This window comes from Clinocottus analis, unplaced genomic scaffold (assembly GCF_023055335.1).
Source record: "Clinocottus analis isolate CAN_PGR_092001 unplaced genomic scaffold, fCliAna1.0.p SCAF_4, whole genome shotgun sequence".
Lineage (NCBI taxonomy): Eukaryota > Metazoa > Chordata > Actinopteri > Perciformes > Cottidae > Clinocottus > Clinocottus analis.
This window is the reverse complement of record NW_027176153.1, coordinates 11,551,565-11,695,743: the sequence shown is the minus strand read 5'-3', so window position 1 is coordinate 11,695,743 and position 144,179 is coordinate 11,551,565. Positions and strand designations below refer to the sequence as shown.

Below are 144,179 nucleotides of genomic sequence, written 5' to 3'. Positions count from 1 at the left end.
TGAAATAGGAGAGGAAGACAAAATGAAGAGTTGCATTCAGCGAAGCTTGACTAGGAGCATGTTCACTTTTGAAAATGTGAAAGGCAAACCTGCAAAAAATTAAAATGACATGCACTTTCTAGCAGAGAGTCACATGAGAAGATTGATTCAACTGTCATGCCCAGCCATTTTCATCCGCTAAACCCGGGGTCGGGTCGCAGGTCCAGCAGGTCCAGCAGGTCCAGCAGGTCCAGCAGGCTGACCCAGGCTCCCCTCTCACTCACAACATTTACTAGCTCATTTTGGGGGACCCTGAGGCGTTCCCCGGCCAGCCGAGAGATCTAATCCCTACAGCGTGTCCTGGGTCTTTCACCAGAAGAACGTGCCTAGAAAACCTCTATTGGGAAGCGTCCAGGAGGCGTCCTAATTAGATGCTGCTGAACTGTCACGTCTGTGCGATGTCCGTACACAAACTGGAATGTAAAAATGACAATCTGTGTTTTTACCGGGAATAATAAGAGTATGCTAAGTTAAAGTAAGCAACATCGGGGAGAGTAGAGTCAAGTTCATAATCTTCTCAATGGAAAATTTGGTTCATACACATTCATGGGTATAGGGAAGCATATTTAATCAAATAACATACACATATCACCCACTGCAAATATCAGTTTTAGTAACAGATGGCCAGAGTGTTTGTGCCGGTTAAGAAGAAGATTTTTCAGCAGATAAACAATAAGATAAACATGTTGGTCAAAGACACAAACTTCCCACACCAGCAGTATCTATCACACAGACAAGTGTCTGTTTGTCTTGCAGCTTCGTTTCTCTTATCACACTGGACACTCGAACCGAACAAAATAAACTGTAACGTATCTTGTCCGAATGGCAAACACACACAAACACACACACACACAGTACCAGAACTACATCTTCAGACAGATTGCACGATAATGAGTGATTCTGAAAGCGTAGATAACGAGCACCCAGCTTAAATGTTTTTTAAATGATTACGCTGTTGCACCATGTAAACTATGACAACTATGAGAAGATCGCACGTCCGTCTGTCTTGTGTTAACTTTCATATCTTAACTGCCAAGTGTTCTTTAGTGGATTGCACTTGGCATCGGCTCACGAAGCTAAAAGCATAAACATATAGGCTTTAAAGCAGCACCAGGCATGGCTTCACACGTTGGCAGCTCGAAATAGCAGTGAGAGGCAGAGACGGAGCTTATAAAATACAGTTTGAACTTTAAAACACAGAAAAAAATAATACTGGTAAAAAGCACACAGCACACTCCTGTTAAGCAACCTGGCCGTCCTGTGAGGCTTTAGCCTAAATGATACCAAAGGGACGAGAGGCCAATCTGAGTGTATAAACCAGGCACTGAGGAGAAATTGAATTTATGGGGTAATAATACAGCTTGCAATTAACATAAAATATGGCCAAGTGAAGCTTTAGCCCACACTATTGGTTCATTCAGGGGAAGATTTAAAAGAAGAGTTATAAATGATTTAGCATGTTTCACTGCGGCAGAAGACTCAGCTCACTTTTGTGAAAAGAGAGATAACTTATAGTTTTGTATTGTTGGGTATTCATGTGCTTCTTCCTTTACAGTGATGGATAAACCACTCAAACATATGGCACGTGCTTCCTTGAGCAGCTGAATCCGAACTGGCACAAAGATCATACAGAATAAAATCTGGTCAGCATGAGTATCTTTATTAAAATAAAAATCAATCATTTAAATCTGTAGCAGCTCGATCTCATTGAATTACACAGGATGCACCGGATTGTACAGCGTGTATGACAAATTCACTGCTTTTCGTAAGGATCAACAGCAAATGTGAACATGTGATGCAAAACTATTTAATGTCATTTCGTGTTTGTACAGACACGGCTGTTGACGCATCCGTCTCCATTAGTCAAAACCTGTTAACCAACACTATCCTGTGATCAAAGAGTTTGAAAATACCAACGTAAAAGTTCTTGTCACGATTCTCTCCTTTGTCGACCACATTTACAACCCAACAAACAAAGATCTATTCGTCAAAATACAAATCTCTTTGCTGACACATCGCTGTGGCTGCTCCTTATTCTATAAATACGCCACACAGCCTTTCCTCTCCAAACACATGGCAATTATCCTAGCGATTGGCTGACTCAAGCAGATGTGGGAACTAAGAAAAAAAGTAATGAATGACTCTCAATACCTTCTACACTGCTCTATCTGGTCTTTGTATGCTACCCATCATGCTAGATGGCAGGTGGGTTTAATATAAAACAGAAGAAAAAAAGTCAAGAAAAGATGAAGAGACTTATAGATGTATGAATGTGTTGAGGAGGGAAGAAAAACGTAAAAGGAAATACGTAATAAAAAAATAAGAAATTGGTGGACGTGGTGAGAAGTGTTCAAGTGCTGGAAATCCGTCAAAAAGAATGAGAAACAAATGAGACAAGACTGCTGAGAAGGACCGTAAAATGATGACGGACTGGATATGAAATACAAAAAAAAGATGAAGCGACGGCAAGAGAAAGATGGTACATTTGCGGTGAACATACTTGTGTTTGTTCAAATTATTACTCAAGAACAAGAACATTCAAACTCTGGTGGTACCAGATAGCGTCTGGCAGAAGGCAGGCATCCATCTTCTCCTGAGATGAGTTGTGCTTAATGCAGAGAAACCACAACAACCTAAAAATGAGTTAGTGAAACTTCTAAAGCATCCTGTTGGCCAAACGGTGTTGGTTGATTCAGGCCATGCAGGCGCGCTTGTACACCTCATTTCAGTGGCTTTTCTCTCTCTGGTCAGTAAAGATGCCACCAAGGGGTCCAGACATATGGTCCAATCATGTGTTTTTCAGCTTGTTTCCTCGTGCGCTTGATACGGTATGAGCGCCAGGCTAAGAGAATGTGGAAAAGTCCATCCTGCTTAGCTAAATTTACAGGAAATTGAATCTGATTTGTTTGAACCCAATCCAAATTTATCAAAATACCTAACATTGTGGGATGACAGGTTTCCAAAACTCTGCCCAATTAACAAGCTGCATGCTGTGAGCCCACGTGACTTTTGTTTACAATTCCTGTCTGGAGTTTAATCATGTGATCTGGACACAGCAGAATATTACAAGTCGGCTTTTCTTTTGGACAAAAGGAAACTTTTCAAATCGGATAATTGCATTAAATTATTTATTTATTTTTAACACTTTCTATCTGTATTTTATGACTGCGCACATAAAGCACACAGTAATTGTGAGAGGGTAAAAAAGGAAGGAGGAGAGATGATGGAGGAGAAAATGACATGGCAATGTGACAACAGGATGAAAATGGTCTGATGGGTGAAGACAGCTGCAAGATGAGAATAGGCAAAATGTCCAAACATGACACGATGACAGACAGATGAGGTGAAAAGAGAAGGAAGGAACAAGAGCAAAAGGAGAGAACAGAGTGAAAGAAATCTTGATGGAAGGAAAATTTAATAAATATTGATGGATGATGATGAGGATGAGCAGGAAGAGGAGGAATGGGAAAAGGCAGATGGGGATTTGGCAGGAAAGGTCGATGAGGGTAGAAGACAGAGCTGCTGTAAAAGCCATGTTGAGATGACAGGGTGGGGGGGTGATGGGCATGTGGGTGGATTGATAAGGGGAAATGGAACCAAGGGAGAAAGGAGGATGAAGGGGAAGAGTAGCAGAGGGCGTGAGGGAAAATTGTAGTGTAATAACAGAGTGAAAAATGATGGGTAGACAGGTGAATTGAGGAGGAGGAGGAAGAGGAAGAGGAGGAGGAGAGGACAGGCGAAAAATGAGGCAAAAGTGAGATGGAAAATGATATGATGACAGGGTGAGAAATGATGATTGGATGCATGACGGGTGAGGGGAAGAGCGGGGAAGACAGAGCGACTGAGGAGTAGAAGAAATGTCAGAGAAGAAGAGAAAAATGAAAGGCAGAGACTCAGGGAAGCAGAGAAAAAAGGGGCGAGAATTGAGGAGGAAGAGGAAGAAAGACAGGGCGGGGCTGGAGACGGCAATGAGAGGAACCACAACATGCTGACAGAAAACGCAAGAGATGGATAAACAGAGAGGAAATGAGGGGAGAAAAAGAGACAGAGGAAGACATGACTCAATGGAAGTGAAGAGATAATGTGGGACAGAGAAACGGTCACAGGAGGAGAAAGTTTTATAGAAACCTATTCTGTAGTCAGCAGGTACTTCAGTACTGCCTCACACTGATTCTGGCTCCATTCATCCCAGCGGTGCAGCAGCAGCACAATGAAGTCTACCGAATTGTGACATTTCTGTTTGTTTTGTCCAATGTTCTCCAACTGTTCACATTTACAATTGGAATGATGAAAACAAAACTATTGAAATGAAAAAACAAGGTTGGAAACAGTGTGCAAGAATTGGAAATTCATGAGTCGATCAATGAAGATAAATGTAATATTTTGCAACATGGCAACAAGTACCTGCACCCTTGTTTTCACTGCAGTCTGTTGCTGTAGTGTGTGTGCCCCGTGCTATACTGTCAGTGTCAGACCAGGATCAGATCGAGGTTAGTATCTCTGAACAGAAAGCGTCTGTCATTCCCAACTGACCTTTTCCATCACATTTGGACTTATTAGAGCCGAAAAAAAGCAGATCTGCTATTAACATTAACGATGGCTCTGTTCGTTTAGGTGTCCAATAAAGCCAAACCAGTGAACCACCAGGCCCTGAAACAGCAAACTTAATTGCAATAGTTTGATTATAATTGTTATAACAACACTAGTGCGTTTTTTGCTTTAAAATGTCTGTTGTGTAGAGAGTCTAGACGGCTTTCAAATGGGGTTGTGGTTCCTGTTTGAACGTTTGTGTGACCAGCTGACCAGGAACTTACAATTTTGTGGCATGCAATTATGTATTTTTTTTTTTTTCAGATGTCAGCATCCTTTTTTTCTTTGCCTTGTTTTTAAAAAATAATGTTGAAATCTTGAAAACAGAACGCGGTTGTTGTCAGTCGCTTTACAATGTTTTTTGTGCATCGAAGCTATTTGAAGTCTGTGAAGACGAGACGTTTCCGTCACCCTCTCCACAGGGAATCTAACCCTCGGTGGAATTCATGCCTTGCTCTGCCCACTAAAGCATCAGGCACTTCATCTAAGTTACAGTCTGCGGGCCCCAGGAGCGGCATGACCTCACCTAATTCAATGAAAAATGGAAAAAGCACAGCCTAACTGAATGTGAAACCACCTCTGCAGTGGAAAGAGCAGCGACATTTAGCATCTGCTACCGTCACGAGATCTTATTGGGTCAGACGGGCTGGAGTCTAGTTTACATCCTCACTTTAGACCTCCTTAAATCAGCAGTATGGCAAAGAGGCTGACACTCAGAAGGAGAGAAGAGGGAACTGAGAGTGGCTTTGTAGACGCACACACACACACACACACACACACACACACACACACACACACACACACACACACACACACACACACACACACACACACACAACCCAATCTCTCTGTTTGGATACAACTCATTCAGCCTGCACACACCATCACACATAAACAGACTTTTTGGATTTTTTTGTCTTTTATCTTGAACTCACAACGATGAATGACTCTTATTCAGTATGAAAACACACATTCCTTTCTCCATCATGCGCACGCACACACACGCACACACACGCACACACACACCCCTGACTGAGTCTCGAAGCACCAGCTGCACCCACCCCACCCTTACTCTTGGGACAGTTGCCTTGGAAACAGCAACCATGCCGACATAATTTGCGAGGGGGGCGTGTGTGGTGTGTCGAGGGGTGCCTCTTGGACTTACCCCCCCCCCACACCCTCCTCCCCCCGCACACACACACACACACACACACACACACACACACACACACACCTTCCATGTCACACACACACACCTCCCATGTCACACACACACACACACACACACACACACACTTTCCATGTCTCTCTCTCACACTCTCACACTCTCTCACACACACACACACACACACACACACACACACACACACACAGATGAATGATTTGGCCCATGCCGCTCATCAACACTTTGGCTAAAACACAGACTTTAGAATAATGGAGTGTTTTTCTAAGACATCAAGGCTATTTAGTTAATGGGACGACACACACACACACACACACACACACACACACACACACACACACACACACACACACACACACACACACACACACACACACATTCACCATCAACCGCACACATTTACAGATATTTCAAGATACAAAGAGCACAATCTGTACCCCGCTGGCTGGCTTTCTATCAATGCCAACGTTCAACAGGATATTACCACACACACCTGCCAAGACTAAATTAACTCTTCATACATTCATTACAGGTCAACACATTCATGTCACAGTCCACACTAACTTCATTAATGAATGCTTTCAAGTGAAAATGAAAGTATGAGTCGAATTTTCAGCAACCATCGATTTTTTTCTGAGGATTGTATCGATCCAGCAGTAATCTGTTCTCCAACTCTGTAGCCTTTTTAGAGACTCTGAATTAAAATAGATTTTTTTTTGACTGACTCAGCTCCCAAATGCCTTCAAATTGCATTTAAAGCTGGAAGAACAATCTGATACCAAAATAGCCGGTTGTCATTTGGCGCAGCGAGGAGAAAAAGGAATATCAGAAAAATATCAGAAGCCACCTTATATTGAGGGTGAAGCTGGTTATAATTGAGAGTGAAAAAGAGTGACGATAAATTCGTTCTCTGAAGAGGCTGCGTATTACGTGGCTACTTCTCTGTGCAATATTTCTTCAGAACCGATCGTTGTATCCTCAATATCCTGTAGCTTCTTATTTTACTGAGTTTGTTCATTCATTTTAATGTTCCTCGCTGTGTACAGACGTCACTCTTATCAAAATGCTAAGCTTCAACTTTCACTATTGTTGTTAACTTAACTTGAGAGTTCATAATCACTTTGTGTGGGCGTAGTTGTTTGTGGATACTGGTTAGTATGGGCTAAGAAAGTGATGCTCTGCACGCAGCAAAGAGCAAACACTTGTGTTGTGCCTAATGTTATGCAAAGTTCAACAAACTACAGCCACAAGTTATTTCCTGGAATCATGAATGCCAGCACCACATAATTGATCTTTTTCAGTCATAAAAGAACCCCACAGAAGGAAAAGATAAGATAGTGAAGTATAAATAGGTTACTATAATAGTAAAAAGAAACCCCTTGTCCCATGAAAGCAGTGCAAACTGCTCATTCTGTGCACACATTCACAAACTTGCAGCACACGCGCAAGCCTGCTGAGTGCAGCCATTCTTATCGGCACCAGGTTGACAGCGGGGTCAACGAGGGTCGTGACCTCTGATCCGGGCCGATTGGCCTCTGACTCCTGTCACCAGGAATCAAAGACGGAAAAGGTTAAGACGTGAAAGAACAGAAACGGTTCGACATAATCCTACTGGTGCACGCACGCACGCGCACACACACTATGAAGGAACCTTTCAGGCACACAAATGTAACATGTGTGTGCCTGAAATGTTCCTTTATAGCGGTGCGAGCGCCTTCCTCAGTGTCTGTTTTTTGTTTATTTGCTGTTTGTGCATTTATATGTGTGTGTGAATGTGTCCGTGCTGGGTATTTTTATCCGTGGTGAACATTAGATTAAAGGCTGCTGGTCATGGGAGCTCTGATGGACGTCAATGTGATTAGAGAAAATGTGTGGCGTGTGATACAGCTAAGAACATTCCTGCATTGCACTAGACACACACAGACACACACGACAATCCATCTGTGTGCTGGCCTCTCATTAAATACCACACCTGCGGACTATGCAAAGAGGCTGCAAAAGACTTCCTAGCAGGTAAATACTCCTGACTGGCAATCAGAACGAAGAATAAAGAGTCTGTGTTGTGCTGAACTAGCTGAGATTTGTTGCTGTTTTTAACTTGTTAATAAGAAATATAAAAGGAAAAAGTCACAGCGAGCGTATCATTATCTCAGATAAAATCAATACATTCACAACAGGACATGAAGTGGATGCCAGTAAAGATCTCCGCGCGTCAGAGCTCCACCTCAAAGTATTTTTTCAGTGATGTCTGAGATGTATGCCAGCATGCGCACGACCAACTTTGAGCTTGAGTGTGACTGTCAAGGTGAGGCTGGCGGCCGAGGTGCAAGGACGTCACGGCATCAGAACCAATAGAGGAAAGCAGCAAGACACAACTCTGTGTCCATTAAACGCAGAACGGAGCACTGCTTTCCGTGCTGGCATGCCAACGCATCGAGCCTGCACACTGCCGGACAGGATGTTTGCTAATTTGCTCAGCACACAGGCCGTGCTGGACTATTCCACACTTTATGAGCAATAACAAGTTTGAGGAAAGAAACTTTCCCAGTTGAGGGACTTGCAACGCACATGAAGTTTAATGAATAGTTCTGTAAGCCCTGTGGGAGTTTGCACTGGCACGGTGAAATATGACATAAAAGATACAAATGAAAGAAAAGAGGATGAAAGAATCAAGTCTGTCTTTCAGTCGTTATCTCCCTTATGGGAGTCCAACTTTTTTATTTTCCCGGTGTTTGACAGCAAGTTCTCTGTGTTTTAAGATTCAGACACACCACTTTTCGCTGCACATACACACACACACACACACACACACACACGAGCTGAATGTATCATTAATCTGTCCAATTATTCACACACAGCCTAACACAGAATTGTACATGTGGCCGTGTTAGTACGCTACACGTGTGCCGTTTTGCCTCTGTGTCTGTCTCTGTCCGTCTGTTCATCAGCTTACCAAACCCCAGGGAACTTCAACTGTCTGGTGCAACGTTCCCAGGGGGAGGACTTTGTTGGCTGCGCCACCAGAGGGGGATGATGGGGGGGGGGGGGGGGGGGGGCGAGGAAACCGGGGCACATTTCCTGTGGAAATGGGGTTATCACTTCACCAATTACTGGTGCAATTACAGCGGGGGGTCTGCAGAAGCTTGGGAACAAAGCCTATAGGCACACAGATGGGCACTCATGTGGCAACATGCAAAAGTATGTGTGCACATGCGCAAAATCATTTCTAACACCAGTCTGCATGCATCACAGCAGTTATAGACTCTCACTTTCTCTTTTACGCCAAAATCAGACTACTGTCCGACCAGTTGGTCACTGTCAGATCTCATAGTTTGCAATCTCTCACAACTTTCATAAATAACACACTACACTGGATAACTTCACAATACGTCAAGCCCTATGCTTATTTCCATTCCAAGTCTTTAGATCCAACCAGCATCCAGCCAAAATAGGGTAATAAGATTTATTTTGCAGCCAGAACCAATCAGAATCCTCCTATAATCCATTTGGGCGTCATGCCCAATAGGTTGGGAACCATTTTTTTTACCGTAAAGTGTCTGTTTTTACATACATGTGAATCAATTATGAATCATTCACATGCACACAAACTAATTATCTACTTGCTGCATCTTCCTGTTCCACATGGACTCAAATATTCAAACATATGTGGCCACACACACACACACACAGTCGCGGTGCGTCTGGACTGTGTCACCGACGGACCAGACCCACGTGGACAGCTAGACCTTCGACCTCAGTGCGTATGATTATTCATCATCATCAGACTGCTCGGCCCGGGTCGCCATGCTGCCGCATACACAAGTCAATTCACTGTTTGCTTTAAAGAATATATATATTTTCATCTGTATTTATCTAAAAAAAAAGGTTCACTGAGAACACTCATTGTTTTCTCTGCTTCACTTTCACTCAGTTGCATACGGCCTTGTGTGGGAGCGCAGAACAATGTTGGGAGTTAAATGCTTTGCTCGTGGCGACACAGACAGACATTTTAATGAGCAGCTTTTTCTCATGTGGATATTCCGATTACAATTTAGGGATTTGAACACATTATTTATTCCCCAACCTAATGAAAAAGAACACAGTCAGTGTTTTCTGTCTTACCAGCATTTATGAAATCTTCCCCGTGCCATAACCAAGTGAATGAAGTGTTTTCACCTCTACAGTCATAATACTTCTGAGGTAAGAGGACTTGTTGCATTGAAAGGAAACAAACAATAACCCTGCAAGCATATGTTTAGGATTTGAAATGATGTCCCTGTTCCTGAAGAAACAAGAGATTACCTTTGCTTTAGCAATGGATTTGATTAAGGACCACATTTTGCTGCTAAAGCTGAGATTTGAGACTCTGAAGTTGATTTTATCCCAAGAGGATAAGATCCACCTCAGTGGCCTGGACTGGTGATACTTAAGAAAAACACTGTTCACTCACTGACTTGCACAGAGCACTCACTGGTTACTCTAGTCGTCAGCATTATTTTAATTATGTGAGAGTTAAGTTGATACTTTAAAAAAAAATTATGCATACGTCCGCACCCATCAGAGTAAAAACATTGAGCAGTCTGTCTTTGGCTGCTACTTCGTGGATCGACATTAAGGCATTTTAGACATTTCGTATGCTTTGTCGAGCAATAATACTATTTCTACATCTTTAAAATAAGCGCCCATTAAAAAAAAGAATCTGTCCTGTGAAGGTTATGGATAGTTATGATGTCTACAGTGATTTCAGATCAGCTCTGAGGGTCAAATTTACGAGCTTTAAAGCTCGGCCAGATGATAAAAAAAACACTATCTGTTGCTGGACATCCTCTCTATTTTCTGATAAGTCCTGCTTCTAGTTAAACAGGAAAAGGAAGTCTGACTTCAAACCTTTTTATGGCACTTGTCTGATGTTTCCATCACTGACAAAACAGACAGAAACCACAAGAATCTGACTCTCAATTCTTGTGGTTTCTTTTTGTGTACGCAGCCATGGGAATGTAAGATCGCCCACACCGAGGGGTAAAGATCAGATGTTTTGTGACTGCGTACACGGAGCACTAAACTGAGGCCTGACTGGAGTCGACCAAAGTCATTGTAGAAAAAGTGACGGCTTGATATTTCCTCTGTGAAGGAACCTCTGAGTCTACACGTCCCCCATATCCTGCATCTCCAGCCGGCTCTAATCTACAGCTAATGAGGTAAACTGCTGGTTAGAGTTGGTCTTAGCGCTGTTGATCCTATCTACTTCTGGTTTCTAGCTGGCCAACAAGTCAACTGTGTTTTTTTGGATTATATTTCCTTATGCAGCTGAAGTGAAAGGAATGCAGTGAGAAATATACGTTCGCACAAAGCTGAAAAGAGAAACAGCCCAAGACGTCCAGATCAGGGTTTTTTCCACTCTAAATGACTTATATATTTTGCCTGAGCTCATAAAATAGTGCACAGCAACTGCGTTATAGGAGTACAAACGTTTCTTGTGTGTCTTGGTTATAGAGGAAAGAAATGCTGACACACGGTAAGAGCCACAGAGGAGAGGTGTGAACCTCAGCTCTAGATTATTGACAACAGGGCAGATTGGAGCAAATTAATACTTAAGGGAAATCGAAGAAATGTGAAGCTTGTGGTTTTATTGCTTAATTACAGGGTTCAGACTAAAGATAGCCTCTGATATTACCACCAGAAACCTCTCAAGGGGGAATTTACCGTCCACTGTTGTCAGGGTCTGTTGTTGCCAAAGCAAGTGTGTAATTAGACTCCTTTCACTGTCTCTGTCCAGAGGATAAAAAGCCCTCAAGCTCCAAGCCCCTCCAATCAGGGGTTTCATGTCTAAAGTTTGGTTGCAAGAAGATTTTTCAGGCCTCCAGATATTCTGTAGAATTAATTTTAAACAGCAAACGGGGCTAAACTATTTTCAAGAATCTGGATTGCAGCTATTTTGCATATTTTTTAACATTTTGTATATTTTTGCCAGATTAATATTCAAACAACCTGCTAAATGAAGACTCCTTGAAACGTCTGTCTCATTTGGGTGTGTTCTGAAGTGTGAGATAAGAAAAGAGCAACCGTTTGACTTCAATAGTGACAAGCAATGCTCGCCTCACCGTTGGGGACTGCCTCCATTAAAATTAATAATAGAGAATAGCCTGATTCTGTGCCAGATAACCGTCCCAATGAAATCCATATCTCAGCAACATCCCCAGCCCAGAGCCTGGAAAGCACTGGCCTAGATAGAAACAGATCTGAAAGAATAAATGAATAATGAAATATCCCTTGATTTTGAATAGCACTATAAAGGCATTTATTAGTGCACAGTGCGAAAGAGAAAGGTAAGCTGCGGGAAGACGTGGATGAAGATGTACAACATGCACCAAGAACCAGGACTCAACTCTTAACTTGCAACCTCAACACCACAAAGGGAGATTTGTATGTTCTTGGGAAAAGAAAACCAGACCAGAGGCATTTGTCTTGGATCTTCAAAAATGCACTACGATATGTTCCACGGTTTAGGAGTTTTTGTTGTAAAGTTGTATTGAGCAAACCAGGGAATGAATAACGTCTTTAAGGTCAGAGGAATTCCACACCGAGCTGGAGAGTGAGGGGGAAAAGAAGGAAAGACTATTCAGACAATTTACACGCAATTAAACATTACGATCAGGTTGATATTTTTGACTTTAGGCTTTTACAATTTCATTGAAACAACTGAAGTGTTGTGTCTCAATAAAACAAGCGATTCACAGTCACAGTCTTAACTACATTTATTTGAATCTGGTTCAGACGGGGTGGCCGAGTCAGCTGCTGTTCTGTGTGTCTGTCGGCGTGTTTCTTTCACAGACAACACAGATACACGACGTCCTTCAACAACAGACAACTCATCTGGGTTTTCTATGAAAGCAGCTATTTATGGCTCGTCGGACTATTTTGTCGTTGGGGATAACTGGGCAACACCTGGCTTTATCCTTCATAAAGTCACAACATGCAGAGAAAAAGTAAGTATTTATATTCAAACTTTATTTGCGTCACACTTTTTTTCTCTGAGGAAATCTAAATTGAACAATTACAAACATGCACATGAGCAAACATGCATCTGGACACTGATGAACTAATCCAGCGTTTGGTATAACCAAGCAATTTGCATGCAAATAGCACAAAATCGAAAAGGACTCATTTGCATTTACATTAATAGTTGGGCATTTCTCCAGAAAGACACTGGGGGGAAACAGCAGGATAAGTTGCAGCCTGAATCACAATCATCACTAGTAATCAGCAGCAGAGAGGTCAAAGGTCAAAGCCAATGTCTCCGCTCATAGCAAAGAAACTCAAATGATTCAATTCAAATATTCTCTAGTGACTGATTAATGTTAAATGTCTTTGGCAAGCCAATCCACTAAGTGAATGCTGTATGAATAAAACATTACTTTCTACGTGTGGGAAAATAGGTTCACATTGACTTAATAAACTCTTCCAAAGCTCCTCTGAGGCGTTTAAAGGAGCTTTATTCTATGATTGTGACGATGAATCTTTATATTCCCATGCGACAGTTAAGAGTTTGAAAGTAGCTAAAGGCGTTAGTCTGACAGCAGTTTAAGTGGCTGCGTGCATGCGTCTCTGTATGCAAGGACGTATGAGACCTTCCTACCTTTTGCACGTTTACGTACTTTTGCATTTCTGTGTACAAAACTTTAAAAATTACATTTTGCTGCGCATGTGTTTGCATCTTTAATGGTCTTGCTTTTATGTGATAGTGTTCAGGTATCCGGTGCAACTGTGTGTGTGTGTGTGTGTGTGTGTGTGTGTGTGTGTGTGTGTGTGTGTATATGTGTGTGTGTGTGTGTGTGTGTTTGTGTGTGTGTGAGCCTACTCCTGCATATGGACAGCATGAACTTTGAGTGAATAACTTGGATAATTTAGTCATTAAGAGGGAGATGGAGGTTTCAGAGGTAATCAAGCATGTATTAAAGTGTTTAAAGCTGGGTTTTTTTCTTCCAAAAAGCAAGACATTGCGTGGTCAGTCAGAGTGATTACACTTCACACCAATCAGAAAGAACCTCTCAGACAGTGAAAGGACCTCTCTCTCTCTCTCTCTCTCTCTCTCTCTCTCTCTCTCTCTCTCTCTCTCTCTCTCTCTCTCTCTCAGACTCTGAATGTCTGGTTCTGAGGTCAGTAGCATCTCCTTTACAAAACCTGTCCAGCCCTAAACTCACAATAGCTAAAGTGAACTTCCCTTTGATGTGACAGAACTATGAATGAAGTACTTAATATGAAATGTAATTTTAACAATTGACAGATTAACCGTGAATTGACAATAAGAATCCCTCTGGGAAACTGACAGAGTAAGCCAGGCAGACACACTGACAACCTTGCAGCTAAACTAATTGATGGCAGAGACTTACTGGGAAAGTGGCTGCATGTGTCCCAAAAACAACAATGCACGCAACATTGTGGCTGCTAACTCTGCCGGACGGGTGAACTGGTGAATGTGGTTTGTGGGTTTGCGCCTCGTCTGGAGTGATTGACAGCAGCGTGCTGGGCCCTTGACCCAGAGGTCAATGGATCAAAACCATCCTCTGCTGTGTATGCTTTAGGGAGGTTCAAAAGACTTTAGCCTCTATTTTACTGACGGCGATAACACCGCTGGAAACAAAGGGGTCCTTGTCGGACAAAGGAGGACAGAGAGAGAAATCCTCCTGAAATGAGACTAGAAGCAGTACCTTCATTTTGTCAGCGAGAGAAAATAAATCAAGAAATAAATACTGCATCCAGGAAAGAATCTTTAACGCCTGCTCTTCTGATCAAAATGTCCATGGATGTTGGGGTTGACCACAAAGGAATAGAGATCATCTAGACAGACACTACGCAACACCCTGAGGCAATCAGCTGTGGTGTCATCTTGATGAAAATTGTAAAGGTCACGACTTTATGTTTGTGGACCTCGATTCATCTTGGGGGTCGTCGCTCTCACATTTAAAGGTAAACCCCAGTGGACATGGCACTGGCCTCCTCAGCCAGGGATCGTGAATTTGAAGCCCATTCAGGTTGTTAAAAGAGAGGTGCGGCAGGTGAAATGTATGGTCTTATCACTTAAAACTGAAGAACCTAGAAATACTTTATATGAAAGCAGTATACGCTGCAGGCAAAGCCTTCTGAACAAAGTTGCTTCACTTTATTGATCCAAACATTATTGCTTTTGTCTATGTTCCCTATGTTTTCCGTGCTTTGCCGTGTTTGCTCCCTGCTTTCTATGTCTCTTTTCATGTCTTCATTTTCTCTCCACTGTTGCAACTGAAGCCCCTCTGGCTCAATGGATAAGGCATAATCTTCCTAAGCCAGGTATTGTGTGTTCAAGACCCATCCGGGTAGAGAGTGGTGCTCCAGAAAAGTTTAATTGAATTATTGTTTCATGTCTTTTTATCATCTTCTGTCTTCTTTCCTTGTCATACGGTTTCTTCCTTTACTTTATCATTAACTTACTTGTTTTTACACTAGTTGTCTGCTATGACGTTAACAAATTAGGAAAATCCAAATGTACATTATCTCTTAACTGCCAAACAAAATTAGTCGTCAAAGTGTTGAAGTGGGGCCGGAATCCATTTCTAATTACAGCGATTCCCTGACAAAAAAGCATTCCCCCCTCTGTCTGAGAAAAAACACTGTTGTGATGGGAAGGGAAATGACCACAGCATGGAGCTCCCACAGAGAGAGAGAGAAAGAGAGCACACACACTTTGTTCAAAGTCATGAGCAGAAACACAAAAGACCAACCAAGACTGAGTCGGGCAGAGATCATGCAACTAAAACAGCTCTACTTAAGCACACACACACACACACACACACACACACACACACACACACACACACACACACTCACACTCATATCCTCAAAGTAACTATGACGGAAACACACACATGCATCAACACACACACACACACTTTCAAGGACATACAGACACATGGTTCATGCATGCTTACAAAGAAACACACACACACACACACACACACAAACACACTCACACTCTCACACTCACACTCTCACACACTCACACTCACACTCTCACACACTCACACTCACAACACAGCTACTTCAGCAGCTCTTCACATTTCCACAGCCAGCTTTCATTAGAGCTAAATTCCCAGCTGGGAGAATCCAACAAGGTTTCCCTTTTCCCCTCTTTGTACTTTCTAGATCACGATTGGTGGACTTCAGCCTTATCACATCGACTTCACAGACCCTTTGTGTTGCGGCTTATGTAAGAACGTGTAATCAGTTGGTTTCTTATGTTCTGGTGTCTCTAGTAAACATAAGTTTATCTCGTAACTAAAGGCTTAAATACCTCAGAGGGGTTTTTCATTGAGAAGGCGATTCCCTGTGAATATGGCTAAAAGAGAAAAGATCAAACCACAGATCTCATTTCAATTAGAACATGCAGATTTTTGCTTTCTCATTACTTTTGACCGTCATATTTGTTATAACTAAACAAGAAAACACCCAACATGGGTCAAAGCGTTAAGTCCTGAATCTTGCTTTGATTCTCCAGTGACGCAAACCTCCACGAGGTTAACGAACACCAACAACTATTAGAAGATTAGGCGGCACCCAACCGCGCATAAACCTGTTCACAGGAAAGACCACACTCCTGTTCGACACTGGCATGTTGATTCAACATGACAACATTGTTAATGCAACGTGGTGCACAGCGGCAACTAACAAGTGCGTGAAGAAAAAAGACGGTGAAAAGGAGAAAAAAGAGGTTGAAATAAATCACCAACACACATTTGAGTTCCCCACAACAGTATTTGCTAAAATTACACATTTAGTGACGATTATTTATGGCGTTCCTTTCCCATTTTTATAGATGTTCTGTCTGTCTGCATGTTTTTCCAGCAACTTCTGCATGGATTTCACCATGAGTAGGTGGATCGGCCTGAGGTCAAGAATTCATTAAATTGGTGGTGAAATGTGGAAGTTTTAGAAGAGAAAACACATGTGGATGGTTGAACTATATAATCCGACTGTCCTTTGCAAACAATCACCAACATCCTTGTTCATCTTTGACCCACTCTACTCTCTGTAAGTGTTTACACAGAGTTTTCAATCGTATGAAGAGAATATGAGCAACTATTCAATTCTAAAGTGGTAAAGATAGATAGTCTCGCCACAGTATTAACTGGTTTACAGTCTGTGTTTCCTACAACGTCTGACTTTGTTGTAGCAATGTCAAAACAATAAAAAAGCATGCTGAATATGTAATTTAAGAAAACTTTCTAACATTACAAGTGTGTTGGTGAGGCAAAATGAGCATTTAAATGAGGCCACACCAACAGAACTCATGGTGAGAAGAGAGGGTAAGGTTGGCGAGGGCTAAAAACAAGGCGGTCACAGACAAATTTGACGACTAGAGGAAGATGAATTCAATACAGGTGAACACAGAGATGGAGAAAGTGAGACAAGGGGGTGAAAGGAATAAAACGGGTAGAGGGACGAGGTGTAATTTGAGCCGAAGCATCACAGTACAAGGGCAGTGATGAAGCAGGAATGAAAGGTAAGTGAAAGAGGTGCCTGATTCCCGTCACCTGCATGAGTGTGTGTGTGTGTGTGTGTGTGTGTGTGTGTGTGTGTGTGTGTGTGTGTGTATTGGGGGTGCGGGGTGAGCGTGCAGCAGATGTATTAGACAGTGAGAGCAAAGAGAGACCACTAAAAATAAGAGGCCTCTTACCGGAGTGTGTGAACTGCAGTCTTGGTTGAGATGCTCTCCATGCCCCCGTTAAGGTCGCCCCGACGTGGGCGAGCAGGACCGCAGTCACCGGCCAATACATGCTCCTCCTCAGACACACACACAAACAAACGCAGTCCAAACTTACAAATGCAGGCAACAACAGTAACAAGTGCCCAATGTCAGTGTTGCATTCAGGTGAAGTGCTGAATCCCGACACACACTTGCGCACAGGTACACACACACTCTTAGTCCAAAGTGTTGCGTCGTTAAAAAAAAAACAAAAGTCTAAGTTGCAAAGATACTGAATCCACCCCGTCTCGTGTCTTGAGTCAGGCTTTGAATAAGTCCAGATCCGGAAAAAGAATTAACCGCTCCTGACATCAGCACTCACACTTTACCATATACGTGTGTGTGTGTGCGTGTGTGTGTGTACGCTCGCGTGTGGGCTTCAGAGATGAAGGGAAAAATGTATTGCAAGAAAAAAATAAGTCGTCTATTCGCTGCCTCCTTGCAGCTTGACAGCTCTCTTCCGTTCTGTCTCTCGTCCCAGCTCCTCTCTACATGTGACTGCACTCACACTCTCTCTCTCTCTCTGCTTCTCTCTCTCTCTCTCTCGCTCTCTCTCTCTCTCTCTCTCACTTACTCTCGCTGTCTGTCTGGGAGGCGGAGGGAGCAAGATCCCAGATCATTGTGGCCACCCCTGCGCACACACACAACTGCGGGCACACACGCCTATTCATTCCTCCGGGACAAATCTAGTTAAAGTGGAAATGAGAGAGAGACAAATCAGCTTTCATCTTTATTCCCATTTTTCTTCCTCTCACTTTCTCAGTCTCTCAGTCCCCCCCTCTTTCACTCCTTTTCCTTTCTCCCTTACTCTCTCCTTCACTCTTTTTCTCTCCCCCTACATCATTATAATACACAACACGCATCAACACCCGTGATCTCCGGGCTTCACAGAAGGCACACAAACACAGAAACGATAAACAAAGTGACTTTTAGCAGAGTTTGATTTGGTTGGAAGAATAACAATTAGAGAAAAGGAAACAAACAAATGCTGCTTCAGGACCTCAGGCTGTGTACAGGTTGATACGGGGAGAGGGATAATCTGGGCTCAAGCCATGAAGTGCATCCAAGTAATGTGAACAATCATAAAATCAATTCCAAAACAAACCTTCTCCTTCACTTTTTTTGCAGTGCCTGAGTCTCTTCCCTCTTTCTCATTATTTTCTCGGTTTCCAACCCAAATGCAATCATTAAAGCTTGTGCCTTCCTTCTTGCTCTGCTATTTTCGTTACATAGCTGCACGCTGGGGTACGGCAGCGCCGGCTGAATCCCTTACCAGCTTCGAGTTCAATAACAGGCTAACAGAGACAATTTATTCATTCTCTGGGATAAATAATGAATTTAGGTTGCAGCAAACTAACAAGTATATACTCTCCAAGGATTTCGGATATCCTAAATGATTTATTCTCCAGACTTGTTTGCTATTGTGTATCATATAATTAGGAGAGAGGGGCGTTTTTTTCACATTTTACGCAGCAGTTTAATTATAAGATTTGACGGCCTGTAACCTGGTGTTTACACAACCTCACACATATTTTAATTGGATGAGGGCAAATTTGGTCAAACAGCTTGTTATTTAAGTTACCTAATTACTTAACAGAAGAAGAAGAAGTAGAAGAAGAAGAAGAAGAAGAAGAAGAAGAAGAAGAAGAAGAAGAAGAAGAAGATGGAGGGACCTTGAGCAAGACGTGTTTCTGCTCAGTTTAATGAATGACACATCCATTTCTATTATCATCATCATTAGTAGGAGTAATATTGTTTTTTAATCCTTACATCTCACGGCTGTGTTTTTTTCTATTGCGCCCATCACATTGTTCTCAGGATCACCTGTCAATCAAACAGCGTCTATAGCCCTGTGACTTTGTTCACGTTTCATTTTCTGTAGATGACGTTCCTGCATGTGACAGAGAAGACCAACAGGTAACATATGATTCACCACAGCAGATACTCGTTAAAACCTGCACATGTAAAAGTTTGCATTGTCTGAATTACCTGTGTGTCTGTTTAGTTGGTGGTGAGGCAGTTAAAAAATGGACATTTAAACTATTTTAAAGGAGATTACTCTGAGGTATTGCTCTAACTCTTTCCCGCCAAAAGAAAACAGAAAATACAGTGTGAGACAGTCTAAAGATGTCCAAGTTCTTTGACGTTCATGTTTGCCTTTCTGAGGAAATTCCAAAAAATTAAAGTAAAGTGTAAAAGTTGACATTTTGCCACAATACTGCTGCACGAGCAGGAAACAGAGGACGCACCAGTCATCATTTAAACATGTCCGTCAACGAGTCACCTGTTCACTGACTCCTGTTGCATGTTTGTTATTCACATGGTTATTATAGCAACAAGAGCCTGCAGCAGTGATTCTCATGAAGCTCGCCTGAGGCCTGAGCCAAACAAAAAGAGAGGGCTAGATGCAGATTATTCTCTGGGACGGTTGGACCGACGGGCCACAAAAGAAAAGGGGCCCCTGTTGCGGAAGTCGCCGTGTGCTTCACATCTGAAGGGAAACGGTTGAAAAGACTCGCAAGTGTCACTTTCACCTTTCTCACTTTAAGCTCCCGCTGAATAAAACTGACTTACAATGACCTCCTATACGCTCTGGGGTCACGGAGACAAGACAATTACGAGCTCTTCGCCGATAGCACCTGATCAGTCAGCTCGTTAATTACAACTAATGGCCTCCCAGCTCGAGTGAACAAAAAGCTTCTGATATCTCTCGGACATGTGACGTCAATTAGACAATTAGCAAATGAGCTATGGCTGCCAGGATCATTACTGGTCTCAGATCTCACCGCCTGTGTTCTCTACGAAGCATGCACGCACACACACACAAACACACACACACAAACACACACACACACACACACACACACACACACACACATCCATTAACTCATGTACATTCCCTGTGTTTCGTGGGCTGAGTGAGAATGCATCATTTAACAAGATCTCATTGTCATCTTGTTGTCCTGGGTGCCTACTTTCATGAGGTTTGCGCCCCCTTTTCAGGCTGATATGAACCCTAATGTCACTAATTCACTGTGTGTATGATAGTCATGGTGTGAGTGGTAAGAAGACAACAAACCAAAAAAAAAAAGTTTTTCTATACTGTAAGTCGGGATGTTTTAAGATACTGGTGGCTATTAACTAGTTATAAATTGACAGTGGTACTCAAAATGTTATGTGTTCAACTCATGCAACAAATGTATCCACAATATATATTCATGTGCGGGTTAAATATTTTTGAAACATGCTCACTTAAAGTGTCATATAAAAACACTAAACTCATGTTATTAGTGGTGAGAGTTATGGTATTATTTGCTCGAAACAAGTTTTGTCCAGAGCTAGCTAACTGGCACAATAGTTAACAACACACATATAACATTTTTGTTTAAATAAAATATGAAACAGTAGTAATGTATGGGGTAATTAGGTGATGTAAGCCTCTGCGACGCAAATACTGTAACTGTAAACTATACGTCACAGGGGGTTTAACGAAGCGTCCCTTTTTATTTAAGTTTTTTTCTAATGTTACAGTGAAACTAACAAAATCACAATGAGAGAGTTTAAGATTACCGAGCCTAAATCTCACATTCAAAGTTGGAACAACCGAAACCTTACCCAGACTGTGCACATGGACTTGCGCTGGACCTCACAGGTGGGACGGTGCTGCCACCTTACGTTTCTTCCCGCCGCTCACCTCTTTGAGATCTCGCGTGTCGGTGACGTAGGGTGACTCTGAAATCCCGCGACACTTTAGTCATTTTTAGCTTCGATATTTCTGCGCGCGCAAAGTGAATGAAACGTTATAGCAACAGCCAGTCTGTCTCAACTGAAGCTGCTGCAGCGTCACAGGAGAGGAGAAACTATTATATCTGCATATAAGATGTAACGACAGCCATATGCCACTAGGGGGAAGTGTATGATAGTGTAAATTCAGTATACTTTAACTTGGAGAGAGGACAGATATGCATCAAATATGGTCTTTAGACTATGTTCAATACATTCAGAAAAACATTGTATACATTGAAGGCTTTTTTTTTGTTTTGTTGTACAATTTAAATGGAAGAGAGATGTTGAACCAAATCTAGATGCTGACATTCAGCCTGTATTGCTCTTGCTATCTTCACAGAGCCCGTTGAAATGACACTTTGAATTATTCTTTACACTATACTCTCTATTGGCTTCCTACCTGCTGTGAATCACGCAGGCCCAAACTAAAGTTGTCAGAGAGTAGATTTTCATACAATAGTATCATCATCATCATCATCATCTGATATTCCAACATTATATATAATGTACGATGTTCTTGCCTACATTTGTAGCATTACATATTTGAAAGCTCCTGGACAAATAAGATTTTCCATTTCTTTAAATTACAATTATACCAGTGGATGGATTATGTAAATAATATTCCCATTTAGTCGCAGTTAAGTATAAAGTATGCCTTTGCTATGATATTTGATAACAATTGGTTTTTCACAATTGGTTTTCTAATATTGGCCATGTAGGTTTTATCCCAGAGAGTCGTTTGGATTTAAATTCTGTAGCAGACGTAAGAGAGAGGGGTGGAGTGAGTGTTTTCGTAGGGAGTGGTGGGACTGACCGTCCTGCTCGCTCCCGTCATGATGTGTTGGAACCTTTCGGGGGCGCGGCTCTCAGGGGCGCGCTTGAAGAAAACCCCAGTAATGAAGGTTGAGTCAAATATAAACAGCACTGTGGCTGAGAACCTAAATGAAAGGTGATTTTTTTTCGTGGGCGACTCATGGTTTGTTTTTCTTTACTATTTTTTTGTTTTAATGAATATGAGTCATGGAGAGTATAAACTATTGTCCCACCAAAGGAACCGGGACAGATGGGTCATTGGGCGTTGTGTTTCGGTGCAGACCGCCTAAAAATACACTTTGGGAAACGAGATAATATGTGGGTGTACGCATGACTCACTATCACGGGGCAATCCTTTTCATAGCATTACTCCAGAGTCATAACAAAAAAATACACCTCAGACAGCGGAGCCAGTCCCATCAGTCCAAAGTCATCTCCAAAGATCGTCTATTGAACGATGAATAGCAAAGTAGAAGAAAGAAGCCTCACTCTCAATGCATCAGCGGTGTGCTTAAAGCAACACATCTGTGGACTCCAATACGTCCTTATTAAGTGATTACCTGAAGTTGTGTGGACACTAGTGGGTCTCATAATGTCACAGGTCAATGTTCAGGGGAATTATATATAAAATAAGATCTCTTCTTTTTGCAACGTTGAACATGGTTGGCAGCCACACATTCAGGATGTTCAACCTGCCTCAGCAGCTGCTGATTCAGTCTATGCACTGCAGTGATCCAGTCTGTTCGCTGCACGTCTCACCTTGTGTGATTTGGATGAGCCACCAAACGGGACGAAAACAGACAACAACAACACACAATCAGAACTGTAGAGAAAACCATTGCTGCCAATCTGTCCTTCCGTTCAGGACTTGTGCTCCTCCTAAATCAGGAAGCATCACTGCGGACCCTTCATGCCCATTCCCACCCTGGACTCAACATGTTTTAGCTTTTCCCCTCCGGTTGGAGCAACAGAACACTGCGAGCTAAGAGAAAACTGACACAGGAACAGTTCCTTCCTGCAGACCGTCTGTATTTAAATGTGATTTAACATGGACATATTATCTATTGTCAATAAATTATACCTGTGTGTTTCTGTGTACATCAAGAGCAACAAATAAACAGAGCAAAATGTGTTAATATGGTCATTATTTTGACTGAGATTTAGTTGCATTTGTAGTCTGGAGACGCCAATCATGTCTTACACAGCCTTGAATTGCAGACTTCAAAGGAGGAACCCTGAAAATAGGACCAGGCCATCTTTAAGGCCCAGACACCTAGAGGGAAGGACTACAGCTTGACATTGGCAGAATATAGTATTTTGCTGTAATGTAATCAATTAAGTGTTTATTTTCATTACTGTTTTTTAGAATGCACCCCTCTGAGAACAAAATGTAGTATCTCGTTACAACAAGAGGAACAATTAGCTTGTAAATGGCCAGGGCCTCATATTTAAATACACTTTATCATTTCACTTGTCACCTTGACTTTACACTTACATTCTACCTTAAATCTATTGACTGTGCACTTTATTTTAACTTTAAACTCTTATTTTAAATTATACTGTAGATTGAATTGTAGACATTCATGCTCCCATTTATTGCATTTTGTTTATTGCTGAATGTTTATTGTTATTGTCAAATATTATGCACCTCCCGCCAGGACAAATTTCTTGTACGTGAAAACATGCATAGCAATGGTTCTGATTCTGGTTCTGATGTGGTGCCTTGCAACGCGGGTCGAGTGAGAGGTCTGTCCCCTTCTCTTCTCTCTGCTGATGATAGGCTCATGTGTAGCCCCGCCCCCTCGGTCATCTCGCTCCCTCCCATTGGACGCCCCCCGTTCGTCTGCCTCTTATCCCATTGGATGAGTTGGGCGGGTGATGAGCTCATATTGGTTAAAAATAGGTGGGCTCGCGAGGGGCTAAAAATAGACTAGTATATAAAGCCGGCGGTTGAGCTCCAATGCGCGCTATTGCTCTCCGGCCGGTAGACGGAGGAGCCGGGAGAGAGAGGGTGAGACACGATGAGGGAGGGTGAGACACGCAGAGGAAGAAACAGGGAACAGGCACGTGCCCCTCAACGGCTTCTCTCTTGCTCATTCCTCTACAAAGTGTTGCACCACAGCCCGCATTGTGTCTTACATGGTGCCCGGCACCAGCTTTGAGGTGGAGCAGGCAGTGACGAACTTCCTTCCTTCCTCTTTGACTCGAGTTTCACGCTCAGTGTCTCTCTAGAAAGCCGCAGTCAGAGCTGAGAGTACACGTTGTTCAATGTGCATAGCTCCGACACAATAGCTGGGCTCGAGGTGTAAACGCCCTTGTGGTTCTAACAAGCCGGCCTCTTTTGTTTAGGACTCACAATCAATGTCCAACATGGCTGCGCATTGTGTTAACTAGACAGAACTGTGACAGAATGACTGTAGCGAGCATGTAACATCTGTCTATGACGTGCTGTGACACCATTTTGGTTTGTGCTTCAAGTGGCTGATGAAATCCCTAAAAATACATCACCAGCATTGGAATGTAAGTTGTGTAATTGAGTACACACATGTGGTATTTGAACGTTAGCTTTTTGCTATTTTATGCAACTTTGTACTTCTGTTCGACTACTTCTCTGCAGGTGTATATGGCTGTTGTGTTTCAACCACTACATTTGTGTCTGGTTATTGTTCAGATTACAAGTTTTAAACCATTCCTGTCCAGTGAAAATATCAAAATTGGGTGATTATGAATTAAAATAATAATTCCAGACAAACTCAAGGACTTAATGTCCCTTTGTGGGTTGACACGATACTTAAGCTAATTTAACTGCATAAAAAAAATGCTTCGTCACAATGCTGAAAAAAGTTCAATTTTTAGAGCTATTAGGAAAATAATTGTTATGGATGACCAACCACATGTTTATGCTGTGAAGCAATCCAGCAGATTTCCCTTTTGAATTAAGTTAACAATGTACAGTATAATGCAGCTTAGTGGCCAGGAGGCTGATGGTGAAGTGTCTTACAGTAATGTTCATAATGTCAGTCCTTTTCACTAAGAGAGGCACAAGCTGAAATCTTGTTTCCTCTCACATCCGCCCACATCCACCTCTTACGATCCATCATTGGAGGCCTCCTCCTACTATCAATACTCCACTTTTCTATACCCGTTTATTCCTCCTCTGGCTGTACCACACACGCTCCTGCATAACGTAGGTCCCTTTGGAATGGAAACCGCAGGAAAGCCAGGAATGTAGGAAACATATAGTTTATAAGTTGTCCAAACCCATACATATTTTTTTAAAACCTCATCCTTGGCTCTTATATTTTGGATATTGCTACAACTAAAGTTTTCACCTTCAGTCCTAAATCCCTTGCTTTTGTTTATACTTGCACAGTGATGGAGACTTGATTACTCGTCAAAGTCTTTGTCTTGAGGTTTGGTTATGTCCATGAATACCAATAAAATAAAGCTGTTTTACTTCATCCGCATTGTTGTGTCCCCCATACTCCAGATCCATGATCATGTATTGTTCTGTCAGCCTAAAACGAAAGGATGATTTTATAAGCTCATAACAGAATCAGTCTGGGCCACTATGTGGTCCAAATCATTTGTGAAAATGTGATGTGATGCACAGCAGTGAGGCCAATTATATGTGTTTCTATATGAAAAAGGTGAGCACCATACTGCTCATACTGTACATCCATTTTTATTCCTGGATTTCCAGTCCTCCTCCGCTCTTACACAACTGCTGCGTTTCATTGTTGGTCACAGAGCGGCTACACGCTCGAAGCTTCTCCATATCGCTCCACAACATCCAGCATCGGCCCACGCAGGCTGACAGCGCCTCACCTCGGCCTCCCACACACTCGGTTCCCTCAGAGTGAAGCTGCTGGCAGATCTACGCCTGCTTTCTGCTCCTCAACCAGCATTCATCCTAATGACTGTATTTTTTTTTTAAAAACAAAGCTTCATGTATGGAGATTGAAAAGAAGAAAAAAAGCAAATTCCTTTGAAGCCAGACAACAGAAGCTGCAATTACAGAACGACACATTGGCTTTCCCTTCATTTATGACGAGGTACAATACGTTTCCCTCATTTTCATTAATTTAGTGATGAGACCATTGGGTAACCAAGATTATTTGTCCTAAAATAAAACAAAGTAACATTAGCATAAGACGAGAATAGCTCCACACTATGGAGAAGTGGACTTAACAGCTCGTTGCTGTGATGCGATATATAGTGGAAATCCTTAAAGCTTTTATACCTTAACCTAAGTGATATTGAGTCATCCATTCAAAAAGGCCTGCTGAGGGATTTTAAACGCTGCAACGATCTGCAACAGAAGGCGTTAAAGCCCGCGACGACATGCAACAGACACATTAACCTCACCATCTCACACCAAAAAGTAGATCATTATTATTTGGTGGTCATTTATACATTTAAAGTGTCAAGTGTAGATCAGTTAAGGTGACCAGCATGATGCGGACATCAACCAACATCTCTTTGATCACCATCAAAATACAAACCATTAAATTTTCCTTTTTCTGAACTCTTAGTATAAATCTTCAGATTTTGCATGTTTATGTGGGACCAATGCACAACGTTCAGTCTGGCGTTCAATAAACCCAGCACTGCCTAACTACTTCATCCCCATACGTTCATATTTCATGCGTATTGATTGACCCTAACAGCTTTTCACGAACCCCACCGAGACCACAATGAATAGAAGCTGTGTGTTATAGAAAGTAATTTATTACACAAACCAAAGCTAGTTTACAAATAGTTTCCAGTCCTGTGCGTGTGTATAGTCTAGTATGAACAAACCCACATTTTATATTTACAGACTTTGCATACAGCTTGGTTTTCCTGTTCCTTGGTTTACATCACGGCTTCAGCATCCAAAATTAGGATTTAAAAATACAATAAAAGTAGAAATAAAAATGATTTGTACATAATAAAAAAAGGAGACTTATTGTTTTTTCCTTTTGTCTTTTTTTTTTATAGCCATTTTTGTGTTCATAGCGAGAAGAGCTGGTGATGCTCTAGACAGGCAGCCGAGAGGCCAGCCTTTCTCCTAACTGCCTAACAACAGCATTTGGCTGGGATGATTGACAGGTCCTCACAACCAACCATAAATCACAAAGATTCAGATAAAGCACAAAAGAATTAACTAAAGCGACGACACATTCGCAGTCTCATAGTCTTCCACCTCCTATTTTAAATACTGTTAGACAACATACTTATGACTTTTCTTTTAAAAAGGAGGAAATAAAACGTATAAAAACAACACAAGACCAAGTTTCTAGAACAGGCCCCTCCCTGTAGGCCAGGAAGAAGAACAGGAGGGTTCAACATTGTAAAGAGAGCCAATAAAACACAGAAGAGTCAGGGAAGGCTGGTTGCTGAGCAATCCCAAATGTGACTGGCCACCATTATCCTTTAAGGAATGGAGAAGCCCTTTCAAAAACACTCCTAAAATTAAAATTGTATACAAAACAGCAAGTGGATATTTCTTACTCTGCCGGTTAGAAGATCACCAGCACAGGTTTGTTTTTTTTTGAAACTCCAAAATCTATCCGGCAACCCAACCTGACAATTCTGGCATTTCTATGCAGCTTTCTGGATGAAAACAAAAAAAGGGTCACGTGTGTTATGTTTGTCTTTTTATAAGTTGAACTGTTCAAGCAGATGGTAAAACATGTATATACGGTGCATGACATGGTATATCCCTGGCACCTTCTTTTTCATCAAACATGAACCAGTTCTGGTTAATTGTACACTTGACCTTTATACATGCCTACACACACACAAAAAAGAATAATCGTTCCCAAAGAAGATCAGTGTGGGTGTGCTTGTAAACACAATACTCTCTTCTTATTCTTTGTCCTGGTCTCAAACCAGGGGAAGATGAGCACCAGCAGTCAGGGTGGATCAGGAAGGGATGGGCGCTGAGCAGCGGAGGCGATTTGGTCAGTTTGTACCAGTTTGTGGCCACTTCCACGGTCTGCAGAACGTTTAACGATTAGCTGATCACCTAAAAGCAGATTAAGATTCAAGTGGGTCCTTTTTCTTTTAAATATCCGGCCCCGATGCAGAGCGCGTCACACTGCTGCTCCTCTGGAAGCGACTAAACTTCACCCTGTCCTCTAAAACACTTCAAGGTGAGGTGTTAAACATTCAAAAGCAGCAAGTGGAAATCGGGCAGTGGCAAGAGCCACTTGAATTATAGATCGCGCGATGATGCACAGGAAGCAGCTTTACTTTACAGCCGGCTCCGAAGGTCTTTTCACTCTTAAATCAAACTGTGCAGGAGCTGCAGTTTAGTCCAGAGTGCGGCTCAATGTGTCGTCCTTGTGAGCACTGGATTAAACACAGCGAGAGACCAAATGGCACCGAGCTGGACATGTGAACATGTAGCTCCCCTGCCGCTCTGATAATACGACACACCTGAGAGCACGTGACCACTTGTTTAACACTGGATAAAAACGACAAACTTACTTTTATATATATATATTTTTTTACATACCTTATTTTACATGTATCAACCTCAAACCGGTTTGAACAACATTTTTAAAAAGGAGCAGTAGATTAATAGTTTCCTTGTGATTTGTCTACTTTTTGGGGGCTGTTCAAATAACACGTCCATAATATGAAAACTGAAGGTTTGTCGTTCAGACTCATAAGGGTCCCACCCACGCTTCAGTTTCCCCATCCCTTCACCCGTCCCGCTCCACATCGACCAAACGGTGCACTGTGGTACTCATTACTACGGCGTCCGTTTGCTCCCGTCAATCTGTCAAGTCGTCCAGGCAGAAAACTAAACCTTTTTGTTGTCGTCGTAGTCGTCTATATTGAACAGTTAAGCTCTCCCATCCCATAATTAACCAGCAACCTAATCAATTGTATCGGTCAGCTGGATCAGGATGTCCTACTGATCTTTATTGTTGTAAGTGGCTTGAGGAAAAAACAGAATGAACCAGCATGAAGCTGGTGGCTGGTGTAAATGTCCCAATGAGATGGTAAATCTGTAAAGAGCCCGACAGCGGTAGTCATCCACACTCCCACCCCGCCTCCCCTAAAACCCACCCACCCGTTCCTCTCCACCAAAACCAAGTTCCTGGGTATATTCAGTCCAACAAAACAGCCATTTTACAGCGGTAGTCATTTACTGCACTCATATCTTCCCCTCCCTCCTCCCTCCCTCCCCCATCTAGTAATCCCTCCTTCCCTCCCGAGCCCTAGCTGCTGGGTACAGAAGCCCAGGGTGAAAACAGTCCAAATATGTCAGCCATTTTACAGCACGACACATTTATTGCTCTTCTTTCCGCGGCGGGCCTGCAGTGCTGCCCTGGTGGCCATCTCGAACACCTCCCGCACGCCGTCCTTGGTCTTAGCGGAGCACTCCATGTAACCGAAAGCCGCAATTCTGCCGGCCATGTCCCGGCCCTCCTCTGACTTCACCGGCTCCTATTGGACGAAGAGAAAACCAGGAAGTTGGTTGAGGAAACCATTCATTGGTCCGTTTAATCTTCTCAAGTCTAGAAAGTACTAACTGTTGAAAATGTTAACATATCTGTAAATAAATAAATAAATAAATAAAGTAAACGCAAACATTAAAGTACCTGCTTCATCTTGGCCAGCTCTCGACGTGTGTGCTCATCATTGCGCAGATCTTTTTTGTTTCCAACCAGGATAATGGGAACGTTAGGACAGAAGTGTTTGACCTCTGGGGTCCACTTCTCAGGAATGTTTTCTGTGAAGGAAAAACAACAACAAAAAATAAGGAAGCAATAATCATTGACCATTTTATTTTGTATGGGCATGTCTGAGAGAATTTTGGTTGTCACTCTTAAAGTCCCAATCGAAGTGATGGATCTTCATTGTATATATTTTTCCCAGGTGTGCGATAAACTTTCTAGTGACAGAGCCCACCAAAACTCAATTAAAAAGGAAAAGAACAATAAAACAAGTTTCCAGTGCTGTGTGTACTACACTAAGCCCATTATTTTTTTTTATCTAGTTGTGCCTCTCTGGAAATGCTAAAAACTACTTAAAGAATTTCACAAACATATGTAAAAGCTGTTACTATGTCTAGTTACAAACCACATTGGAAAACTGGCAATGAAACCACCACACATAATATATTTGATGGCACAGCAAATGGCCTTATCTTTAAATATGTTAAAGTGAAATTACGAGAAGCCGGCATTGATTAGACATTTACAAAGTAATAGAATTCAAAATGTAAGTCACTGTAAAAATAATTCTGCTTCTGAAGACAAAAAATAAAAATCACAAATAGCCTCCATATCTCAACTGAGCATCAAGTACGAGGGGAAAGAAATCTGCAGCAGTTTGGTCAGCAAAACCAGCTTTACACAGAGACGTAATGTCTGAAGAATGGTCATGTGACACAATGTGAAAATACACGCTATGGCACAATAAGCCTTTGTTTTGTTACATCTGTAACTTCTCTGTATAATTCATGCCTGGTTCTTTAATTGTCTGCAGCTTTTAGCACCTTATTTGATGCAAATGCATTTCCATGTGATCACAGAAGTGCTGTTCATAATCAGGACAGGAAGGCATGACGTGTTGTTTTGCAGCCGGCTGTATGCCAGAGCATCACAGATCGCCTGTCTCATTTGTTTGTGTAGGTGTGTCAGCCTAAATGTAAGCAGTTCCGTGGTTTTAAGAGACACAACTCGATGAACACACCATTTACAGGCCCCAGAAATAACTTATGAAATCGGAAAGATAGGGGGGTGGGTGGGTGGGGGATCTGGTGTCACGCATGCCTGTATGTGGTTTGTACTCACCCAAGCTGTCGGGGCTGTCTATGGAGAAGCACATCAGGATGACGTCAGTGTCTGGATAGGAGAGAGGTCTCAGTCTGTCATAGTCCTCTTGACCCGCAGTATCCCAGAGCGCCAACTCCACCTGACATGCGCATTGAGGGTGAGGTGAAGGACAGTGGAAGGAGAGAGGAAGAACAAAAAGGGAGGGGGAGAAGTTAATACACCATGTCCCTCCTGATCAGCATAGCTTTTACACTAAAGTCAGTAAGTAAAAGGAGATAATAAATGAGGACTGAAGCTAACCGCATCCTGACCAAAACCATAAAAAAGGACAGATTCATTTGTAATACTCCCTGTAAATAACTGAATACATCATAAGAGCAAAACTATTAGTAAAAGCAATTATAAGTTCCTGGCTTTGCTGGTAAAATGTTCCAAAAAAAGGGTTTATTTATACAGGATTTTTTAATTAACCGTTGCAAGCCTTTTAAAAGAAATTAAACCTGTCCAAGTGTCTAATTTAAATACAACCACCCGCACCCCAATTCTGGATTTGTTCATTTCCAATGAACACTCTGGCACAAGGGATGAACAGTACAAAATGTGACAGTGCCGTATAAAAAAACTCTCCGAGCCAGCAGAAACTAAATCGAGAAAGGAAGCCAGATTTGGAAAAATGTGACACTTGACAAGAAGTAGCCCGAGTTCTCCTCAGCAGCACAGAGGGTGAGAAATCAAACAGCCAATAAAGACTTAGCGTCTCCACAACCTCATTAACCTGGAATGAAGTCAGGACATGTGGGTGTGTGTGACCGATGTGTTGGGCTGGGCGGTGCAGTTATCCAGAGAGGAACCTGGCTGGAAGTCACTCTCCAGAGGCGATATCCTTATAGTTTCTGAGTCACAGTGGATGTTTAGTATGGAAAACAGTCCTAAGCCTACAATGTGCCGGTTCTGGGGGCTGTGAAAGGTTTGTGCGAATCAGGAATGAACTCTATCGTCAATTTGTCCATCTGTATCCACATAAGATGTGTATGCATTTCTCTCCAAGAAAATCAGTTGACAGCATTTTAGATTAAACGCAGTCTCAAACAGCCTTAGACCTGACCAGACTGAGCAGATGACTGCTGCAATGTGAGGGAAGATGTGAAAACGGAAAAGTGCATATCTATCAACACTTGCTCACTTGGCCCTGAGGGTGGAATTAAAGCATCGAGTGGGATTAAGCATCCAGAGAATAAAATAAGTCTGATACAGGCACAAAGAAACACACAGAGACTAAGTGGCCGGATGCGTTGTGACAGTAAGGGACACCAAATAGACTCAATAGTGTCTATAAAAAATCTATTCATCAAAAAAACAGTAACTTCACAAGAATGTGTCTCAGGTTTGGATCAATCTTAAATGGTTACGACCGTAACATAAAATGTTCATGAAAGTATTTTCATATAAAAATTATTACCAGAAACAAAACTAATACATCAGGAAAAAAAGGAACTAATCACGGCGAGCAATATGATAAAGCCAGAGCAACAAATAAAAAGAAATAAACCATCGACCCCGAATCACTGTGATTGCCTCACCTGTTTGCCATCCACCTCGATGTCGGCCACGTAGTTCTCGAACACGGTGGGGACGTAGACCTCGGGGAACTGGTCCTTGCTGAAGACGATCAGAAGGCAGGTCTTGCCACAAGCTCCATCCCCGACTATCACCAGCTTCTTACGGATGGCTGCCATCCCTGGAGGAAGACACATAGAAGGAGGTGGTTATGATCAACAAAACGCAAGAAAAAGCATGACAATACAAAGAGTGTTACAGCAACAGCAAATCTTATGTAAAAAAATATGCAGGGAGATTCATGGTCCAGCCTTCTAGACGCAGATACCTGACCGTGCTACATTGTTAACAAAGTATGTGGAAATCAGCAGGACGAGAGCTAGTTACGTTAGCAGCACCGGAGCTAACAACTAACATACGCATAACGCAATGTTTTTATCAATCCACAAAAGGTGCACACACACGGGTGTAGACTAACTTAGTCTCTCACACACACACAGTTTCTCAGGGGCTACGAGATGATTAATGAAATCTGAAGCAAAGAAAAAAAAATGACCGATATGTAATGGTCTTTGTTTCTGATTCATCTGCCTGTGCAGGTATCAACGTCTAAATCTAATGAACACAACGATTCTTAGTTTTAGATGATTATACACAAATTAAAACATTTATGAATCTAATATATTTCAAATATGTTAATAAATCCCTGAATCCTACACGCCATTCATTTAAATAAGGCAATCAAATCAGAAGGTCCTCCTAATCGCCAAATATAAATATTATAAATCATTCTACAATGGGGAAATGTGTTAAGATTGCACCAACTTTCTGAGCACAACCCCTGCACGCAGCGGATACACAACATACCGGTGTCAACACAAACACATTACGGCACACACAAGGGCTACATGGAAGTCAAATGTCGCAGAGGTTCCAGTAATTCAGGACAACGAAAGACCCAATAGATGTGTCAGTGTTGGTGTGAGAAAAAGCGCTTGGCCAACAGAGTTAAGGGAAGTCGGGGCAAATGAGCCACGTAGCCTCGTGTCATTGGCTGAGAGCATCTTGGATCACTCTATATTAGGAAATGCCATTTTACAGAAAGTGACAAACACATTACATTCACTCTGTTGTACAACCACAAGAAGTATGACAACATTTCACCATTGAATCGGAACTAAGTAGACATTAAATGCACCTCCTGTGCCATGGTAGCACTGCCGCAGACAACTTTTGTACTAATGCGGTACTTGTACTGTGTACCGCACAAGGGCAACCAAACCCCATATAGACAGGATAATAATAAATCATATCCCAGACGGGTTATTTCCTCGCGTCAATCACGGTTCTCTACCTGTCTGCTATCACCATCACAGTGAGTCAGCTGTAGGCGTGATAGAGGGCAAACTCCCGACACCTCTCCTGCGCTTACAGGATTCATCAAGCTGGGCTGCAGTTTTAAACTGCAGTGTTTATAGGGGCGTTTCATCCACAGTGAGGTTCAATTCCCTTCCTGCTCAATGACCAGATACCTGTGATAACAAGGGGTTCAAGTGTTCACATGTTCCTGGAAAAAAAGTTTGCACTGCCAAAATTAAATCTTGAATGCGCTATGCATGAGAAGATGGTATATTGCTCCAGTCCGTCTCACTTCCTCTTCAAATGTTCCCCATATTGTCCATTCAGCAGTTTGTATACAACATTTTCAGTAACCGTGACCTGTCTATATTTTCATCATCGTCTGTCTGCATATTCGTTTACAGTCATTTTCCGATGAAACCTCCCCCCAGTCCTTTTCTGAACCACATCTTGACCGTAACACATTAGGATAAAAGCCGATTATAAAACAGAGTAAAGCACTCTAATGCTGGTCAATTTTTGCCCCCTCTTAGTCGTTTTCCCCCAATTACTTTCTGACCCTAAAACACACCAAAGCACAGTGAGGTGCTGCATGCAGTCTAAAAATGATAGATGAAAACTCAAAGTAGGACAGCAGTGTCAAAAAAGATTAGACCATTCACTACATGACTTAAAAGAAAAAGGAAAAGACAAAAATGGGGGCAGCCATAGCCTCGAGGTGACTGTATGGTCGATGCTTGAAACGTTTGACCAGAGGGTGAACCGGGTAAATAACAATGTGCCCTCCTTTCAACAAATACGGTCTAGGTGCCTATAAGCAATTAATTTAAAAATATTTTTTATTGCAGCTAATCAGACAACAGGGGTCTTAAAATCAGTAATATTACAAAGCAGCATCTAGGTATCACTGACAGACTAAAAGTGATCTATAATTAAGTAGTTAGAATTTAAACCTTGTCCTGGCTTAAAAGAAATGCAGGAAACACTCAACAGGGGCACAATGAAAACAAAACTCAACAACAGGAGGGGCACATTGTGAATAAGAAGGCAACACAACAGGAAAATCTCCATTAGCAGTGGAGACTGTTGTGTCTGAACCCTGAACGGCCTGAACTCTTGTCCCGTGCCACAAATATCTAACATTACAGTGGTGGTTTCTTTTGTCGCACTGCATTAAATAGGTTATGCTGAAGGTCAGTTACAAAAAATTGAGTGCACGTCTGGTACTGTCCTGATCAATTATAATCTTGGGTAACCATAAAGACCAGGCTACATGTGCAAATCTCTGCCCCACCTTTGTACCGCTAACAAGACAGTATGAGAGGAAATTAAGAGATGGACAAACAACAGATCAGAGAAAAGATGAAGGATAAGAACAGGATAAAATTAACAGAGTAAAATAGACCCAGAGAGGAGACAGGGAACACTCCTGTAATAAATAGTCAATGGAAATAGAATGAAGCTCTTCCTGCCTTTTTTGTGATTCACTTAAATCAACGGACTTTCCCAACAGGAATGTTTGATTCACGCTACACACACAGACAAAACACAGTACTGATTGGACTCCTTTTCACAAACTGCTCGACAAAGCAGCTCATCCCACTCTCCTTAGCTACTTAATGGAGTAAGTCACACAATTATTTAATCAAACAAAGACATTTGATAGGTCTTGTCCTTCAATCTCATGGTTTGTTTTTTCAGTATCCTGTCATTCAAAACAGCCATTATTTTTCAGGTCTGCCAGTCAAACCCACTCGCGCACACAACCAGACTTCACCATCAATGCAAAACTATTCAGTGGCGTTTTTGGAAATGTGAAATGTTCATTCTGCATTGCTTTCTGTTTCACAGCTTTAAATGTATTAATAAAATGGTTTGTGTGTGCTTGATGATTCATCAGGATGTCCTTTAGAAAACCCCACACAGGCAACAGTTGCATCAAAAGGCTTGGGTGTGTATGTGTGTGTGTCTTTATGCCAGGAAGTACCCCACGCAGTCTTCAGTGAGGAAAATTAGGCCCTAACTTATGGTTAACGGACTGCAAACTGATGAATATTTTAGTTTCTGATAGAAACATGGCAGGTGTTTGACCTCTGCACCCTGACATGCATGTTTGTGTGGGGGCAAAAAAATAAGCTTAACCCATTACTGTGAAGAGAATGGGCATAATGAAACAATACAGTGGTAAAACAAATACACACATCTCTCTCTCAATTGTGTCTAATTTGATGGCTTCATGCAACAATTTGTGTAACGACAACTACAACATGCATGTGCTCAAGTCAGGGATCCTGAATTTGTAGTTAACCAGATAAATCATACTGCATAAGAAAAATTGTCATTAAGATCCACCTGATAATGTGATAATCAAAACCAGGCCCCAAACAGATTCTTGTTAATATGCACCATTTCATAATACTGACTATAATCCTTATCAAAACAAAAAAAGTCAATAGTTTAAATAAGTGGACTATTAAGATTATAACGAGCTACTGCTTCACAGACCTACTGATAAGAATCCCCAATTGTCATTTTAAATGCCTCCTTTGCGGTGGCACTATTAAACATTTTCAGGATTAGCATTTGAACAATTAAAAAAAACATCATGCCACATTTAGTACAAGAGGAAGTCTTCACCATGAGCAAAAACATGATTAAGATTTATGAATTAGCTAATTAATTACATTGGCTATCATTCCGGCACTGATATATTATTTGTTATAAATTGGGACGAATACAATCTTAGTTAACAGTATGGGTATGTAACATCTGCAGGGGAAAACAAAGATAGTATAGTGTCTGCGATTTTATTTATCGATGCATAGCATACAAAAAATCTTTACTGTTGCCACCCAGTTAAATAAAAAAATAAAAACTGAAAACAAAAAAGTATCTGCTCGACAAGCATGTGCATTACTGCTACCCCCCTAAACTTAAGATGTACCGGTGCATGAAAACAACACCAACCCAGAAGATGGTCACATCAATAATAACCGTGTCAATCATAAGATAGTGACAGATCATTGTGTCAGCATCACCCGGCACCAGCGAGGTGGCGACATATTCTCCTCTCAGATGGCAGGTTGGTAAATTTACTGGCGCGTCTCTTGCCCGCCAGAGCTCCCAGTGTTCAGTCAAACATTGTTTTTAAACCAGTTCGCCACTGGGTGGGTCACCAGAAAAATGGCGTCATCACAGAGGCAACAGATGGCCAGTGTGTCCGCAGTGCAAAAACGGGTGGGTGGCCCCGATCCAAACTAACCACCAACACCCACATACAGACTCCTCAGAGGGGCCGAGCCTGCTGAGCACACAACCTCCACGGTCCAGGAGGAAACCGTAAAGTAATCACAAGAGTGCTCTACGATCACCGTTTTAATAATACACAATATAAGAAAATACAAATAATATGTGGAAATAAATTAGTGTCTTTTTTCTTTATAGTTAGAGGCATGTCACCGGGAAAATACACGTCCAACATTAACACGTAAACTAGCGTTACCTCGAGTTGGTCAGCCGGGCTAATTCAGGAAAACGGCCTCATTGTTTGGCTCCGGCCGGCTCGCCGACCGAGGCCGGTCTTTGCGGCGACATTTCTAAGCGTCACTTAAGTTTTCCGCAGTTCACCAACAGCCTTTAGTGCCGTCTGGGCGAGGCGTTTTGCTCTCTGGAGATCATACACCCAGAATACGGTAGTTTTCTGTGTGTGTGGCAAAGTGCGGAAGCGGCGCTGAGGTGGTTGGAGGGGGGAGCTAACGTTAGCTAACCGCGCTAGCACGGCCTCTCGAAGCTCCGGGTAACTTTTAAAATCCCCCAGTCAGCGTCTAAACATAACAATACGCGATAAGCAGCACGTCATACCGACCCGGTGTTCCGTGAAGTAGTTTACCTGCAGTTTGTATGGCTTGCAGTCGTATTTTTCAGTGTTTCCCGGTGCAGAGTCGCGGACCAGTCGAGCGGCTCGCTGCTTCCTCACGTCTCTATCTAATACAATGAATTACTTCACGGGAGCGCGCCGCGAGGGTTTGTAGTTTGTAGCTGGGGGGAGGGGAGGAGGAAGGGTGACGGGCACGAGCCGAAGAGCCACACCTGCGCGGGCACGTGGTGAACAAGCGCTCGGAGGAGTTACCGGCTCTTCAACCGTTTGGAAACGTGTAACTCACGTCGAGCTGTGTCTTCAACGTGACGTTTTCACAACCGGGTTCAAGGTTAACAGGAGAAGATTCCGTTGAAACGAACCAAGACAATGGATTAATTATTTATGAATTATCTATTTCTAGTTAATTGAGCCCATTACAGCGTTTACAAAACTGAAGCTGGAAGTTTCTCTCGAAGTGATAGTCGTACGTACTGCCCCACCTGGCGGATAGTTTTTGTAACTACATAACCCAGAGACACAGAGGGCTAAGCATGTCACATGTTAAGAGATTATTAATACATTAAAAATGATCAGACTTTGATTAAATCACTGCTTGTATATACTTTATACACACTTAATACTGTATAGTACAGTATAAAGTTAGTCTTAACACTTAGGTGCCCTTTGACTTGAGAAGGGTCAGATGCAGAGAAGAATTTCCCCAAGGGGATTAATAAAAGTGCATGTTTCTTTCTTACTTTCTTACTAGTGTCAACCCTCTCAATTATTTTGTAATACTGTGGCAGTCTCTAGTGCAACAGTGTCAGAAAGTTTAAAATGGGACACTCTATAGAGGCTGACTCATGTGATAGCTGGTAATCCATAAATAAACAGGAAAGTGTGTGTAAAATCAAACCACAAAACAGAGTGTCTCCTTCAAATTACAAGTATATTGGCATTTCCCTTCATAGACTAATTGAGTAGGACTTGTGGTTGTGGTGGGATGTTTGAGGTCAAACCACCGAGCCACCACGCAGCCCAGTGTATGATTAACAATCACATTTACACTCGACAGCAGGATAGCAAGCACCACAAACAGTAACGCAACAAAGGGACTGAAACGCTGGTTTTCATTTTATACAATCGTCTTTTATTTCATATACAGATAAAGGAATATCTGAAAACTAAAACAGAAAAGTCTGTGCAACTGCCACAATGCTGAGAGACTTTTATTAGTATGAATAAGATCTGTTGGTGAAAAAGTCAGGTCAGATAAGGAAAATAAAATCAATGAAGATGTCTTCATTTTATTTTTTAAAACAAACCATTGCCGTCTCATCTGTAACTCTACGAAGCGAACTGCTTTTCATGAAATGTGTTGCCTGCCTGGCTAAAATGTGAAGCCACTGGTTGTGGAAAACCAAACGATGGTTGATGTCGTCACGTCATTTTCGACCTGACGCTGCGATTGATTTGTACTTGCAAATGAAGATGTGGCAAATATTCAACTTTAAATTTCTTCCCCTGATTCCATTAAAATTCAATTAATTTCAGTTGACACAAAGACCACCGTCCACTCTGATAGGAAACCAAATGGGGGAATCCAATCGTTTGGGTGAAGCACCTGCTGAGGGCTAAAAGCAGTACACCTGCCTGTGTGGCGTGACTTTGATAATGACGAGATATGGGTGGACTAGGTGAAACACTTATGAACAGTTTATGGAGCCATAATGCTATTCAGAGCAACCAGTTGCCTAATTATGGACCAAAAAAAGGGCTCGTCCGCTGATGAGCAACACCATTTATTATCCTTGGCATCACCGACTGTAAAATGTCATTATTCACACAGGTGGTGCGTGTGTCATTCTTTTCTTCACTAGCAGGATGTTTGCAGTCAGAAAAATATAAATACAGAGAGAAAAATAACTAAACAAAAGAAAACAGGGATGGAGAGGTTTGGTCAGACTGGATCTTGTGGGGTTATTCCACAACTCGCTCTTGCCAGCCAAAAAGTGCAGCTTCACGTTTACCTTCAACAGACTGCTCGCTGACCGTCTGTAGCTACTTTGTGCACTGGTTTAGATATTTTTGGGACACTCCCATGAATGCTTTTGACAGCAGAAAGGCGGGTTGAGGGTTCAGATATCTGACGACACTCTGAAGTTTGATTTGACATAATTCATAAAAGAATACGACGCAAATATCTTCTCGTCAAAAGAATAAGAGCACGGTGAAATGAGCAGGAGGAGGGAAACACAGGACAGAACACACAGAACTTCATCGCTCTCATATGGCTTATCACTTCCTACACATAAAACATTTCCATCTGGTGAACAGAGACCGTTAATCAAAGAGTCCGAACTGAAAACATGTTTCGTTTGCATGTTGCCGTACATAACATAAGGAGTCGGGTGTTACATACCCGTGGGCTGGAAATCTACAAGGACAAAGTTGAAGGTCATCGCAAGTTTGAATATCAGACTGCTAATGTTTCCCAGGAGCATTTGTCACTAAATTGGTGACATGATCGATTGTTTCGTCATCACATGGCGTCGTTTGACCAAAAGGCCAATCTTGTGACACTCTTCCTCAAAACTCTCAAATTACGACGGCGCCGCAGCGGGCTAAAAAGTTTACACAGGATGTCTCAGAGAAAAGCGCAAGCTGATCAATAATCAAAACTCTTGAAAACTCAACATCTTTTTTCTCCATTTGACTTGTTCCACCAGAACGTACGCACACACAATATTCACATGGCATTTATGGGATATGAAGTACAGTCGTTGATAAAACTGTAAACTTGCCGGGTCTTTGCTCACATTTCCAAAATCCTCCGAAAATCCCTTCTGGGATAGTGGGCGACAGATGGCACGGTTAAGCCGCTCCGTCTTTTGTTACATTTGATTAGTTTTCAAATTTAGAGTCTGTCAATTCAGTCAGTGACAAATATAACTGATCAGCGCCGCGAGATTCTTCTTCACACAACAAATGTCAGATGATTGAACATGGAAAACAGCATTAATTTAAATTGGAATTAAACATCTAATATCTTAATTCAAACATGTGTAGTTTATAGATTTTAATCTCTTTTTTCTATGTGTCTTAGGGACCCAGCCGAGGTAAATGAGTAATCTAAACCAAAACGGCAGTGCTCATCAATCAGCTGTTTTTCGTTTTTCCAATACGGTTTGTGGAATAAAACCAACGAAGATGCAACAGCAGTCGGACCACAAACGACCTGCAGCATAATCTACTGGGATTTTTCATTTGGAAACCCTTTCAAGCTGAATATCACACGTTTAAAAACTTCCTACAGCTGACATTACGTTGGCTGACATTACGACGGCTGACATCACTCATTGGCTACTCTGAATTCACACGCACAGGTGAGAATTTGGGGATTCAATGATTCGACCACAACTGGATGCAAAAAGGAACAAATCAAAAATGTTCGGCACTAGTGCTGCTTGGCATCGTGAGTGAAGAAATGAAAGACGTTACAAGTGCAAAGGATGAGACTGGGAAACATTTTCCTGGCTGATCACTGATCAATACAGGCGTCTGTGGAGTTAATGTTTATCCTCACAAGTCTGAGATATGAATCAGAATCAGAGCAGACTTTGACGTAGCATAAATACAAACTATGAATCTGCAAAAACAAAAAAAAACAACAGCTTTGTATTTGTGATGGTGCCGAATGACTAACAAAAACCATGACAGAGTGACTTCTCTGCATCACATGCACCCAGATAATTGAACAGCTTTTCCTGATTCATGTATCGTTTCAGATCCAAGTAGGTGTAAAAGGATACAGGATGATGCTCCTGGAGCAGTATTAGTATTAACCAGGAGTAGTATTGACCTACAAAACAGAATCAGTTTGTTGTAACTCGTAGAACAAGGATCATCATCCACAAATCAGTGTGCATGAATGCCATGGGGCGGGTGGGGGAGGGGTTTAGTCATCAACAGACCCAGAAAAACCCTAACCCTAACCATAAAAACATAATTGTTCTCCATTTAAAGATAAATGGGGATAAAAATATAAGTGGGTACACGATCCATTTCTCTGCCTAAATGTTGTTCGAGAGACAAATGAAAATAGTGCGTAAAACTCTCTTCACCCGGCACCTCTTCAAAAATCTTTTAGTTTTCTATCACAGTTCATCAGCAGGAGGGACCTGCAGCAGCTTCTGTTCTCTGGTCCAGCACCTCGGCTAAGTTGTCACACTTCCTCCTTCACACACCTGGTTAAATATCAACAACTAAAAGCACCAGTCACTTTCAGTCGTATTTCATCAAGAATTCAGCGTGAGTCTCCGCCCGTCACCGACGGCTTTCTTGTGGCTGCTCTGAAAAAGACTGTAAAAAAATTGTACTATAGGACACCCATTTTGTTATTTATTTAGAAAGCAGGAGAAAGCGACACATGACGGGTGGGACCAACCTCCATGAGTTGGGATCAAGTCTGGGAAAAACAGAATTTTTGGTTGAACTGGCGTCCGGTCGTTATGCAGGAAGGGAGAGAAGAGCCGAGTGTTCAGTGTGTCCAACTACACAGAGTGTCTGAACTGAGAGCGCTGGACAGTTGGCGCCCCCTTTTGGCCTTTGTGATGACATTGACAGTGTGTTTGTAGGGGCACGGACGTGTGTGCGTGTGTGTGTCTGAGTGTGTGTCTGTCTGTGTGTGTGTGTGTGTGTGTGTGTGTGTACTGGTCAAACATGTTGCCTGTGTTTCCGTGTGCGATATCGGGCGTATACCTACTCACTGAGCATATTTGTATACTTGTCGACAGACGCCGAGTACACCAGTACACCTGCCAGTGACACCCAACAGATCGTGCCTTTCCGTGTACGCGCATTCATTTTTGTTACGACCTAGACGGGGCGTCCTCGAAGCTGATGATGCTGGACTCCGGGTGCTGCGCTCCGCCTGTGGACAGCCCTCCGCTGCTTTGGGACATCGAGGACGAGGAGGTGGAGGAGAGCGAGGCGCCGACAGGCCCCCCTGGTGGTCTCGGCGTGGAGGAGGACGCGCTTGGGAGGAGCAGCTGTGTGTCGGTTCGGACCTCGTCTTCATCCTCGTCTTCCTCATCGTCCATGCTGGGCCAGGCGGTCTGGTCCTCCACGCGCTTCAGACGCTCGTTCAGAGCTTTGAGGGCCAGTTGTCTGAAAGAAAGAAAGAAAGAAAGAAAGAAAGAGAGAAATATGGATAATTTATCCCAGAATGATGCATAGCGGCATCCCTTGTATGGCGCATACAAGGGATGCCCGATTGTGGTTGTAGCTGTAGAAAACTAGTAAAGAAAGAGAGAAAGAACTGTCAAGACAACTAAAGTAAATAACCCCTCATCAGTTAAACAAACAAAGTTCTGACACGTGCAGTGCACAGGGTAGGAAAAAGTGCAGCATTGGAGCAGTTTTGGAGGTTCAGTGCCTTCAGTTGGTTCAGGGCAGATATATTGTAATGCAACACATGAAGTAGTGTCCAGATATCTGCAAAGTTCCTGACTTTATTTAAGGCAGTGTTGGTACACATTTAAGATACTTTTGGTAAAATGGTCATTTTTCCTCTAAGAACAAAATCCGGTACCTGTGAATGTTAGTACACTGTAATTAGCCTGTCCAATCACTTTCCTTCAGCCCAAATGTAATGACTGGAAAGGAAACCTGCCTGTCTGCGGTCTCGTTGTTCATGACCGGAGTGTTTCACAAGCTGCTAGCTTGACAACTGCGAGGATTAACAGCAGCTATGTTCATAGTTTATGATTACAATGCTAATTTTGGGCGAGGGGTTTCCCTAGGGAGGTCTGAAGAGTCTGTTACGAACATGGCAACTTTCTTGCTAGATTTAGCAACTTTTGGAGCTAGTGTTGCTCGCTACTTGAGTTAGTAACACTGGGCTGGGATTTTTCAGATTAACCTTTTTATTTACCGTACTCTTGCTGGTTTCTCATTAGAAACCCAAGCTTAAGACTTAAAAAAAAATCATAAAACAAACAAATATTTTTTAAACAGACTTATTTGCAGATACTGTCTTTTAATACATGGATCAGAAAAACAGGCAATTTTTCTAAATTAATTGTGTCATTTTTGGAATGAAATGTATCATTTATTGATTAAATCTCCCCATTTATACTGGAGGTTTATTCCCTTTTCAGCAGATAGCAGACCGCAGCTAATCAAAATAAAGCATTTACAGAAGCCTTAGCTTCATTCAGTTGGCAGCTATATTTAACACATTTCACGAGTCCAACGAGTAGCAATACACAAACAAACATAATCAAGTTCAACCAGTTTCTGGATAAAAATGCAATAATACTTGTTCGCTAACTGTGCCGCTGCTTAACATGGGAAACTGTGTGACTGTTTATGTTAGCGCAGCTGTGTGTGTGTGTGTGTTTGAGTGTGTATGTGTCCACTAGACAATAGAACAGGAGGAAAAACTAACCTCCGACAGCTTGAGAGTGATGTAGAGGCGAGTCGTGAGCTGATATATAACGGGGACGCTGGAGAGTCTAACGCCGTGCCGTCTGACACAGTTTTTGTTTGTTTTTTCTACCGTATTCACATTTTGACATACTTTTTTTTTTTTTTAAGTGTGTAGTTAAGTTTATTCTACGTACATAGCCATTTTTCTCTGTTTTCTATTGCAACGTTTTGTCTTGCCTTTGTTGGCTTACCTGTTGCGCCTGCTCTCCACTGCTGCCGTCTACTTCCTGGACAACAAGTTGGCTAGCTGACACTCTCTCGCTAGCTGGTGGTTTTCGAGAGGCCAGCCGGCTCCCTGCTGATACTCCTGTCCAAACTACTGCTCTCAGGCGCGTTGTCTGGATGGTCTCTCCACTGTCATGTTCTGATCACCTGCCTGCTGTGGATTATCTTGACGTGCCTGTCGCCTCACCTGCTCTCCACGGCTACAGTCTACACCCTGGACAGCTAGCTGGCTGACCAGTCAGCACATTGTTGATTTGATAACTGACAATGATCTGGACGTTCTCTGTTTAACCGAAGCATGGCAAAACCAACAGGACTACTTTTTATTGGACCGGGCCACACCCCCAAGATGTTCATGCATAGGAATAGCAACCTAACCCTGCTAACCCCTACTCCACACCCTTCACCTGCTAACCCCTGCTCCATACCCTCAACTACACGACTCACTTCGTTGAAGCTTCTCCAGTTTGTTTTGTTTGCTCTATTATCTTTTTATTTTTAATTTTCTTCTGTTTGTCTCTGCCCTATGTAAAGCGTCTTTGAGTATTTAGAAAAGCGCTATATAAAATTAAAGTATTATAATAATATTATTATAAGTGAGCTGTATGAAGGAACTGTTTAAGAAGTATTACTGTAAAGAGGGCACAGAGGCTCAGCAAAGCTTTCCTAAGTAAATGAAACTAAAAAAACAACCTAGTTTCTGTTTCTTGTCTCTGCCTGGAGTATGAATTTGACCATCTGGATTTCATATAATTCAACAATATTTTGCTGATGAAACATTTTTAAATTATCACAAAAACTTTAGTAGTAAGTATATTATGGTTTTTGAAGACTGTTTTCTCAGCTGCTGACACTTGAAGTCAAAAATAAACTTTAAAACAACAATATTTTGTGTTAATGCTCAATGGTTGAATTGGAGAATATTATTTACTAAGATTTTAATTATTCAAAGCTTCTAAAATAGCTTTTAGACCATTAGGGTAGAATACACCTGATGACTACGTTTTCAACGGAACCATGAATAAATAAAATACCGTTTAAAAGGCGGTGTGACCAACGATAAATATTTAGCTCTTTCTTTGCTCTGACTCACCTCCTCCTCTCTGCGTCTTGTGGGTCGGTCCCTGGCAGGCTGATAGTGATGGAGGAGGGGGCCCCTACGTCATACCGCTTCACCATCTTCCTGCACACCTTCACCTTCACAAGAGCAGCGTGCACCAGGCCCGCCAGCAGCCCCACAACCGGCTGCAGCGCCTCAGGAAAGAAACTGGCGAAGGCAAAATGGTCCGACATGTCCCCGCGGCCCCGGCTGTGTCTCTGGTAGAAGCGCAGGTAGACCCAGCCGGACAGGGCGCCGAAGCTGAAGGCGGCCAGGTCAGCAGAGCTGTCAAGCAGCCCCGACAGGCGCAACAAGGCCAGGAGGAGGAGAACCAAAGCCGGGGCTGCCTTCAGTCTCACCTGTGATTTGAGAGAGGGTAGGCGGGGGGGGGGGGGGGGGGGGGGGGAGAGGGGGGGGGGGTAGACAGCTTTTAGTTCCAGTGAACCGGCGTAATCAGGCAAAGGGACAGCTACCATTTTGCCTGTGGACCACCTTGGCTGCCAGTTCCCACAATTTAGTCAAGTCAGCTGGATTCAGGAATTGGAACAGCAAACAATAGCTGGTTACGTGTCAGGGTGGGAGTCATTTTTTTTTAACATTTACCAGAGTTTTGATAGAGTACATTTCCTGACCTGCTCAGCGGAGATGAAGAGGATTAAAGTCAAGTAACCCAGTTTTCATAACAAGAACAAAAAGCCATCTGGTAGTTTAAAAAATACACACTAGTCATGTGTAGCTAATATGTGCTTTAGTAGAAAAAAAAACTACAGAAGAGCATCAGATTAATTCAAATTGAAAGTGAATCAGACGCCTAAACCAGAGAGCACAAACACAAACCAATCAAACCAGTGAACAGCGGTTAAACCACTGGCTTTTATGGCTTAAGTCCAACAGGAAGATCACTATAATTGACATGTGTGCGCTCCATAGACTGAATAAAACAAGGGTGTGCTCACAAAACAATTAAAGATACTACCACATCACCAAAAAAACCCCTAAATGAACGAAATGATACTTGTATGTAATGAGTAAAAAACAAAACATTATGCCTTTCTAAGATTACAATTACAATTCAAGAATCTGGGAAGTCATCCCATTGAAAAGGCACACTATACACTTTCAAGTCCTGCATTAGATATAAACGAGTTTGTTATTTTAACGGCTTCAGGTTGCAGTGTCCTGTTTGGTGTTTTTCACCAAAGTGTTAGTAAGGGACTTAAAGACACATAACTGGATGCTTTCATGAAAAAAAAACACACACAAAACTACAACCTCAAGGGAAACTGGAAGAAACACTCCTGAACATCAGGGGGAAAAACATCATGGGCTTCACCACACAAGGACTTCCAGCACAAATAAAGCAGCCTTCATTCAATCCAAAAAGTAGGCTGTCGGTTAAGTGTGCATGTTTACAGATTTAACTCTATCGTCCTTATTATGAAAAGCTGTCTTGTCAACTCCCAGTGCCTATGTTTTTAGCTAAAAACATGCAGGACACAGTAGATCCTGTGCTCCATAGACTGACAAAGACACAAATGGCTGATATTGAGTCACACGTTATGTAAATTGAGGCATGAGATCCGTCACTTCTGAAAATTCTGTGTTACTTTAAACTAAACAAAGCCATATCTCCCTGCCCTGGTATTATTCACAGGCTCAGTTGAGCCATTGAGCACCAATGCAGGGGCAGACATTACTTCATGGCGTACGTGAGCCTCACCTGTGGCACCCTGAGCACCGTAGTGTCTCCCATGGTCTGCTTCAGGGCCACCAGGACGCCTCCCAGGAACCCGGCCACTCCGTGGATGCGCACCGCGAACAGGTAGTCCAGGTCGAAGGTGGCCACGTAGGTGAGCAGGTAGGAGAGGCCCGCCAGGAGGCCCGAGGAGACGTTCACCACCGCGAAGAAGATCAGGAGCTCCAGGGCGCCCCACAGGGGCTCCAGCAGGCGCCCGCAGGCCATAACCGTCCCCACGTTGGCCGCCACACCCCAGACGTGCTGCTCCACCACCCCGTGTGTCGCCAGCGTCCACACCCAGAAGTTGGGAGGAAAGAGGTAGCCCGGGGTCACCCCCAGGGCGTACGGGGCGTCGACCGCCCACGACAGCAGGTAGAGGAGAACCACCACAGCGCTGATGCTCTTCACCACCACGCTGGTGCTGGCGAGGGCGGCCAGGAAGTGCTGCCGCGCCACCGGCAGGTAACGATTCATCGTGGTCCCGGATCGGACAACAGATCGGTCGGGTTGTGGCGCAGCAGATGTTGTACGTGTCAGATCAGCGGTGCCAAGAGGAACAGGTGACACCTGTGAGACCCGACAGCGAGAGATTCCACAACTTTCTGTGAGCCTTCATCCGGGATACCGACTGGTTAAAAGGTATCTTTGGTTATCAACACGTCAAAGTCCGCTCCTTTCTATTCAGATGAGGTCACACAACTTTGGGCAGCAGCAGATACGCCTGATGATGCGATAGCCGAGTGAGACCTTTTGAAGCACAACCAGGTGGTGGTGGCACCCACAAATTGCAAATCCTGAAAGAAAAAAAATTGTCCTCCAAGTGCCAACTTCTTGTGAGGGGTCTGGGCGGAGTTAGCTTGTAAACACACGGTAGCTAATGTTAGCTAGTGTCAAAGCTCGAGTTACTGAATAAACTATAACCGCCACAGTGGAGCCGGAGAGATGACGTCTTCGTTTCAATTTAAACGGGGCAGCCAGCGTCCAGTTCCTAGCCGCCCACGGAGCTCCCGTCCGGGTCCCCTGCGCTCTCTCTCGTTATCGGCCCGGTGTCTCCCGGACTAGCCCGCGGATCCCCAGCAGCTAGCAACAGGCCTTCACAACAACGTGAGAGACGTCCGTGAAGCGGCGCCTCTTCGCGGGCAGCTTGCCGGGGTTTCACGCTGCCGCAGCCTCATTCGGTTACGAGCTCGTTCTTCCGTGTTTCAAGAGCAAGTCGCAGGAGAAACTGTTTTTTTTGTTTGTTATCTAAACTGGCACTCCTCCTCCCAGGAACACCTCTGAGCGACTGACCTGCGCTGCCTGTCGTCATCAACAAGCGGTGAACAAACGTCAAGTAACGTAACGTTTCAACCCCAGAGCATTCTGGGAAACCGAGTTTTTTTTTTTTTTTTTTTTATCAAAGAGTGGCACGTAGCTGAGGGTTACGGTCCGCATACTTTATAATACAATAATAGTTTTTTGCTGCCCCATCTTTTAATGTGTTTTTTAATATGTTCAGCACTTTGTGACCTCTTTGTCTGTGTAAATGTGCTCTATAAATACAAATATTATTATGATTATTTTTTCTTTTCCCGTTTTCTCCTTCACAATAAAAGCCGCAGACACATACGCTGGAATACTGTTTCCAATAGAGCTGTTAAAGTAACTCAAAACAATAGTTTACAGGCCTTTTAACCACGCTGACAACTAAAAGTTAAGCTGGGTTAGAACATAATTTATTTGATAGATGATGTTGTGAGTATTATTGAGGTTTAGTATAGGTATAGCGCTGAAGTATATAACGCACCAGGAAAATGAAACACTCAGGGGAAGTACACATTGTTATTCTCTGTGGTAGTTGTACTTCTCTCTCCTGTAGAAATACTGCGTTATTACATTATGTCAGATATTTATTTTTACTTTAGTCTGATAATATTGTCCACAAAAATGGGTAATTTACACATTTAAATCTCCAAACAAGGTTTATTTTTTTCTTTTCTAAGGCAACTTATACTCTGATAAAGACACAAAACAACGCAGACACATTCATTTGAACAATTCGAACTCAATTCACATGTACTAAAAAGACAAACCACAGACAAATGTTGGAACAAAAACACATGGGACAAGGACACCCGACCGCAACCTTCACTCAGTTTACAGAAACAGAAAGATAACCACCTCAAGCGTCACAAAATATTAACACCAAACAACCCGAGATAATATAGTTGCTTTGCTTCGTGGTACATTCTATATGCACTTCCCACAATTAAGCACTCATACAACACTTTTGATGACTCATGCACTCAAGAGATGCCGCCGCAGACACGTCGGACACGCCGCCGCCTGGCTGACCACTGCCGCACGGCTTACCACCGGGTGCCACAAGGGGGAGCTCGGCCTTACTGCTGATTTGTCTCCGTCATTGGTTATTGATAACGCAAAGTACTATATGCTGGTTTAGGAAACATGATCCCTTTTTAAATTCCTAGTCCTGGGTGATCGTCGCGTGAGTATGGCTATTTATAGTCATTGTTGATGGTATAGCCGAGGGTTTCTTGCGCCTGTACTGTAAAATACGAACTCAATGATCGGTCGTTTAGCCAGGTCGGCCACTTCTTTATTCTCGTCTTTTTTTCCTCTTTCACCACAAACATTTCTCAACATCTCTGCTTCCGTTTCCCCCCTTCAAAATAAAACCCCCGGAAACGTACTTGAACATTGCTTTCATACAAAAGCTTACAATGGTATATTGGAAGTTCCAATGTTCCAATGGTTAGAATGAACGAGACCGTTTGTGGGCGGATCCACCTTCGTGGAACAGACATATCCTGTAGTCAATCATCTCGTTAGGTTAAGCTGGATAATGGGACTTTTGATCGAATTTGTTGAACCACGTGGAATAGGGCCCAGAACTCACTTCTGCCTGCAGAGGATCCTAACCAGTAATGGACACGCAAATCCCAACAGGAAGTGACCTGCCCTAACCCAGATTTGTATCTGGGTCAGCAGTCCTGGTATGGCTCATATAATTTGCTGCTTAGTCTAAGATAATCAAAATCAAAAAGACAATACATCAGAGCGTTACACGATACACACCCATTATAAACTTTGAAACGTCCCCAAAATGTTCCTGAAACTTGAACAATGATGACAAGGAAACTGTGCTGGCTTTCAAAATTCACATTTGACCGAGTAAAGTCCAAAGTTTTGTTAATGTTTGAAACTTTAAATTAGGTTTCTACGTTAAAGTATGGCGAGTCAGTGTGGGCCCAAAGTTGAGCGTACACAGCACCATGTTGTATCCATGGAGATGGAATGCATCACGGATTCCCTGATGACCTCATCACCAGAACTCTGAAGCTCAACTCATCAAAGGCACATCCAGCCATAGAAATGAAAGGTGAATCTGACCTTCCATAACTCTGTGAATAGAGGACATATCCACCAAAGTTTTTTTTAACCTCTCCATTACTGCAGTTTTATTTACCAGTGAATATATAGAATGGATAAAATACAAAACGAGGAAAACCAGGCTGCTAGTAGTCAGGAGCATTCAGAAACTCCCCCAGAACACTGTCTGATAACGGTTCTGAATCCCAACAACGTCCAGATCACAAGTCTGCAGAATAAGATGATGGAATTTCAGCAAGAAGGTGAGACTAAAAAGCCTAATTTATGTCAAATTTCTAAAGCTGACGAAGAATTAAGCTTTCTGCTCAGTATGAAAGCGTTAATTGACAATGAATTAAAGAATATTCAGAGGCAAAATGAGAGGGAGTCAGAACTTGTCGTCTCTCTTCAAATCCAAGTCAGCCTTAGCAATCAGGAGCGGGACGAAATGATCGAAAAATACAAGTCAGAAGCAGTGAAACTCTCTGAGTCAAAGAGTATAATCCGCGAACTCCTCAAGGACAGAGAGGATTTGTCTCGGCAACTCAGAGTGTCACAAAACGAGACGTTGATGGGGAAAGCCGAACACCTCCGGAGCAAAGAGACCTTGGAGGCGAAAATCGAGTCTCTCAACCTGACTAACGAAAATCTCATTTCAGAGCTTAATGATGTTAAAAATCGGCTGAGCCTCCAAGAAAAGCCTTGGCAAGAGAAATATGCTGCTCTGGACAGGAGGTACCAAATGAAGCTGGGCAAGAGCATCATGCGCATGAGAGAAACGACCCAGACAAGTCAGAAAATTCTCGAAAAGAATTTCAAGGCAGTGTTGAATCGGAACCATAGCTTGCGGGCGCAACTCAAAGAGGCGTGCAGCGAACGCACGCTCCTAAAGGACTCACACAATCTTCTGATGGACGCACGCCAGAGTATGGTCGACGAACTCAAGCGCCTGATTGACGAACGCACGGTCCTGTTAGAAGAGCGTACGCTGCTGGAGAACATTTGTCTGATGTTAAAGAAAAAGTGTAGGGGCACCTTTGGCAGGAGCATGCAGGGAAGAGACTTTGAATTAGCAAAAATGAAAAGAAAAATGCTGGAGACACAGACTCTGATGCAGACGCAGAGGTAGACGGTAGTTCGGGGGGGACAATGTGCAACATCGATGGCCCCGGTCCGAGTGCGTCCTACTCCCTTAGGAGGAGACTGAAGCATCTTGACAATTAGGACTCTTATTGCTTCTGTCCATCCGAGGATAGTGATTCTCCTTGGTTTATCTCACAAACGTTTCTTCCCTTTTTTTTGTCCTTGTGTCCTTTCTTCTTCTTCTATTTTTGGGGAGTTTTTCCTGATTTCGAGTTGAGGTCCTTTATGTACAGATTGTACAAACTGAACTGAATTGATTTCAATAAACACACAGAGCTACGCAGTGGCTAGTGATTTGTCGTGAAGCAGCACTGTGTATTGGCAATATTCACTCTAGGCTCTCTAAATGATTATCTCCAATTAGTGCTATCAGTGTTGGGTATTCCCTGGTGATCAGGTTATCGCAAAGAAATGAATAAAACAAACAACAACAATCAAATCAATGTTCTTACCTCTTTCATATATAAGCATTATTTATGGTATTATAATGTAATGAGTTGTAAACTCGTGAAACATGTTTTCTCTGTGCATGTTAAACACTGGTCTCTGGGATGGAGACATGAAGCTGGAGACGAACACCAGACTTCTTCTCGTGTTGTGCGAGTTGACGTCTCTCTGAATAACTGCAGCTAGTCGGAGCTTTAACAAAATAAAAGTCACATAAGTATGAGATGTCTCATATTCACTTTAGGCTTTTGGTATAACTCTCAATGATTATCTATAATTAGTCCAAATAGTGTTGGGTATTCACCTGGTGATCAAGTTGTTATTTCATACTCAAAAGGCAGAGCCTTATTCCATCCACAATAAAACCTGCCGTTAATGAGTACAAATAAGGCTACATCACTTTCTGCCTCCTATTAATCAAACTGATTCTGATAGTAATTTACCACCACATTTAAATTAAAACGCTGTGGTAATTAAGACAATTAACTATCCCTTTAATAATTATGGTGCTCTACTTTTCATTTCGAACATCAAATTACTCAAATAATGTGCACGTCTCACAGAACGCAGGACTGAACACAGATTCTCTGGTATTTATATAATGTGTATTAATTTAATTGGTGCTTTCTGTTGACTTTGTAAAAGTACATTTCTGCAGCAATGGTCACTTAATATGCACATAAATATATTATAATATTATAATAATAATAATTTCTTCTACCACTTGCCCGAGCTGAGGCACACAGCTTTCCTCTCCATCCTGCACCACATCATTTATGTCTCGGATGAGATCCTGGATCTGTGCAGCAGCCGGCAGCCATCATTGGGAGCGACCACCTCAATGTCAGACAAAGAGACATAGTGTTTGAGACACCTGCCAGGCCAAAGAGAGGGTCAAATCTCTGGGCTGCTGTTTAAGCTAGTTGTTACAGCACTAAATGAACAACACTCTGGTAATGGACAACATCGAGTGTATGGCCATCATCAATGCTGGTGTGACACGGCAGTCACTGAGCCGCTCACGCCTGCTGTCTTCCATTTTACCGGTCACTGGAAGCAAAACTGTCATCACTATTGAGCTCCGAGTCCTACGATGCCGAGCAGACTGCGAGGTCGACGTGAACTCTGGGGAGATTTGCCTCTCCAACCACGGTGCCGCTGTCTTCAACAAGTCAATGTGTAACCAATCCAATTCCACACATCAAGTCACCAGAAATCCTTCAGGTTTAGTGACATGTTTACAGACAGCAGCGTGTTTTACCTGCATGAACTCATTATTATGGGACTATATTGATGCTCTACCACCAATTTAACCTGCAGGATTGTCTACAATGTCAGACTGTGCGTATTAAGTCCATTGGTGCAGAAGTCAACAGAAAGCACTACAGTAATATAAATTATATAAACTATATAAATACGAGTAAGTCTGTGTTCAGTCATGTTCTGTGAGAAATGCACATTGAGTTCAAAAGAAGGGTAGAGCACTACTGTCATTATTGAAGGGATAATTCATTGTCTTAATTACCATAGCATATCAAATTTGATTCCACACTGCCACAGGCATAAAATATAGTGTAAAAATTACATTCTATGTACTGACATGTATATGAGTGCAAATGAATAAGACAAGTAAATAAGTAAAAATACTTATGGTTGTTAATAATATCTTTAGTGTGTGTTTTAAAATCAATAGTTGTAATGAAATTCGGGAACAAATTATTTAGAACATGTTTCTTTTTATTTACAAACTTCAAAAAGCAAAAACCAAAAAAAGGATCTAAAAGTAATCCCAGGTCATACACATGATCAACAACAGGCTTCAACAAGAGCCGATCCTCGAAGACAGCAGCTTTAATCTACTCCTCGGCTAAAGTGGAATTCAGACAGTTGGCTTGGCCCGTCCGGCCAAAGTGAATTGTATAAATAAATATGTAAATTCAAGTAGAAAGCTGTGAAATAAAAGAGCAGTCGGTCAGCGCGTCACACGCAGAGCTGACAGCCGGATTCAACTCTGAGGAAACTCGCTCGTTTGCCATCGACACGCATGGACATTTTCTGGTGAGACAGGAACGAACCGTGGGACTTTAAGACAGAAGAACACTTGATATCATTGTTTTCTTTCTCTTCAGATGATCAGTGGACTGCTTCACTTTCTGACCCTTCACTTGTGAATGAGCTTTATTTACATGCACTCAAATGGCTCTTGTCTTTACAGACTTTTGTCTTTACAGAAGTTTTCATCCTAATTGCGAACAGGCAGAATATGCCAATGAAGGAATCTGAGCTCATACGGATGAAAAGGGTTTTCTGCTCAGTATTGCGTTATTGTCAATTCATCCCTGATGTCCATTTTTTCATTTTTTTGTTCCTGCTAATCAAGAGCTGGTCAGACCTATCACAAATGGGATATGATGATGAAGCGATCCCTCTCTCAGATGCTACCCTGGCTCTTAATGTGCACAGTAACACACTTATTGGTTGGTCCACAAGCGAGTTCATGTGCTGGGTCACAAAAGTCATCATCAAAAGTCATTTCCATCGGTAGTAACAACAATGGTAATGTGACAATACAACTAGTACAAACAAGATAAGGAAAAGCAACAAAAAAAAATAATAATTGTACAAAAAATAAAAATGAATAAATATGCACTGTCATAAATAAATACATTTGGTAAATTCAAACATTGAAAAATGAAGAGAACAAAAAAATTTGACATAAGCAAACAATAAAATGACATGGAAGATAAAGAACAGGAAATGATCAGTCTTTACTTGACAATGTTAAGAATTTATTTTTCAACCAAAGAGCTAGTATTTCATTTATTTTTTTAAAGCTCTTTCCGGGTCCATTCTGGACTTCCCCCACGAAACCAGTGCATACCAGAGTGGATTTGCTGGTTTTATAGTTAATCAAAACAGCTTTCCCAGTTGTCAGCCAGTCTACAGGCGACATATACAGTCTGTGTCTCCTTTACAGTGCAGTGCAGCGTCACCTGCAAGGTCACGCTGAGAGACCGTCATGTGCTCGACTGTGAGGACGCTGGAGAGGGAGCGTGTTGCTGCGGTGGAGTTCCCATCTGCTTTACATTATTTGGTCTCTTAAGACACGGCCCTCTTCAAAAAGCTACACCGTCTCTCTCTCCAAAAACAACAAAACGGTTTGGTTTCACAATGACCTCTGTTCCCAAAATGAGATGAGACAGAGAGGAAGGGAGATAAAAACCACTGAGCAGAGGTGGAATCTGTCACCAAACCGAGCAACAAGAGTTTAAATATGCATTTAGTTGTTGAAATGATTCCTATGGACACAGTAACGACACGAGCGTAAACCAAAACTGGGGTTTGCAAGATTCGTTCCTCCGGGGTCGCACGGACACAAACAGGATATAGGCTTGAGTGAGTGTTTTGCATCGCTTTTCGCTAGGCTACAGTAAGACTGTGGGTGAGAGTCAGAGAGCCGCGGTGAGCGCCCGTCTCTCTTCACCTCTCCGCTCTCACAGTTAACATTCAGAAGGATGGAGGCAAAAAAGGCATTTTCTGTTGGTTGGTTCTCCGCTACGAGGAGAACGCCTCACAAGAACACAGTTTGTTTGTTTTGTTCTTCTCATTTTCACCTGGCTGTTTTTAGGCAATGGTTTTTCTTTGAAAAGTAAATATAAAACGCAAAGAAACGAAAAAGAGGAATCAGTTCTTCCCATGTCTGATGCCTAAATATTGAAGGCCTGGTTTGAAAGGCATTTGTTTAAGGATACATTCTTTCATTAGAAATTTAAGGTTTCAGTAATTGTCTTATACTTCCTCGCCTCTTCTGTAATTTAAGATGATCCCGCTTCTTTTGCTCTCTCTTTTCTTTAAGAACAAAAACATACAATACCCCTGTCCTGGCAGTGAATCATTCAGTTCAATACTGAATACAGTTCCGTTTGATCCGTTTGATCTTTTTACCATTTGAAGAAATATTCAGTAGTAATATTCAACAAACTAACAACTAACAAACAAAACCATTTCTGTTACTGATATTCAACAAATGTAACTACCAGCCAATTCAATTATCAACCCAACAACTGCACCCTACGTCATCTTTATAATTAGCTTAAAAAAAGCAACGAGTCCACATTTAGCAAAGCTGCAGAACTAGAGTCTCTAACGTCAACACTACAACTAGTGGCCATTTGTGGGCACTGCAGGCCCAAACTCAGCAGTCCAGTGATTAGTAATTCAAAGTCAGTCTTGGACAGTGGCTTAGAAGCTCAAAGTCTTCAATTTTTTTTTTCTTCTTCCCTCTCTAACTTTTTTTTCTTCCTCAGGTTTCATCTTCTAAAATCCAGCATTAAGATTTGTCGCTCTGCGTTCAGTCTGTCTTCGTCCCCACTCAGACTGTTTCTCCAAAGGCAGTAGAGACGACGAGAGGAAACACTTCAGCAGTGACACTTGTCTTTCATTTCATGTCCATTTCCCTCATTGCCTTGATGCAGGCCGTTCGCAGCCTGCCTCCCGGCCAACAGGATGTCATCCCACTTTGATGATTTTTAAATTGAATCAAGCTTGCTGGAACAACCGCATCGTCCGTCACTGTCCCCTCACCTCGATTACATCATCGTCATCGTCCGAGCTGCTGGCGCTGCTGACATTCCTGCCGTTCATCAGCACCGGGCCCCGTGCTGAAGGGGAGAAGGAGGAAGGAGACGATGAGCACGAACTGGAGGCAGCAGTGGGAGGGTACTGGGAGAGGAAGCTGGCTCCAGCTGGCCCAGGGGTGGCGGCTGGACCTGGCAGCCCCCCGGGAAGCATCGACCCGGTGTAAAGGCTGGCCAGAGACGGACTGTAAGAGAGAGGGAAGCCCGGCAGCAGCATCCCGGCCATGCCCACCATGCTGGGGCTCAGCATGAACGGCGGCAGGGCTCCTGGGACTGAACTGGCAGCTGTGACCGATGCAGAAGATGATGGGGAAGAGGAGACTGCGGCCGCAGTGGTTGTCGTGGAGCAGGGGGAAGAAGAGGAGGTGGGGACGCTGCTGGCTCCGCCAAAGCCGAACAGATCTGGGTACATGTAACTGGGGTCCCTCAGCTGAGTGTGGGGGGGCTGGAAGTAAGGCGAGCCTGCCCCCATGAAGAGCGGGTGCCCCAGTGACCCACCCAACAGGGCAGGGTTGAGGCCCAGAGGAGGGAGGCCGTAGCCGCCAGTGAAGGGGAAGCCTTGTGTGGGCAAAGGGGCTGAGGAGTGAATGCCTGCAGAGGACTGCTTACTGGGCTGCTCATCAGGGGAAAGGGTGGAGGCTTTGCGCTTGGATCCTGTTCTCAGGTCTTGGGCTACAGTGGGCTGGATCACATTCGTCACAGAGGCATCGTGGTGGCTCAGATTTCCCAGAGCAAAACTGCTCCCATTACTGTCGTTGGTCTCAGCCAGTTTGGTGGAAGGCGGGCCGGTCACCTCTGCTGCCCTCTCTGGTGGAGCGCCGGAGCCTAAGGCGGTGCCAGCTCCTGTGCCATCCGCGTAGCGCTGCAACTCGCTGATGATCTCCGGGCTGTCAGGGGAAAGAGGGCGTGGCTGCTGCTCCCTGTCAGGTGACAGGCAACCGTTGCTGCCATTGGTCGACACTTCCTCTGGGAGGGCCTGAGGGTCTGAGAAGAAGAAACCAGGGGTGAGATATTACCTTTTGGAAAAGCATTAAACCCTTTAAACAGGCTTAAATAATATCTTAATGTCAATTATGTTCTGTGCCTCATCTGTTTTACATCGCCGTCTGGTAGTTGTCCTACCTTTGGGTGGCGCTGTAGTGCTCTCCTCTGCAGTCTTGGCCTTATTAGCTGCTCTGATAGCAAAGATTCGACCATCCGACGACCGGATGTAAGTCCCTAAAACAGACAAAAGGTGAGAGAAATTAGACCGTGAAAGCTCACCCTGACCTGCTTCATTAAATGAAGCTTAAACGGCTCTCAGAGAAGATGCTTTTGCAGCATTGTGATTCCATATAGGGCTCGAACTGATGATTATTTTCATTAGTTTTCTCCATTAATTGATTTGTTGCCGTGTCTGAACAATGGTCCTAAACCCAAAGATATTCGGTTAAGCATCACGTAAGGAAAGTTGGAACGAGCAAATATATGGATTGATTTTAGTGGTCAAAAAGCAAATGTTTTGCAAATGAGTATAGTCAAGAGTTATTGTACCTTTGGTGCCCCTGATGATGTGGATGCTCTCTCCAGCAGTGATCCTGGCCTGCACATCTGTTGAGCTGTTGGTGCCTGGAATAACTATGTCTGAAAGAGACCAAAGAAGACACATTTACTGAGAGTCGATAGACACATCGGGTATTCCTCGAGATTAAGAGCGAACAAACAAGTCAAGTAAAACTCTGGTACATGTGCAGTTGGCCTACCAGTAGTGGTGACGATCCTCTGTACGAACACCCCGGCTTTCTGCAGGCAGTTGACAGGAAAGCCTCCGATGCTGGAGTCCGATGAGTCGTCACTTGGAGCGGAGCCTGCAGACGCCTGCCGTGGCATCATGGGTACTGGAGTTGACTGGACTGGGCGGACACTGGCGACTGGCTTCTCTTCAGAACGAGGAGGTGGACGCCTGTGGAGAGAGTTTCTTTCTTAGTTCACGACTTGTGTTGGGGTTTATTGAAAAGTATCTTTTTTTGTTGTTGCAGCTGTGAGTCTCTAACCAGTTTCTCTGACTGAAGGCAGGGATGTTACTGAGGCTCTGGTCACTGGCTGGGTAGTAGTGAGCGTAGGAAGGACGGGTGTATGGCACAGATGCCCTCTTCTCTTCTTCGTAACCTTTCTTTGCTGCTTTCTTCTCCGCTTTAGTCAACTTCAGCTCCCTGCGGTCTATCAGCAAGGACTCGTGGGGGAAAGGTTGCTGGAAGGGAGAATGAAAAAAAAACTGATTCAAGACTCTTCTTTCACACAAGTGAGAGATTCGTTGGTTAACAAAGGAAGTCTTAAAATCAAGTGAGCTCGCTTTTTTTTTGCATTGAGAGTTCACTGAAAATTGAGCAGGTTTAATTATTATTAAGAGGTTTAGATGGATATTTAAAGGACTGTCAATCATCTTGTACGGGCCACTTAAAAATGGCACGTGTCTGTGGTAAATTTGAAGCCTTACAAGAAAACAATGAATAACGCAATAATTGTAGGCAGGCAACCCACTGATGTCCTACTTTTAATAGACGGTATGAGGTTTGTGTCTCCTCTGTCTCATCTACCTTAGTAATCTGGTGAGGATAGAGGTGCAGAGCCTTCCGGAGGACGCCCTCCATGCCATCGTGGGGCTGCAGCTGGACCTGGGAGCGGTCCGGCTCCTCTTCCACAAAGTGAAGAAGAGACTCCACTTCTCTCCGGGTGAAGGTCAGCACAGGGTTCAGGTCATCCACCACCCGGTCTTATGGAGGGAACGGAGGGAGGGAGAGAGGAAGACACAGATAGAGCGAGAGTAACAGAATGTTAAAAAGGGAAGAAAAGAAATGATGAACGCAAAACAGACAAACTGTCAAAAACTGTCGGCCAACCAGGCTGATTTCCTGCAGCTCTCTGAAGCATAAGCGGCCTCAATGTGGGTGGAGCCAGTCAAGGCTTACACCAAACACTTGAGACCATTTACTCTGTCAGACAAGAGCCTCTCGGTGGAAGAACTCTTGTTTCAACACAAAGCTGATTATTTTGTTTGGGGAGGAGGATTGTCTGGTTTGGTGCTCACACAGAAGAGTCTGGCCTGGGATTTCACAGAGTCTGATTACTGAACGATGTTTGACAGAAATGACAGCTGAAGTCAGGAATGTTCACTATACGGTATGAGCATGAGAGAAAAGACGGAGTTCATAGTATTTGTATATGCAAGTTGGAATTTTCATGGATTGAGCTTATTGTGCATTACCGTGTTAAGATTTTTTTTTTTTTCCAATGTTGTGATTCTGCTGCTATTTCGGTCCAAATATCGACCAGGGGATAAAATGCTTGTATATTTGTTACCCATGAGTGAGGAACATCCACCGACTCTACCACTCCCTCTTTGGTATGAAGAGCAGGAAATGAAAACCACTAGCACATTATTTCCTAAAAGGGAAATTCAAACAAACAAGATTCACCAATCTATTTTCCGTCTTACCTGACATGCCCTGTTTAGAGATCTGGCGGTCGTAGATCTTCTTCTCCAGCGTGAAGTCGCACACCAGCCGGTAGATATGACACGGCTTTCTCTGCCCGTAGCGGTAGACGCGGCACACGGCCTGCGCGTCGTGACACGGGTTCCAGGAGGCGTCGAACACCACCACGCGGTTCGCCCCAATCAGGTTTACGCCCAGACAACCAGCCCTGAGGCCCAGAGAGGTCAGAAGTCAGGTTACGCCCTGACAAGTCACATTCTTTTTCACTCTTTAATATAACAGGTATTGTGTGTTTTACCTCGTTGACAGCAGGAAGACCCACGCTGAGGTGTTGGACGGAGCGTTGAACTGGTTTATAAGCCTCTCTCTCTCTGAGGCCGTCGTGCTTCCATCCAGTCCTGCAAGACATCACACAACCAACAGAGAGTCAGAACAGTCCTCACTAACTGGCTTCATGATAGAGAGCAACTGTATTTCTGTGGATTTGATTCTCCTCCTGCTATGTATAATCTAGGTATATTAAGACAACACATGTGCACAGAGGACACACGTTCCAAATAAAGACAACCATGTGGATACAGCTCATATTTTACAAGACCAGCCTTTAAATGTCTCTGAAAAACACAGACACCAACTCCATAGAAGCTGTGAGTTCCTTTCTGTGAAGCATGAACCAAAGGCTGGCTGTTTTCAAAAAACGCCAGCAGATGGCAGCACTCATTGTAAGTCAATGAGAGGAGCAGAACCACAAGTCAAGACCAATACCTTTATGAGTATGTCCCAATATTTAATCACTGTGGACAGAAAACATCACAGGTAAACTTACAGGATAGCGAGACAACCTACACTGTCCTAGAACATCCCTTCAACCCCTCTCCTCCTATTCCTAGTCCCCTTGTCATGTGGCCTTCCTAGCAGGTTTTGAGTTTGGGATATTACTGAACCAAATACTGAACCATGAACAATATTTTGACAATATCATTTTTGATCACTTACTGTAGTAGTTGAGGTTGCGAACCCAGTTCTGGTTGGGTCTGTCCCTGCCGGACGCGTTGGGCGATGGAGGCACTGGTCTCTTAGCCAAGAAATCCTCAATCACTGTGAGTGTTGACAGACTCTGACTGCAGGAGGCAGACAAAAGGGCAACATTGGAGATTGGAGCTCATGCAAGAGATGAGTAGTAATGTAAATGTAATGCAAAGTAGAATTTAACCAAATCTGAAAAATACAAGCTAAGAAAAGGACACGTTTGAGCTAGAAGTCGCTTTCCAATTCATAATTTGTTGAGCTATTATTATATTTTGATTATCATAACACATATGCGGGGAAAAAACTAAATCACTCTGGTGTTGTCTGATCCGATACCTGAAGACGAGGATTTTGTCTCCCTTCCTGACGCTCTCCTCTATCAGATGGAACAGCAGCACCATTTTTGCTGAGTGCTCCAGCATACCGGGCTTGTAGTCATACAGGATGTCCCTCGCCTGACCATGTGAAGAGAGGATATTATATTGTATTATTATTATGTTAGAATGTACTGTTACACAACACCACCTTTACATTCATAGATCAGCTGAAGAGACGTTGGCCTAATTTAAGCAACTCAGACTTACTTTAAAAAAAGAAGAGAGGTGAAACAAATAAAGCTGTGAGCTCTATTGAAATGCTCAACTTCACACTACTCAATTCAACATACTTTGTAGCATGATGTATGCACAGCAGTACCTCATTTGATTTAACGGTATCACTAAACATACTACGGTCCACATAGTTTTTTAAAGCTTCCGAGCGTTTAATCACACATCAAATACAACTCTGTCCAACAAAAGCAAAAAGCCTTCAGAACAAATCATAGCCCCACGCACCCCAAATGTCAGGAGTTAAGTGTTAGGGTTAGTCAGACATTAATAGGTAAACATGATGTACAGTGATGTATGTTGGTTCCTGGAACTGAATCTTTGTGGATGAATGGAAGTTCAATTTGTACTGCGCTCCTTTATACTGTGGGTGGCAGCACTGAACCGACAGCAGTGTCTTAATAAAGGGGAACAAAATGTTCAGCTTGCAACCAAACTGAGATTTAGGTTGAAAGCCTTGATGTTCCTAAACAATGCAAAGTGCAGCTTTACGTAGTTTCTAAACTCTTTTGCATTCCAGTGTTTCAACGTACCCATTCGTAAGTGATGACCTGATTGGCTTTCTCCTGCAGCTGGTTAAGACTTAGTCCCCCGATGGGGTTGGGGTTCTCAAGGGGCTTGGACTTCTGGTTGGGTGCGGTTGGACATCGGGTGAGACCTGTGGAGGTGATGTCATCAAGGTCCAAGTCCTGGTCGCTGGCCAGGTTTTCCTTCTGCAAGGCCTCGTACAGCACGTCTGGATGGTTCCAAATCTGAAGAACAACAGGAGATCCCAGATGTGAAAACACACTCAAGACCTTAGTCTTGGTGCAGATGTTGACCTGAGTAACAATATGCCAAGGACTGCAGCAATTATATTTAAATAAAAGGCTTTATAAAAAAAATGTTGGAACTATTATACATCCAAATTTTGTCTGGCATAGATGTTAAACATACGCATTTTGGTATCTAGGTAGCTTTCCACACACACGCCCTCCTCCTCACCTTGCAACAGACGCAGAAAGCCTTGAGTGGGTTGAGGCTGAGCCAGCCGGAGTTTCCTGCCTCTCTGAAGCGGTTCATGAACTCTGTGTAGAGCGCTCTCTGCAGGGGAGACAGACGCACCAGGATCACATGTTCCTCTTTAGAGGGCAGCTGGTCCTTCAGGACGTCGTGACCTCGCCTGAAACAGAGTGAAGTCACGGTCAATGTTTGTAAAATGTTATTAAAAGTGAAGAATTATTTGGTCTAAGAGAGTCACAATGTCACTAGAACCTTTGTGTAGTCTCACCTCTGTACGAAGCCCTCCAGCAGGCTGTGGAGCACATGGCTCCTGTACCTCATCAGCTGGACGTCCTGAGGCGTGCTGTCCACACACTGCCCGTTCAGAATGGGACGCTCAAACATGTTACTGAACTCCTGCCTTGTACCTGTAACACATATCGGATGTATAAACTGAAGTCAGAAGGAAAATGAAAGGACCAAATAAAGTCTCAGAAGGACAAACATTTTCATGCCAATTTGAGCGAGCGATTGCTAAAAACAAATATCATACCCAGGAAGTCGGGTCGGACAAAGTCGACCATGCACCAGTACTCGATGAGGTTGTTCTGGAGCGGATAGCCGGTCAGCACCACGCGGCGCCGGGTTTGGATGTTCTTCAGAGCCTGCGACGTGCTGGCGTGGCAGTTCTTGATGCGATGGCCTTCGTCACATATCACCACGTCTGGACCGGGCCGGGCCAAAGCTTTCTCGATCCCTGGAGGAAGAGAACAGCCAAAACATATATTCAGTGACATTCTTTCTACACTATTGCTTAAAAAAAGTAGCATCTCTTTGTTCCTCCCTCTCCTCTCCACCTCATCCCACCTTTGAGCAGTTCCTGCTGCTTGTCCTCTTCATCCAGGTCGATGACAACAGGTCCTGTTGTTTTCTTGCTCTTCTTCTTCCTCCCAGACACAAAGCTCTTCTTCATTGACAGGAGGCGGTACATCTCATAGCCCATCAGCAGCACCCCTCCGTCCTGAGCCCAATCCTCCACCACCTTGGCCCTGGTCGCTGTGTTCCTGGGTATCGGAAGAAAAGCTATGTCATTGTTTGCAAAAAAGGGAGAGACGAAGGGAATAAAAAAAATAATAATAATAAAAAAAAAATAATCTTGTATTAAAAAAAGAGAAAACCAGAATTAAATATTATAATCAATTTAGTTGTAATTAATTACCAATCAGTTGCAAATTAATAATGTAATTTAATCTAATGATTTTAGACTATTGCTTTGACAGGAGGATAATGAGGTTTATATGTCACTTTTAGTCATGGCTGTATCACAAAGTTGTACACTCATTTTGGAGCATCCCTTCTCTACACACACATAGACACACACACACACACCCGCACACACAGACATACACACTCTCTCTCTATTTCCAGCAGTGGCAGCTGTCAAATAAAAGATTATGGAGAGTTGGAAGAGAGGACGAGCCAGATGGGGATAAAGTGCAGAGGCAGGTCAGATCAGAAGGTCAGCGGTGTCTTTTTTTTAGAGATCAAGAAGTCGCTTAACGGTTTTGCATGAATGTTATTGCATCCAGCCTTTTTTAAATTAACAAGCGGCCCTGCTGCTTGTGTCGAAAGGGAGATACATGACTTAAAAATCCTATGAAATGTATTTTATTCTGCTTTTTTTTTTAAATCAACTCACTCCTGTTACTCACTTGTGTTCGTCGTTGAGGATGTGAACTTTAAAGGGACGAGGAGTCACCAGTCCCGGGTCGGTATCTGGGGGTAACGCCTCTGGCGGTGGGACCCACATGTTGAACTCTGACAGCCAGTTCTGCAGCGTGTTCACCTGGGAGGAAAGCAATGGATAATAAGTTATGAATAAATAACAGGAGTCAAACTTCAATCCACATGTCTTCTAGCCTCCATATTGATTTTGTTCATGCCTCGTCTAGCCGAAATGATCCTCTGACCAGGTTGATTAAAAAAATCTATGGGCTACAAAGTTAGTCATAAATAAATGGATAAATGAATCAATGAATATAATTTGAACGCTTCTTGCCTTATTTTAGTCACATGTCCGAAATATTTTTTCACATATTTATTACCATATAAATGATGGCAAGAATTTTGTGCCCAAGTTCTTTTATTAATTTATATTGCCTCATGGATAGTCTTATTCGCTGATCATACTGTGTGTCTAAATCTGCACTTATCGATCCGACCGGTTTTATTGCAGTCCAACATTGCGCCCACAGGTGCTTACAGGTACGATGGCGAGAACGGTGTGAGCCTGCGTGTGTCTCAGCAGGACGTCGATGAAGGAGATGACCTGCAGCGTTTTGCCCAGGCCCATGCTGTGAGCGAGGATGCAGCCGAACCCGCTGCTGCTGCCGAACCGCTCCACCGACTCCACCAGGTTGTCATACAGGAAACGAATTCCACCGATCTGAGAACGGATACGGGACGGAGAGGAGATGGAGGATTAATGAGGAAAGAGCGGGAAAAGAAGAAAAGGAAGAGGGTGACAAAGATATAGTTGGAGTCGTGGCAATAGGAAAAGCGAGCGAGGTGGTGAGAAGAGAAGAAAAACAAAAATTAATTAGATTTAGGAGGAAGCGAGAAAAAGCGCGAGAGCTATCTCATTAAAACTGAATGAAGGGATCACAGTCAGCAGGCTGTGACTTAAAAAGGTCGTGATATCTAAATACAAAAGGTCAACAAATTGTTCACAGTATGACTAGAAAAAGTCCCATCCAATGAAAAAAAACATTTTCATTGTTACTTGTTGATTTTACAATATTCTGATCCCTATTTCCTCATACACACATCCCAAAGCGTGGCAGGGCGGCCAGGCAAGAAGCACCAAGTGTTGGCTTTGGGTGCAGCAGTAAAAATACCTGATGAGGTTTGACTGCTCGCGCCAGCTGAGGCAACAGGAAAAGGTCCTTCTCTGCAGCCGGATGGTTCAGGTTGACCAGCACCCTGCCCTGGGGGTCCGGTAGGTTCAGAGCGTCATTGGCGTGCGCGCCGCTTGGCTCGCTCTCTTCTTCTTCGGTGGTGAATTTGCTGCCAACATGGACGACGGTGTCGTTCTCGCTCAAGCTCAGATCTATCACATCTGCATAGAGGGGGGGAGGAGGTTTCCGAAAGTTACGCTCAGTCTTTTGAAAAGTTTTTCTACTTCAATGTTCAGAAAATCCATTTTGATCTCAGACTGACAGCTTGATTTAAAAGTTAACCTGGCGCTCGCAGTTGCATTAAAGTAAATTCTCTCACAGCAACTAAAAGTAAAGAATGGAGACATTTTAGAATAACTTTCATTCAAGGACTTTTCTTTTCCACTGATCCAAAGAGAAAACTTAAGAAATAAGGAAGTTTTACAGCAGAAAGGCTGCAGCTTTCCGCACAAAAACAACTTATTGTTATTGGCCTTGATACATTTATCTCAACCGATGTGGTGAACAGTTGCTCCGCCATGTTGTAAAAGTCAACGGTATCAAGTGGTCAAAGTTACACAAGCTGGCGGCCTGCGAGGCAACGACGGGGAGAGGTGAGTGTGTGTGTGTGTGTGTGTGTGTGTGTGAGTATGAGAGAGAGAGAGATGGAGAGAGAGAGCTTATATAACTACAGTGAATGGCTGGTTATACAAGTAGGATTAGAGTGGAGGGGGAGACATTATGCAACCCCAACTGGAAATGTCACTGTGCCACTGCGAGTGTGTGTGTTTTCTGTGTGTGTGTGTTCTGTCTCATAACCAGGATTAGCCAGCTTTATTGCTCCAAAGAACCGCTCTGCTCTGCCCCGCAGACACTCTCTCACTTTATCTCGCTCCTCCCTCCATTCCTTTTTCCCTCCATTGCTTTGGTCTTTTTCAGCGCCTAAATCGACATATCTGTCCAAACGACGGGTTAGCTAACTTTGACCCTCCGGAGACAGTCAAGCGGTCTCTCCCTCACATCTGTGTGTGTGTGTGTGTGTGTGTGTGTTCGTGTGCCGACAGTTTGGTCTCAGCCTTTTTTTAACGTAGTACGTACGTGTGTTCATTCCGACTGAGTGTGTGTGTGTAAAAAGTATGTGTTCATCCTTGACTCGGCTCTGAATGTGTGTGTGTGTGTGTGTGTGTGTCTGTGTGTGTGTTTGTGTGTGTGTCTGTGTGTGTGTGTGTTGGGCAATAAGGGAACAGTACACGGTGTACCCTGAGGAGGTTTTAAACATTCTGATGCACATGGCTGCTAATCTACGAAAACTCCACACACCACTAACAGATGTACAGGGAGATTAAGTATTTGGGCTTAAATGTCTCCAGAAAGGCTGTGATGTTGATTCACCCCTGAAAAGAATTCAAAGAAAATATAAAATATGAATAAATGACAAGCTTTTGTTTGAAATGAAGTGAAATGAGACCTTCACTTTGATAAATCTAGATCTAAATCTTTTTTTTTTTAACACTGAATTGTCTCTGTGGACATGATGTTGAACAATCATTCCTACAAATCATCCCAAAGATTTCAGATGAATACTGGCCCAGATATCTGCCTTGTTGTGGCCCTTTGAGTAAACAAACTAATTCAGATTTGGCTTGTTTTTCAATCCGCCGTTATTTCTCCTGGAAATTCAAGCTGACGCAGTCTTTTAATGTGCATTCTTTCCGGACCCCTGGGCTCAGAAAGCAATTTGAAACGGAGTGTATAATTTTGTAAACGCGTTGCTGTCACGAGTCTATTGAGGTCGTTTTGCCTTTGAGAGACGGATGCTTTTGAGATGTGAGGTTTCCACCCGACCCTGACAAGCTTTAAGGCCTATCAAATAGTAATTGGCACATTCATTCTAAAAACGTGTTTGTATCTCTCACCTGTTTTGCAGGAGCGCTCTGTGGCGGCGGAGGTGGGCCCATGAGTCTTGCTGATGCCCACGCTGCTGGAGTCCAGGCAGATCACTCCCTGGCGGCCCAACTTCCCTTCTTGCTGCGACGCTGTTGACGCCGCCGATGACGTCACATGCTTTGACACATCGCCTGGAGGGAAGGACGGGGACGATGCAGCAGACCAAGAGGGTTAAGGAAGGAAAAGAAGACAGGGAAGCAATAAGGGACGAGAAGGGAAGAAAAGGAAAGACGAGAGTTAGTTCTTTCGTTATGTGCAAGCTGGCCATCTGGAATCTATGTTGATGTACACGTCAGAGGATTTGACGGACCAGCGGATGCTGTTAATGTTCATGGAAGCATTTTAGGGGGTGAATGCTCTTACCAGTTGTGTATTCAGGCAGCAGTGGTACGGGGAAATCCTGTTTGCTCTGATGTTCCAGACGTTGCCTCCTCTCAAACTCGCCCTGCTGGGCGGCTTTGGTCACCGACTCCAACTGATGCTCCCTCAGTAACTTCCTACAAGGAGACAAAGGGGGAAAAAAACACATTTGTTTGTCAACGGTATTGTGCTTTTACAAACCAACAAACCCTCATTGTGTTTGTTAACTGCATAAAGACACCATGGTTTTCATTGTTTACTCATTGATATCATGTTTTTAGATGTACCCAGTCTGATTTAAAGAAAGTAGCTTATCAGCGCTTTAGTGTCATGGCAACAATCCCTTCCAAGTATCGAGATCAGCTTCTAAATAAAGCTCACTCTTTATCTGAAGCTTTAACAATGAATGGCAGGGGGTTAATTGTTGCAGCTTCTTCAGGATCCTAACAAAGTAAACAAGCGGGCGTTTATTTCAAGTCTTCAACTGAGACGACCGCTAGAGTTCAGTACCTGATGTTGCGTCTCATGTGCGCCGGCTTGGAGCTCCTCTTCTTGGTTCTCGTCAGGGCGGAGGGAGGGGCGGGGCTTTGGCCGGCCGGCCTGGAGCGGGATCTGGATGCTGGCTGGGAGGGAGCAGGATGAGCCGCCGTTTCCTCCGAAGGTGAGGTAGATGGGGGAGGGGTACACTGCCACGCGGCCGAGTCGCCGCCCTGAGCCTCATTCTCGGAGCTGAAGGGGGCGCTGTGGGCCTGGTCTGTGTGTGGACGACAGGGAGAGAATAAGTGATGGTTATTGACGTGTGATTAAAAAAAAGGACATATTGTGACATGATGCATGTTTTATACATTGTATGGCTATTCTTGACTGAATATGCTTTGCAAACCAAGATAAAACTCTGTTATGGGATGTTATGTTAACATGTTATGTGATGTTATGTGCATTTGAGGAAACATTTGACATGTATCCCCTGCAGTCTTCTGCAAAGAGTAATGCTGCCCTGAGACAAATGGAACAATTTCAAGATTTTCATAGAAAAACAAAACCTTGTCGCAAAAATTGATTCTCCGATAGCTTCCCATAGTCAGAAGAGGCCAGATGGGGTCAGATGGGTGTAGATGGGCACTTTAAACAGTGGACTAACTATGAAGATCATTCTTCTATTTTTGATAAACATCTGCTGTGTGGTTTGTGAAAGTCTCAAACAAACCCCAACCCTTGTTTCTAAGGAAACTACATGACCCCTGGCCTCCATTCTTATAAAAAACAAGTTATATTTTGGTTCTAATATTAAGTCTCTCTCTCTGTCTCTCTCTCTCTCTCTCTCTCTCTCTCTCTCTCTCTCTCTCTCTCTCTCTCTCTCTCTCTCTCTCTCTCTCTCTCTCTGGCAGAGACACACTAAACCAGATCTGAGACTTATGTAAGAGCTGGATCATAAATATGGACGGCTTATGAAACACAAGACAGGGCACAAACACTGACACACACACACACACACACACACACACACACACACACACACATTCCAGAGGACAAGTGGTCACACACACACGCGCATATGTAACCAGTGCAGCCAAGTACTGTCAACACATATAATTCACAGTTTGCAGCATACACACAAGACATGTTCACTGCATGACACCTGGCAAACACACACTCACTCCCTCTTAACATAATGAAGCGTTCAGGCTGGTGATGAGCGCTGAAAAACAACTTACATAAAACGTCCCTTCAGTCCAATTACTTGATAACAAACTTCTCGAACTGGCTGCTAATGACACTAGTCTCAATAGTCTGCGTGTGTGTGTGTGTGTGTGTGTGTGTGTGTGTGTGTGTGTGTGTGTGTCACTTGTGATCCTTGTGATATCAAGTAAGTTAAGTTATCGCTCGTGAAAAAAAAGGAAAAAGAGTTATCCGATCACAAATGTACAAGAATACGTTAGAGCCCTCGTTTCTCAGAACAGGCTCATTTTAGTATGTTTAGGGTGAAAAATAAATAAATGGTGACACATCAAAATACACCTGGTGACGGACATGCTGCATTTGAAGTTTTCATGGGTTTCACTCAGCAAGTAACCAAGTTCTTATTCTGGATCGGACTTGGCGAGATGAATACACGCACCAGTCGAATGTGTTTTTCTTGTTTTGGAGTATTATGCCTATCAGGTTCAGGTAGAGTTCCCATAGTTGTTTTTTTCTACAGACCTATTAAGACCTCTGTGCAAGAGCTTTAGCCATACTTCTCTTTTTTTAAATGCCCTGCTGGCGAACGACAAACAGGACTGGAAACACAAAGCCCTTTGGTCGCGTTAAACAGAAGGACGGATGTTTCTTCAGGCTACAGAAAACATTTCCCTTGAGCCCTTTTTAAGCTTTAGCTGTGGCATTATCCACTTATCCAAATAATAAGTAATGACAATTTAAAAACAGACCTTGCTTTCGAGTCAATCGTTGTGTGGCCGACGTCTTTCGAATTTATTGCTTGTGATCACCTCACTATTATATTTTGCTGTGCACTACATGATTTGATTTTTTTTCAGATATAAGCTTCCAGACATTGTGTGTGTATACAGTAAATGTACAAGCTTTTGTGAAACTGGACGCAAATTGGACTCTTGTAATATTAATTGAAGATAAGAGTTGCAAAAACAAGAAGTTATTTTGCATAAAGATGTCCCAGATTTGATATACACGTCCCTGTTGGGCCCCTCCCTCCCTGAAACTCAACCTTACAGAACAGTTATATAATGATTCCTGAAATGCACAGAGCCTCAACATCAACACACACACACGCGCACACACACACACACACACACACACACACACACACACACACACACACACACACACACACACACACACACACACACACACACACACGCAGCACTCTAAAGAGACACTCAGAGGGCAGACAGAAATGGAAAGAGGAGGAAGGAGAGAGATGAAAGCTAGGTCATCATTCAAAGAGACACACTTCAGAGTGAGAGGCGGTGGACACACACACACACACACACGCACACACACACACACACACACACACACACGTATAGATACACACACACACAAAAAAAAACATAGCGGTGACGCACACAAGTCTGTTTTCTCTGCTCGGGTCAAGAGGAGGGAGAGAGACAGTCCTTTTAGTGACTAATACTTATTGTCTATGGGATTGGGTTTTGGATTCATGGAAGTGGGTCGGATGTAGCGGGGCGGCCATTAGAAGAGTGACCGCGGTTACTGACAGTCCAAACAGCTAACAACCACCTTAATGGATTTACCAGAGACGTTTATCTGTTTTTCCGAAAAGATAAGGACCTCCGGTTGGCTTTGAGAGCAGCTGGATGAGGAGACGCACATATTGTGTTTGGCTTGTGTTCATGCATCTGGCTGGTTGAGTTATTGACATTCATAGTTTACTGAAAGTGTTCCCCTTTGTTGGACTTTCACATGGATGCAGACGGACGTCCTGATTGACACACGCAGACTTACAGACACACATCTTAGAGTCTTAGCACTCTATGAGCAAAGCGTGGGGAACACTTATACAACACACACACACACACACACACACGCACACACACACGCACGCACACACACACACACACACGCACGCACACACACGCAGACGCACACACACACACACACACACACACCTTTAATCGCTGATCGTCTGATCAGAAGTGTAGTTCTGACGTTGAGACACTTTCTTCCCACTATGAATGTAACACAGAAGAAGAGCGTGTTCTACTTTAATGATACTGGCACTTTATTTGGTGCATAATCAATGTTTTTTGCGCTTTAGACTGCTGGCTTACAATTTTAGATCGCAAACCTCAAACTTAACAAGCAGACTGTCAGCTCTACATTTGTGGCTTCATCAGACAACAGTAATGTATCAGATCAGAGTAACTTAACAATTTTGACACCTGCCACGAAATGAGCCAAGCGGAGGTGATATCTTAAAAAAGGGGGAAAATGGGAGCGGGAGAGCCAATTGTTGCTATGTAACAGAGTCAAACTCAAATAGTCGGCTGCAAGTGATGGGGAGGAGACCCGTGGAGGAATTTGAAGCAAAAACAATCGCGACAATGTGTCGGTAAAACGAGATAATAAAGTACGAACGCTTGACCTGCAGCTCCACTGAGTAGAGAAAGTGTCTCGATGAAGTGCTGATTTATCGTCAGTCAGCAAGTGTCACAGAGGAAACAAGCACCTGCAGAATATTTTCTGAGCCATTCATTTCTTGAGTTGGACACTCCTCGTGGGTTTGAGGCTTCCTGCTCCTCACAAAAACAACAACTCCACACCATGTACTTGAAAGATATGCGGCTCCAAAGAATGTGACGCCACCGGCAACTAATTCATCATTGTTCTTCTGTGTTTGTGTGTGTATGTGTGTGTGTGTGTGTCTCAGAGGGGAGTTGCAGTGGGGAAATGTCTTTGGCGACCACAAGGTTATATAACAGCACCTACGTATACATTAAGTGATTATATAACTCCTTGGGCGACGCTGTTGAACACAACACTGCAACCATGCAACGGCCCGCTGAGCGTGCACGCACATGTGTGTGTGGCGTTCCCCATGTTTCAGAGAGAAGAGAGAGAGAAAGAAAGAAAAAGAGAAACCAGACATTGTACTACCATGTAGAGAACCAATGTATACAGTATCTTAAAGCAGCAAGAATAAAGCGCCTATCAAAAGCTCCCAATGTGTTGTCCCATCAACTCCTCTGTGATCTGACAAGTTTCTGTTACTCTCAGGTGTGAAAACCCTCTCAATGCTCGCTGGGTGAATTCAAGCCGTTTTCTTGGCTCTGAAAAGATACAAAGTGTTCACTCATCAGCGTTGCAAATGGCTTGAGACGGCACCGAGCACGACTTTCTCTGGACTTCTCGGGAACAGATGAAGCTCGAGCTCCCGAACACCAGGAAAGATTTTTTAAATCTGTAAAGTTGTCACACAACAATTTTCCCGATCTGTTCCATTAATAATTTTCTGCAGACTGAGACAAAGCCTCTCTGTGGGTTCCTCCGCTCCTATTTCTTAAAAAAACTGTACTAACTGAATTAAAGATCCACTGTTTTTAGGCGTGTGTGTGTGTGTGTGTGTGTGTGTGTGTGTTCTGCGGTGACTCCTTGAGGAAACAGGTCCATGTCTTAAGGTCTAATATGTCCAGCCTCTGCTATCTGCTCCTCATCCCTGTGAGTCACTGACCTACATACTGAAACCAATCATACGGCAGAAGTGTTGGGCCGCGTCCTCCAACCGTGTACGGGAACCCGGATCCCGGATGATGGCAGACGAACGTGGCAGAGAATCCTTCGCGTCATACATTACTCACACGCACGCACACAAAGAGAGGACAAACTGTTTGGTTATCCAACAAAGACAGACGGGGTGCAGAGAGATTCCAGGAAGTGTGACAGGAAACGGAGGGATAAATAATTCTTTGTAAGAGGGCAATTTGTGTAGTTTCCATGCAGAAACATGAACCAATTTTGTGTCCGCTCTGCTAGGAACCATAAATACATGTATTTTCTCGTTACTCAACGGGTTTTGAACAACTAAAATGGGAATTGTGTAACAGCAGACTTTTAAAAAGAGGACAGCTCTTGTTGCAAAATAAGAGCCTGAGACAACGCGGCAGGTTTGAGAGGAGAGTTCATGGTGAGCGAATCAAACGACCCGCTCGCACCTGCCCATTACATCACAGTATGCCACTTCACATCCGGCATTCGATTGTGTCTCAAGTGGCACTGGATTTAAAAAGAAATAAAAACAATGTAAGTATTGAGCTGGGTACATCAAGTTACAAAATCATGGTGTGCAACTTAAGCGTTAAACATTATCATTATTGTCAATGTGACAAAAATAAGGACCCTGTTAACTGGGGGTGAGCCTTGTCTCGCAGCAGGAAACACAACAACCTTTAGGCATGAGGTGAAGGACATTGAATTACAGTTACTTTGCACTGCAGCTGGATTCTGTCACGAGATCCCGCGATAATCACATATTGCAGAGAAATCCATCGCGTCGGGCTTAAGTAACGAGATGGTGTCCTGTAAGACTTCCTGTGATGAGCTAAGGGAAGCCACAGGTGTGGTTTCAGACAAACACGCAATTTCCTTAATTTGGAAAAAGGAGATTTCTCTCCATTTTAAAAGACCGATAATTAAGTATGGCTTCAGCCGCATGGGCTCAGAGACCATCTTTGTGCCCATAGTGACTCGCCACAATTTAACATAGAGAAATTTTTTAAAACGTTAACAAAAGTCTGGAGATTATTTGCCCAATTGGACATTTTTTGACAGCGAGCAAGGTTTTTATGTAATTATTGTTCAAATTTAGTAAAAATTTTCATACCATTTCAGAGTTTACAATGGGTGTGTACACATGTATCATGGAATCCAACAAACGTTATACTTTTTTTGTCAGCAAGCCTGAAAGCGACATGAAGTCCGACCAACCGCTCCATTGAAAATCATGTTCAGTCCTCCCTCCCCTCTGCCCCTGAACCCAGCGATGTCATGATCTTACAGCAGTAGTAGCCACATTTTCAAAAACTCTTGCGAAATGTTCTAGTTCCCAATAAAACTCATTTCCAATGAGTTTCACATGATTTCATTTGTAACCTACCACAACAGAGCACTCCCTGCAAAAGATAACTAATTCTCCAACTTGCTCAAACATCCAAACATCATTCCCTTTCATTTAAACATCTTCCAGCACACAAACCCGTAACATCTAGAATCAAGTCGGCACCAGAAAAACACAGACGTCAAAACACAGGAATGATTTTATTTTACGGTCCCGGGCCGTCTGTGTTTGAATGTCAGAAGGAGGTCAAAGTGACTAAAACAGACCACGGATGAATATGAAGTTTGTTAACGAGGTCGGGAGGTCGAGAGTAACCTTCAAATCAAAACTTGTCTCACTCTCCTTTTTATTTTCACCTTGACGCGCCTCAAATGATCACTGCACCCAATAAAATGAGCTTTATTAAGAGTCCCCCCCTCCGCCACACACACACACACACACACACACACACACACACACACACACAGTCTCACTCAGACAGAGAGGCCACCAACGCCGAGGTTGGTCAGACGAAGAAGGACGTTTATGTAACCGCTGCCTCTGGCTGTTACACAACCAGCATGTTCCCAAGAACCTCACATCCTGGACAACACACACACACACACACACACACACACACACACACACACTCAAAGGAGGAGGAGCATACTGACATTTAAAGAATATCTATACTTATATACACAAACATAGTGGGACGTGCAGTAATGACGATGTCCGCCGGAGAGTGTGTGTGTGTGTTTGTGAGTGAGTGTGACTGCCTTTTAAAAAAGAGTTCATAATGTGCTCTTACTTAAACAAAACTTTTCCAAACTGCCAAACAGAGAACGATGGCTATATGAATAAGAAAATTAACACACAAAAAAACAGATCAATATCTCAAATATATACAAGACCCGACACATCGAACCTTCCAAAACGATTTCATGTTTGTCGTCCTAAACACTCGATTGTACGTTGAATTGGAATTCTTGTTTTCTTTGATTCTATTTCAAGTTTATTAATCTTTTTGTGATTTAAATAGACATGTAATAAAACGATCGAGTTTAAATTGTGATCACGATATTTTAAAAAGACTGCTGGGGCCTGTCCATCATACAAGACACAAGACTGGTGAATTACAACTCACACAATCTACAGAATAATAATGACACTTCCACATGTTCTTGTTTCAACTCATCACAGTGAACTGCGGGAGAAATATCACAAAGATCAGACACAGAGACATAAACTGCTCTGGGAGGAGCCCGAAGCAAACCAAGGAATACTTGTGGAATATAACAGTTGACAAACCAAGATTTATCTGGGTTACATAACTTGGCTTGAGAATGACAAAAAAAACAATTTACAGACCACTGCAGCGCTGGACACACACAAACGCACGCACGCACACACACGCACGCACGCACGCACGCACGCACGCACGCACGCACGCACGCACGCACGCACACACACACACACACACACACACACACACACACACACACACACACACTTTATATAACAGGCTGGCCTCAATGAGTTATTAAGGCTGCTTTATTAGAGTGAGGCAGGTGAGTTATGAAACCGTCCCTGTGTGTGTGTGTGTGTGTGTGTGTGTGTGTGTGTGTGCGTGCGTGCGTGTGTGTATGTGTGTCAGAGAACAGACACGACACAAAATGATAATAGACGGTAAGAAAAAGGGAACGAGAGACAATGACTGTGATAAAAGAAGAGAGCTGTTGAAGGGTGAGAGGAGGTGGAAAGCTCAGCTTTATAGGCCAGTGTGTCACTGCTGCTGAGAAGGAGGAGGAGAAGGAAGAAAGAGGACACACACACACACACACACACACACACACACACACACACACACCCACCAGGAGGCTGTCATTATCACTGTGCTGGTCACACTTCAGCCTGTTACATAAGCTCTTGCTGGTAGCATTCAGAACATGACGTGTACTTTCAGCCTCGGAGAAATAATTTCTCCAAAAAATAAAAAATAAATCTTTACAGCTCCGCATAAATGTCTGTCACAACACATCAGACTACACAAAGGCATTTTACTGCGTCTGAATCCATTGGAGCATCATCCCTTTCAGAGTTGGTTGTGGCTTTAATTTATCTCCTAGTTTTGTCCTGAATGAACAGCACTGTGCTTCGCCCTCCACTAAAAGAAAAACATTTGAATCAAAGATTTGTAGTTTTCACCTGTTAGTTGTTTCCTTTGTAACAAAACGAAAGCAAAGCTTGTATAAGTGTTGCTTAAAACATTTAGGAACTAATGATTAGCCAAAGCACTCTTTTCTGTGATGTAGTTAATTGGTTGATCCTGGACGTCGTCATTCAGCCGTTTCTGCTGTTTTCTATCAGTGAGAAGACATGTTGATCCCGAACACATGTTCAGCCACGCCCACGTTTAACGTCATTTGAGGACAACAGCAGGGTGATTACATATTTCAGCTTTAACTTCAATAAGTAAACCTGTCAGTTGACGATGGTGTCAGATGTAACTCAGAGTCTCAGAGCCTCCACCCAGAGGGGACCCCTCAGGTCTCCAAGAGCAGGCTGAACCCTCACGATGAAGATAAATTCCTGCCTATGAGCGTAACATTTCTCAATATGTCGGACGTTGACCATCGGCGTTGTGCGATATGCCGGCATTATCAGATAATGTATGTTTTTATCGACTGTGGCACTACTGGCCCTAAGGGGACATTAAACAAATGTTTTATCTTAACTAAGGGATTAAAAACAAAATTTGAGATGAAATCTGCATTTCCATGGATCTATAATCTTTAAGTCTAAAAAGCCTGAGCAGTGAGAGACGAACGGAAAAAGCAGAAAAAGAAGCAGAGAAGGGAGGGGGCACAAAGGGTAAGGCATTGTGCAGTGCCGAGTTGAGGAGGGAGAGAAAAAAAAAGAAGCCATTACCCAACAAAGGGAACTTTAAAAAAAAAAAAAAAAAGACAGGATATTTATATTGAAGGAGAACAAAGAAAGCAACTGTATGATCTGACAGAGAGATCAAAACCCTCCAGACGTCCAGTGAAGTGAGAATTAGAGCTATGTGGCCGGACTGGCAAAGCCGACATCCTCTGAGCCGTTATGAAAGCAGTCAGGCTACACGTATTCCCGGCGCTTGGCCCGGCCCGGCGCTGGTCTCAAACTGTACAGGTTGTTCCTGCCCGGCGTGCCAAGGACAATTACAACTGAACAGAGCGTGCGCGAAAAAAAAGAAGAATCGGTACAAAAAGTTCCTTCCTGTTATATTGTACCAGAGAACTGTTCATTTTATATTTTTTTCCCTTTTCACAATAAGTCATCCCTGATGGACACATTGTACTCGTAGGAAGAAGAAAAAAAAGCGCATACACAGACACACACTACACAATTTGAGGGGGAACAAGGTGTTCTTTTAGCCTTTTTTGCTATTCACCATGTTACATTCGCAGAGACGGCAAGGCATCATGTCTCTTTTCACAACCAGCCAAACATCCTGAGCAATCGCAAGAATTACGAGCATGTAGAGCAGACATTTGTCCTTTCTTCAAAAAGGATCCATGCTAAAGGATCCATGCTTCTCTAAACAAACACCACGCTGGTGAGAGTCAGACACAGAGGAACACGGTGCACCCTGAGCAATACGCAAACAAATTTAATAATGATCTGATGATCTTTTCATAAACATTTTGTTCGTGCACAGTTGTTTTCTTGTCATCTTTAATCCTGGGCTAAATGATGTTCAACCACTTTTGTCATCATTGTCTCGTCTCTGTACTCCGGCACGTTGGTTTTAAAATAAAACAATTACTGCAAGTATTGACTTAGAGCTTTAATTTGTTAATGTCCACATCATATTGGGGGACAACTGTATAGACACTTAAGACAAGAAGACGGGTAAACAATAGTAAAAATACAGACAAGGTCACCACAGTTATAATGTTTCGGATCCACGAGACTTTCTATCTTTTTAGTGGTACTGCCTTTCTTCAAGATTTTGCTGGTCTTAAGTATTTTGCCTTGGCTGAGTGAATACCAGAAGAAATGGAGCACATAAAAAGAAACCTCTTTATAGATTTGTACTTTCATCCACCCAGACAGACTGCAGGCTGCGGCAGCGCTCTGACTGCGCCTGCCTCCTCACGCTGTACCCCCCTAACCCGCTGGTCAGATCAACCATATGTTTTCCTGCCTCCACATGCTCACACTTCCAGCATGGCCCAATCCTACACGGCTCCACCAATCACACAACAGCATTGGTTTAGGTAACCGTAGAGACAGCCAATGGGAGACGAGAGAGAGAGCGAGAGGTGCGACTGGGCACACGTGGGAGAGACCGGCTAAAAGATGGAGGGAGGTCTGACAAAAAAAGGGAGAAAATGTGGATGATAGAACGGAGGGAGCAGGGACGGACCAACGTGACTTTGAAAGGAGAGAAAATGGGAAATGATAGAAGCGCAGAGAGAGGAAACACACGAGAAAATAGATGGGCCAGCTAAGTAACTTATCGGGCGTCAATCAGCTACTGCCCATTTGAGACACTTCTGAGATTAAACTCATCCGTTGCTGCTCACTACACGCTCTTTTACCCACACCCATCTCCTCACTGGATGCCCCTGGAAGTGACAATCTCATAAGATGAACTACCGCGTCGCCCCGTCTCCAAACCGATGATGATGATGTCACCTACCTGCAAATGACTCCGATTCGTCCAGGAGCAGCATGGTTATCGAGTAAAGAGAAGAGACCTTCTTCTCAGCTTTTCTTCTTCTTCCTCTCCTCTTTTATCTCCTGTTGTCAATCTAACAAAATCACACGCTCTTCCGGGGGGAAAAAAACCTTACAAAGAAGCAAGCGGGAGGTGTATTTCTCCACCTCTCAGTCTTGTTTTAAACTCGGCTGGTCTTCAATCTGCTGCCTCAGTGACTGACTGTTGACTAGCCGACCGCTCTGTGCGCTGGTCTCCTCTCTAAAATGCAATGAGAATGTGAGGCAGTGGCATGCAGGAGGGCTGGCAGTTGAAAAACTTACATAACCCCATCGTGCTGTAGCCGGGGCCCACTGAGGGGGGACTCGTACGGCTGTTTGCCTGCTCCACCCTCCTCCCCTTTCTCAAAAAACTCCTCCCAAACACACTCAGGAATACGGAGCATGTACGGAAGCAGCCGTCCATACGTTCACGCTGCCTGTTTGTGTGTTTTTGTTGGTCAGCAAAACATACATTTAAGTACACGCACAGCTAAACTTTAAAGGATTAATATGTCTCTGATTCAAACAATACTCGTATATTTTACGCTGACACACAAATCCAGACATGAAGAATTTGATTGATGCAAGTACTGTTAATGTTAAACTAACAGCATAATAACTAACTATGCACAGACAACAGCTTGTATGTGCATGTGTGTGTGTGTGTGTGTGTGTGTGTGTGTGTGTGTGTGTGTGTGTGTGTGTGTGTGTGTGTGGCAGAATTAAGGGCACAGAGGAGGAATGTGGTTGCAGAAATGTGTGTCAAGGTCCCTGAAAAACACCTGCAAACTAGCTCCAAAAGAAAATAGGTCACAAAAGTTACCATGCATAATCTTTTTGTAATGCTCGGTGGCTAAGCTGAGAACTTATTGAGCTGTATATTAAAAAGGTAATTTACACTTCACTTTATCTTGGATCGAATGCGTCAAACAATGGCGGTTTCCTTCACTTGTTACTCAACAAGATCTACCCCAGTTAAGGACCTTTCCCACAGACCAAAAAACCTCTAATAGCCATTGATGTTAAGATGACAGGCACCTTTCTTTGTCATCTCAGAAGTTAAACTAGATACACCACGAAAAACAACAACAACAACAACAACACAGGCTCCTCTACTGGCAATGTAGACAGAGTCTTGTTCCCACGTCTAAAACTTCCTGCTAATTCAATTAAAGAAAACAAAATATAAACATGCTCATTTTAGTGGACAAAGAAAATGTGAAACATAGTTTAAAAAACAAACAAAATATATATTCACCTACACACCTGGAGACACTGTAGCACCCGTCTAGAATCACAAAATGTACATTTCTATACGTACCGTGTTTGTAATGTCCCACACTAACTTGGTGTTTTCTGTTTGGTTGTTAAGATTAATCTGTGGATCTGTGTGTACATCCGCCCACTGACAACTGTACAGCCCTCTAAAGAGACTATAACATGTCCAGAGGCAAATGTTTGGGATTTCTGATGCTAATTAATCCAATTTGTAACACTATTATAAAGGGTTACAGGAAACACTTTACCCTGGATTTAAATGGGTTATTGCTCCAACACCAGACGCTGCTGTCAGTAGCGAAAACTGATTTTAAACGAAATAAAAAGAGGTAAAACTAAATGCAGGCCTCTTCTAAAAACAGCAGCCTACCTCGCCATGCCATTGTTGACCTGAAAGGGGACAATTTATCTGCGTTATTTCGGTTTTAACCCATATAAAGTGTCACTTAAGTTGTTGTTAAGTGCCACTTAACAGTGTTTGGGGAGAACAAGGACAACCAGTGCATTGATTTCATAACATGTCTCATGAAACCTTCGAGCTCTGCCTAAGTAGTTCAAGACTTGGCCCCGCACTACATATATAGGTCAGTGTGATAGTTGTGCCAACATACAAATCACTTGGAAGAATGCGTAGAGCAGGAAAGATTTCAGGACCAAGAGAGATGACAAGAAACCAATGTGTGAAAGAACAACAACAACAAAATGCCAACTAACCAGAAAAACAGTCACACACTGAACGAGTGAGTCAAAAAATGACTTGAGCTACTCACCCATGTCATGTGGTCGAGAGCCGTTTCTGTCTGCTACTCAACGCCTCCCTTTACACTTTTAACCCTAGAAGCTTACTCCAGCTGTTACGTGTTCCTTCTTCATCAGTGTCCCGTTCAACCCGAGCGTGTCAAAGTGTCGGTGTGAGAAAGTGTGTGTGCATGTGTGTGCGAGGCTCTCAACATGTAGCTCTCTTCTCGTCTCGCAGCTTTACCGGCACTCCAGTGAGGACAGAAGGCCATTGGGACAATTACAAAACAATGAGTCACTTGAAAGCTGCACGGCCTGTTGTGTGTAGGAAACCCCCCCACCTCCTCCCACTTAAGCTACTTCCTCCTCCTTCCTCTCTTTTCGCTCCCTCCCCTGGCCAACTGACACAGGAGGGAGTGTGATGTCAGCGAGCCACGCCCCCTCTAGACAGCCTTAGGTAACAGGTTTAATGGTGTGAAAGCAGGAAACGATGGACAGTCATAGAGATGGAAAGAGGAAGAGATGAGTGAGGTGAAGAGGAGAGAGCTAGACGTGTTGATTTGTGGTCATTTCACTGAAGTCTTGTGAAGATCACGACTTTCAGCACCTTCGAAATAACATCCATCCCTCGAGACTGACAGAGATTTTAGTGTGAAGATCAAACTGTGTGGCGATGGGGAGGAAGACAATGAGGAAGGTGTTAACCAGCCAAAATCATCATCATCATTCTACCGAACAAAATTAATCAAAATATGAATCCCAACATTTATCACTGTCATTAGTCTGGATGGACTGAGGTCTCTAAAGAATAACTAGCCTCTAGGTCCCATATCAAGGCCTGTCCATTTTAAACTATGGTAAATCAGAAGAAGGTAGGTTGACAAAGCGCTGCAGGAGAATAGATTAAAATCTATTTTTCTCTCAGCAGTTACTTGGCAATTATAGATCTGAGGTCAGTTTAGACCTTAAAATGTGTCTCTACATGCATCTGGAGAGTCTATTTCCCACTCTTTAGTAAAACAAACCTTAGAAAAGTGGAGATGACAAGACGCAGAGATGAATTAAACCCTCAACACAGAGGAATGACAGAGAATTACGGAGAATATATCCTATAAAAATGAAAATTGATGAAAATGTTAAGAAAGAGTAAAAGGAAATACATTAAAGATGAGAGGAAGACACAAAAAAGAGGAGTGATAAGGTTGGAGAACAAGAAAGAAAAATAATTGATGAAAGAGTGGAAATTAAAAGGTAAGTATACGGATGAATAAACAGTCAAACAGAGGAAAAGATAAAGTCAATGAGAGACAAATCCGTGATAACAAGTGGAGTGGGCTGTTTCAAAACAATCCTGTGAACTCCCGGACCCGAGGTGGTGGTGCGGGATTATCCTCACAGATCACTTTACACAGACACACAAACACACACAGACACACAGACACACACAGACACACACACACGAAACTGAGAGCCCAGCTTCACACGGCTGCACTCACTCACCCACATTGCTGTGGAGCCTGGGGGAGGAGCAGTGCAGCGAGAAACACAGAGGGGGAGGAGATGAGAAGAGGAGGCGGCGACAGCAGCAATGTTAAGCAGAGGACTGCCCGCCTAAGCATAAACACACACATACACACGCGCATGCACACGCACACGCACACACACACACACACACACACGCACACACACACACATTCACCTTTGCCCCACTACCACAGTTCTCGTATTCAGCCACGCCTCCTCCTGCGAGGAAGGAAAGCTCGCATTTCACTGTTTACATAACCTATATTGACCAATGAAGAGAGAGAGAGAGAAAGAGAGAGAGAGAGAGAGAGAGAGAGAGAGAGAGAGAGAGAGAGAGTATGTGTACAGTTTCAGCGCTTCAGAAGAAGAATTAGGAACCTTTACTTGACTCAGAGTAATGAAATGTCCCTGATAGGAAACCTCAGCTCAATCTCAATCTATTAACTAATCACACCACAAAAACAACCTCTTTGTAACAGGTCACGTGACGAATGGAAACACACTTCTTCACTTCACCAATCATAACAACGCGCATGGCATCGGGTCGCTTCGTATTTGGTTACAAAGTGGATGAGAACATTGAAAATGCTAAAAAAAAAAAGTGTCAATACTATTGCTTCTAAGTAATTGTATTAACTAGGATCCATTGTCGATCTGGAAACACAAATCAAATTGATTTTACGGTAGTTTAAAAGGAGGTCGACTGCAGCAAGAATCCGTGAAAGGAGTGAAGTTCAGACTGACCTTGTGACCTTTCCTCGTCACAACACCGAGGGTTGAGAGCAGCGAGTGGACACACAGGAGCCCTGGTTCCCATTTAGCTGGGATGTTTTTGAAAGCAAGATTACATTAATTAAGTGCAGTGTAGCCAGTGTCTTTTGGACATTTTTCTTTTTTTACTTTAACTTTATCTTTCAAAAGGATCTTAAGTATTTGGATCATGTAACTTGTGAATAACAGGGCGTGTCATATTAGTTATACAGCTGTTATTTCAGTGTGTGGGTTACTTATTCAGCCGGTGCAGCATCGATGGAAGGTGATGCATCATGCCGCTGATTAAACCAACAGGTGTCTTTAACATTCGTGGGAGTAAACATGTTTACTTGTTTTTCTTCAGTGAGAGAATGAGAGTGTACTCTGCTTGCACACACCTACACACAGGCGGGGGAGCAACAGGCTAATTAACGGACTATTACTCTCCTGCTCTCTGGAGTCAGTCTGGACGTGTGTGTATCTGTGGGTGGGTGTGTGTGTGTGTGTATCTTATGAAAGATGTGACTAAATCTCATGACAGCCTTAACTGAGCCAATAAATGCAACACACAGCCCAGTCTGTTCATACAGACTCTTTCTTACACACGCACACGCACACGCACACGCACACACACACACACACACACACACACACACACACACACACACACACACCTGAACAGTGATCCCAGCAGACAATAAGAATACTTTGATCTAATATCATATCAATGTATTATATATAGACTTCACTGGTTGGTTTTCATCACATTTGTCAGATTTCTCCTCTTTGAGCGCTTGGACTCAATTCTAAGACCAAACTCATTGACCTTGTGCGTGCTTTCCCTCAGTCAGATCAGAAGTAATCTCTGTGCAACAGATTCTGCATTCATATGTAGAATCGAGACAAGATTTTAGTTTTCCATTTGTAGTCCAGAGTAGTAGAAACTAGTCCCGTTCGAGCAGGCTTTGGTTGAATGCAGGTAAAGAATCCGCATCAGCTTGTAAATTCAACTAGTTTTTAATATTAAAGATGCAGTGGAGAGAATATTTTGGTTTGGCATCACTCCGCTGTTGGTGTTGGATTGATCAGATGACAATATATCGCAGTACGGTTTAGCAAGATAGAAAATGTTACGCTTTTTAAGGCTAATAACTAGTTGTCATTTTTGTAAGGTTATCTGCCATTTCATTATTTTCTCAGGATACAGCCACATGTTTTATATTCTATGAATTATTCCCATAAGATTGCAAATGTATGTCCTTACACATATTTAAACGGAGGGTAAAACTAACCAGCAGGGTAAAACTAACCAGCAGGGTAAAACTAACTGTCTCACAATTAATTCACAATTGGAGTAAATATTCGGGACTAATTTTCAATATTAAAAATACATTTGGAATTCATGAAAATGGAAACTATGATAATAACAGTTTTATGCTAATCGAGCTAATGACTATTTTTATGCTAATCTAATTTTATGGTTGGAAAAGTCTGTCTGCAATTGACCTTCATTCTAAAAGAGGGGGAAACGGTAACGTTGAAACACATGCACGCGGCTGCCGCATATCAACACAGTCCTAATCAGAAATTAGCATTTTATACAGAAAAAAAGGAGTTTTAAAACTGCCCTGCAAATAGAAACAGGATGTGCCACCACACGTGTGTGTGTGTGTGTGAGTTATGTTGCCAGTTTGTTGTTTTTTTTGTTGTGACGTCAGTGATTGTGACAGCCCAACACATCTCCTCAGAGCAAACTAACAATGACAAGCAAACAACACACTCAACTTTCTAAAGATTCGCCTGCCCTTCTCCTATTTACAAAAAAAAGAGCAAATATAAAAAGCATCCTACGTTTTCCTACGTGCTGTTGATGCTTTTAAATAGTCATAAAGCTTCGAGCCATCCTTCTTCACGTTTCCATATTCGATTTGCAATGATGTTGTCACATGACACTATTAAACTCCCACTGTCTTTATTATTTCTGTGCTCTCCCTTTCTCCCTACGCTATACTTATTCTGCTCTATACGCTGCTGAAATATGCCTCTTTCTGTCTATAAAATGCATTTCCAAAATCTAAATGGTTTTGTTGAAGAATGCTTTATTAGAAATTCAGAACATTATTTTGCTAATGTAAACCTACAGTGGAGTAACGGCGTCCTGCTCCTTCAAAGAGGTGGAAACCACGAAGAACAAATAATACGTAGCTGCTTTCAAAACAAACAGAGGAAGAGAGCTGATGAACTTCAAAGCAGGTGACTGACGGCACATCCAAAAAAGTCGGGACAGAAGAAACGGTTGAATGGAGAGGGATGAAGGTAAACCAGTGAAGATCACGTCACTCTGGACGTCAAACCTTGAGAAGGAAAGCGTCACAACTCTGAAGGGGGCCGGCGTCCTGGTGACAGTTGTTATGGCAACCGTGGGACAGACGCAGGAGACAGCGAGGGGTGATGATGTCACAAGAGCAAAGCAGACTTGCAAAGTGAGGAAGATGAACATGTAAACTGGTTTGTTTCCTCTGTCGGACACTTTTATTCCTTCCACCAACTGATCAGACGCCAGAGGAAGTGGGTGTCCGACCTGAGGACCGCCGTCCACACCGCGTCACGGCTGCAAGGCCCTCATTTACGTAACAATAATTACACAACCTATTCCTTTATCATGATTACCTACTTCTGAACTTCAAAGCTTGAACGTAATTCTCAAACAGCCCTTTGAAGGAGTGAACACAGCACAAAATGTTGTCTAATTCGAGATCTGCTCCCAAACACACAGGTACGAGACAACACACACACTGCGAGTGGAGGAGTGAAAGCATGAACACGAAAGAAAATCAAAGCGGCAGATTTTAGATTCAAGGACGATTGTTGTTCCTGCAGGTAATTTCACTCCTGTGCTCTTTCTTTCTGCTGACACTTAAAAGACCTCAGAACTTGAGAGGTTTATTTCACTGGACTTCGACTGAAAAAGCACATGGGAGGAACGCTACTCCGGTACATTAAGTTTAGGAAATGTAAAACGTCACGTTAACAAGTTCGTGCTGCCCCTCCCACCGCATCTCAAAGCCTAAAATTTTGAAATCCCTTTTCCCGTAATGGGGTCAAAGTCATCCAAAGACAGACGCCGTTTTAGTTATACAAACTAAACTTGTAATCTCACCTCCTACATGCAAACACACACACACACACACACACACACACACACACACACACACACACACACACACACACACACACACACACGACTCAGCATCTAATAGAACCAATGATGATTCATTGGGTTATGCAACAAATGCTGGCAACAGAAGAAGGGAGCGGAGACGAGGGACTTTAGAGGGGTCTGTTTCCTGAGGGAGGACAGAAGGCCGAAGGCTAACGTGGAGCGCTCGTCTGGTCACACCTGTGGACCGTACAGCTTGTTCCAACAGCGCCATGTCTTTTATAAAAAGGGTCTCTTTTTTGAAAGTAGACGCAAACAATGAAAGAAGTGTAGCAACACTATAATCCTTTGCGTTTTATGTTGCTTGCTCTGGTTTTGTTTGGGCATTATCAATCCGTGACGGTAGTCACAGCGTCAGACATTTGGCGTGTAGACGGCCACATGGAGCATTCTGACTCACCAGGTATCCACTCCTCCTCGTCCTCCTCCTCTTCATCTCCATCAATGTCTTCGTCTTCATCAGTGGCGTAGCAGATCTCTCTCGCTCCCTTCCTCCCATTCAGACGCTCCTCTTCTTCAGCAGACATCCTGACCCGCAGGCTGCCGCTACCTCAGCATGGCCACACTGCTCACCTGAAACAAAAACACACACACACACAAAACTTGTTGATGTACAGTAAATGACTGGTCTGCGTTCCGCCTCTGCCATCTGTCTCCATGCACAGACACCATTATGCTTTTCTCATGAGAAGATAGACGTCAGGAAGGGGGGAAATTGTGCTTTATCTTCAATCCAAAGCCCCCATAAGAGTGTCACAGGGTGATTTTGCATATGTGAAACGAGCAGCATGAAGTAAAAAAAAAAAACAGGTACACTGACTCACATGGACTACAATTACCAACATACACCACAACCCCTGTGGCGGATACAACAGAGTCTGCGCAAAAAAAAAAATCAAATGTCAAGCAACTACTACACACCTGCGGTTGAATAATTTTAGAAAGTGTATGAGACTTGGCAGTAGGAGAGATAGCTGTTAGCAGCTAGTAGTAATAACAGCCTGCCTCTCAATGGCTTTCAACAGGTTGACAGCGGCTCAAAGCTAACGGCACCAACAGCGCTAATACTGAAAGTGGCGAAAGTGTTGACGGAGCAAATGGTATTTAACTGAGAAAACAAAACAAACAAAACAAAAGATTGGTACCATCTGTATATCTATCACATCACTTAAATGTACTTTACTAACTCAAGGAGGTAGTTTTCGGGCGTGGTATACTATGTATTGTGTGCCGTGCATCTGTAGATAAAGCTAAGATCTAATTTAGTCTTCTGGTATCATGTACAACAGCAGCCCTTCGCACAAGTGCCGTAACCCGCATCCAAAGTATCATTGACATGTGAATCAAAAATTCCCCCAAAAAAGTAAATTGCAAAAGACTTAGTGCTGCAAACTACTTTTTTCCCCTCTTTAGTGAACATTGAGTACAGCGCTTGTCTGACATTTTAAGTGGCTTCTAACAACATAACTGAGTATTTGAGTCTATTCTCATATTTATATTATGTGTGCATTCTCCTGGGGAAAGGTTGTTATTTCAACATTTTTTTAGTTAACCTTTAAGATTATATACAATTTACTAAAAAGGCAGAACAGGAGCATTTAAAACAGTAATTTGTGAGAGATATAACAAAGATCACCACCTGCAGATGAAAGACAGAGCTGTCGAGCCGATGGGAAGTCTACCACAGGGAGGGAGACACACAATGAGCGAGCTCTCAAGAGTTTCTGGGATGCTTTTAGAGCATCATCTCTTAGCAGCAGGAACATTACATTCGCATTACTCCCAGACTTTGATGTGCCAGAGTGAGACAATTGCAATCTGAAACCACAGACTCCTGGCATGCCCTTCATTATCAGCTGTTTTTGTCCTCTCTCAGATCAATCATATTCATATTCACTATTAAAATTGTTTCAACATGTCACACAGACGTGACGTCATTCAACGTGACCGAAAGGCTGAGACTCTTTCCGAAGGAGACAGAATCTGAATCACAGAACGTCTCGATGTTCTGGTGAAACACTCCCGTGGCCTACATTTACCACCGTAAACAAGAATTATCGCCTTAGTCGTCTCGCTTGGTTAAGAACAAAGGCTTTGCGTAAAGCGCACTCCCACTCAGAGGAGTCCAGACACACAGTGTTACTCCGATCACCTGCCGGCTCACCTTGCAGAACATTACACAGCAGATTACACAACATGTGGCTGCGGCCAAGTTGACTTACTGGTTTTATAACACTATAACCAAGGACCTGGTGAACTCTGATGTTGTGGTTTCCCAAAACATAGACACATGTAGAGATGGATATACGATCAATCTATTGAAAGGTTCTCTATTTAATAGTCAGAGCTCAATATATCATTAAAGTGGGGTAATGTCCACCTGTGTGTGTTGGTATGTGGCCTTCTTAGTAGCCGGGCCGTAGTGTCAGATGACAGGAGCATGCTGGAGAGCCATTATGCTCTCATTAAGTCTCATTTTATTCTGCATTGCTTCCTACCATGGATTTAAGAAATAAAAACACCTTCGGTTCAGGGAACAGTGTGTGGGATTTAGAAGGATTTATTGACAGAAATGTAATATAATATTCATAACTATGTTCTCCGTCTATGTAATCATCACCTGAGACTAAGAATCGTTGGGTTTTCATTATTCATCATCTTCAACTTCACAAAGTCTGCACTGTTGAACCACCCTTGTCCTACAGTAGACAAAGAAGACTAAACCAAACCCCGGCTCCAGATAGGGCCTTTACCGTTCTTTTACATTACCTGAAGGCCACTGTCGTTCTCCAAAACACGGGGCAGAGCAGAGGGGAAGTGTAGTTGGTGGCAATCCGCCACCTCACCACCAGATGCAGCTAAATCCTACACACAGTTCCTGTAAAAGAAAGCAATATTTACTGTCGGTAGATGACATGACCTGTGGTGTTCTTTACGACCCAAACATCCTTCACAGCTTCCTCCTTAGGACTTTTTTTTTTACTACATAAACATGACACTAATTCTCCCCAACAATCCCAAATATAAAACAACATTTTTCTGGACGCCACTTGTTATTCACATGACTGCAAGAGGTTTTTTGAAACCTAAACGCAACAAATGGCCGCTGCTGTTTTCTTTCGCTTCACACCAGGTGGTAAAAACGGTCAGTAATCGTGTCGGCCTGCACATAATATCCCACACAAGCACTAAGGGTTCTCCCTCTGCTCGCTTATTTCTCTATAAGACCACAAGCATCAGAAAGTGCAACACGTTATTAACCACAGAACACACTGTTGGGAAAAGTGCACTACAGTAAATTGGGAACAAGCATATATAGTTCTTGGATCAGTGAAATTCTTCCGCAGCATAAATGCCAGGGAAGTGTTGGCTGCACACTTTGGGGCCGATATGTACGGCTCTTACTTGTGAACATACTGTTTGTGCAACTATGTATAATATGAGACTGCCATTCAAAGCCAAACAGAGTATCCATCTTGTTACAGACGTGGAAGACCCATCATCAAGAGGTCACTGCTAAAAACGTTACAGGCACCAAAGCAGATGGCGCTATTACAACTGTACCTTTAAGATGTACAGAAAACCTTGACATGAAACTCCCGCAGACGGTTCACAACCAGCCAAAATAAACCCTGCTTCATACATTGCCATCAGGTTTTATGTAACGTTATACACCAGGGGAAAGCAGGCCAATTTAGTTCATGTCAGGTCTTCAGGGCTATGAAAACCACAGTTGCGTAACATACAGTATATGTGAGCAGTTCCTTGTCGGAGCGGCAGCATGAAGGTTCGACTCTTGTTTTTCTTTCTTCTTATCCGAGGCCTTTTTAACGACCTGCAGGTAACATGACGCATTACCACTATAGCACGATCCCATGCAGCAGGCCTGCAATAAATGTGAAGATTATGTTCAATCTTTCTCAAGACTCAGTTCCATTGGGTGTGAAAAAAGTATAAGAACATGTTGAAATGTAATGAAACTATTTGCCACCAAAAATGTGGCCCCAATTTATGACCCCGTATGTATAAATCTATGACGTAGTTTCAGAAAGTAAAGAATCAATCAGACATTCTGCAACTTGAAAACTGAACCGTGGCACTTTTTAAAATCAATTACAGTACAAGCAACAAAGGCAGTGAAGCGCCTTTTTGACAAAATATTCATTTGATGACGAGGCCTCACGTCAATAAAGTATATCTAGTTAAATAGGAGACATTAAAGTGACCTTTAGCGGAGACTGTTCTTACAGAAATTAAATAAACAACCAACCTAATGTTAAGTCTGTGCTATTGCACCAAAATAGTTTGATTTAAAGTCCTAATAAAGTTTGGGAAAAAATTGCGTATTCGTCAAAAATATTTTAATATGACTCACAATTTATAATCCTTTATGTTTTAATTCAACCAAATGCCATGTTTCTTGGTCTGCATTTTTTTCAATGACAGCTAGTCAATGTAAATTTGCATTCTGTAATTGGTTCTCAAACTTTTCATTATTATTGGCAAGGTCCACCTCTACAGAAGTTGAATTACATTACCAACAGGCACATGAGGTATTCACAGGAAAAGATGCGTGCATGCACACAAAAAAAGGCTGTGCCTGCACACATTTCATGTAAAGTTTATTTACGAGTTCAGCAATACTGTTGACAGTTTGTACAATAAAAGCTGCAACACGGGGAGAAGAATGGACAACACTTTCAAATAAATCTCCATTCAGGTTAAAACAGCTTAGTTTACAAAATATTAAAACTTGCATTCGGAGACTTTAAAGCTTAATAATAATCAAAGAAAAAACCATCCGTGTTTCACATCCTGCACCACCTTACCTTATAAAGCCCCACACAGCGGGCCAAGGAGGTGCTCCAAGGACATCTCATACAGCCAACATTGCATTATGGAGTACAGCATTTCTTTTGGCTGGGCCAGACAGAGTGAGAAGCAATTTAAATTCAGAGTATGGAAACAAGATGCTGATGAGTGCAAAATCTAAAAAGTAAGTGAGGGGGGGGGAGTAAAAACAAAAAGAGCGAGGCATGAAGGATGAAGGAGGAGATGGACAAAGGCAGGAGGAGATGTGGGAGACGAGAGGGGGAGGAGTACGGTGAGGCACGGGGGAGGGGAGCAGTCTGGTCTGTCTGGTGTCCTAAAAACACCGCCATGACCAAAAGGGGGAGGGGGCGAGATAACCTCAAATTCTCTCATAGAAAATAGGACAACACTGCAGCCTGATCCAGCAGGAGATCATCTCCATGTGGAATCTCCTCCAAAATGAGGAACTGACCCCTCGGACTATGTCAAGGCACATGGATACAACTCAAGCTGCAAATAGTACAATGTGAAAATGTACTTTATGAAGCACAAAACGTGCATTTTCATACACATCCTGTTTATTTCCATTATTAGTTACTCTGTCAATTATTTGATATGAATGACTTGATGTCTTCAATAACACAATTTTTAAAATTGTCACATTTTAGAATATTTGTCATTTTTCCTTGCAGCAAAGCAACCATATGGATGAAGAAAAATCACATTTAAATGATCTAGTGATGAAAAGCTTGTGACTGCAATGTTGTTTTTCAGAATTCTTTCACCTTCCTTTCAACACACTCGCTCCAACCACAACAAATGATTTGCCCGAGGGGAACTGACTTTAATGTTAAACATCAGACAGACAATGTGAATGTGATGGAGGTTCTTCCCAGAAAACAGCCACAATATTTTTGCCATGTTTTTGCCATTGTTGGGGCCTTTAGTTTCCACATTGATCCTAATCTTCTTGAACATCTCACTATAAAAGCAAAGAACTTGTGTCTCTCCATGTCTGTGTGTTCTTCGCATATTCTGAGGACCGTCCATCCGATCTACGTCCCTTAGTGGGTGTATTGGTGAGGACAATTAGGACAGGTGGCACGTTCAATATTTCAAATTTTGAATAAACAACCAAACAGCGTGCTGTGCAACAGCGGGGCTTCAGGGCTCTGTGGAGTCGAGCAAGTCGCCCGCAGCGCCAGCTTTAGGGTCCCAGACAACGCTAGCAGCGCTACCAGCAGCCTAACGGCCACGCCCCTAAAGAGGAAACTGCACTTGTTTTGACTCAATGTGGTTAATAAACATACTCTAGTTTGGCATTTGGGGTTGATAACATGGAGGCATTCTGACACAGAAGTGTGTCCTACTTAGGGTTTAGGTTGAAAATACTTGATAGACATACACACCCACAGACAAACACACCATGTAATTACCTCTTTACCTCCCAAAAGAGAACAAGTGAGAGAGAGAGAGAGAGACACGAATAATAAAGGAGGAGGCCAGTGAGAAGACAGCTGCTTGCATAAGCTGCCTTACATAAGATCTGGCTAATAATGCCACTGTTCAGAACAAAAGTTGTACAAGATGTATGCCAGGATGCAAGGACATTGTGTACGTACACACACACACACACACACACTCACACACACACACGTCTCCACTCCTCCCTCCCTGTAATTCAGAGCTTGAAAGTCAGCTTGAAAACTACCACTGAGTTTCTTTTCTTCCCTACTTAACTATTTAACTTCCCACACATTTGTTCCTCGACAACATTTGCTGACATAACTAATTAATTTGCTACTTAGCTTATCTTTAGGCTAAAAATAACTAATTAACATTAATTAACGTAGGTTTCAGAAATGCCCACACTCCTAAAAAGTCAGATTCAGCATGATCTGCTGGTCCAAAGATGCTCTATTATGAGGAAACGATTCTTACATTGTTTTGGAGTTCAGGACTGTTTTTTAAATGACCTCTCAGGAAATGACAATATGAAAGACTGAATGGTGGCAGCAGTTTCCAACTTCAACTAGAAAAGTGTGGAGTGAAGATCTTAATGTTCACTGCCGTATTGGTTAACTCCCCGTCCAGACAGTAATGAATGGGCTTTAAGGTGTCGAAAACACGCTTCATTCTAACAGCGAGATATGCAGGCAAGCGGCTCGACGTTGTCGTCCGATACATTTAAAACAATGTTGCCAAAATCAAAATCACCAAAGCAGTTTAGCAGCGGCTGTTGTGTTTTTAAGAAGGCTTTTCTTTGTACTTTACCCTAAGATCAGAAGGATTAGTCACTGGCATGTGTATGTAAAAACAACAAAATAAACTTGTTTTAGTAGATTAATTTTGATTTACAGTGATATTTGTATGTATAACCGCTTACAACAGATCCGTCTCCTCCTTTGATAAACTCCCCGACAGTCTGATGAGGCACTAACTAAACTGATCTACACCGCCTGTCTCACTAATGCCGGTTCATTGCAAGACCAACAATGCCTCAATTTTGGTCTCTGAAAACAGACATTATATTGTATAACACCTTACTTTTGTATTTGATAGGCTTACAGACTTAGAAGATCTGCACACATCCCCTTGCTTGTGTAACAGAATTATACAATACTGAATTTCAGGCTGCTGGTGGTTGAACCAATCAAATCTGGTTGCTTTCATTCAAAGGCAACACTGCACACGCGCGCACACACACACACACACACACACACACACACACACAAAATCAACAGTAGTCTAGTTTATTGCTTAAATGTAATGCATTGGCAGACTAAGTGTATTCAAAACTTGTCTCAAATCCATGCAACATATTAAATTCATGAATTCTATCCTATAAAATATTACTTTTCTTATAAACTAGGGCTGCAACAACGAATCGATAAAATTGATTATTCAAAAAGTTGGTTACAAATTTCATTATCGATTCGTTGTGTCACGCGATTATTATTCAGTAAGTAGCGGAGATGTTTGAGTATAAAAGTTGAGTTGAGCGCAGAGCACAGCAGACAGGAGGTCCAGGGGCTTCTGCAGCCCTGTATCCTCTCGTATGTCACTGCATGGTCGCGTTGCGTGTACAATAACTTTACAACTAGGCTAACCGTTGGGTTAAAGCGCTGTTGGGTTAAATAACATCTTAAGTTTTAAAATACTGCAGAGCTTTCCAAAAATGATTTTACTTTTTTCTACGACAACATGTTTTTATGCTTTAACCTAAAAAAAAGAAATACAGTACACTATGTTTTAGGACCTGTCTTCTTAAATATCCCGCATGCTTCAAAGTCACTAAAAGTGTGAATACACAAAGTTCATGCCATGAAGTTCACTTCATGCTGAAGAAGTGTGAATACACGACATACTAAAAACTTGCTTTAACTCAGAGTGCAGTAAGTAAGTGGGACAAAATGTTAATAAAAGATTAAGATCAAAGTAATAATCAAAGTTGTTATTGATCAATTCATTATTTTGACTAACAGACTTATTGTTAACACCGTGTCACTTCTGCTCCGGTTCATCGACAGAAATATGTTTCCACTCGAAGGTCTCATGAAAAGTAATGACCTGAATCACTGAACAACGCTGACCGGCAGCGACTCTCTTCAGTCTTCACAGAACATTTTTAAACAGCTAAACCCTCTGGCTAATCCCACCATGGTGTCATATCTAATCCCTGCCCACCTGTGCTCCTTTAGGCCTGCAGCATCAGAGCCAACAGAAAACAAGAAGAAAGAGTAACCCTCACCCATCAGTGATCACATCTCTTGTTGTGGAGCTGCCAGAAGTCAGTGACAGTGAAGACGCTCATTCAGTTTTCTTTTAAATTCTTATAGACAACGGCAAAACATTGATCATTTTGCTATACATGTCAGAGGACGATTAGCTTTTAAGCAATGCAGGAGCGCACTTACTTAATCAATACCCCCTGAGTCCATGCAGTTGGACTGGGAGGGGTTTGAGAGGTAGCAAGGGAGGGTTCAGAAGTCATTGTGCTAAAATGATCTCTAATTGGATACTGCTGGCTGCTTTCCAGCCAATCGGGGAAGGTTAGGAGGGTTCATTGGGGTTGTTGAAGGTTTACAAGGGGACACTGGAGGGGAAGGGGTTTTCCTCTGTTCAACCCGTCTGAACCTCAGCAACACTTGAGGCAACTTATTCTGCCCGCAGCCAAGACAAAACTGTTTGGAAAAAACAGTTTGACACTGAGAGGAAGACGACTTGCTCTGACACTGAAAAGTGAAATTAATAAAAGACCAGTTTTCCTTTTTCCCCTGATGGTGGAAAAACTCTACGTTGTCACTGGGGGAAAAAAGTTATACTGAGAATCTTTTATTCTAATTCATGGGCACTCGCTATCATTTCGTACTACAGGAATCGATTTCCATCTACAATCAAGATGTCGGACCGATGTTAAGCCTTGTGAGGCAAACCAGCAAATATGTATCAGCAATCCAATGTTAGATCTATATCTCTTCCAACTTTGTATCTCCTCTCTCAGGTTTATCAGACACACTAAACATCTAACAGGGGAATGAGATCCAACTGGCAAAAAACAAGTGTGGAGGACAGGTTGTCCATGAAAAATATGGCGTAGAATAGTATGTCAATAGTATGGATTGCTGAAACAAAATAAGCAAAATGTGATAGAACAGTTGAGTTAGAGGTCTTTGTTACATCTGAGATGAATTTTTCATTAGCCAGGAATCATTTTAAGGTTTTAACCATCCGATTTTATTCAATCCTGTCGTAAAATATTTTGAGTCTCGACTTCACCTTGCAAAATCAACAGTCCTATTCGTTCCCTCATTACGGAAATGGTGTTTTGTGTATCTTCAGCGACCCTTTCTGACCTCTGGGCTTAATCATTAAAAGGGGTCAAAAACAAAGTCTAAGTTTAATTATTACTCAATTGTTAAAAGAAGATAAAGTTTTGCCATGAAAATTTGATATGACACCAGCTCACAGTTCATTAGGACAACGCAGTGAGCATAAACTCTTTGTGCATGCCTGTGGCTTGCGCTGCCTCTGTGGAGGCTCGTGCCACGGCTTTAAGGTGTCACATGTGTGACCCTCAAAAAAACTAAACACATGCCGTCGCTTTAAACTCGGCCAAACATGACACTGACTCCGAACAGACGTTAGTGGCCAACACATGAGTTCAAACAAGAACAACTTGTGCAAACACACACACCACACACACACATACACACACACACACGCACACACACACACACACACACAAACAAGATAACAGACTTGTATAAGACATGCTGAAACTGGTCAACAATAACAGATGCATCTGTTATAACCGTATAAGACGAGAGAGACTCTTACCGGAGGTTACTGATCCACAGATACATACACGCACAAGCACACACACACACACACACACACACACACACACACACACACACACACACTAGATACAGGCCAGGTCTCCAGGAATCCTAGGTATTCAGCTTACACAGTCGTGTAAATAAGCCACGTAAACTAGATCTAAAAACACACGTGCTCAAGGGTCTCTATATTTAAGAGGTCTATTACTGACTTGCAACTGACCCCAACCTAAAACTACACAACCCAAACCCCTCAAGGTTGGTCAATTAATTGATTTGTAAATCAACAGAACAACGGCAACTATTCTGATGTTCAATCAATCGTTTCAGTCATTTTTCAGCACGGTAAAATGTAATCTCTTTTGGACTGGCGGCAAGAGGAATCTGGTCATTTGAAGAGGTCACTGTGGGCTCAAAGTGACTGTGATGGGCATTTTGTTACTTTTTAATTTGTACATTTCATGACGAATCAAGAAAACAATCAATCATGAAAATACTTGTTAGCGGTATATGAGACCGAGGTGCTGCTCTCTGGTTTTATTTTCAACACAAATCCATTTAAATCTGTCGGACATCTGAATGGCACATCTAACCATAACGATGCTGGCGGAGGCTCATGGGTATTGTAGTATTTGCAGCCATTTGTGGTACCAAACCAAAGAATAAGACACTGAAACAATTCAAACTGATGGACACAACGTAAACCTAAAGTATGTTATTTCTAAATGATCCAGGAGTCTTCTGCGTTGAGGAATGTGAAGGATGTGATTAGAATTTGGAGCGGTAAAAAATACATCCTCCCAAGTTACAACTCCATTGGCCCTTACAAACATAGAAGTAAAAGAGCAAACAGGTTTCTGAAGATACGCACTCTCTCTTCTCAGAAGAGCCGAGAAATCAGACAAATCGAAACAAGCTTGCACTCATCAATAAAACACTCGGCTCTTGGAGAATAATTCACGAGCGCTGCACATCTTGAGAAAGACGTTAAATCATTAAAAGTTGGGATATTCCTCACAGGAAGAGGCCCTGAAGGGACTTAATCAGCATTACGGGGGGATTTTCCATAAAGGGAAAAACAGTTGTGAGGCAAAAAGAAGGCAACCATATGCTCGACCATTTAGCTTATTAATACAGCTGACAGCCCACACAGAGCCTTGGGGTGTGACGCTCATCTGTTTGCACCCTCAAGGCTTACAAATGCCTTGAAAAACACACTCACACACACACACACACACACACACACACACACACACACACACACACAGTGGTCAACTCAAGGCTGCTGAACCTAAATTGATATCGGAGGAATCCTATACATTACTCAACCATAAAAATACACTCAGTCGGTTTCTCCCCTGCAGTTACTTTGAGGAGGCGTTGTATCAAACTGCATTATAATGAGGCATTTTTTATTACCTACTGTAATGAATAGTTGAGACTAAGTTTGTCAGGAACATGAACCGACTCGGTGACCTTTCAGTTGTGAGGCTGTTCCTGTGGCAACAGAGCCACCCACCTGCCAGGACGGCATACATCCCTTCATCCAATATTCCCTTTAATGCCCACTGTTTAAGGTCCGCCAAACATGAGCAGGAGTCCAACTCCAGTGTGAGACAGGTACAACGATACGTACAACATAGAGGGGTTTGATGCTGTATAAGCCAGACAGCCCCCATCCATCTCTTTTTTTTTTTTATCCCTAACGCAAACTAGAAAATGCCTGACCACTCCTTTACAATTAAAGATTCAAAGAGTTATAAAATGCAAACCAGTGAAGTATTAGTAGGTCAGACACACGGCGGCCCACCACTCCCGACATAATGTTTTTAAGAATGACTAAAACATGAGAAGCGGCTGAGGTCAGAATCTCAGTCGGCCGACATGCGTCCCTCCACTGAGTGAGACTGTGTGGCCGAAAGGAGGAACGTGAAACTGTCGCTGAATCTCTACTCATATCAGCATTCCTTCGCTGGGATATTTCAGTCTTGTATGAATGTAAGCAGCGGAGGTCAGTCAGACCCAACGTCCATCACTCTGCTGATTTACAAGGAGGTCAAACAGACGGTGGCGTTTCCGACCCTCCCCCACTGGTGGAGGCATTCAGTGAGTTGGAGAAGCTCCCTTTCTGCGCTTGTCTACAGTGTAGCTCAGAGAGACGCATGACCTCGCTTGTTCCTACTTAGCGTGAGGATCTGGAATCACATTCACTCGCTTTGTTTTCGAGAGACAACATTCGATACATTCAATGTAACATGAGATGTAACGACGGTGTTGTAATGCTTGCGTACGAAATTGTATTCAATAATTTGCATTTCTTGAATTAGGATTCAGCTACCTTGGAGGTCAGAGGCAAATCTCTTCTGATATTATTTGCAAAAGGTATGTTTCTAATAAGAGTATTTCTATGATCAAAATTAGACATTGCCTTTCCAACACAGGGTCGACGTGTTCCCAACAACTTTGCTACATTAAAAAAAGGGTTTGAAATGCTTTTTGGCTTGGAACAAGTTGAAATAAAGCTAAATATTTAAATGTGTTTCAAAAAGACACTTTTGTGTTTATTTTCCTCTCATTCTTCATTGACTCTTGTGATTTCAACAAGTTGAATATGATTGTAATAATACTTTTACATGTGCCTGAAAAACCTTTCCCACACTATTGAATTTTTGTTTTTAACTATTCAAAGATACCAAACATATGCCTACAGCTATTTGAGAAGGATGGCACATCATCCGTCCTCACTACTTGTTCACAGACCAGCTTTAAAATCAACAGCATAGTCCATGATTTTACGTTGATTAGCATGAGACAATTCATTCTCTCCAGCACTCAACCTAGAAATAAACATTTTACAAACATAATTACTAATGTAACCAGTTTTCTTTGCTGAAATGTGAGAACTACATATTGTCCTCCACCTAAGCTGAAGTTAGGCTCTACATCCCATGTCAGGAAGTACGCTATCGTCCGTGTGCAAAGATTTGGTCCCCAGAGGGTGTAAGGGTGTTGCGACTGTGAGCTGTATAATGAGGCTTAAACTATATTTGAAACTTTTGCCCATTACACAGCCAAGCTGTGCACACGCAGCTCCTCCCCTCTCATAGATGACATCTTGCCTGCTATTAGTATAAATGTCAATGAGGTCGGCAGTAACCTCCCCCCATCACTCCTTGGATGTTCTGAACGCTCTGTTCCTGTACTCAGCCACCCGCTGAGCTCGGTAGCAGGAACACACTGAAGGAGTGATGACAGGATGAAGGGAGGGATGAAACGAGTGCCACAGTGGCGCCCCTCATCCTTTTAGGATCAAAAACTGAAAGATATGGGTCTTAACGGGGCAAAAAACAAAGAACTTTACCGTGGCCAAGCGAGCCAAACGTTAAACATTCTACATGCGACACAAATTAGACCCATGTGTGAGCAACAAGTCGAACATACCACGAGTTCAAAAACATTCCAGATACTGACATTAGCATGCACTGTGACCTTCACACCAACACATATCTCCATCCCGAGAGATATGTGTTGGATCCACAAAAAAAATGTAAATCTTTGACACCCAGTAATGGCAGTTGAGATTTTTTAAAGACCGTCACTAATGAAAGCCCACGGACAATAAACACATTATAAACCTATGCAGCATCTTTTCACTAGTTCTGTTTTAAGGGCTTAACCTGGAAGAATCATCAAAAGTTTTGAAAAAAAGATAGAAAAAAAGAATGAAAGTAGGAGGGTTTAATCAAGTTACATCTGGCTGAAGTGGTTTTCTGGATACATGATCCAAGGTCAGATGAAAAGGACAAAGTCTCACTGACAGTGAAGACAGACCGACGAGCCTGAAATCCAGACAATTAGAACATAATCTTCCTTCCTCGGGTCCGTCGACCCGATACACTTTGCGACTTGGAAACAAAATGCCTATTCAGCGTTACAAAACTTCCTAAAAGAAAATACTTGTAAGGCAACAGTGACACCGGCAACGTGTGATCCAGCTTTACCAAAGCCAGTAATTCAAGGAAAACACACCAAATGGACTTTTAGAAGAGATCATGGCCACAGACAACAGATAATGCGTTTCCTTTGCGGCGGCACAATGTCTCTAAAGCTGCAACTCAACAACAAAGCTACATGTTTTTGTTGCAGATCCCTTTAAAATCAAACACCCACAGTAAAATCAAAATCACTTTTCTTAGCTCTCTGGTTCTTCAGCTCTCAGCATCACTCTGTCCTCCTGTATATAACAAGCTCACACCCTTCTCCGAGGTTGTAAGAGGCATTCTGGGAATTGTATTTCGCTGACGTACATGAAGGGAAAATGGGTACATCACAGTGGGAGAAGACAGAAGCAATCTGGCTCAGAATGCACAATAACAACCCTGTGGTACCGGCACACAGAAATGTAATGCAGACGTAATTAAGCTTATTAGTTACACCCTTGCTTTTCTTTGCTCTGACGTGCTCCCCAAAATACAATTAAAAACACACCCCTCTTAGCTAACTTGGTACAATTACAAATGAGCAGCTAAGCATGCACTTTTCACTGGTTTAGTCTTAGAGCATGCTTGACCCGCCATTTTGGAATGTAAATGACAGACTGTAAAATGAACTTTGTGTAACTAACACACTGCGCCACCGGGTTGAAAATAGGCAGAACAACCCTTTCATTTAATAATAACACGGCTCAATGTTTTCACACCCTACAAGTCTGTTTTTTAAAGGGGAACTTCACCAATTTTAGACATCAAAGCCTATATGTGGGGAAAAAAAGTTGTATGAAGCTTTTGGGGCACCAGAGGGATTAATGGGACGTCACTTGAGTCAGGAACAGTTCTGTAAAGTCTAAAACTGGAGGTGAGGAGTTTGAAAAGTGAGCCCACCAGACATCTGCTACCTGTTTCTTGTCTATGCTTGAGGCTAGCTGCTTGAAGCTACATTTGCCACCACTAGCATAAAACGCCTCTATTTCTGGTAATGTAGGCGCTATGCTTCGACAAAGATTAACGTGAGGAACACAAAAAAATATATATTATAGACCTGTTGCATTGTTTTTTTCTATTTTTATTTGTAGTAATACAACTTACCTGCGTGTCATACTAAATTAATGGCCTATCATTGTCAGTCTAAGTCTAAGTCAACAGTTCGTGTACATCTTGTTATTAAAGCTAGTTCAACCACAAATGACACACACACACACACACACACACACACACACACACACACACACACACACACACACACACCTATTAGCTTTTGACACGTGTCATATAGAAGTACTCTGTTGCAACTTCAAAAAGTTTAACAATACATTATATATTTACGGGATTCAAACTCATATAATTGCGTGGAGAAGATACGATGGCAAGAGGGAGTTGGCCATTTTTGCGTCACTCACGAGGACAGCTCAGTGTCCTGCTCCTTCTCCAGCAGCTGACAGTGAACAGGGTCCTTGTGAAGCGGCCGCCTGAGGCTCCTCGTCTGCTCTTTAACCCACGTGACCTCCCCTACGTCTGTGCCTCGCACAAACACTTCCCTACATCACCTAACTTGACATTTAAGCTTCAATTTACATAACACTTTACATAAGCCACTTCCGTTTTTGGTTTGCCCTCCAGCCAGTGTTAGGTAACACTGCCTTCGCAGAAATTGAAGGCGCTCGTGGTTTCAGCAGATGTGTCCGCTGTGTGTCGGGTTGGGGGGCGCACCGGTTAACCCTCCGCCGCCGTCACGGCTCGTTCCGAGGACGACTGGCTATGAATTATTATTTTATTATTAAAGACGGAGAGCAGCGTGCTTGCTCGTTTCATAACACGGAAGGAGGCTGCAACAGCGCCGCAGACAGACGGAACCGCTGGTGAACAAGTGCGGCATGCTCCTCTATTGTCTGGAGCCTAATTGACGCCATGCAAAATGCTAATGGTAACCCCCAAAAACACAAAATAAAAAAGGGGGTTGAACAGAGAGTAAACACGGGGGCATGACACACTGTAGGTATGTGTTTCTCACCTTCCGTGGGGCCGTTTCTTCGGCGAGGAGTCCCTCCGCGTGGAAAGCTTTTTTATTTCTGAAGTAATAATGAGAATCAGGGCAGGGCTTGGCCGCTTTCACGCCATTCATCAGCCCCTTGCTGGAAGAAGAGGGCTCGGTGCTGATGCTCCGGCGCTCTGCACAAGAAAACCATTACGAAAGTTCCGGAAGTGCACGAGCCTCCAAAGTGTCAGTACTCAAGGCTCAAAAACTACAGGAACACTGCGAGTTGTGAGTCAATTAAAGTCTGGAACTCACTGGGCTGCTTTCATGACATTGTTAATATATATATATATATATATATATATATATATATATATATATATATATATATATATATATATATATATATATATATATATATAACAGAGTAATAATTTATATTTTACACTGTTATATAGCTTTTTGGTAAGGTTCACATACTGTTAATGTGATAGTTTTGACTTGGGTCTGTTTTATTTAGTGAAAGTGCAGTTTGGAGTCAAAGGCTGCCTCGTTTGACCTCAGCTCAGGTTCAAGTTGGGTGGAGTTATGCTGAAAGAACATCGTGCTCCTAAAATGTCTGGGTACTCGACACACGCATTTATATACGTTGTCTCGTCCTGGCAAGTTCAACCACACAAAGAGGACATTTAGGTGAATCGAGCACAGTCTGTACCCTGAGAGGTGTAATTAAAACAATTGACACATATTTGAAAACAGTGTCTTTAAATCTTAAACGTGGACTGATGACGTGGGAAGACCTGTTTTTACTCATCATCCAGATATTTTCTTCTCCAGGTATAGGCGGCTGACATATGTTTACACTGTATACTGTGCAAAGGGAACATTGACAAAGTACATTTGACTGAAGAAGCCTCATTTCTGAATTCAAGTTCAAATAAAAAACACACCCCTTAGGTTTCGTGTGGGGTAGGGCAGTAAGTTCAATTCAGTCCATGTTAGAGTCTCTAAAAATCTTTTATACTGACTTTTATCCGCAGGTGGCTAGTTACTAAACATGCATCAGCATTATTTATGCCTCTTGTACTGCACTGTATTTCTGATTCTCACTTTCATACAGTGCCCTCTATTGGCCAGCAGGTCACAGTGCTTCACATACTTCTGGATAATGCTATTTTAACAGAGGGGTGAGACTGAAGAGAGACAGTCAACTCATCAAATGCATTGTTGGATTGATTTTGATCAAATAAATGTGTGTTGTTCTCTCAGTTCGATAGCTAAGTTGAAATTATCATAACAATTGTGCATTTGGTAATACTGCAGCACATTTGGCTCAGATGCAGGTTGATATATTATGAAAATATAGAGATATTCAGAGCTACAAATTTGGTCAACATTTTCAAAATGGCCACAAAATAGGCACTTAATATACCTCAATGTAGAAAACAGATGTTATGGCTTTTGATGATTGAAGGTGTGTCCAAGGCTTATTTGAGTTTATAAAACATGTTTAGGATGCCTTTTGAAGCTTTTAACCTGAGAAAACTGCCTGAGGATGAAACTTCAACACCTTTCCTTTGTGATTGACAACCAAACACACCTATGTATCTTCAGCTTCAGGAGCCAGACATCAATATATTTTCACAACATGTGAACCAAATTGCTTTCATCGTAAAAATGCACAATTCATCCATCCATCCATTTTCCGCCGCATATCCGGGGTCGGGTCGCGGTGGCAGCACACCCAGCAGACCGACACAGGCTTCCCTCTCACCCGCAACATTTTCCAGCTCGTTCTGGGGACCCCGAGACGTTCCCAGGCCAGCCGGGAGATATAATCCCTCCAGCGTGTCCTGGGTCTTCCCCGGGGCCTCTTCCCAGTTGGACGTGCCTGGAACTACAACTACAAGCAACGAGGGCCTCTCCTACTGTATCTTTTTTCTTTTACTCTCAGTCCTTATTGCTTTCAGTCTTCTCATTGATTTATGGCTTTCTCCATCTTCTCCACTATTAATGCATTTTCACTCCTTCCTATTTCCCCCTATGCGTTTTCTGTCTCATGACGTGCAATGGGATATTTTTTGCACCTTATGGTGCAAGCTTCTCTTCCCTTCTTCTCCCCCTTCAATTACATTTCCATCAACATTCGTTGTTGTCCTCCGTATCTCCGAGGTGTCTGTGCAGCGGCAACATGGTCGGAAACTAAGGAGCAAAAAACAAGAATAAGCGCCAGGATAGATGAATAAAGGTGTTTTTTGTGTGAGTGATGTCATATCTGTCGAGCGTCAGGAGAGATGGACGCTACCGGCTGGCTCAGGAAATTGGAACAAGGTCTGAGGCTTGGCCGTCTTCCATTTTCTTTCATTTTCTCACATTTTCTTCTTGTCTCAAGTCAGTTTCAAGCAATCCTTCTTCACCCGTGATGGCTTGGTTAAGATCCCTATTCACACACACACACGCAAACACAAACACACACTTATCTTTGCTAGCAGACGGGCCGGAATAAACACAAACTGAGCTCTGCAAAATCAATGACGTTCATCTCTAACTTTTATTTTCGAATAATTCACTTGAGAATGCATCACATTTGAAAGAGTTACTATATAATATATAATACATTCATTTAAAGTTCAAGGCATAACCCTGTCTGGCCTTAAGGACCCCGATGGGCCCAAAGCCCTCTGAACATGCAAATGCACACACTGTAATGGTCATCGTGCTGCTTTCACATGCGGAATATGGGACGAACAGTTGCGTCAGGAAAGATTCCCGTGGCTTGTTAATGCCACCTGATAGCTCAAGATGGTGCCTTTGAAGAAAGAAAGGCAATCAGCTGGGAGACTGCTGTGTGAATCTGCAACCTGTGTTGACCTCATATGTACGTTAGGTGGAGCCACTTCCCATCCAATACCGCTCCGATCCTATTTAAGGATGTAGTGTGTTCACACTGGAATGACAAGAACTCATACAGAAATATTAGTGTGCACACAGATCCTGCTGGATTATTCAGTGTTGTGTTGATTTACACTATTGTCCCATAATGCAATTATTGAGAAACAAAGGAGACAAGTGTGCAAGAGCTCCAAGCATTCCCAGCCTGAAATTGGCCAGTGCTCTCGTTCCACTAATAGTGGAATTATTAAGGTGTATAAAACAACCTATTCTCTAATTAGTTTTTATTCAAGTACAAGCACACATATGTCCCTAACCAACATGAAACAGTGTGCACTTCTTTATTTGACAATAACATAATGGTGATTTTCACATACATTGATTAAGTCCAACAGTCTCAACACAACTTCATTAATCAAAGTGGTTTCACCCGTGCTTTTCCTGTCAGGCCAGTCAGGGTGTCTGCTGTGGGGGAGGTCTACTCACAATAGATAGAAGATCTTGTGATCTTGACTTACATTTTTGCTCTATACATCGTAGAGTCGACGAAGCAACGGGGAGCAATTCAGGGTTAAGTGTCTGGCTCAATATAGTATATAGTTACTTTGCTGATGTTAAACTGTTGCTCCTGTAGAAACATTTCTTAGCTATATTTAACCTTTAAATAACTTCAAAATCTGTTCAGAATTTATTTGTTTTCAAAATCTTGTATATATTTTTTTAAACAATTATTTTGTCATGTCGAAGACCAAACTATTGATACGAGTAGCCCTGAGTAAAATCCTAAAGATTCCTATCCCAACCTGTAAACCATTTTCTACACACTTATTATATAATTACAAAGAAAAACTTGACTAAAATAATAACTCACCATCGTAAATTAATTTGGATGGCCTCCACTTTTTCAGACGTTGTCAGCAAACACAAGTGATGTCTGTTGGCACATTTCTTTCATAATTCTCTGTTGGTATAAAATATAACCAAACAAGTATGATGCGTCACATCCACGCGGTTGGTTAAGTTGAAAATTAAAACAATTTACTTATAAACTGTTATCCAGTACTGCTAAGGTTGTCATAAATCAGCTCATGTAATAAGTACATATTTGTGAAGCACTAGGTTTAGACCTTTTTTATTCTGACTCGTCAAAGTGACAGAGGTTGCATTTCATTCAGGTGTTCAGTGTCAGGACCCTTTTATTGTGCATGTTGGCTTAGTCTCAGGGGTCACCTGGGCATTCATCATGTTTATCTCACCCATCCCCATTATTTCAAGGTCTACACTTTCTCTGCTCTCGTTTGTCTTTGTGTGTGTATGTGTGTGTCTGTGTGGTACAGCAGAGCGGAAATCATGTGACGGCTCGGTTGCTCACTTATCAGCTCTGCCATATGCTGCTTTCTGGAAAAACAGAGTCTTGTTGAGAGGCCTTATGTCGATCCTTAATACAAGCAACAAACTCATAATAGAAACAGCTTTCCCCATAAGGGTACTTTTACATCAACACAATAAGCACATATAAATTGTATTTATTGCCACCATTATTGAAAGATATAGTCAATGTGACGCATGATGTCCACCCCCACTGTTAACAGCCCCATGCCTACAGAGAGCCACCAGGCCAAGCTGCAGGTGGGTGTTACCAAAAAAACTAACTTGTTGTTGTTCTGGCGTCTGCAGTACACAGTGCGGTACCTGCATAATTCTACTCTTTTGAATTACACAATTTCCGTTTGTTTCCTGACCATTTTCTCTTCTCCTTTGCTCGACTCCTTTTTTTTATTGGCATGCTTCTTTCTTCACTGTCAGCCATCTGTTCCACTAAGTAGCTCTCCTCTTTTAATGATGGGATAGGACTGACCCAGGTTGTCTAACTTTTATACACATCTGCAGCCTGTAGATATGAAGCACATGACAAGCTGCACAGAGGAAAGCATTCCAACATTTTGGCCCCTTCAATTTAACAATTGAATAAGTCAAGGGTCTTTGTCTGTCAACTTCTTTTGCCCGAGATACTGGCTTAAACAAACAATGCTGCAGTAATTGTGATGCAAACTCAGATTAGTAGGTGCCATTTTATTTCCCTTTTTGTAAGTTCACCCCAGGAGGAAAGGTCTGCCTGCCAACATTACTTTATTGCCTCATTTAGTAAGCTGTGGGAACCATGAGTGATTTTTAGAGATGATTTCTCCAGCACAGAAACTATATGTTTATATTTAACTTCCACACTTGTCAAGTGGCAGGACAGTTTCTTATGGAGCAGCTGATCCCTTTCCATCCATTTTGGAAGATAAATAATGTCCACAGCCTCCTCTGGCAGGACCAAGACCTCACGCCACAAATACAGTTTCTTCCCATCTGCAGTCGGGTTCATCAATAAAGCTCGGGACTCCCACTGACTCAGACACTTGCATCCCCCAGAAAGATGGCTTTGTCTTTTTTCTCTATTAATATACACTTGACACTTTAATAATATACTTGTTTTAGCCTACTGTTTGTTTGTTTCCCTTATTTCTATTGAGAATCTTTATATTTTCTATTTTTTATTTATGTCTCATACGTTGCACTATTGTGTTTATTGTTATGCACCATTCCCCAAGTCAAATTATCTGTATGTGTAACTTACTTGGCAATAAACAGTTCTAATTTGGGAGTGTTGGAAGAGAAGGGAGGCTCTTAAAGTCCACTGTCAACTTGTGTTCAGAACCAAAATGCTTGATAATGAAGTAAGAAAGGAAATGGTAAATGGACTTGTAGCGTTTTAAAATGATGTGTCATCATTCACCCATTCACACACTGATGACAGGGGCCACCATGCAAGGTGCCACCTGCCCGTCAGGACTAAATAACATTCACACCCGTTCACACATCACTGCACAGCCTGCAGGAGCAATTTTGGGTTAAGTGTCTTGCCCAAGGACACAAGGACATGGACTTGCAGAGCCGGGGATTGAACCGGCGAGCCTCTGATTGAAGGAGGACCCTGATCCACCATTCAGCCGCAGTTGCACAAACACTTGGCGAAAAACAGGTATGCAGTTTATAGCTTTTCATTTCTGGCAGTCTTACATTTGGAAAGGTGGTGACAGTGCTGCAGGATAAGCGGCGAAGCTGCCCAACCAGGATGCTGACAAGGACCGAATTTTTTTTCGTCGCACACATTACAGCAATTAACTCTGCAATAATAAAACTAATGATGGCTGTTTTCCATTTTTCTGCTTCAATTAAAGGGGCCTGTTGTTCTACATGCTGTCTCTCTGTCATGTGACACTTAAATAATTCAGTGCCATTGTTGATGCTATTACTAACACCTGTGAATTAGCACAATGGTAACATAATTTAGATCAACATAATAGCAGACTCACGTTTTTGGTCTAGATTAGACGATCTACTTTTCGTCAGTCTCTGATTTGTACAGTGTAGAGAAAAAGAGCTAAAACTACTCAATTAAAGGAACAAAAACAGCCATAGGCCCTTTTCACATTAGCCTTTTACATGTAATTACAGCCATATTTATTTTTTTTCAATCTCACCTGCATTTACCCTGCAATTACGTAAAAAGGGCCTATTGGTGGCTCTTTCCTGACTTGTTCGTGGAGAAGAGATAAAGCCAAAGGAAGGAAAGGCACCCGAGATGTAGATAGATGACAGGAACAGCCTCTGTTGTTACGTCTGGACATGGGCAGTGCATGTGCTGATGGAGGTCTACCTCGGCTATCAATCACTCAATCAACCAGCTGACCAATCACAGCTGACCAATTGGGTGTCCCTGCCCCGGCCAGTTGCTTGGAGTGAAGTGGAGTGCTGGCACGTTGATTCATTTTAATCTCCTTAAGTATTCGCGTCAATGAGTCAGTCTGTCAAGGAGATCGATTCTGCTGTTGCAGGTTTCCTGAGCAGCCTCTCAGGACTCTCTGCTGGAGCAAGAAACTGTTCGCTGGATGAGAAATGTTGAACCCCCCATTTCATCAGCTACGTCGTGATCGCAGATTAAAAAGAGACCGCTTGGATCTCTGCCATTACAGTCTGGTACTGTAGAAATGACAAATGATGGTGGCTATTTTATTGCCTCCGAGGGCCAATTTCTAAATGTCTTTTGCTTACTGTGGTCAGCCAAGACTGACAGACAGCTACCTTGTTTAAAGCCACAGGGCCAAAATAGATTTAGTGGTGATTAGAATCTTTGACCAATCGAAGCGGAGCATCACATTAAATAAGATGTTACATTCAAAGACCTTTCATTACTCTTGCACACTTGTGTGGTCTTTATTTCTTTTTTCTTAGTGTCAACTCTCCCAAATGATCTGTGCACCAAAATCCCTTACTCAGAAGGTTGTTTTATACAAAAAAAATCAATATTTATATATACAGCATTGAAAGAAATGACTTTTGTAAAACTCTTTATTTATCTATTAACAGAACACAATGTCCAAGTTATGGTGATAAGTACAACAATACGGTACTAGCTCTGAAATCAATAACACATCCAGATATTTCCCTCAGGAACAGGTGGAGAGAAAAACTAAGCAAAAGGTTGTGTTTCCAAATAAATGTTATTGATGGCTCCTGCCGGATGTGTAAAGAAGAAACAGTTTGCTCACAGGTTAGCCATATCAACTGAAACTGTAAAAGGTGCTTCATGTTCCCAAAGGACGTACATGAATATCCACATTCACTTGACATAATGCACAGATCTCTCTGTCAAACAGCAAGAGAACGACAAAAATATCTGGATGTCAAATCTCACACGCAGCAAAGATGGCGGAGCGCCTACGAATACACTCATGCTTTTGTCGCCTTGTTGTGTACGTACACTGAAGACTCTATGTTGGACAGCATCAGCGTTAATAACCAATAGGTATGAGCAACAAGCATTTCTCAATAGCTCTCAGAGCATGGAGAGTGCTTGGTAGAAAGCCAAAAGCTGACTACATTTGGCACTTAGTTGGGTTATCCCTGAGTGCTCGCTTCCCATTTGCATTGCTTTGAATTCAGCGTTGTTACATTTAAGTGTCTCAGTTCTCTCTTTAACTCTGTAATGTCTCACTGGAAAGCTTTGTTCTGTCTCTTCAGTGTCTACGGAAATTATGTTTTTGTCCATTTTCTGCCCTCTGTTTACTAGAGTGCACCATATATATTTCAGGGATGTGGATCTATCCCCACTGTTGTGTACCATCCAGGCTTCTGCTGCTCTGTTGTGTGTCCTGTGGTGTTGTGTTTTGTGTTGAATGTGAAAGTTCCCATGTTGCTTCTGCTTCGCTTTGGGCTGATGTGTATACGTGAAGAATGCCTGATGCCTTCAAGTGCAGTTGGGTTTATTGTGATCCAGGGCAGAGTCAATTTCAATGTGTATTCTTGAATTTGCAGGTGGACATTTTCTGGGAGCCCTGAGTTCATAAGTTGTGTGCTTGTGATTAAGAAAGTATTGAGCCCATGGAAGTTTATTGTGTATTCATCTTTGCATTGATTTCTTCTGTTGCCTTTGTTTCTTGTTCACGGCTGTTATTAATGTTGAAAACACAATGGCGTGACAGTTTTGAAACGTTAATTGTTAAATGTGACCGGCCATGTCTGTTTTTTTTTCGGTTTGCCCTGGACTAAACCAAAAGTATGACCAAAAGAGAAAGTCTTTGATGAGCGCTGAAAAAGGCTTAGAGGAGAATTGTTTTTCTCCCCATCCATCTTTTGTAACTACGGCGGCACTTTGTCTCTTTGCCCTACGCTGAGAAAGACACTGCACAGTATACATGCAGCACTAAACATAGCTGGCAGGGTTTATTCATCTCCATAAAGTCTGGCCTCAGAGAGACACTTGGCATTGGAACAGAGAGCGGACCTTTTCCCAGTGGCCGAGGGGGTAGATGCTGCTCGGAGGCTGTTAACTGACCGACTTTGTTGTTATTGTTTGTACGGAATGGATTTAATGCCCCATACACTTTGTTTTTGTTTTTTCTAAACTCGCTCTTTCCTTTAAACATGTTTTGTTACAGTACATATTTTTCTGCTGTTGGTGTTAATGATGTTGTTCAATTAAATTTTGCAGCACATCTTTTTTTATTTTATTTATTTCTGTACATATTCTGCTTAATATCAGACAAAATAAACAAATGGATCTAAAAACATAACCTTCAGCTAATTATAATTTGTATTTGATATTTTACACACTTCATCTAAATGAACTATGCTATGATGCGCAATACTATTGCTCACTAACACTATGATATATCACATTTAAAAGTGGTTTACACAGTTTCGAAAGAAAAATAAAGAGAAAAAACACAACACGTGCATGTGTGTGTGTGTGTGTGTGTGTGTGTGTGTGTGTGTGTGAGAGAGAGAGAGAGAGAGAGAGAGAGAGAGAGAGAAAGTGTGAGTGCGCGCGTGCGTGTGTTTATAGCTTTCTTCCAAGGTCTCAGTTCTCTCATAATATAATATCATTCACAAATATAATGCACACCAAGCTAGTGGCCTGTTCAGTTGTAGCCAACCAGCAGTAAATTAAATTCAACAAATAAACGTTTTCCGGAGCGCTGCTGTGCACCAACAGGAGGAAGTCATTCTAGATAAATAGTGAGTACCAGCGGGTGCGTAAAACCATGGAGTGTTTCTGACACGTGACGCGCCGGTGCAGTCGATCCTGACTGCCCGGCGCGTTCACGACGCTCCTCGTGCCCTTCTTCGCGTGAAAAAGCGCCGCGCGAACGCGCACGTACAGCCACTCTAGCTCTCTCTCCCTTTCTTCCTTCACTGCCCACTTCTCGTCTTTTCGGCATCAGCAGCCTCGACGGCCTGAGAGCGCGCTCCCGCGTCCGTGGTTGCGCAATTCAGCTCTTTAAGCAGCTGTTTGTAAATCTTTTTTCTTTCTTATCAAAGGCACAGTGTTTTGGTGTTTGCCGTGGATAGAGAATTTCTGGCAAATCAACATTACTTTTCGACAAACGTGCATATTTTCACGTCAAGCATGCAGTTGAAATTCCTTTCTGGAAATCCACATTGTGATTTGACTTCACATCTGTTGGTCTAATGTCTGCTTGGTAACTTATACGATTTATGAACAGAGGACAATGTAATGCTCAGGGATGAAACGACCTAGATGAAATACCTGATAAATAAAGTTGTCTTTCTATTCCTGCATGTTCAGCATGCTGCTCCCCAGCTGAAGTTCAGAGTGGACCTTTTCATTTGTTTTCGTGTTGCTCTTTGTATCCTAATCTTTCTCCTGCTGCGACCCACTTTCGCCCACGGGGCTCATTTAACTTTGATCTAATCTAGTCTAATCTCAGTTTCTCTCGCCTCTCGCGCTTTCATTTCCCCTGTCGAAGCGGCCGAGTCCGCGCGGCGCGCTCCCGTCACCACGTCAGGAGGCAGCCCACTGGTCCTGATGATGATGATGATGGCGGTGATGGAGGAGCAACGCTGAGTTCACTCTCCCAGTTTTCGCTCCCCCTTTTCCATTCTCTTTTCTGATTATATCACAAAAAAAACAACGTAGTGACAAAGAAGCAACGCCGCCGATTTGAGCTGCTACCTTTCTCCGCCTCTCTCCCGTCTCCTGCGCCGAGACCGAGATGGGGAACGAAGCGAGCATGGAAGGCGGCGGGCAGCCCGGCGAGCCGGGAACAGCCGGGATGATGGGGTCGGTGATGCCCGGAGGACCCGCAACAGGACCGGGGGCAGGACAGCACGTGAAGCCGGTCAACGGAACCGCTGCCGGGGGAGGGATGGGAATCGGAGGCCCCGGGATGGGAATGACGAGGTAGGAGCAGCAGTAGTAGAGGCTTCGGGTGTGTGGCTGGGTGAAGAGTTCCGGGTTTTGCAACCCGATGTGTGTGTCTTGTAACACGGAAACGCTCGATGAACAAGGGACCAGGTGGCATTTGGTTCAATTTTTTTAGAGCGACGGGATTACAAGTGTCAAGCATAGCCTCCCCTCTGCCCCCCTCCTTTTCTCTCGCATCCAGGATTTTAAAGGGGGTGACATAAATGAGCGATGGTGTGACATTAGCAGGAGGAGACCCGTCGCTCTCCACGGTGCTGGAAGCCCGGGAGCTGTCCGCGGTGCTGAAATGCAGCCGGCTGCACCGTCAGCCCTGAGCGGGTCCAATGGGTTTGACATTGCTTGTCGATGCGCCTCACAAGCACCGTGCCCCTGTGCTCCGTGGTACGGGTATCACCAGCGAGATCCACGGCTGTTTTGGTCTGGGCTTCTGATTTTATTCCGCGGTGTCATGTGCTGTAATAGTATTTCCTCCTTCCTCGAGCTCGAGCTCTGCCTTTTTTTGTTTGTTGCGTATTTGTGTCGAGTGAGACATGTCTTCTCTGACAACCGCTGAAAAAAAAAACACACACACACACATAATCGAGCCCCTTCGTGTTTCCACAGTATATTTTTTCATGAAACGTGACCATTGGGACGTTTTTGGTTGTTGGTTTGTTGCTGAAGATGCTCGAGGGAGCGCCTTCACATACTCGCTTGTTTCCGCATGAGCGAGAGGGTGCTGGACGTGTGTGTGTGTGTGTGTGTGTGTGTGTGTGTGTGTGTGTGTGTGTGTGTGTGTGTGTACGTTAAGGGGCTTGCCTGGCCATGTAGGCGCGTGTTTGATGATACGTGTGTGGCATACTATACCAGCAACGACAGCGTTTCTCGTCAATGACGTAGAAGCGTCTTGACAGACCGATGGTGCTTACCGACATACAGTTCTGTACCGTACCATGTCCCCCACTGTGCCACATGCAACGCGTGTGTGTATGTATATATATAAACATGTATTATCTATTATTTAATAAAACTGATATCATACAGTGTCCCCAACATCTGGATGTAGTAATTTAAGGTGCTGCAGCATCAACAGAACATACATGTGATATCCCACCAAACCATGCTATTTCTTAAACATACAACCGGAAATGTGCTTGATTGTAATTACACGCAAAAAAACCATACATATAACATGAAATGACCCATGATCACACACATCCCATGATGTGTGTCCTAACATAGCTTCAACATGACCTGGCATAACATGTGCACATACAGCTGCACTGACGTATAGACACACATCATTCACAGCCTATGTGTATATAAAAGGCCAACATACAACCCCTTTCTAAAATAAATGTCAGGTTCCCCCTCTACCCTACAGCTTCAATCTCTCACTATAGCTTGGCTCAGCGAACACACATGCTCTAATCTTCTGTCGCTGCCTCAGGAATTGAGGAATCGCAGTTTATACTGTACCTCCTCGTCCTTACTCTGCAGCCTGCTGTACAGAGACGCAATCCGGTTGTCATTTTGTGAGAAAAAAATGCAGGAGTAGGGTTACAGCTGGCCTACAAACACCCCAGGGTGTGTGTGTGTGTATGTGCGAACGCCCTGGTTATATTTAGGACACATCCCAGGTTTGATTCATGCATCTGTAGGAGAGAAGAGCCGAGCAGCGTAGCCTCTCCATCATTATATAACACAGGGATTCAGAGAGCAGATGACAGCTTCAGCTCGCTTCCGCTAATGCTGGAGATGCCTTGTTCCTGCATTACTCTGTTTTGGGGCATTCAAAGTGATCTCATTCTTGTTGCGTTTATCAAATGTTCTACGTAAGATGCACTACATCTAGGTGGTTTCTGCCCTCCTGCCACCTCAGACCTCAGAAATCAGCATCCCTGTTTCAAATCCGCGGCATGAAGTGTCTCACATTAAGTATTTATAACAGCGTAATACAAGGCCATGTGAACAGATTGACTCACGTGCAGAGCGTGTTTGCTCACCCCCGCCTCTCTCACTCTCACTCTCACACACTCTCTCGCACTCCCTCCCTTTTCTACTCTGCTCTGCCTGACTGCCTGCTCCTATCACTATCTCTATCTTTCCCTCCCTCCCAATCTCCTCTGCACACTGGCCTGCTTTGCTTTTCTCTTTCCCCTCACCCTTTCTCTCTGTGTCTCTCTCTATATCCTGTCCACACTTGTCGTCAGTAAATAGGAGAAAGGATGTCTTTCTCTCTTACTTCCCTTTCTTTCAGTCTCATTTTCTTCCCATCCTTCTCATTTGTCTCTCCTTTTCCTTTTCACTCAAGCTCTGCACATTCCCTCAGTCCTTTTTCCCTCTATCTCTTTTTTTCCTTCCCCGTGCCTCTAAATTAACATACCACTCGATTATTATTTTGTGTGGTTTACAATATTAATGCAGAGCGGCATGGCAGCGGTATGTGTGGTTTCTTTAAAGGTTAAGGCTGCCATGATTCACATGTCCTATTCTCAATAAAACTTAATGGATGGCTAACCTTCCATGTCTGTGGCACTCAGTCTGAAGTCTATTGATTCCTACTGAACATGCAAATGTTTGCAAATGCAAACGTACCACAAATTAATTGCTGCAAAAAGTCTCAGTAACTTCCTAAAACGGCTGGATACTGTATCGTTAGCATTTTTGGGGACTATGTTGAGCCGCGGATGAATGCATTGGTTTTAATATTGCTTTACATGCATTACAGTGTCTGCTTTATTTGTATGTGCTTCCTAAAACCCTTGTAGGTGTGGAGAAAGATATACATTTCATGATGTGACAACATTAAGGAACAAATATGACTTTGAAGAGTCAAAGGAAACATCTTGGTTCGGGTTAAAATATCTACTTTGTTGAGGTTCACTCAGCTCACCTCCATCATCACGGCCATGAAAGAACATTGTCACTTGAACGTAAACGTGACTCGCTTTGGGGCATTTACTGAAACAGGTAATGTTGTCTCTCCTTGCCAGTCTGCAAATATATAGTACATTCATTCCATCCGGGAAAATCCCTCCTCCTCCATTTCTCGCGCTCCCTTCCCGCCCTCTTCTCAACCAATAACCAGCAGCGTATAAATGACTCTGTCTCTACAATGAGATACAACCGTAGTGCTATATAGGCTGGCGGAGGAGGAGGAGGAGGAGGAGGAGGAGGAGGAGGAGGAGAGGGGGAGGAAGCGAGAGTGGGCTGAAGGGGGTATAGAAGCTGGTGGAAATAGATCTAGTGTAGTCTTCAATGAATTAAAACCTGAAGGGACACAGGACAGGGGAAGGGATGCAGTAGTAGTAGATCAAAAAGGTGTAAAAAAAACAGTTACCACCGGTCCGGTTAAACCAGCAATATAAACAATTATATTGACTTATACACCTTGTGTTTATAATTAGTTTTGAACCTTTAAAAACTGTATTCAACACATTATTTTTTTATGTTTTGTATAGTACAATTGTATTAAATTTCCCAGTTTTATTTAAAATGACATGCAAATAATGTACATTCAAATTTGAGAAAAATTGAAATGAGGAGCCGGAGGACATGCAGCGGAAATTTAACAAGTACACAGAGGAAATACACATCAAGGGCATGTAATGTACAAATGGATCCACATTTACAGCCAGAGAGAGAGAGAGAAGGATAGAGAAAGAGAGAGAGAGAGAGAGAGAGAGAGAGAGAGAGAGAGAGAGAGAGAGAGAGAGAGAGAGAGAGAGAGAGAGAGAGAGAGAGAGAACCTGTGAGGTACAGACCAACTCCTTTCTGTGGGATCACATGTTCAGTTTACATCCGACTCCACACTCTCCATGTTTGCAGGCTTATAACACGTTCAGGCTGTGCTGTGTGTACATTTCTGAATCAGAATCAGCTTTAATGGCCATGTAAGTTTTCCTATACATGGAATTTGACTACGCTTCCTCTTTGCTTTTCGTACATACAAAAGATGAATATAAAAGTTAAAAAAAAGACATTAAGAAAACAGAAAAACAGTAAACTGTGGTTTAGAAAGTGCAGCTAGTGCAGGTGGAGGTGTCTGATTAATTGTTCAATTGTTCATCAGACTGACAGCCAGTAGGAAGAAGCTGTTCCTGTGTCTGGTGGTTTTGGCGTACAGTGCTCTGTAGCGCCTACCAGACGGGAGGAGTTGGAACAACTTGTGTCCAGGGTGTGAGGGGTCTGCAGGGATCTTTCCAGCCCACTTCCTGACTCTGGAGGTGTACAAGTCCAGGATGGAGGGCAGGCTGGAACCAATAGTTCTCACTGCAGATCTGTGTTGGGGGGCTCCTCCTGAAGTCCACTGTCATCTCCACAGTCTTGAGCTGGCTTCAGCTCCAGGTGGTTCTGACTACGCCATAGGACCAGCTGTTCAACCTCCAGACGCAGACTCGTCACCGTTCCTTTGTGTACACTGTTGTGTACATGATCAGCAACTGTGAAGAGGCGGTCATCACAATTTATTGACTGTACAAACTAATCAAGCGGCGTGTGAGTGCGAAAAAAGAAAGAGAGAGATTACTTGTGGAGGAGAGTGTGACTGTGTGTGTGAACATTTAGTTTGCTGCTGTATCTTTTTCTTTCTCCGACATGCGAGTTGAGACCAATTGTCCCTTTCCTGCGAGGTATGTGTGTGGGATGTGTGTTTGTGCATGTTTTATGTGTTTGAGTCTGTTTTCCCATCTCTTGCATAACAGCAGCAGTCTGTGACTGCCGTGTTCGTTGTGAATGTACAGTGCGACTGAGTTTGTTAGTGAGGCTTTTTGTGCTGACGCTCCAGCTCTGAGTGACAAGATTTTTTATTTTTTTCTCATATCAGCAGAGGAACGAACGCTGATAGGATTCTGTTTCTAATCTGCTGAGTGGACTGGTTACCGGCCGTCCTTTCCCCTTGTTGTTGTTGAAATGTGACGGCCCGGTTGAAAATGATGGGTTGTGAAGCTGGGTAGATGGAGGCCAAATGTCAGGCTGAAGCCAGCGCAGCGCCATTATAGCTGTTGATGTTTGGTTGAGCTGGTTGGTTCCTTTTCTCCAACATCCAAGTTTAATGGGTTCTCTAATCACAAACAGTCTAAAAGACATCACTGTTTGTGCCTGTTTGATGAATGAAAGTCCTCCTTTTAGCTCTGTTTTGGTCTCCACCAACCCCTTAAACAAAAATCTGTCTTTTTAGCTGCTATGCTATAGTTTGATGCTGGGCAGGTGACGTACAGTTGGTTCGTCAGAGGTTGAACTGACTCTGAGACTAAACCCTGAATCTGACCTAGAACCAAAGCAATGAGTTAAAAGAAGTAGAGCTGCAGGGTTGGCTGATAATTCTCTGTGGTTTTATTTGTACAAGCACAAATATGTATCTATTTGATTCGTTGTGGAGCTCTAATATTATCTAATGCCAATAAATGTTGATAAAATCCAAGCAGAGCTGACAAAGAGGAGTCCTTTATGTGGTCAAAACATGGTGAATGGATAAAACATAGTCTCCATGTTAAATGAGTAACACTAAAGATGTCATGAGATGCACCAAAACTGAAGTTTCACTGTTATCCCATGAAATTAACAAATATCTGACTGTAATTAATACAAATCTCTGAAACTCCTGGTTGCTTTCCAACGGCTTATTCATGTGTTGATCTGCTGGATGAAATTAGTTTAGTTAGTTTAGTTCACTGGCAGCTACATTTGGGCCTAAAATAACTTCTTATCGTGAAGAACACATTTGATTTGTGATGTGTATTTTTGAGACACATAGATATTAGTCATTTGGAGAAAAAAAAACCTCAATGTAAATAGAGTACGCTCCAATGTCAAACAGCAAACATGGAGTAATTAGAATGTGGCGGATCGTGGTTTTCGGACCGTATAGTCCACATCACGGGCGGACTGGGAGGAAAACGTGTCACTGGAGTTACTGTCACAGACCGACACACTGGCGTTCATATGTAGGCGACTGTGGCTCAGTGGTGAGCAGGATCGTCTTTCAATCAAAGGATTGGTTCGATCCCCACTTAACCCTGAAATTGCTTCCGTAGCTGTGCCTACGGTGAATGAATGTGTATGAATGGTTGATTAAACTGATGTGGCACCTTGCATGGTGGCTCCGCTCATCAGTGTGTGAATGGGTGAATGATGTCATGTAGTTTTAAAGCGCTTTGAGGGGTCAAAAGACTAGAAAAGTGCTATACAAGTACAGGTCCATGTGCTCCGCCACACACAGCTCCACCACGAGCATAGAGGACCGCCCCGTGGAGCCGCTCCACATGACGAGAAAAAAAAAAGGGGCGCCGTGAGCAAGGTGCGTGCGCGCCAGTCCATACTTTAATTGCCCAACGGGGTTTCAGAGACCCTCTGACTCGCACGTGCGTTAGACTCCTTGGTTCGTGTTTCAAGACGGGTCCGGTGGGTTGCCGACATCGCCGCAGACCTCTGACGGCCTTTACGAGGGCCGGTCCCCGCCCTGGCGACGCAACGTGGCACTAAGGACAATGCTTCACCGTTTGAGCGTCGCGTCAGGAGCAGGGGACCGCGTGCCTCCCCGGCGGGGGGAGAAGGTTCAGCAAGCACATAGTCCACGGCCCCGGGAAGCGGCGAGGTCCAGGCTCGGGCACTCTAAATAAATATTTATATAGCACTTCAAAACCAATAGATAGGTGATGGACAGAGGCAACAAACGACTCAAGGTCTCTGTGGAAAATGCAGCAGCATGTTGGGTTTTGCTCTCACACTTTCTCTCTCTAACCTGATCTTGTCACAGTAAAGACAAACGCTGACCTGGGCTGTGATTGTAGGTTAACTTTCTGACTCTTACCCAGAAAGGCAATGAGCAGGTCCTTACAGTCACCATCTTTAATCCCCTGAAGATTCACAACCCTGACCTCACCCTCCAACGAAAGCTAATTAACAAGGATGTGTTAGAGGGCGATTGTGAAGCAATAAAAGAGCGAGTGTCTCTCTCTCTCTCTGTGGGCGTGTTAGAGTGTGAGCTAGAAAAGTGAGATATTTTTAAGAATTGTGTGTTGGTGAACGTGTGAAACTGAGTGGGTGAGCGACAGACAGAGGCTCTCTATATATTTACACGCCCTGTTATCAGGAGGACATGTTTGCCGGAGCCTCCAAATACTAAATGTGTTTGGGAGGCTGCATCGGGAGATAAGATGGCAATAAGCACAATATCACAGCCCAAGACAGTATTGGTTTTCAGCAAATAGATGCTGTCGCTGGAGCTTATGAGTGAAATCCAGAAATAGACTGAACAGAAACGACAGGGCTATCTGAGCCGGACCAGCGGTGAAATCTGTGGAATCACAGGGGAGACAGTGGTGGATAATGGATTATCTGTTGGATGCTTTAACCAGGAGATCAGAAACTATAACGGAGTCGGAAAGTGAATGTGTTGGAATTGGTCCTGGTAGCAGTAGACGAGCGTGGACTTTACCAAAAAGGGCGAAAAGCCAATGCAATGGATACTAGAATACAGGCAGGAAAGACCATCTAATGTCCAAATGAAAAGGTTTTTTCTATCCAAGCATATCGGCTCCCTGTCCTGACAGACCTGATGTCATGCAGAAGAACTGAGACTGAAGCAACACATGAAGCTCCCTGTTGAGCGGTGAGCCCTTTGACATACAGTATGTCTACACTAGATGGAGAGATAACCAACCAATCAGAGCTGTGTGTGTGGTGAAGTCATGCCATCGTACTGCATCTCTGAAAAACAGTCAGAAAAGCATAGATGAGATTGACGCTGCTGTACAGTTTGTTGTCAGTCAATTTACAGTGAAAAATGTTTTGAATCGTTGTGGAACAGCTCACATAGTATTCTGCACTGCAATGAATAAACATACAACAAATAAGAGCTGTCAAATGTTTGAAAACCTTGAATTTTAGTAGGTGTTTGATCCACAAATGTTTAGGAAAATCCCTCGCTTGTTTTAAAAAGGTCAAGTTGATTTGATCCAAGGTCACAACATGAAACATAAATGTAGGTTTGCTTTTTTAGATGTGTTGGCACCTGCCACACCCTTTAAATCTCTATTAATGAAGGATCAAAAGTCCAGATTACGAGGGCTTCCTGGTTTTGGCTGTCAGTCCCCCTGCGGGGCTCAGCAGGGATTTGTAACAGACACCAGTCTAGTCGGGCCTGACCTCATGGAGTGAGCAGCGTGCAGCGCTGCCTGAACCCCCTCAGCCAACACGGCAAGTTTCCACAAAGATGCCATTCAGAGCGTAGTCCTGTGTCTACCACAGGGTCAAACAGCAGCTTTACAGGTCTAAGAGACTTAGTTTGGTCTCCACTGTAAGGCCAGAGAGAGCTCACGAAATATTACTGTGGTTTCTTTGAAAGAAATAGTTGACTTACTTCCTTTTTTTCACTTCAGGGCCAACAAAGGCTCCGCTGTGCCAATACAGCTGACTTTTGAGTGACGAGCCTGTTCTTTGTCTTGGAAGGTTAACCTTTTCACAGTATATTTTAAGTTCATTTCAGTTAATTGTAACACGGTGGCTTAAAAATATCTTATTCAGCGTTCGGTTGTATTTAGCTCTGCCTTCTAGTGTCACTGTCATGAATTGAGTTTTCTGTTTCCTGTTTTGTTTTTGTAGTCTCGTGTCCTCTGTGTCTCTGCACTTCCTGTCCTGGTGATGGTCTGTCCACCTGGTTCTTGATTGTGTATTCCCTTCACGTGTGCTGCCATCATTGTGTCCACCTGTTGCTCGTTACCTCCCTCTTGTATTTAAACCCCCTTTGTCTCCTGTCTCCTTGTTGGTTTGCACTGTGTGGCCCTGTCGGGCCCGCCTCCTGTAATTGAAAACCCTTATTGTTGGAATTAAATGTGATTTGAACTCTTCTAATCCGTTTGGGTCCTACTTCCTCCATCCCCGACAGTCACTTGTGGTTCCAGAAAACTAGATGAGGACGGCCAGTATGCCAAATAGTGACGTGAAGACCGCATCATTTTCCCGACTCGGTTCTTTGAATCTCGTTCATTAAAATGAACAAACAAATCTTTTTCTGAATCATTCGTTCATTGAGTCTCCGGCAGAAGAACGAGTCATCGATCCAAAGACGCGGTCAGGACTACTGACCGTGTCTTCGTGTTCACCTCCGGCCACGAGAACATGAACAAATCTTTTTTTTGAGAAGACTCATTACTCTTGAATCCTTGTAAGGATTCGTTCAAAAGGAATAAATCGTTCACGAACGACACGGCACTAATGCCAAACTCTGTGCTTCTAAACAGCAGTCAACGACCCAATATGTCAGACAACACGTCCACGTCTCAGTTTAGATCGTACAGACCTGTTGGTAGAGGTGAAACGCTGCTTGGCTCATCATAACAAGTTCACACCACATGATTGACATCCCCACCATCAGAGACTACAACGCTACGATGTATTACTTCTGTTGTGTTTCACATATTCAGAATCAGGCTTTTGGAATATTGATCTTTAAACGGTTACATATTTTTTTGATCCTATGAACATATTTACATTTACCTCTTTCCAACAATAGAACATTGTAATGAATCCTCCTAATAAGCACTAATTGAATATATTCTTTTAATACATTTTACAAACTGGATGTTAGAAAATATCAAATGTTTTTTACTGAATGCCAATTACGTTCTAGTGGGACGAGAACAACGAGTTCTCCTGTACTCCAATATCAAAATATAGTATAAATGCACAAAGGGACGCTTTTGGCAGGCAGTTACTTTAAAAAGCAAGTTGACAACAGCAATGCAATTTGTTATTATCCTCCCTGCTGACCCATATAGTACTAAACAGTATATCTGACTATCTTCCTCCTGCCAATGACAGACAGAGATTTGCATTAAATGGAAGCGTTAAATTAGTTATTCTTTGAAAGGGGTTCAGAGTGACAGTTTAAGGCTTGTTTTACATGAATTTCCACTCTCCCTGGAAAATTTCCCCACTATTGGTATCACACGGTGCGTTTCAGCGGCGTGTGACGGTCCTCTCATCCTGCCAAGAGGACCTGTCTGGGTGTAGCTCTGGTGTTAACAAATGGATCGTCTCTGGGGCGAGCGGTGACCCGACGAGCTGCGAGAATCTGCAGGGTCGACGACCAAACTGCACATCTCCTCCGTCTCTGCCAGGAAACCAACGCAACGGGGCAATTAATAAGCCAGCTCGGCTCAGAAGGAACCCTCCAGACAATGAGACAGAGACTCACGCACAGCAGCCGGCCCTGGTATTTACATGGACACAGGTGCTCTGTGTCCCTTTGGCTTGTATTTAGCATTTTTCAATCCAACATTGCAGGATTGGTTGGATGAGGTTTAATCCCTGTAAACCTGGCATGGTGAACAATTAACGGACCAGCCACTTCTCGTAATAACTATGGAAGCATTGAGAGTGTTGAGCTGCTCTGCAGGAACAGTATGCGGGGATGATTGTTCTGCACTGAGCAGAAGCTGATTCATTCAGACACTCCAGTGTTCGAATGGAAGTTAGCTCATACACTCAAGTCAGGAAATTTGTTTATTCTTTCATTTACTTGTTATTGGTCAATCTGCCCCCTGGTGGCCATTAAGTGGCAAGGCTGTGTCTTTCAGCAACTGAAAAGGTGTTACTATGACACTTTGTTCAAGATAAAACAGGAATTTGCATTGTTTCCATGAAACGTTTTATACAAATCAAATATTAAATCAAATCAGGCAAGCGACTTTTGAGATGAATTATAGTTTATTTTCATTTCTCATTCTTATTTCTCTACCTCTGAGCCGTCCCACCAATCACTTGTCTTTCTCTCTTCTACCTTGATAAACCGCATGTCACATTTGACAAATAGAGACATTCTTTGCTCAAAGACATCAGGTACTTTCCCTTAAACGATGACCCCGTGCTGTTCGGTCCATACGGTGGTGATGACTGCGGGCGAACGACACCCGACACTCGCTGTTTGTCTCGTTCAGTTTGGGTTACATTTCCTCTGACTTTCATTTGTTTGTCGGAGAATATTATGCTGCGCTTTGCCATTTTCTCACCACTGCACTAGAGAAGGTCACGCTCGAGTTTTCTCATTATGTTGTCGCCACCTGACAGTAAATGTTACCTGTATTGATGCTGTGGCTGAATATGGTGTGTGTGCATGCACTGTGTGTGTGTGTGTGCATGCACTGTGTGTGTGTGTGTGTGTGTGTTAAAGCTAAGAAGTACAGACACAGCACCACCTGGAACAAACTACAGCAGTATACACTGTTTGTGTGTCTTTATGCATCAACTCACATCGCCTTTTCTTCCTCTAATGTGATTTTTTTCATAGTCAATAAGTTTCAACCTTTTCTATTTGCTTGTTACGGAACATTAACATTATTTACTGCTCTCTGCTTTACCCTTCAAGGTGGTTTATTCAAAGATGGTTGATAGAAAAAAAAAAGGGTTATGTTTCTTGCTGGAAGCCCAAACAAGGAGCAGTGAGCACCTAACAGTCTCTTGAAACTATTGTCATGTTCATAAACGCAAAGACTAACTAAATTGCTTTATTTGAGTGAAAAGACAGTGACAACATGCAGATTTTGATTCAAACCCAAAACACTCATTTCTCCATAGCTAAACCATAAAACCCTGTGTGTTTGTTAGCTGACAGAGGCGGGTACAGAGCGACAGCTTCCTCTGGATGGCAGAGTTTAATTTCCAGCACAGTTGTGCTCCTGCAGTCATTTGGACTCAGAGGGGGGTTTGGCACAGCGAAAAACACTCAAATGGGATGTTTTTGTTATCAGCATGAAATTAGGGAAAAATGGGATTTTGGAATTTAGGTCACTTTAGTTGATGCGTTCAAAGGTTTGCGAGCTTCAGCAGCTTCAAAAGAAGCTGCAGCTTTTGCTCCTGTTATCGCACAGACTTGTCTGATTGTGAATATTAAACCATTAATGAGCCGTTTGCGAACAAAAATCCATACTCGTTTACTCTCAAAGCCTCCACTTTTAGACGCGGATGTCACCAAAAGAAACGGATGCAGCTCGCAGTCAACAGGTTTCACTCACGGTAAAGCAAGTGACTGAAATATGGAAAGAGGTGGGGGAAGAAAGGGAACAAAAAGAACAGAAGCATGATGAAAAAGTGGGACGTCAGAGAGACTGAGCCGACCATATCAGAGGGGAGTCGGTCCAATGCAAAGTTTATTGTTTGTCACGAAAAGACGAAGAGGTTTCAGGCTCCGAGCTTAAAGCGGTACAGTGGGTCTATATCTCATCCCCGAAAGCAGCACGTACCTGTCGCAGATATTTTACTGCTGTCAGAGCGTGTGAAATAACTCTTTTCATGCTTACTCACTAAAATAGAACTTGCATTAAAAAAAAACAACAGAAACCAAACACTGTACTTTTAGAACAGTCTGTCTTTTGACCAGCTCTGATCTGAGAGTGGATTTGGGTTAATCAATGTATTAACAGAGAAGTGAAAGAGGTTAAAGTCACATTCATTTTGTAGCTTTCATGCATAATATTTGCTGACTGGCAGTTGGAGAGTTGATGGACACAACACACTAGTTGAATCATATGTAGGAAAAATGAGCAGCTGTGTAAAAAATATTAGATTTTTTTTATAAAATAAATAGTCAAAGGCCTGTGGACTTAATCACTTCTGTAGAGAAGTCAGGAGGTCAAGGAGGTTTTAAAATAGGAAAAACATACAATCACTGAGCTGAGAACTGCAGTGTGCAGCAGCACTAAGCTGAAGCTACAGTTTACACTTTGCAAAGAGAGAAAGGCACTTTTAATTCATTTAGCACTTTGTTTTTGTTTTTATTCTACCACAGCAACAGATGCTCAGTGGTGATCAGTACTGTACTGTGAAGAGTCATGACCTCATGCTAAAACAACAGTGAAAAAGAGTTGGAGTTGTTGGAGAATAAACAGAGTGATAATATATATATAAAATTTGTGTAGATGCTTTTCATATTCATGTCTAGTGAAGTTCAGGTTAGGTTAGCGAGGTCAGTACAACACAGTTATGCAGCTGTAGTTGTGTCTAGAAATGTCTGATTCTCAAGGGAACTTTAGTCACTCGCCTGCACTCCTCAACACACACACCTCAGTATGTTGACACTAGAGAAGCAGACTGGACGTTGCACGTCCCTTTCTGTGAGAAGAGATGAGAACACAGGATTCTCCTCCTCTTGACAGTTTAGAGCCAATTAAATGTTACTTTGCTTATGATATGTTGGTGATGGAAAACCATTTATTAAAGAAACGAACTTCCGGCTGTTCCGGGTCAACCTGCCTTGACTGGACGACTCCCTGCTTTTGCAACTGCAGAGCTTCTTACTTTACCTGTGATTGAGGAAATAAATTACGAGAAAAAGAGAAGTTGTCGAACTGAATTCTTCTGGCGGCTACACCAGGCTTCCAATATTGATACACGCTAACAAGAGAGTCAAGAATGAACTCATAATTATCAGGTGTCCAGAAACAAAACAAAACATCTAAAGCTGTTGAAAACGTTAAACCCATTTAAATATGTAAAATGACCTGATGAAGGCAGGTTGTCATTGTTCTTCACAGATTAGTCATTTCCCAAGACTATAACGTAGACCTCAACCCCTTCAATCATCAATCAAATCAATTAATCAATGCAAAGGTTTTAACCGTAGAAAAGGTAAAATAATGCAAGAAATAATCATCTAAAAAGCAAAAAACTGAAATTGCTCTCACCTACCTAACAAAGACCTTTAATCAATCACAACAGAAATTACGAGTGACAAATGCGAGGCGTGTTTGTGCTGTGAAGTGAGCAGCTGTCAGCGAGCCCTGCAGCTCACTTTTAGTGCAACACCTCCGTGTTTCTGACGGCCTCGCTGACTGAGCGGTCTGTCTGCGGGTCTCTGATTCTGTTTGACAGTCCTTACAACAGTTAATGAGCAGAATAAAGGGAGGCGAGAGAGAGACGGAGAGAGAGAGAGAGAGAGAGAGAGGAAGTGCGAGGTAAATCCAGCAGGACATATTGTGGCTCAGCAGTTCTGTTGCGTTGTGGCTCTGCCAAGGACAGGCCAGTGACGTGCAGTGAGGGTTGGGGAGGCACGGACTTACAAGTCAGATTTACAAACATACAGTAGGATGCCAACAGGATAGGATGGGAGAATAGGAGAGAATAGAAGCGAATAGGACGCTGAAAACCATTTTAAACATCACTGTATATTGCAGTATATCTCACCTTTACTTGTAAATGAAGTCCATTCGCGTTTCCTTCTGGACGAAAATCTCTGTGACTTTGTTGTAAAAGTCCTCTTATTGTCCTTTTGGTTTTGAGTTTTAAAAGTCTGTCTGCCTCAATCGAGATAACTGCCAGTGAAGGAAGTCGACCTTGGTCAGTTCTATTCTGACTGTGTGTTTTAATCCTTTTCAATGCAGAAAAGGACCTTTCCACAGACGCCGTTGTTGCAGGTATAGTGAGCACCAGCTGGAGTAACTTTGTTGCCTCAGGAACAGTCTGAATTAAATTATTCTGGGCTAAAAAGTTTAGAAGCTGTACAGACGATTTGCATCCACTCCTTACTGTTTGCGAACTATACGGTCCAATAAGATCCGACTTTAGCCAGACAAAGTCAAAATGCCTGGTATACTTTGAAAAGCTCTGCAGTTTGGTGTCATCAAAGTGTTCTGACATTTCATTACATTTTGACCAATCCCAGGAAAACTAGCTCACCAAAATGATCAAAACTAGCTTTCATTTGAGTACTGACAGTACTGACTGTTGAAAAACTTCCACAAAGCCAGTCTTTATGTGAATACCAGTCTGTTTGAAAAGAACGAGTAGTTTCCCATTTATTCCCGACTCCCGTCGTTTGAAGCAAACCTCGCAGTTCTGGCCTCGGTCTCCCAGTATTTATGACTTCTAGCTTTGACTGAAACTCCAGCGTTGAAAAATTTCTCAGTTTAGAAATCAAATCCTCCATTGTGCTGTTAGCTAAGCGCTAGCGTCCCATTTGTTGTTGTGGTCGTGGAGTTGTTGTTTTCTTTTACACACTTTTAGAGTTTACCGAGACCTGGTGAACTCTTGACAGCGGGCTCACTATCGCCCCCTTCCTTTGAGGCACAGGTACTGTCTGCCTCAAGGCGAGCATTTTCCCCGTGGATTTATGTCAGATCAATAAGACGTAAATATTACACAGACACGTGAAATACACTACTAAACACCATGGAAATTAAGACGTATAATAAAAGTGTCGTTAACCATCATATTGGAAACATACACAGAAATGGCAACAAGCACGCGCCATTTGCACGCGCTCAATCCAGTTTGTGAGTGATTGCGCAATCTGGAGGGAGGCGCGGCTCGTCCGAGCCTCGCCTCTCGTCTCTGTTGTATTTGAATACAGAATTTCTGCGATTTTGACCACAAAAATGACCAAAACACATTAGGAACCACACCGAAATCATAGACAGAAGACAGATATTAATACTTATTTTATTTTATTATTTCCTTTCTTTTTCTTCTCATGACAGGGGAGGCACAGCCTCACCTGCCTCCCCTGACCGCACGTCACTGCTCAGCACCCCGTCACACGGCAACTTCATAACTCCAGTCTCGCCCCTTATTGATCTGTTCCCCCTGAATTGAAAAATGTGTGTGTGCGTGTGTGTGTGTGTGAATGTGTGCGCACGCTCACTGAGTTTCATGACCTTCAGGCCGCCACAGCCTAATTAGAAAGCCCGGATCTGGTTTCGGACATGGCCGCCTGGCATTCTGGGATTGACACCACTCGCTTCATGCATTAAACGCCTCACATGATCAATGTCTCTCCCCGGCCTCCACCGACGAGTCTGATTACAAGTGAAATTAGCTTAGCGCTCGTTTGTGCCAGCCAGCTGTGAGCCTCTTGGCTTATAATGTGATAAAATCAAATCAGCAGCAAATACTTCACAACTACAACCTAAAGCCTAATGGCACCGTTTTCAGCCCGGCTCAAATGTGTCCCCATCTGTTTCTGTGCAGCAATACATTGTTTTTTCTCATGTATTTCCATGTAAGGACTGTACTGCAACTAACTGCAAAAAAAGAAGACGCTCCAACTCTTTTAAAATCCAATCATTCAGAAGGAAAATTATAGAAAATACGAGTCAAGGCTGAAAACGCTTTGTGTTACACGTTTATGATGAGATCCAGTTAGAAAAACACACACCGCTAATGTAGCGTCATCAAAAACAAACATGAACACGTCTACATTAAGTCTGGTATGCACAAAAAAACAAACTAGGAAGTCTAAAAGAAACTTTCCTTTTGCAACAACAACACACCCTTGAATTGTTCTGTCCAAATACAAAACTAATCTTCACCTTTTCAGGAAAATGTTTTTCTTTGCGTTTTCTGTCCCACGAAGTAGAAAGACGATCTGTCGGTTGGCGAAACATATGCTCAAGAGGTCAAGGGAGGTTGCTGAGTACAGCGCACATGACTTTGACATTGGAGACCGGAGTTCAAGTCTTCTCTCATTCTTCGTGTACGCATTGACTTGCTTTTAGCTCAGAGCTTCAAGACAGGAGACCTTGTGACAACACGGCCACAGTGCTTCCAGCTGAACGGCCTCATCTGTCATACGGCCGTGACGGATGCGAGCGGCCTCCTGGATCTTTCTCCTGTTCACAAGGCACAGCCACGTTTCTTGTGCCAGTTCCATTTGTCGATGAATGGCCCCTAATTGGGATGATTTTCAAACGTAATCATCCCAACATCATGTGTCACAACCCACACATGTTCAAAACAAATACACTGTGGTTGTGCTTTCGTTGTCACCAGCAGATTTGCAGATTCAGCATTTTCAATGGCCGCAGGATTTATTGAGAACATGGTTGGTAGACCCCGGACCCACCTTAGTACATTTGCATTAATTGGAGCAAAAATAAGAGGTCAGCTTTATGAAGAGCTTTGTGCTCTTGTAAACAATGTTGCGCTCCAGTAAGTTTTGTTTAAAAAATCGACACAGTGGTTGTATCTGAATGCTGACGACACAGCAAAAAGTCATGGCACGGGAAAGGAGACAGGGTCACTGTTTCAACACCGGTCTGGTGGGTTGCAGGCATTTTTGAGGAAACATAAAGTGTGAAGTGAGGTAGTCTCTATTTATATCCCTCTGTCCCATTTCCTGCCCATTCTGAGTGTGAGCAGCACAAATTAATCCTTTTATTACACGCAGCATGAAATAGCCTGCTGCTGCTGGCTGTGGAGCAAAAAGATGGCTAGTTGGGAGAATAATATTTAAAAGTGAGGAGAAAAGAGAGAGTTATGGAGATGTACTTCTGTCAGGTGTACAGGAAAAAAGAAAATGCATTTTGAAAATGTGCACCAAATACTGAATGGGTTCATGATTTTAATCTGAGAGCCGTGGAAGTGTGATGAGGGATGAGCTGCTATAGACAACTAGTTAATTCTCCACATCACTACATGAAAAACTACTTTCAGAGTTACTCAAACATATAATTACATTCATATTTATTGATTATTGCGTCATTAATAAGCCGAAATTACTGTAAAAATCAATTCACACCATCGCCTATAGGATTACTTCATAGGAGCATTTTTAACATTTGTGTTTGTTTTATTGTGTTATCTGCAAAGTACTTTGTGTTTCTAAATGTAAGTGACTGGAGAAGATACTGTGCTTAGCTTCCTACTATCACTGTCAGTGCTGCAGAAAAAATCTCTCTGTCTCTCTCACACACACCCACACACACACACACACACACACACACACACACACACACACACACACACACACACACACACACACACACACACAGAGTCAATGATCAGTGGTCAGTCCTTCCCTCGGGGGAAGAGTGTTCTCAGAGCTCTGGTGGAAGATTTACCTCCCGCTACACTCGACAACCCAAAAATACACTGTGTGTGTTTGTGAGTGTGTGTTTTCATTCGTACCAATGCACATTACAAACAAGGCGAGCCCAGTTATCTCACATAAATTGATCCCTTGAATTTAGTCCTTGTAAAATGACAAATTAATGTCCAAAGCCCGTCAAAAATATAGACTTTTTTAAAATAGAAACTATATATATATATATATATATATATATATATATATATATAGTAAAACCCCATTATATTGCCTTGGGATCTTCAGCGAGCTGCCGAGATCATCAGAGACTATTTTTTTTCCGGTTTTGGTTTTGAACTTTTCTGTCTTGCTTCAGTTTGAAATAATTGGTGGAGCTGTGAACTTTTAGAGGACATCTGTGAAAACTATATTTAGCGCAACGTTTTAATTCTCTCCCAAAGTTCTGTGTCGTTGGTCTAATACTACGGTTATTAATGCTTGTCTTAATGTTAATGGGACTTAAGTTTGGTTTGATGAGGTGCTTCTGCCCTCGCTCGTCCACATTTGGACTTAAATCTGGCATCTCGATGTTCTCACTCAGGTGCACCTCTGACATTTGTGAGGTGCAAATACATTGTTCTGGCTTTTTGGTCACTTACCCAACAACACAATGCTGCCTTTGTTTTTGTTGATCCCCTTGTAGGCCTGTTGACGTAATGAGAGTCCTTATGAAATGAATCTTTGTAAGGCTTTGTAAGTTGCTCTGTAAACAAGGGAAGCGTAAGGAAAGGGTGGCCAATGAACGGCGAGGATGGAGACGGTGAAGAGAAGGAGTACGTTGGGTGTGTGGAGACGTGGAGACCGTAGAGGCGGATGTGAGAGAGATTTAATGTCGATGCATCAAACTAAGCCGGACTTCAACGCAGTTTGTTTGAGAGAGAGTCGGTTTTAAGTAATGACACTGAAAATAGATTGAGACAAGCAAACTGACTCATACGGACAGCACACACACACACACACACACACACACACACACACACACACGTCTCAATGCCTATACCTGCATGTATACTTTACTTTCAGTGTCGAGGTATCTTCAGTTCAAACTGACCGCAGCAAGCTCGCCTGTTTATTTTATTTTCACGCGTCTTCACGCTTGTTTATTCCTCTGTGTTTACGTTTGCACCGACCGCTCGCTCTCTTTGGTTTTTGCTCTTTTCGGTTGCATTTGCATTTGTTTGCCCCTGCTCCTGAGGCGACACACCACTGATAGGAATCTCAATTAAAGTGCAGAGGAGATGGTCGAGGGGAGTTTTAAGAGTTCACCCTACAGTGAGAGAGAAACTACTTCGACCCCCCGCTGCTGCTTTGGATTCGTTTTATTCCCAAATGTAGGGGGAACAAATGGAGCTTTCTTACTTCGTACTGTTCGGGTTTCCATTTTGATGTCCCTTCTATGATTTGCACAGATGCTTAAAAGATGCTTATGCCAGTTGATATACCATCTGTATGTAAGAGACGGATGGCTGTCCTTACATTTCGATTTTTTAAGTATTTTTTTTTACATTTATTCTTTAATGATCTGTTCTTTGTGTTTGTCTCTCCATAAAGTCATTTTTTTTGGACTGCAACCTGTAAAACCAGTGAATCCAAACACTGATGAGACTTCATATTGCTAGATATCGATTCATAATGTCCCAGGGTCAGCTTGAACTCAGTGAGCAGACAGCGGGAGGGGAAACACCTTGAAATGGATTTCCTTTTGTCTCTCTGTGTGTGTGTGTGTGTGTGTGTGTGTGTGTGTGTGTGTGTGTGTGTGTGTGTGTGTGTGTCTGTGGGCATACATATGAATGTGGGGAGAAAGAGAAGGTAAAGGATAGGTTTCCAAGTGTGGAGCAGCATGCTAAGCAGGTCGATTCTCCCTTTTTCTCTCTCCTCCGTCTCACTGCTTTTTCTTCTTTGATCATTTCCGCACCAGCCTCCATTTGTCAGAATTTGGCTGCTTTCATTTCGTCGTTCGAGCCGACCGAAGCAACGTCTACAGTCAGTCAGCCAGTCAAGCCGTCAGGTAGCCAGTCCTTCTCTCTGACATGCAGCCCATCATTATAAGGTAGCAAAGTAATCATCCTGTCTGTGCTGTAAATCATCAGTCAGTAACAGAAATGTAATTTCGGCCTGGATTATGTTCTCTGGCAGAGGTTTTCTAGAGTTGGCAGTGTCTGTGTGCAGCTTGCAACTGGACAGGTGGCCATTTCTTTGGAAACCTATGCTGTTAATGAATTGTATATAAAAGTCCATTTCTACAACATCCCTGACCTCTATTTCGACATAATCATCAAGCGTGCTGTATGCTACAGTTATGATGAGCCAACCTATTGGCAGATTATGCACAGTTAAACAAACACAGATCTTCTCATCTGGTCATGACGAAGATGGCAAAATGTTGGATAGTTCATCATGAACAGTGTGTTACACGCTGAGGTGTTGATGGCATCTCTAAATGCTGAAAGCAATGTGAGCCTCTGCTCACACAGAGAGGTAAATGTAGACAGGTGTGTGTTTGTCATCCCACTGTTCATGTGGGATAGCACATCTGCTGGAGTCACGTTCAGCTGAGAGGAACAAAGACACACACAATCAAATAAACAGTGCACACAATCCGCATGTATCAATAAAAGGCAAGCAATACACATACGAGACAATGTCGACATATCAAACTTACGAATTTGAAAAATATATTCACACACAAACACACACAAAGTAAACTACAACTACAGTAAACAGTGTGTGTGTGTGTGTGTGTGTGTGTGTGTGTGTGTGTGTGAGTGTGGCGTGTGTCGACAGGCACCTGGGTATCGTAGAATACAGTTAGTGCTTCAAGTCTCCAACCTCTCTGGCTGTAAATCAAACCGCAACCATCAAGCACCTGGTGTGATGGGCCCACGCTGCATCCCACTGTGACGGTGATTTCAATGAGAAATTATATTGTAGTTGTGGTGACGCTGAAGACACTGTTCATTGTTTTCTATTCTATTCTATTTAATTAAAAACGACTTGTTTTCAGACAGTTTCTTCTAGCCGCTACCCCTCTTTAATTGTGCTTGGTGTCATTTAGGAAGAGAAGGTATTTTCAGGGAAGTGGTGGTTATCACTTTCTTTTTTTAATTCTGAATTTAGCCGTGTCGGAGGTGTCAATTTAAATCCAGGTTAGTGTTTGTGGCCTTTACTTAGAACAATGTGCTATCATTACAACGTGATTTGCAGCAAAGCCTCTTGCACTGCACTGCCTTATAATAGCTGCCATCAGGACACGTGCCGTCGGTACAGTATGTGTTTAGACATTTTCCGTGTGCATAACTGTGTGCACTATATGAGGGCATGAAAACTCATCATGCCTCCAGGTCTTTGTGTGTGTGTGTGTGTGTGTGTGTGTGCGCGTGTGTGTGTTGGTGTGAACAAGCACGAGTAATACAGTGAATGGCACAGCTGTGCTGATGCACTGCTACTTCCTGATTACATAACAAAGCTTTATCTTTACCAAGTGCTTACATACTGAAATAATGCGTTACACAATATGAGCGCATTGTGATTTTATTTTATTTCTTTTCATCTACTGATTATAACTTTGCCTCTGTGATGTTAAATTACTGCTAATGTAAAGGAACTCATGTTCTGATTTTGCATATGAACGAACTGATTTTACACATAAAACCAACATCCATTTTATTATATTATTTCGTTTAATGCTGAAATCTTCTCCTTCCTATTTTTCCATTAAATAAAAAATGTTCTATCACAGCATTTTACCCACCAACTGTGAAATAAGAGATTATGCACTTCAGAGGTTTAATGTGTGGAACAGACACAGCTGTTTCATAATGCATATGCAAGATCAATCAAACACCAAAGTGACGTGTGTTAGATCACAGTACCACTGTGTTAATATTGGGTTTTTTTGCACTCAGTGTTTTTGCTTTTCAATGAAGAGTAAGATACTCAATGTTACATTCCAGCTTTTATTCAGTAACAGATTGAAACAAACATTTCTTCAGGAAGGGAGCAGGGCATTATCATCTCCAACAGGATATATATATATATATATATATATATATATATATATATATATATATATATATATATATATATACACACATATATACATATATATACATATATACATGTATATATATATATATATATATATATATATATATATATATATATATATATATACATGTATATATACATATATACATGTATACATATATATGTATATGTGTGTGTGTGTGTGTGTATGTGTGTGTGTGTGTGTGTGTGTGTGTGTGTGTGTGTGTGTGTCAGCTTTTCATGGCAACAAGAGGCTGATTTCATTGATTATTTCCTCTCCCTCTTGCGTAAATCGGTGAAATTACCTAGTGCAGTCTTTGGTTTGATTGAAAAAGTAAATGACAGCCCTAGAGCTCCACAAAAACAGCCACTGAATGACAAGTACTTGAATCCTTTCCTTTTCTACCTCCTTCTTTCTCATGTAGGGCAAAACAGCAGACAATACATGGTGTGGTACAATCAGTGGTGGGCTGTGCTTTTTTCGACCGAGGTCTTTATTGCCGTCTGATATTGTTTACATAAATATGCGCATTACGGGATGCTGCGTTATTTATGGACAACACATGTCGTTCACATCAACAAGAACCAGTCACAATTAGTTATGTAGCCGAGGGTTTATCTTGCGCCTTAACTTCACTTTATTGATAAAACAACAGCACGATTTTGCGTAGTTTGCACAAGACGGCAACCACTTTTATTCTCGTTCCACACTTAAGTAGAACATTTCCTATACTTCTGTTTTTCGTTTTCCGTTTTTTTTCTTAACATTGACCTGTACAGCTGATATGTGGATTTTTCCGATTTTAAATTTAGCAGCAGTTGCAGAGACATACAGTACAAAGTTCACGTGAAATATTCCCAAATCCCCTTCACGAGTGAGCAGCAGCAGCAGACAAACTTCCTACACTCTCTCACTACCTCCATGGCGCGAGCTAGCCTAGCTTTGAAGCTAGCTCTGTGGAGGTTGGTGCCGGCGGTGGGTGCCAGCAGAGAGCCAAGTGGGGTGAAAAAAACAAACACAAAAAGCAGAAAAAACTGTTCACTCACCAGTTGAAATGTCCGTCCTCTTTGTTAACAAACAGTTCAATGATGTGGTTGTTTAGATTATCAGCGAGCTTCATGAGTAGGATCCCCTCTAAGAGAAAAGGCATTAAGTAAATCCGCCACCAAGTCCGTTTCTACTCCTCCTTCAGTCATTGAGTGTTAAAGCAAGCAAAACATGTCATAATATTTCTTGTTTCAGCCTAAACTCTTCTGTTGCAGCAAGGTAGTTTTCTGTAGTGCTAACATAAGTCACGCTGGCACACTTACCAATCTCATTGCATGTTAATGGTCACGCTGGGCCACTGACAAATCATATGTCCCGCCATTTCGCGGGCGCTTGTACATCAAATAATACACCCAGTTTGTTAAATTAAAAATATAAGTTTGCAGAGCAAACTTGTTCAGAAAAAAGAAGAATATTTTATTTGTCAAGATCTACTGCTCCTTTTTTCCCACTTCCATAAATCTAGTTTCCATATATATATAGCGTGTGAAAACATGGAAAAGTGTGTGTCACACGGCAAAACCGTGAGAGTTGGTAGCTCTGGTTTAGCGGCATGCAAGCCAAACTGTTCCTGTGTCTGCTGTTGTCAAAGTTGTCCTTCCAAGTTCAAGCAAGTTGACTCTATTTTCTTAGATTGTTAGCTGGCTTGTCAGACTTCCAAGAATATAAACGTCATAGTCTGACAAATTAATTTATTTTCATGTGGCGTGCTCTTGTTTTATTCATGCCAGTTAAGCTAGCTAACTTGTGTTCCAATAATCTGTTGCATTACAAGATTTGAAGGAAAGGGGTGTGGAAAACTGTCGGCTCATACGAGACCGGGATGAGAGAACGGACGGAGAATGTCTAACACTGTTAGGCACTCTGTCAATGAAATGTTGAGACAAGCAAAGAGACAAGCTTGTTTTCAGTAGCAGAATATTAACAATATGCTAACCAAACGTTTACAGTATGTATTACTTTGTTAAAGCTATTTTAAACTAGCTGAGTTAATCCTCTGTTGGCAGCTAGCTGGTCCACGGACCTTCGAATATCATGAATAACCCTTTTTTTAAGTTTACTTCGCAAGTCTGTGCCCCTAAAAGTACATCTGCACAACTGAGGGAAGGAGGGTAAAGAAAGGGAGAAAAAAAAGGCGACAGAATCAAAGGAGACGAGGAGAGAACAGAAAATTACAGGAGGCAAGGTGGAGAGAAAGGAGAAAGAGAGAGGAGGCAGATGGAAATAAATGGGCCATACAAAAGCAATTTTGTCAACACCCCAGAGTGGGAAGACATGGAGGCAAAGGAGGAATTAAAGAGGAAGAGGAAATAGATGTCTAGTTTGGGTCCACCAATAACCTAAATAGACTTGTTTTGCTGCAGGTCTAGGTGGGAGGTGGGATAAGGAACGCACCCGGCTGGGGGGAACAAGATCAGGTAAATCCTACCCAAAAGGATTTTTTTGCGCTGCATATCAACTGGAAGAGAAAGACGCTTGGCTAACATTAATACAAACTGAAAGCACCTCCTCTGGGGATTTTGTCGGATTGCAAATGAAAAACTGCAGTCAGGCAGCAGAATGATGAAACCCACCACTTCCTCCTATATATAACAGGTATCTCAGATACATTAAGGTCTGGTGTTTTCTCTCTTCTGAAACCTGCAGTGGAAGAGAAACAACAATATCAAAAAGCATCAACGCAAATATTCATTAGACATTTAGAGCTCAGAGAACTTTAAATGTGCACCCTCGATCATATTTCCCAAACTGGTTTAACAGTCAACTAAGACTGCAACTAACACATATTTTGATTATTGATTAATCGGTTAATTTTTTTAAAATCGATAAATCGGATAAAACGATTTTTTTAAAGAATTATTTTGCAACCTTTTATTAAAAAAACAGCTCTGCGCTCAACTCAACTTTTTTTTTTTCAACACTCAAACATCTTCGCAACTTATTGAGTGGCGTAACAATCGCGCAACACAACGAATCAATAATGAAATTCGTAGCCAACTTTTTCAATAATCGATTTTCATTGATTTTATCAATTTGTTGTTGCAGTCCTACAGTCAACCCATCTGATATGATGCTTTATTATATTCAACATACAATATATAATCTCCACATGTAGTCACTGGTAACTTTAAGTCCTAAAATGGCCACCGTAGTGATCAGTTGGAACACTCTAACCCAATTTGTCCCTTTCTATCACCTCCCCGCTCTAATCATCTGTCCTTGTCTTTGTCACTTACGAATGATTGGCAGGCAAGCTTTATCCCTCTCTTCCACAATCAGACAGTAAATTGAGGGTTATAATGGGGCTGGGTGAAATCACTTTGACTGAACAAGCATTTGTATTGGGTCATTAAAGGCTGGGCTGCGACAATGATAAATGTCCCCAGTGCAATGCAGAAGCAAAGTGTGTAAACACACAGAGAGAGGGGTTGTTCCTATTATTCGGGTTGTCGGCCACATCAGCCTTGGTTTCTCACAACAATTAACGATTGGTGTTTGGCTGAAAATCAAAATGAGTATCCCCAGCATTCATTTCTGTGTCTTCCTCTTCTCTCCCATTCATCTATACAATTCTTTCTTGTAACTACTCATTTTTTCTCTCTCACAGTCCTCTCTGTTGTACATTGATCAGAGTGATGTTGAATATTGGAGGGGTGTGTTTTTGAGCTTTATTTTGGATTGGACCAATATGGGCTTATGAAAGCCAAAGCCTAGATTTGTGTAATTAAACTGCCAACCCATGTATGAAGACAATTGCTACCCAACTAAATCTTCTGCACTCAATATGCAAGTAGATAAACATGCAATAAGTAGCAAACTAAACACATTTCCTGTGAAATCACATTAAAAAGATGAGCAAGAGTGAGACCAAAGCAACGGTATCATAAACATTAGAGTAAACATTATCAGTAGAGGAATATATATATATATATATATATATATATATATATATATATATATATATATATATATATATATATTATTTTGCTTATATTGCCCTACATAACAGTAACAAAGTACTGGCATAGAAAGATTCACAGAAAGTACAACACAGCAATGAATCTAATAAACACAATCCTAGACTGAATGATTAAATATGAAAGGACTCAAAAATATAACCGTTTTCACAGTTACTTAATATGGAGTACACAGTATATACATGGTTGGAACAAAACATTGACAAAAATAAATGAACAAATCACAATAAAACTAAACAGTTACAATAAATACTGAAATTATAGATGTTGAATGCCGTGATTGACCAATCAGAATCAAGTGTTTAACACAGCCATGGAATAAGAAAATAGCAAAATATCAAACCAATTTAGCTGTGAGTGCCTCTCTCTCTTTCTCTTTTAACCTCCTCTCCCATCATCACTTTGCCTGTCAGCTTTACGTCGCTTATCCCATCTTCTTCACTGTGTCCGCTGGGTGAATCAGAGAAGCTTTGAGGTTTTTGTTGAGTCACCGCTCTCCCCTTGAAACGCACACATGCAGCACACAAGCAACTCACACTTTGCACACGACTCCTGTTGCTGCGTGCGCGTCGACGTGTGCGCAGTCATCGCACCTTTCATTTGTTGCCCCCTGTGTTGGTATGCAAATGTGTCCTGTCGCATGTCTTTTGTTGACTGAAGGATGTATTGTCTCTTTTTTCGGGAGACATTGCATACACACTTTGTGGTGTGCGCTGTGCAGTCAGTAAAATCCTCATGGAAACATCACTTCCGTCACAAACCAACTGTTAGCTTTTACTTTATCCTCCACAAATGGTTGCTGCAGGTAAATCTTCGCAACCGAAATGTCTGTCGACACCGTTTAACAATGTATTAACTATCAGACATATTTTGATGCTACTATGAATTTTAACCCAAAGTTTTACTGTCTTTCTGTGACTGGGAAAAAAAACAAAACAAATAAGATAAACATGCAGCCTGAGGTCCACTTCCCTTTTGAGAGCATAAATAAAAATAATGAAAAAAATGAGATTCCACAAAAAAAGAGAGAACATTGGGGGAGCGAAGCCATGGTCTGTGGCGACTGAAAAGACAATAGAGAGTCAGAGACCGAGAGGCAATGAAGAGAGGCGTGATTGAGCGAAGAGACGGGCTGTGATGGAGGAAAAGAAGTTTGTAGAGAGAAAGATTACAAACGAGAAAGAACTGAAAAAGAGAAAAAAGGTAGACTGAATATCTCTCAGTGAAAGGAGAGGCAGTCAGGAACATTGCGACACTGGAGGACAGTAAATCATCATTTCCAATTTTTGTGTGCACTAACCATTTAAAGTTAGTAATACACTGAGCCTACTCACTCAATCAATGACAGCACAGAAAATACAGTACAATATAATGTAATCGTGACTATCATCCCCATGACCCATTTGGGACCTCAACACTGCAGATTGCAGTTCTTTCAGGTAGTTTTGGTTGCTTTAACGTAATCAGGCATATCAGAAATACTCATACGAGACATTTAACAGACTTATTCCATCGAAAAATGGAATAGAAGAAAGATATCCACCGATCCCACAACGATCCGATCCCATTTTGGAATGAACGCGAGTCCGTACATGATATTGTACGTAAGATATGCTTCGTCTGACAAGTCAAGAGATAAACAGGGAGCCTAAAACTATGACAAACATTCCTTTGCATGATTTCAAAAATCTGTCGATATGCATCTGTTTATTGGAAAATGTATGATGAAAAGTACTTTATTAATCCCCAAGGAGAAGCACAATGTGGGCGGATATTTGCAGTTGAAAGCACTATTAACATGCTTTGTATTTCATAAGCATGTACACCTTTTAGCTGTCCGAGAAATGTAGAGTAGAAAGTAAAATATTTTAGACTGAAATGTATTGGAGTAAAAAATAAAATATTTGAGATGTGAGATGTCAATATTTGAGTTGCGTTTCGTGGCAGATTGCAAACAGAGTGACACCCGGCCAATCTAAAGACCCTGTTAGGGTCTTTAGATTGGCCTATTGGGTCTATAGGGTCACCCTATACAGTGCATTCATGAGGCTAAGGCGAGGATTGTAACCAATCTAATCAAGCAATACAATGGTGACTAGGTCCGGCCTCTTACTGTCAAAAAGAAACTATTGGAGGGCAAAGTTTTGCCAGCAGACGCTCATCGTGCTCTGTCTCCTCCGAGGATGCCATTTTGCTCGCGTGTCAATGCAGTCATGTGACTAACCTGGAGTCATGTCAGATATGCTCTGCTGTTTGCTCTCCCACTACTTTGTTTACTTACCCCTGAAAAGTAGTAGGAGCATTTGTTTCCGCCTGAAATGTGCGCTCAGCGGGTATCGTCTAGGTGTGTCTGTCTTTTTTTGCTCATTGTGTGTGTGTGTGTGTGTGTGTGTGTGTGTGTGTGTGTGTGTGTGTGTGGTTAGTCTTGCCGCAGCCTGTTATTTTCCATTTTCATTTGTTGATGCCTGTGGTCTTTCCATGGCTTTCAGAAGCTACCAGTGAATGAATCAGTAATTTTTTTGCAGGTTTTTAAATGTTGTTTTCTGCTGCTGGTTCTCTGGCAATGAGAAGATAATTGAATTTGTTGGAATACAGTGACAATTACCAGGCTAACTTCTCCTGTAGTGTTTATTCATCTACATTAATGCATTCAGTAAAATAAGATTTTTTTTTTCTCGTTTAATACTGAGGTGGCACCAACCAACGCTGTTTATTACATTTACTCTGCTCATGCAGCAGAAAAATATCAATACTTTAATCTAATTGCATTCAGCAATGAATTTGTTGAATACATTCTGAAATTTATAGACACAAACTGTTTTGAAAGTAGAAAGTCAGAAAGGTTTCATTACAGTTTGTTTACTTGCCAAAATACCCAAAACTCTGTCTTATTTGAGGGTTGATACAACATTTTGGTACTATGAAGAGATAGAAACATGTTAGAGTTGCCCCCCTTAGTTAACATTGCTGAGCCTGTCTAGCTGTCAGACGAGACAATTCTTTGGAGAATTTAAAACCATTGTTCAACTTCAAATGGCTTCTCATTTCTAGCAATCGTTGATTGTGTTGACTGAAAGCTTTTGTAAGCAGAAGCTCGTGTCTGAGTTCATTTACTTTTAAATGTTTTAGATTGACTTGGTTGAGAACATAACATTTATTTTCTCATATTATGTATTTTGGCAATATCCTGTATGTATTATGTGTGCAGTAAATAGCTACATACATTATATTGTGCTAAAAGACTGAGGCTAAAGCTACGTGCAACAAGCAAAAAGATAGCATTCTTTTCAAGAAGAAATGGAAAGAGGGAACAACATGATTTTAGTTGCAGGATCAAGCCGCTAACATTAGCCACACCCCAATATGTTAGCCCCCAGGACTCCATGCTAGACACTGGGGAAAAACCACACAGTGTTGTGCAAGTCGTGAACCACATCTCTTTTTAAAACATGTCTTGGTTATTCTTGATGATATAAGGATCTTCCAAACAATATTAAATAGTCAAACTGTTCCAATGTTCTTTTCAATGTTGTAACAACTTTCTTTGTCCCTCTCTTGCAGGGGCTCGATGGGTCCGATGGGTAGCCCCAAGCCTGGCATGCAACAAGGAGGCCACGGAGGACGAGGAGGAGGAATGGGAGGAATAGGTGGAGGAGGAATGGGAGGAGGAATGGGAGGAGTAGGTGGAGGAGGAATGGGGGGGATGGGAGGAGGAGGAATGGGAGGAATGGGAGGAGGAGGAATGGGAGGAATGGGAGGAGGAGGAATGGGAGGAGGAGGAATGGGAGGAATGGGAGGAGGAGGAATAGGAGGGATTGGAGTAGGGATAGGCGCAGGTGGAGGATTAGGGTCCAGGGCTGGCGAGCCCTACCGCCTTGCCACTCACGAGACTCCAACTTCCCCCCGACATATGCAGTCAAGCCAGGGGCCCGGCATGGGGCACGGCCCAGGGTCCGGCCACGGGACGGGTCACGGTCCAGCTGGGTCCAGCATGATGGGCCATGGAGGTCAGCCAAGTCCTGGTCAGCACGCCTCCCGCCGAAACCTCCAAGTCGACTTCACTGGTTCGGGCGGCTCCAGGACAGGCCGGTCTCCCTCTGCGTCTCCTGATCGCGGCGTGACGCCCACCTCGCCCTACTCGGTGCCGCAGATCGCACCGATGCCGAGCAGCAAACTGTGCCCAGTGTGCAAAACCACAGAGCTGTCCAACCCACCGGCAATACCCAACTACAACACCTGCACCCAGTGCAAGTCCACCGTCTGTAACCAGTGTGGATTCAACCCCAACCCGCACCTCACTGAGGTAGGTCATGTTTGACAAGGAGATGAGTGTATGAGTGTGTTTGAGTGTGTGTGTATGTGCAGAATGGTTTAATATTTTCCTTTTTTGTCATGCTTGTCCTACG

At 42.7% G+C, this 144,179-nt stretch overlaps 6 protein-coding genes across 14 annotated transcripts in view; 2 read left to right on the top strand and 4 right to left on the bottom strand.

The window, feature by feature from the left end:
- Window positions 1–21,277, bottom strand: part of sema3h (sema domain, immunoglobulin domain (Ig), short basic domain, secreted, (semaphorin) 3H) — a 60,638-nt gene extending 39,361 nt beyond the window's left edge. Inside the window, exons 1-4 of one of the 3 annotated variants that reach the window (XM_068597436.1) lie at window positions 21,207–21,277; window positions 19,362–19,482; window positions 18,166–18,277; window positions 17,523–17,629 (exon numbers count right to left, since the gene is read on the bottom strand). In XM_068597436.1, coding sequence (XP_068453537.1) covers window positions 17,523–17,622 — 100 coding nt within the window. In that variant the 5' untranslated portion in view covers window positions 17,623–17,629; window positions 18,166–18,277; window positions 19,362–19,482; window positions 21,207–21,277. Of the gene's footprint in view, window positions 1–17,522; window positions 18,144–18,165; window positions 18,278–19,361; window positions 19,483–21,206 lie in introns of those variants that run through there. The other 2 variants (XM_068597437.1, XM_068597435.1) reach the window with 2 other exon arrangements.
- Window positions 21,278–29,378: 8,101 nt separating this feature from the next.
- rhoab (ras homolog gene family, member Ab) lies at window positions 29,379–37,908 on the bottom strand. The gene is made up of 5 exons (XM_068596864.1): window positions 37,776–37,908; window positions 32,551–32,708; window positions 30,989–31,109; window positions 29,792–29,922; window positions 29,379–29,636 (listed from the first exon to the last, which is right to left on the bottom strand). The coding sequence occupies exons 2-5, from the start codon at window positions 32,704–32,706 to the stop codon at window positions 29,463–29,465; spliced, it is 582 nt and encodes a 193-aa protein (XP_068452965.1). The 5' UTR covers window positions 32,707–32,708; window positions 37,776–37,908; the 3' UTR covers window positions 29,379–29,462.
- Window positions 37,909–38,905: 997 nt separating this feature from the next.
- On the bottom strand, window positions 38,906–48,614 carry tmem115 (transmembrane protein 115). 2 transcript variants are annotated; one of them, XR_011079567.1, is made up of 4 exons: window positions 47,282–48,614; window positions 45,556–45,920; window positions 44,429–44,692; window positions 42,776–42,914 (listed from the first exon to the last, which is right to left on the bottom strand). XR_011079567.1 is itself a non-coding variant. In XM_068597518.1 (3 exons), exons 1-3 carry the CDS (start codon window positions 47,771–47,773, stop codon window positions 42,617–42,619), a joined length of 1,155 nt encoding a protein of 384 aa, XP_068453619.1. In that variant the 5' UTR covers window positions 47,774–48,614; the 3' UTR covers window positions 38,906–42,616. The 2 variants fall into 2 exon arrangements, 1 of the variants encoding a protein (XP_068453619.1); XM_068597518.1 differs by lacking the exon at window positions 44,429–44,692 and having other exon boundaries at window positions 38,906–42,914.
- Window positions 48,615–50,642: 2,028 nt separating this feature from the next.
- Window positions 50,643–52,515, top strand: LOC137800861 (uncharacterized). Its single transcript, XM_068598220.1, has 2 exons — window positions 50,643–50,934; window positions 51,331–52,515. The coding sequence occupies exons 1-2, from the start codon at window positions 50,784–50,786 to the stop codon at window positions 51,798–51,800; spliced, it is 621 nt and encodes a 206-aa protein (XP_068454321.1). The 5' UTR covers window positions 50,643–50,783; the 3' UTR covers window positions 51,801–52,515.
- Window positions 52,516–54,001: 1,486 nt separating this feature from the next.
- LOC137800387 (helicase ARIP4-like) lies at window positions 54,002–103,345 on the bottom strand. Of its 2 annotated transcripts, XM_068597564.1 has the most exons (24): window positions 103,229–103,345; window positions 89,838–89,946; window positions 87,469–87,641; window positions 68,743–68,986; window positions 68,236–68,369; window positions 67,842–68,003; window positions 65,887–66,107; window positions 65,253–65,435; window positions 64,702–64,835; window positions 63,857–64,053; window positions 63,543–63,746; window positions 63,279–63,417; window positions 62,993–63,170; window positions 62,542–62,760; window positions 61,737–61,855; window positions 61,368–61,492; window positions 60,670–60,769; window positions 60,374–60,579; window positions 59,475–59,650; window positions 58,932–59,128; window positions 58,641–58,840; window positions 58,432–58,521; window positions 58,021–58,116; window positions 54,002–57,882 (listed from the first exon to the last, which is right to left on the bottom strand). In XM_068597564.1, exons 3-24 carry the CDS (start codon window positions 87,593–87,595, stop codon window positions 56,831–56,833), a joined length of 4,503 nt encoding a protein of 1,500 aa, XP_068453665.1. In that variant the 5' UTR covers window positions 87,596–87,641; window positions 89,838–89,946; window positions 103,229–103,345; the 3' UTR covers window positions 54,002–56,830. The 2 variants fall into 2 exon arrangements, with proteins under 2 accessions (XP_068453665.1, XP_068453666.1); XM_068597565.1 differs by lacking the exons at window positions 87,469–87,641; window positions 89,838–89,946; window positions 103,229–103,345 and adding an exon at window positions 79,497–79,768.
- A 10,112-nt stretch (window positions 103,346–113,457) lies between these two features.
- bsna (bassoon presynaptic cytomatrix protein a) overlaps window positions 113,458–144,179 on the top strand; it is a 135,631-nt gene continuing 104,909 nt past the window's right edge. For all 5 annotated transcript variants that reach the window (XM_068597412.1, XM_068597413.1, XM_068597410.1 and 2 more), the window contains exons 1-2: window positions 113,458–113,837; window positions 143,335–144,076. In XM_068597412.1, the coding sequence (XP_068453513.1) occupies window positions 113,650–113,837; window positions 143,335–144,076 (930 nt within the window). In that variant the 5' untranslated portion in view covers window positions 113,458–113,649. The remainder of the gene's footprint in view (window positions 113,838–143,334; window positions 144,077–144,179) is intronic.

Bases quoted from the DNA above. Each gene is read 5' to 3' on its own strand.
- LOC137800387 (XM_068597564.1), bottom strand. From the start codon at position 87,595: ATGTCTGCTGAAGAAGAGGAGCGTCTGAATGGGAGGAAGGGAGCGAGA. The intron at 65,436-65,886 runs GTATTTTTACTG...ATCCGTTCTCAG, and splicing joins GAGCAGTCAAACCTCATCAG to ATCGGTGGAATTCGTTTCCT. The intron at 62,761-62,992 runs GTGAGGAGGAGG...GTTGTTCTTCAG, and splicing joins CTTTCTGCGTCTGTTGCAAG to ATTTGGAACCATCCAGACGT.
- rhoab (XM_068596864.1), bottom strand. From the start codon at position 32,706: ATGGCAGCCATCCGTAAGAAGCTGGTGATAGTCGGGGATGGAGCTTGT. The intron at 29,923-30,988 runs GTGAGTACAAAC...TTTCCTTCACAG, and splicing joins AGACAGCCCCGACAGCTTGG to AAAACATTCCTGAGAAGTGG. The intron at 29,637-29,791 runs GTACTTTAATGT...TTCGTCCAATAG, and splicing joins AGCTGGCCAAGATGAAGCAG to GAGCCGGTGAAGTCAGAGGA.
- LOC137800861 (XM_068598220.1), top strand. From the start codon at position 50,784: ATGGATAAAATACAAAACGAGGAAAACCAGGCTGCTAGTAGTCAGGAG. The intron at 50,935-51,330 runs GTGAGACTAAAA...ATCTCATTTCAG, and splicing joins GATGGAATTTCAGCAAGAAG to AGCTTAATGATGTTAAAAAT.
- tmem115 (XM_068597518.1), bottom strand. From the start codon at position 47,773: ATGAATCGTTACCTGCCGGTGGCGCGGCAGCACTTCCTGGCCGCCCTC. The intron at 45,921-47,281 runs GTGAGGCTCACG...CTCAAATCACAG, and splicing joins CGGTGCTCAGGGTGCCACAG to GTGAGACTGAAGGCAGCCCC. The intron at 42,915-45,555 runs GTGAGTCAGAGC...TCTTTCTTTCAG, and splicing joins CAAGACGCAGAGAGGAGGAG to ACAACTGGCCCTCAAAGCTC.